The 107799-nt window shown below is 39.0% G+C and overlaps 2 protein-coding genes and 1 long non-coding RNA gene across 19 annotated transcripts; 1 reads left to right on the top strand and 2 right to left on the bottom strand.

Annotated features, from left to right (window-relative positions):
• Positions 1-14006: 14006 nt before the first annotated feature.
• On the bottom strand, positions 14007-18281 carry ABRACL (ABRA C-terminal like). Of its 2 annotated transcripts, none has more exons than XM_065057186.1 (3): positions 18136-18281; positions 15679-15745; positions 14007-14548 (listed from the first exon to the last, which is right to left on the bottom strand). In XM_065057186.1, the coding sequence occupies exons 2-3, from the start codon at positions 15737-15739 to the stop codon at positions 14364-14366; spliced, it is 246 nt and encodes an 81-aa protein (XP_064913258.1). In that variant the 5' UTR covers positions 15740-15745; positions 18136-18281; the 3' UTR covers positions 14007-14363. The 2 variants fall into 2 exon arrangements, with proteins under 2 accessions (XP_064913258.1, XP_064913260.1); XM_065057188.1 differs by lacking the exon at positions 18136-18281 and adding an exon at positions 17865-18102.
• Positions 18282-21060: 2779 nt separating this feature from the next.
• On the bottom strand, positions 21061-37376 carry LOC110363935 (uncharacterized). Of its 3 annotated transcripts, XR_010471398.1 has the most exons (6): positions 36660-37376; positions 35536-35667; positions 33503-33635; positions 23758-23861; positions 22386-22487; positions 21061-21314 (listed from the first exon to the last, which is right to left on the bottom strand). It is a non-coding gene; the product is annotated as an uncharacterized LOC110363935 (long non-coding RNA). The 3 variants fall into 3 exon arrangements; XR_010471399.1 differs by lacking the exon at positions 22386-22487 and having other exon boundaries at positions 36660-37373; XR_002422344.2 differs by lacking the exons at positions 21061-21314; positions 22386-22487; positions 23758-23861 and having other exon boundaries at positions 32347-33635; positions 36660-37369.
• Positions 37377-37546: 170 nt separating this feature from the next.
• Positions 37547-104138, top strand: REPS1 (RALBP1 associated Eps domain containing 1). Of its 14 annotated transcripts, none has more exons than XM_065057174.1 (20): positions 37550-37930; positions 55680-55803; positions 63170-63366; positions 72740-72893; positions 79696-79823; positions 80313-80475; positions 80775-80838; positions 81691-81845; positions 83720-83838; positions 88320-88400; positions 91412-91499; positions 92314-92415; positions 93781-93850; positions 96126-96244; positions 96991-97055; positions 98185-98370; positions 99821-99916; positions 100556-100704; positions 101338-101443; positions 102775-104138. In XM_065057174.1, the coding sequence occupies exons 1-20, from the start codon at positions 37778-37780 to the stop codon at positions 102841-102843; spliced, it is 2388 nt and encodes a 795-aa protein (XP_064913246.1). In that variant the 5' UTR covers positions 37550-37777; the 3' UTR covers positions 102844-104138. The 14 variants fall into 14 exon arrangements, with proteins under 14 accessions (XP_064913255.1, XP_064913246.1, XP_064913245.1 ...); XM_065057173.1 differs by having other exon boundaries at positions 37551-37930; positions 88323-88400; positions 93778-93850; XM_065057180.1 differs by having other exon boundaries at positions 37551-37930; positions 83717-83838; positions 93778-93850; positions 100556-100661.
• Positions 104139-107799: the final 3661 nt, after the last annotated feature.

Raw genomic sequence — 107799 nt, 5'->3', positions numbered from 1 at the left:
TGGCTTGTAGGGTTTTCTCATTAACTGCTGTGCTGATTTATATTGCTGTCATCAGAATCTTTTTGTATTATGTTTCATTATATTCAAAGAACATTGTTACAATTAGATTTAAATTTGTCTTCCTGAGAGGCACTGCCCTCACTGAAGGACAAGCGTGATATGGCTGGGCAATGTGTCATGCCATTTGCCACCTCCAGCTGCCTGCTCATGTCCACTGGATCTTCACTGCCCTGCACAGGGCCAGCCCACAACATGGGGAATGGCTAACAAGGTGATTTCAAAACACCCACATCTTCCACTAAGCCTTCAGATAAAAGGCAAACAACCACCTTTGTGTAGGACTGAGGAAGGGGAAACCCAGGCACATTCCTCGCTGGTTCAGGAAGAGTTGGAAGCAGCTGGTTCTGCCGGGGCTCGTGCTCATGCCACCAAGAGCAGCCCAAAGACAGCCAGCCTGGGGGCATGCGTGCATGCATTGCAACTAATTGCACTCTGTACATCAGACTGCAAAAACAAAGATCGATTAATCACCTTGCACCTTGCCAAGTAAGTAAATACTTGCACCCTCATCTTACACATAGGAAAAATGACTCATCAAGCTGTTGCAGAAAGATCTGGGGCCAGTGCCAGGACCGGGAAACAGGTATCCACACTCTCCGGTGTGCTAGCTGTCGTCCGGCTTCGCTCAGGCAACAAAGTGGATCTCCTGTGGAGTCAGACCTGAGCCAGCTCCTCTGGACAGGGGGAGGCAGCAGCCAGCCTGTCCTGATGTCCCACGGACTGTCTGGGGCAGCCAGACCCTGCTCTTTCCCAGGAGTACATTGTACTTCTTACTTTTGGCTTCTTGTAACTTGTTCTTCGTTGAGAGAAACTCGGTTCTCAAGGACCCCCATGCGGTAGTTCTATAGGCTTCTGGTTGCTTCTATAGTAGCAAAATAACAGGCACAAAAAATAGCTGACAAGCTTTGAAAGCCAGCTAATGTTTCATTTCCATTTAATTTTCAACATTTCATATGTGTGCAAACAAACACAGGTGCAGATTAAAAGCTTCTCATTAAAAAACAAATGCAGAGGCATCATGGTAGATGATGCCCGTAGCTGACCGTCCTTTTCAAAGGCAGACCAATGCAAACTTCTTACTCCTGTTGTTATACCTGTCCTGGTTTTGTTAAAAACAAGTTTCTCTTTCAGTGATTTCTCTTTCAGTGAATTTTGCCTGTCAGCTAAAGCCTTCATATTAACTGCATTTTCCTGGAGAACCAGACACATGTTTTGGTAAACCTAGCAATGGAATGCAAACTTATTGATAAGCACGGATGGACATCTCGCGAGAGGGGCAACGAGAAACCGGTGACCAAGAAACTGACCAACTGTGTATAACATTCCATTCATGTGAATACTTCATATAAAAGTGGGAGATCACGAGGATCTCGGCCCTTTTGTCTTTGCTTTTTCCCTTCTGCTTATGGCCGACATTAGGAGAGGACCTTGCTAGTCGTCCCTGCAAACTGAAGCCTAGTGAGAGACTGAATCCAGCTCCGGTTGGCTGCGGAGTCTAATCCAGGACTTTGGTTGCCGGCTCTGCAGTTGCTGAGACTTCCAAGATTGGTTTTGTATGTTTTGTATTATTTTCTCTATTCTTATTAGTAGCATTAGTAAAACATTGTTAATTTTTCCAACTCTCTTCTCTCTGTCCTTCTTTCCCTCCCGATCACCTGTTCTGAGTGGGAAGGGGGGAGAGGGAGGGGCAAAAAAGGGGGAAGTGGGGGGGGAAGAGGGGGTTAACAATACATCTGCCAGGGTTTTATTGACACCCCGCAATCTTAATCCTCGACATATACCTCAGGTTCTCCTATAGACTCACTGCTTGCAGGCCCATGAGACTGCCTGTCTTGCAATAAGTACATAAGTACTGTTCAGCTTGCAGCCCTTTCCTCTCACAATAGAAGAAAGAAATAAATAAACAATAAATAAATAAATTTTTTTGAAAAAACAACATCAAACTTAGCAGAGAAAACAAGATACTTGGCCAAAACTAATTCTCTGGGGGAGCTGCCAGTTGATTTATCTTACTAACACATCAGTAATTCTCTGTGCTACAGAAGAACTACGTGGTTCATCTTGTTTGCTCTTGGGGTTGGTGCTGAAATCCCCCAGCCATAGATTCAGGAATGGATCTTTTCATCAAAAAAACCTTTGCTCTTTGCACCACAAGTATTGTATACAGCTGATATTGCCCTCCCATTATACCCTTGAGTCAGAGGGACTCTAGTGATGTGGCAGTGATCTGCTGACAGCAAAATTTAGTCCCATTTTGATGGGATAAGGCAAACACACAAGTTTTGGCACTTATATTCCAGAGAGCTCTGTGGCCATTACTAGCTCAGTGGCAAAATTTTGCTGATCCAAATTCAAGAGACTAGTCTCGAGGAGGACACTGAATTTGAATGCTAGGAGAAAAGGAAAGAAGGGTTCAGAGGCTGAAGTCACTGGCCCAGCAGCAGCAATTAGATCTCGCTCTAGTTCTGAGGTTACTTTACAAGCGAGGACTCCAGCTGTATGGGGAAAAGAAAGTGTGGTTGAGCAAAAGAGACAAGGATTTGAACTTGGCTGGAGGAGTCCATCTCCAGACAGACCCAGCATGAATGAATGTAGTGCAAGGTGCACGAGAGTAGAGGGGACAGATTTTGTGCTTGTAGCTGGTTAGGGAAGGCAATAAGCTCTGCCTTTTTCTATCTGGAAAGCAAAAGAACAGCCTGTTCTGCATTAAAAAAAAAAAAAAAAAAATAGAAAACAGGACAAGTTCCACACTGGACTGTTCTTGCTCCAACTGTGCAAATACCTCGTATCCACTGGCAACAAATCTGGAAGGCCCATCTGCTTTCAACCAATCCACCAACACCCACTGACCCAACCTCACCTGCTCTTACTCTCTGTCCCCTCATTTCACCAGATCATAGAAAGGGAGAAGGAGGGAGAAATCCAGTGGTTTTACTCTAATCCCTGAATGCAGCTTTGGATCTTTTGTATGGTCTCAGAGCCACGCCCTTGTCTGTATAAAAAATACCTTCGTGCTGAATAGGTGATTCTGTACAGCCCATGGAGAAGAAAAAGGAGGCAAGAAAGGGTAGTGAGAAATAGAGACAGTGTACAGTTTAGGCAAGCATAATATGATAGTGGCAGAGTTCACATTTTATGCCAAAAAAAATTCCACCCGTTTTCTTGGCTTTTTTACTAGAACTTGATGAAGATAAGAGGCAGAATAATTTTACAGACTCTAATGCATTTGGCCAAATGATAGAGCAAAAAGCTTGAGAAATACCTTTCACATTCAAATGTACAAAATAATACATCTTGTGGTTTGCATCAGCCTGTCTTTCTACATGCCTAGGATTTAAATGTAAGTCTTTGCCAAACAAAAGGAGTTTTTAAGGGTGTTAATCACAAAGCCCTTTTTACAGTGTGCAAAGTGATTTGAAATCATCAGAGAGCATTAATACCTTGCGGGGAGAGTCCCAAATTAGAAGACTGCAGTTTGCAGCACTGTTAAGACACATAAATCACTTCAGCCAAAGTGGAATGTGATGATTTGAAACCATCGGGTTTGGAAATGGAAAAAAGACGTGATCTTGAAACACTCAAATCTCTTTGAATATGCTGAGCCCAGTCCTATAACTCTGATTGAGACATATTCAACAAACATCAAAGTAAAAGCTGCAAGATCAAATACTTTCTGCTGGAAAATTTCCAGTATAACTCACCCTTTCTAGCTCTGGGTATATTTAGAAACACTGGGCCTAATTGTACAGCAGTTTGCACTTGGCATAATCACCTGCTGTTGTGCAAACTGAGCACAAACACCTTTTCTGATTGAGTAATAATTGTGCATCATTTTATTGTCATTGTGAAGTACAAAGCCACAGTGAACAAATGCTTTGTTCTGCAAGGAGAAAGAAGTTGGAGAGACAATTTTCTTGCTTCCATTAGACTGCCAGGCTATGAAGAGCAGAAAAAGATGGAGAGATGAAGGACATCCATAAAATTGTGAAAGTTACATATAATGGAAGTAGAAAAATAATGGAAGTGCAGCAGCTTAATTCCTACAAGCAACATCAGCCAGAGAGCAGGAAAACATCGTAATTTTTACTATCTTGTCCTCTAGTCTTGCTCACAGGCAGTCTTGAGAACTGCAGGGAAAACACAGCTCGCACCCAGTTTACGTATTATTTGTGCTGGACCTGCACTGTCTGAGACCTAATACTGTGCTAATAGGAAATGTTAAGAAAGGAAAGCTCTAAAAAGGATCTAGGAACAAACAGCTGTCAATTGGCAATGCTCAGTAAGATGTAATTAGTGACACTGGATCAGACAGGATGTGTCTAAACATTACACTTGCTTCTGAAAGCCATTATGTATCCACAGAGAAAAGAATAAAACACATTTCTAAGTTTACCCAATTTCTAAATATACCAAAATCATTCTTCTGAAGAGGAAGCTTCCCTTGCCTGTTTCCATGGTTTAGTTCAGCAGTAAAGATGACATGAGAGAGCAAACTGGACTTGTATGCGCAGGTTGTCAGGAGTTACACATTTAGCTTGATTAATATTTGCTATTGCAAAAGATATCTACCTTTTTCGTAGGTGCTCACTTGCTACTTCTGCCTCATAGCAAGCCTTTGCAAGTCTGGAGGGGAGTGGTGACAAGGGCTCTGCCTGCCTTCCATGGAGCTCCATTCAAGCTTGGACAAAAACCAGCATTTTTCAGGTTGCTGCTGTCCTTCTGCCATCTGCATCTGCACCACCAAGATCCCGCCAAAATAACTGAGCATGAGCTCTTCCAAAGGGGAAGGATAGAGTGTGCTACCAGGACAAACTCATTCATGGATTCAGAGTGAGACCCTGCTTATCTGTCTTCCTCACAGAGACCTAATATGTATAAATGCTTATCAATACAGAGATAATGCTTATCAATATGTATCTATGCTTGTACATACAGCACTTACATAATACGCTCTAAACTGAGGTTAAACACTCTAGAATTATAAATAACACCTTCCATGCAGCTTTAATTCAGTTCTTTGTGTATGTGCAATGGGAGATAACCTTTAGTTAAATGTTCTTTTTTTCTTCTTTTTTTTTTTTATTTTTTTCCCACAGGGATCTTGTCATATGGTGAAAACAGCGATAATAAAAAGAAGGAAGATTGGAAAGTAATGAGGCTACTTACTTCATTTGCCCCACTGTGAAAGAAATGAAACTTCTGCAAAGAGCGAAGGCAAGAGACTGCAGGAGAGAGCATCTCTCTTGGAATAAAGCAAGTGAATATTACAAAATAAAACTCAGTCACGTCCCTGCCAGCTGCTACAGACTTGCTCCCTGACTGTAACCACAGCTCCCTCAGTCTGCTTCACGAACAGTGAATCCACAGTTTAGACACGACAGTGTGGAAAAGGAGTGTGCAGATCAGTGTAACATGGGCCAGGATTAAAAGTGTCCGGCAGCTTTGAAAAAACAGAGAAGACCAAATCTTTGTAAGAATAGGAAGGCACAGAAACAGGACACAATACTCAGTAGAGTTAGGTACCTACTAATATCCTAGTTCTATGTGATATGATATAGTCTTTCTGTAATAGAAAATTTGCATTTAGAAAAATTCCCCTTGGGACAATTTTTAAGCTCTAACCCAACATGTGAAACACCCAAGTTTTCAGGAAGATCAGTTACTGTGCTTGAAAACAACAACAGAAAGTACTTCCCCAATTTTCCTTCCTATTACCAATGGCACATTAAATGACTTCATTTCGGAGGACAGCCAAGGAGCAGCTCAGCAGCTTGTTAGATGGAATAAACTGAAGATTCAAAAGCATCTGTGTTGTTATCCTGACCAGGAGACTGCTGTGTATCGAGGAGTTCGTCACCCACACCACAGCAAACTTGAGCAGTCCCAGGCCCATCCTGTGCCACACGTCCAGCGTGGCCTCCAGCCTGCCATGTGCTGCACAGGCCCCTGGGCCACGGGACAAACTCAGCCACCTCCTCGTAACAGAGGAGCCTGCGGGCAGCTCCCGCTTGCTACCAGCAAGTACAGCACCCACCTGCAAACATCCTTTAGGAATAGAGTTGTTACCATGTAAGGAAATTATTGAATAACTTGAAGGACCAAAAAGGAGGAACCTCTTCTTGGAGGGATCAGCCACAGCAAAATCTATGGGGCCTGCCTGGTTCTGCGCAAATGTGAGTTGCCCAGCACCTGAAGGGACATAAGAATATCACACCACCTATGTTTCTCACTTCATTCTATCTTGTTAAATGGCTGTCTTATTAATCTATTTGGTTTTGGGTCTTTCTTACAGGGATCCAGAAAGAGCCTTGCACCATCTCTCTCTCTCCACTTCTCTCATCTGATCACCACCCCTGGTGCAAAACAATGGCTTATATGGATTTTTTTAAAAACTTTTTGCTCTATTTGTGAGAAACAAACTCTGACCAAAAATAAAAAAAAATAAAAAAAAAATTGAAAAGCTACTAAATAAGTTTAGACGATATTATCATTTGTACCATTGCATCAGTAAAGCAGATGTTCCAGTCAGGACCAGGTTAGTGGTACGTAACATGTGTGGACAAATTCAAAGGAACAATACTTACTCTGGAGGCTTTCCACCAAAAAGCTCTGGTGCTATCTTGAAAGCTACAGGGATGGGCTCCATGATCAGCTGCCTTTACAAGAGCTTTTTCTAGGATTTGTGGGCTAAAAGGTCTCAAGAGGTTACCTTGTCTACCCGTTATGCAAAGAGAGAGACATTTTGCAATATAACAGGTAGGCATATGCTGCTTGGGCTTCAGGGGAGGGAGGAGAGCAAGGAGGTATGTAATTCTGTTTAATTTAAATGTTTACCCTAGAGATAAAAACTAAACCAAAAAAACAGACTTGTAAAATGGACTGCTGTTGTTACAGAGACACAAACTCACACTTTACCTTCTCCAGCGAGGGCAGAGATAGTCACCCTTTTGGATAGTCACCCAAAAAGCCACATCTCAGAGCAGTGACAGGTGCAGGAGACCACCGAGCGAGGAGGAGCTGGGTGGGTGTTGCCCAGGTGGGACACTTGCAAAAATAAAGATCCTGTAAAATGCAGAAACATTCTTAGAAACTTGATGCAAAAGATGTATTTCTCTTGTGGCCTCACCTTAATGATAGAATACCCTCAGATTTTAGTTTTAATAAAAACCTTGCCCTTGTACTGTAGACAGTGGCTTGGAAACATGATCCATTCACAGACAGAAGAAAGGGAGAAAAAGCACCTTGAACACTCTTTACTAAAGAACTTTCCAAAACCTCATCTTTACATCAACCTCTTGGTATTTTCACAGCATGACTCATAAAATGTTGAGTGTGTGTGGGAAAGGCAGAGTGGGAGTGAAGGGATGGCACTGCCATTTTAAAAATGATTAAAAATAGATAAAATGCCAACTGTCTGCACCTTACCTTCAAGATATCATTAACTGGCCAACTATAGCTAATAATGCAAAGACGATTAGTTTTGTTTCTTACATTTAAAAGAGAGTGTCATAAGACTTGACAGCAACACCTGCAGCTTGCAAGGTACAGTGACGTTTCTTTTTTTTGTTTAAAATGTAGATTATCAACATTGCAATTTAAAATATGTGCCTGCATGATCACTAGCAGTCTGGATTGAGATAAAACAAAATTTGCAGTATCATGTACTTTGCATTGTTTATACCATTTACTTCCTCTTGCTTCTGCCAAAGCACATTGGTTTTGTTTTCCCTTCTGCAGAAGCCAAGGGCGCGTTTCACCCTGGGGCTGTCACCCACTGCCACATCCTGCCAGCACTGGGGCCGCAGACGGTGGAGGGGAAGGTCTGTCTTGGAGCTTCAAATGCCAAGCCTGCTGTCTTTGGCTGTTTTGAAAATGTAAGGGGAGCGTGTTGGGTACAGGCCTAAACTTTGTGATGACAGTAGGACTGTGGTATTGCCACTTTTTTAACCCTTAGTTTTCTGAGCTGCGTATTATTATACTTTTAAGATGAGATGTGTTCAGTGAAACTAACAAAGCTGTCAGGACCCTTACTAGGGTGCACGGCTATGGATGGGGTCCCAAGCACGATTGGGAACTCCTCACTGTGCAAGGTATTTGAGAGGGAACCAAGCTAATGCGTGCTGCAAACTTATGAGTCCCTTCCAACTTGAGATATTCTATTATTCTATAAACTACCAAGTGTGTTTATAGAGAAGAAAACAATTCTGAGAAGTCCCACTACAGCAGTTCCCCACTATCGGGCCAGCTGGCTGGGCCTGCTCGAGTGTAATACAATACATGTGTAAGCACACGGGGTGTGCATCATTTTCTACAACAGGTTAGGGAATCCCACTCAGGGCTCTGAGCAAAACATCCAACATCAGTGTTGCCAACACAGAAGCATAGACTGACTTCCCAAGGAGCCCAAGGTGCAGTTTTTTACATGGTGATTTCACTTGCTGATGTTTCCCAGCACACCAGGTGCCATGCAGTTGGTCAGCACGCAGGGCCCAGCAGAGCAACCTGCACCCACCTGCTGCAGATGCTTCCGTCCCCTTCCAGACAGAACCATTTGCCAAGATAATGAAAGGTCTCTTAGTGGACTCCTAAGAAGAAAATTCCAGATGTTTCTTTACAGGGCTGAGGACTACTGAGTGTCCGTGCCTCCCAGCACGGATCCTGGGGGAATTCAGGCTTGAGTGTGTGCTGATCTCCTGTGGACATCATTCTGGGACAGGCACCTTGGTGTTCAGCATAGTCAAGGTGGAAGGGCCTCTGGGTATATGGTGGCTCGCATGATTTTATGTCCCCAGCAAACTTTTCCAGTAAAATCTTAGATGCCTGTGGACTTGGAACTACGTGAGTACCTTGCAGATGTTATTAATCACACACTTAAATTTAGGTACTTGAAAGCCACCGAAGGCACCTATAATGCAATTATTTCCATCTTCAGATGTTGACTTCTGTGTCAACTGCTACATAGTGTTAAATTCCTGCTGAATGGTGGTGTTTTCAACTGCTGTTGCCTTTATGTTCTTTTTTTTTTTTTTCCTAAGAAAACTGAAAGCAGATTTCCAAGAAAATCATACTGTGCTCCAAAATACAACTTTATAGAGGAAGCTTTTTAGAACATTAGCTACAGAGACAGACAAAAGCCTCTGGATTAATAAAGAACTGGCAATAAAATGCCTTCTGTCATGAAAGCCTTACAAAAGACCTAATTCTGCAAGATATAAACTCTCAGTTACTCTAATGGGATCTTCTGTGGCATTTAGCAGACTTGGCAAAGACTAGAAAATGCAGCTTACTGTATTCCCATTTAAACATCATTGTCATTTACAGAGTGTATTCCCATTGGGAAAAAATAGTCAGGTTTTGAGTACATGTTGTACAAATAGTTATGCATAATATGCATACACAGGTACATGGTACACACTATTGTCCTCTCTGGAGAACAGCTTTAAGGATGGTGAGGTGGCCGTAGGACACTCAGTATCACTCAGCTTGCTGTGGTTGTGCAGGAATGAGCTCCGAAAAGGAGCAAAGTCATGGACATAATGCTGCTATATTTATGAAAGTGCTGTACTGGAAAACACACAGGTCTGACTCAAAGCATCTCTCTGAAAGGAAGTTTGATCTGGATCTGGTCTGACAGGACTCTGGAGCATGTTTGTAGGTCACACTGCTCCCTCCCCAGGTACCAGCCTGGAATTTAACCTCCTGGACTCGCTCAGGTGCTTTGGCGGAGATAAACATAATTTGCGATGACATCTACGCTACACCACAAGTTAATGCTTCTTCTGGTGCATTATTCAAAATACCTGCCAGGAGACTGGCTTCAGCTGCCTAAATGTGCATCTACAGTGCATTTGTGGCTGAAGCTGTACTCAGAGTAGCAGAACTAAACTGAACTGCCACCCTCAGGAAAACTTTATTAGAACAATTTCACATGAAGCAGCTTATGTAACTAGTTCTTAAACACACTGGCTTCCTAGAAACACTGTCAAGCACTCATCCTCAACTAATTTGTCCAATTTTTTTTTTTTTAAGGAGTACCTGGAAATATTGACCATACAGATTTCTTGAAATCATTGCACTGGAGCAACTCTTCAAACTGCTATCAATTTTCTTTAAGAATGCAATTTCAAATCAAAAATGCTGAAGACGTCTTGCCTTGAAAATCAAATCTATAGGAGATCTAAGTTGGTGTGGGTGCTGGACCTCTGAGCGAAGGCAGACAGTTGTTTTTTAGCATCACCAACAACGTTAACAGTCTTGACTTGGATCCTGTCTGCATGTTTTAGAGAGCACTAAACAGCTCTTTTGTCCTTGCCTTTTTCTCTGTTACAAAATAAATACAGGAAAGGGGACAGTTTGGGTCTCCATCATAAGCTTAATGCATGGTTTACAAAGTAAAAACTGACTGGTATGTAGGGAAGCAGGAAAAAAAAAATCCAGAATATTTGGGCATATATCATATTTTGGGTTGCAAAACAAAGTATGTCATACTGACTTTTGTCCTGACAGGTATTCAGGCTTGAATATGTGACTGGGTCACCAAACTCATATTCTTCAACCCAGCCAGATCACCTCTTCCAAACAGCTGTCAGAACACTGAAACATATTTTTTGGTGTAGGGGTTCATTTTCCTTCAAACTGCTTTGTTCATACCTAGCTCTACCCTTTGTGGCTGACTTTGGAATGAATTGCTTTCTTATATATCAGGAAAAAAATCCATTACAGAGCAAACATCTCATATTTGCTTGAGAAGGACAGAAACAAGAACATGAATTTTGCAAAGTTATTGACATTTCCAGTTTCCAAACAAAATGCATTTTGTTTGTTTGTTTGTGCTGGTTTTTTTTAAGTCCTTGAAACCAGGATCCCCATCATACAATTATCAGACCACAGAATTTCAGGCAATACCAAACATGAATTATGCTGCAGTAGACCAATCCTTTAGGACTGTTCTTTTATACCAGGTGGCGGTGACACAAAGGTGTCATTAATGGTTAGTGGTTTGATATGGAACCATAAAGTCAGTCCTGTGGCATTCACTGGTTCATGCTGTGCCATTTTAGCACAGGCTCTACAACTGTTTCAACACACTTAACAGTCACTTTGTGCTCCTGGAGTAGCAAATCTCAGCCTATTTCACAGTATCACAGTATGTTTGGGATTGGAAGGGACCTCAAAAGATCATCTAGTCCAATCCCCCTGCTGGAGCTGGGGGATTTCTGAAACATGCAACTATTTCTGAATAAAACTGCTAAGTATCAGTGGCAACATAACCAGTTTTCAGCATGTAAGAACTTCATGCTACTTTTATACTTGTTCTTTCACTCAAGTGTTGTGGTTTTTTTGTGACAAACTAAATAAAGATAACCAAATTCACATAGATATGAATGGCAAAAGTGACACTGCTGTCAGTGGGAGAAACCCCTTGAAGTGGAAAGAACACCTCCAGCAAACCTTTGGAGGGGAGATGAGAAACAAGAAGAACACAACATGCGTTTTCAAAATTCATTCCAACATGAGAGGCATGGAAAAGATAATATCATATGCATTTCAACCCTCCTTTTGCTCAAGTTCCCAGCAAAAACCTATGCTCGCAAGGGAAATAGCTGTGAAGTTTAAGATGTTACCGTCACTCACCAGAGGTTACACAAACCTGCACCTCAGCACTTTCACAGCTTAGTCAAAGCCACTTTGAAAAGCACATTTATCTCCAGTCAATGGATTTTGCGTGGAAACAGCTGTGAGGTGAGGTGAGTGCCTACACTGCACTCCATCAGTTTCTCTAAGAGTCCCTGCTGAAAACACACACTGGTAACATCTCACATTGTACCAGGTAGATTTGCCTGGAGCTCATCTAACCTCTCTTCAGGGTTCCACCAAGCTCCCAGATCTCACACAGATGGAGACAGAATTAGCTAAGCTACTCCTTCACTAATTTCCCAGCATAATTATAGGCAGGTAACCACTCTACTGAACAACACTTTTATGCTGTTGTCGAAGATCTCTGTACCTTCCTACTTCCCATTAGACAGGAGAATGTCTTGCTATTTTGGAATCACCAGTGCTCCTGGCTGATCTACAAACTTCCTTCAGACTCATGGCTGGCAAGGTCACAAACCCATCACAGGGGACTTCTGACTGTCCTACTGTTTACAAAAATAGGTAATGCCTTCCCCATAGTTAGCTTTTCTATTATTGTGTCAAGTGCTCCAGGAACTCCATCTCATGTCCAGGTCATTTGCAGTGGTAATTACTTCCTTCACAGAGGCGTGGCTCCACACATGTGAAGCAATGTTCGTGTTTGATTTTCTCTGAAAAAAAAAATATTAGAAACAAAGTAGTCAGTGCTTGTAAATAACCTGAAGAAGCCCACACAATTATGGGACCTGCAGATACACTGAGGTCAAGGCCTTGAACATACAACCTCGTACACATTGTCCCTCTTCCGCTCTCAGCAACAGAGTGAAAACGAATCTCAACTCTCCTGGGCCGTACATGGTCACACTCTCCTCTGGTTGTTACAAATTTGATTCAATGCCAAGTTTCTCTGCGTCTTACCACACGGCATTCACAGAAGCCCCGAATACATTCATTAGCACTGTTAAGAGGATAAATCCCAAACGAGAGAGACATAAAGGTCTCTCCATAGTCCCGTCTCAGCTTCAACTCAGCAACAAGCTTTAAATTTACTGGTAGCTGAATTTTCAAGGTGGAGACCCCTTCAGTGCTTTAAGAGCTGTTGTGAACACAGAGAACTATATCCTGGCTGGGCAGGCTGGTACCCTCCTGTACCAAAAGCAGACAATCACAAAGCGCCCGGTATCTGCCAGCATAGTCAGGCTGTCCTGTGAACCCAGACAATGACTCAGGCTGCCAACAAAACACAGGCGGAGGAAAAAACAACTGTGGCTATGTGGTAACGCAGAGCTGTCTGGTCTCACCCCTAATGCAGAAGGTCTGGGTCTCAGTCCTCCTTCTTTCCACCTCTGGGGCACGGGCTCTTGTCAGGTCTGGTCTGGAAGCAGAAGAGCTGCATTTGAGTGATGGGGCACTGGAGCCAGTAAGCTGTGCTGAGCTCCTGCTCTACTTCTTTAGTCCAGCTGGCTTGGACCCAGACAGCTCAAGTTTCTCTGCTTATCACTTCCCTGCTCTCCAGATCCTGGGCCAGCACAGGCAGAGGCAGCCCAGATCTGTTTGCACACAGGATTTAAGTTGTTTTGCTGTTGCATGAGGCAGAACAAACAAAGATGAAAGGGGCAGCAGCTGGAATTACACAGCTTTGTAGAGATTCCATAACTATGCATGCATTTCCCATGTCTGGAAACAAGGAGACACTTCTCAAGCATTTTGACTTGTAAAAGGCTGCAAAGTAACAGGAAATTCAGCCATCCTGCAACTTTAAGAGCTGCAGCTGCAAAGCGGAAGTACAGAGCACTAAGCAGTTTGCTTACCCACTGCTGCTTTCCTGAAGCCACTCTTTCTCCCTGCTGGAGGGAGCATTTTTACCTGCTAAGAAGAATTATTAGTAAGCTAGAAAACAACCAAGAGGGCTTTTTTTTCCTTCTCTCACACTTTGTGCCTGGAGTGAATTAGAGAAAGTATGAATTCTGTGAGGAAAACAATCACAATGCGAAGCTGCTGTACCATCTTCTGGTTAAGACTGCACGAAAGCATTCAGGAAACTCCTCACCCACTTTCTTCAAAAGTCTAGAGGACAAAAGAATGAAAGCATATTACACTGCCAGAGATGAACGAGGTACATCTATAATTTGTGGCTTTTTATGCACAATCTGGCCACTCCAATGGACAGTCATTCTTCAACTGAATCATGCTGCAAAACTATTTGTATCTCACTGTCATGCTTTCTGTACAGTTACTTAACCACGCTCCTTACAGAAATTCAGTTTGCTTTCATTTCAGATTGCAAATAAAAAGAGAAACAATAAGAATTGCATAAATTTAGTTATGTGTTTTAATTTTGTACTTTCATGGCACATTTTGATTTGTAAACATGAAATTACCAGTCCCCTTCTTCATATGTTGAAAATAACCACCAGACATTTGAGAGCATATACCTGAGATTTAAAAAAAAAAATTTAAAAAAGCACAATCTTGCATCTTTTACCTTACACACAGTACCACTTTAGGAAGAATTACAAAAGGGAATGTTTTCCAAAATACGACAGTTTCCTTTTGAATATAAAGATATAGAAAATACATCAAAACACCGTAGAACAATCAGCCTTATTCAGAGGATGTTGCAAGTCATTGTCTCAATTCTATTAATGCATAGCTGAAACACTACATCAGTCCTGCAGTAGCATGATATCAACATTGTCGTGTACACCTTGTAAAAGTAGCTCCCCTGGGTAAGTGACAATCTTCCGTCGTTTTGCCGCCTTAAGAGTTCCTACAAGGGCTTCAAAGAGGTTGGCACACTTTTCATCAGCGAAGAGCACACCAAATTTCACGCTCACTTGTCCATCAGCATCTAAATCAAAGGTATAACATGAAAACACATGCAGATTTTCTTTCAGTTAGAAGATTACTGGGGAAACAAAGTGACACACAGCCAGAACATTGAAAGTAAACTCCAAGGTGTACCCCCAATTTATTGGGGAACATATTATGAATGCTGATGATAAACAGTAGGCAAAACTCCTGCCTGGTATGACTTTCCCTTTTTTCCAGAGACTCCTATCAAGGACCATCTGCTATGTCTATTTTTACTGATGACTTTCTGAAACCTATGTCCAGAACAGGCTACTGAAACTCTTCAAAGCATAAGGAATTGTTAGAAATTTTTTTACAAATATATTTTTTCACTTACTAATATTTATTCATATTTAAGGTTCACATTGAAAAAGGTGCAATGTGAATTCACTTCTCACACAAAGGAAGAATTTTAAAATATATGTTAAGGTTAGGTAGGCTATTCCTAAAAGGCAGGTGCAGTCACACAAAATGCAAGATGTGTATATCCATTTATACTTTGAAAAACAAATGGAACTGAACAAAATTAATCAGAACTGAAATATATGAGCAGGTAGCACATCCACAAGTTGCATAAATATTTGTAAAGAAAGATGAGTTTTAGCAATGACAAACAACCTTCAGGGAACAGGCTACCTTCTAAGCAAGTTTAAGGAAGGTTTGGATAACACCTATAGCTCCTGGATTAGTTTTAGGCATACAGATCAATTCCCTCCCTGATGAACAGAATTGAAGTGAATAAACTTGGAAGTTCCAAAGTTACCAAGGAAGGAGTGAAAGGAAAAGGCACAACTTTCTTCTTTGGTGGCTGAATTGGGTACCCTAAAGACACGGGTAATTTTGCAGTTAATGTTAGTGGGAGCAGCATTTCAGGCCTACGCCCTCTGTGCTGCAGAGGCTTAAATGTTTAATTCCATAACAGAACCACTTTAAAGGATGGGACACAGGGAGTACCAGACAGTCCAACATTAAGTATATATGCAAGTTTTCAGGTTATCCGAGCCAGCTTAATTAAATTTGCCAAGTTCATAGGTTGATGTAACATGACTGTATGACATGTATGTCATACACATACATGTATATATAACACGACAACATCTGTATGGTCAGAGATATTACAATACTTACTTTTGGTTCCCAACCGCCTAATCTCCTCAACTAAGAGGCTAATTTCATGTTCCACGTTCATTGTGGTCTAAAAAGTAAAATAAATTTTGAAAAAGTTATTAAGAGACCTGTAAATCCTTTGCACCATCCTGTCCTGTTGTCAGTTCATCAGGAATATCACAGCACTTTGTAAATTCCAGTCACCTGGTGACACTTGGCTACAGGATAATCTGAGATTTCAGTCTTGAAAGGACAAAAAGCCTTCACACCTCCACATTTGAGGGGAAGTAAAGAGAAAATACAACCTTGGTACACTCTTAACAAAAATATAGGGAGCTACTCTCAAAATATGAAAAATGTGGGATGGTTGCAGCAGGAGGTGTGTGTTTTGCTTTAAAGAATGTGCTTAGACCTCCATGAATCATGTCAGAGGTCTCCAGGGGTTTTGCATCATTCTCTCAATGCCCTCAATAAAAATTAGAACATCTTCCTTTAAATTCCTCTCTGAGATATGGGATATGTGGTAGATCCGGGTTTTTTAAACCAGACCACAGCTTTCCACTTATCCTGGCAAGACACCGCGGGCATCCAGATGGTTACGGCAGGTCTACGTGCATGGTTGCCTAAAAGGACAGCAGCTATCCCAAGCCGGCTACCGGGAGCAGAACTGAACCAGAGGCAAACTACACAAGCATCCCAAGAACGTCAACATTTATTCCCATCATAGTGATCTCAAAGAAACGCTACACTGGCCAAACATATCCTGCGCTGTGAAACAGCAATTTCCACCAGTGTGCACCAATGCCTTGAAACAGTTTACCCATACGCAGCTTAGTAGATGGCAACGCTACAGTCACACAAAATGCTATTTAGCCACAAAGCATCCATCCATCCATTCATAACTGCAGGCACCTGAAAGGTGTTTTGGGATCTACACTATGCAAAGCATCCAACACAATAAAACCTTTAAATGTGAAACTCCTTAAGCAAAAACTGGCATCAGGGTAAGCATAAGAAACCAGGCCCCACAGACAAAGCAAAGTGCTGAATGCAGCTTCCATGTGCGCCAACAATGCAGCCTGGAACAAAAGCCATCGAGGGAGCTGCTGGAGCTCAGCACTGTCCGAACCAGGCTCAGTGAGCACTGAGACAGTGCCTATTGTTCAAGAAACCAGGGTTTCTGCACAGATCTGGTAAGGTAGCAGAGTTAAAAACTTGACATCTGGATGCGTGACTAACTCTTCCTATGAGGAAAGCTTCCCCTCTTCTCCTTTTTTATTGAGTTATAATAGTAAGAGTGACACAAGTCCACCTCCTGAGCCCTCATGATTTATCCAGGAGGCAAAACCCCCTTTGTAACAGAGTCTGATTTTCAGATCCCAAATTCACTTGCAAAAAATCTGTATTTTTAACATGCAATACTGAGCAGGCATCATATCAGCAGGGGGTTCAGGCAAAGGCCCATCCAAACCCCTGCTGCATTCCTAATGCCGGGAAACAACAAACACTCAGGTGGACGTTAGCAGACTGACCTCTAACATCTCAACAGGATGCAATGCCTTGGTACGACTGCCTTAGAGGAGTTCTACATGCTTTCACCTTTAGTTTAACTGAGCACTAGATATATTGCTACAAGTCAACGAGGAAAATATGACCAGTCTACCAAAAAGCTTACACCATCATTATTAATTTGTCAAACTGCCAATTTTATTATTGATCATTACAATGGGATAATTAGCTTCCCTTAAAAGATGTTCTTTTAACTTTAAAAGTTTTTGTTTGTTTGTTTTTACTTTAACTCTTTAAATGTATGTAAATTTAAAATTCTTTTCCCTCACACACACACTTCCAATTTAAATAGCAACATTTAGAATTTTAAAAATACGTATTCTATATTATTATGCAACACTTTTGAGACCAGAGAACTGTGGCTGTATAAGGAAGAAGGGATTGTAGGCATTTTAAGCACACTTAAATATTTACTTAATATTGTCATATACTCAACGCACCAACTATGAAAAGTGCACGCCAACTATTTAGTATTTCAGATGCGATTACATTGCTGGAAGCCAGCACGATTTTTCAGTACGTACTACGAAAGCTAAACTTCCCTTTATTGGCTGAAAATTCACCTAACAGTTATTTAGCACAAATGCATCTTCCCAACCCACCGCACCGACCGCCCCCGCTGCGGGCACCGCGGATACCTGAGAACATGGCTCCTCGGCGCGGTCCCTCTGCCTTCCAGAGGCACCCCCGGCAGGAGCCCCCGCCTCCCCGGGCTCTGCCCGGCACGGCCAGCCGGGGCTCCCACCGCCGCCTGCGCAGGGCGCACCGGGAAACGCGTGCGAAGAGCCCCGGCAGCCGCCCCCGCCCGCCACTGCCCGGGCCGCACCTCTCTCCCCGGGAGCGGAGGGAAGGGCGCTCCCTCCTCCGCGGCACCACCGGCCCGCTCCCGCTCCCCGCCCCGCCACTCACCCGCTGCTGCCGCCGCTCTCGCCGGGAGGTGCCGCCGGCGGGAGCCGCGTCAAAGAGCTCGGGGGCGGCGGGGCAGGCGGCGGAAGGCGGGGGCAGGGCGAGGGGGCGGGCGGTGGCTAAGCGGCCTCCGCTGGAGCTGGGCCGCCTCCCGGCGCAGGGCTCCCCGCCGCCCCGGTGCGGCGCCCTTGGCCGCGCTGGGTGCTGCTGTCGCTCGCTGCAGCGGGAGGCTCCCTGCTCTGACGGGATCCCTCTCCCCGCGGCGTGCGAGGGCTGCCGGGCGGCAGCGTCCTGCGGCCACCGCGTCCCTGGCGCCAGGCCCGGCTCTCCCTCGGGCCCTGGCAAGGGCCTGGGCCGGCGTTCCCAGTGGAAGCACCGTGTTCTCCCGCTGTGAGGACCTCGCTTTTTTCCATATCAGCGACTCCCAACTTCGTGCTTTTTCACCAGCACACCTCGTTCTTTTTGTGGCAAAGGTTTGTTAGGTGAGGTGCCTTCCAAGGCCAGCTGTTCAGTAACACCTGCTATTCCAGGAGAGTTACTGTAAACACACTCTGCTGCTCCAGTCACTTTGTGATACCATACTTGGCTCATACTCTTTACTGGCTTCCGCAGGTGACACCATGCCACATTCTCATGCCCCACGCATTCCGTAGAATTATTTTGGTTGGAAGAGACCCTTACGATCGTTGAGTCCAACCATAACCCAACTTTAGCACTAAACTATGACCCTAAGAACCTCATCTAAACACCTTTCAAACACCTCCAGGGATGGTGACTGCACCACCTTCCTGGACAGCCTGTTCCAGTGCTTCACAAACCTTTCAGTGAATAATTATTTTCCTAATATCCACTCTAAACCTCCCCTGGTGCAACTTGAGGCCATTTCCTCTTGTCCTATCACTTGCTACTTGGGAGAAGAGACCAACACCCTCCATGCTACAACCTCCTGTCAGGTAGCTGTAGACAGCGATAAGGTCTCCCCTCAGCTTCCTTTTCTCCAGGCTAAACAGCCCCAGTGCCCTCAGCCGCTTCTCATCAGACTTGTGCTCCAGGCCCCTCACCACCCTCCTCTGCACTCTCTCCGGGACCTCAATGTCTTTCTTGTAGTGAGGGGCCCAAAACTGAACACAGTATTCGAGGTGCGTCCTCATCAGTGCAGAGTACAGGGGAATTTGTTCTTACAAAAGAGGTTCTCTTTCCAGAGAGAGAGAATGAGCCAGGTGAGGATCATTTACCTTCAATAAAGTCATGTTGCAATTTATCTAATTTTTCGTTCAGTGCCATGTCTTTGTGCAGAGAACACAATCTCATTTTTTCCATCTTGTATCTTGGTATTTGCTACTGCTCTTGTCTTTCTTGCTTCCTCTTCATCTCAAAAAAGTGTTTACATCTTCTCTCAAGGACGCAGGCATTAAGACTGAGAGCTGCATTAACTCCTACAAAGCAACGAGGCTGCCACCAACCCACTAGTCAGAGGCAAGGCTCACACCAGACGTCTCCAGAAAATTCTCACTCTCACAGCTCAAGGCATTGCCATTCCCAGCTGACTCTCCCACCTCCTTATCAGGCATCACTGCCCGTAGAGCAGAGTTGATATGAGAAGCTATTTCCAGCTCTTGCAATTCACATTTTCATGCATTAGCTTCCTCAGACTGCGAGCTGTGGCAGTTGGCTCTGGTTCCTTACTACTTTCTCTCATCCCCGGTGTAAGGACAAATAAATAGCTCATGGCCCCTTAAAACACTAGAGCAAGCTCTGCTAGGGTTCATTTGGCAGAACCTGCAGCTAGATAATAGATTTGCGCAGTGGAAATGATGCCAAGATCATAACATTTTATCACTCCAGGGATATACAACTGGAGCCCAAACTCTTTGCTTTTCTGAGGGATTTTTTTTTTTAATGTTGGTGTTTTTATTAAAGATTTATTAAAAGATTAATTTTTCCTTAGAATAATCACTATTTATCAGTAACAGAATCTTCAGTTAGTAAAAAAAAAAAATGCCATGCTGCTTTCTGCACAAGGAGCTATATATTCAGCAGATGATAGCACATCAAAGCATTTTCCTGAACAGATTAGCTGTATTTAACATCAGCAAGTGGTGCTCTTTTCAAAAAACAAACTCTGATAGTTAGGAAAACATTCTTAAGTCGATAATGAAATTAATGACACTTAAATCTTCTGAACTGAATCAAAAAACAGTGGAGAACTCTCAGGAAAATGTAATATCTGAAGAGTATTGATGCTCTGTGCATATGATGGCCTGTGTGCTTATATTAAGGCATATTGCTTTTCCTAAGATCTTTGTTTCGTTGGCCAACACAATGCTAAATGCTACAATAAAAAGAATAGACTTTTAAGGAAAATCTGATACAAAACTTTTAAAGGACAATCTATTTAGTATGTTAGCAAATATGGAAAATATTCCAGTTATTTAGCAGTATAGAATAAAAGTGCTTATCTTCTATTTTTGTTGTTAACAACATGCTTTCAGTTGTGTCATGGGCACACTCCAGATTTTGTAATCATCAGAACACCATTATATTTGAATAAATAATGTAGGCCCTTGCTTGGCATAATGTGATTGTTGTAATGGAAGATTTATGTTTGATCAAGTAATAGTTAGGGACTTTTCAGACCAAATTTATTATTACTATCATCATAATTTTCATCATTATATCTATTTTAGAGATTATTTTTCAAGTCTGTTTTGAATCACAGTCCCTAATTTATAAGAAGATCAACTATTTATCTGATAAAGTTGAACAAAACACAGTAATTCTTTATCTGTTTTATTTTAACCTTTTTTTTGGAGAAAGTGCATTTGTGTTTTTTTTTTTTTTTATTCCTGTCTTTCGAAAATAAAGTGTTATGCACACTGTTAAGTATTGGTTCCCAGGAACACACCAGGAGATTATTGAAACACGGTATGCTTTCATTACAATTTATTGAATCATCCTTCCTTGTCATGTAATGTTAAAACAATTCTAGGAAAATAAGTAATCAAAACCATCTGTTACCATGACAATTAACAGAGCAATGATGCTGCCAAAGTATGAAAATGAGCCGGGCAGCGCCAGGAGCAAGTGACTGATGATGTCCTTACAGAGGCAGCGGCAGAGAGCAGGAAATGTGAAAATTAGAGAGATCACGGTTTTCAGTTATTCTGCTTCCACAAATGATACTTGGGGAAAAAAAGAAAAAAAAAAGCTCACATGACAGACATGGAAATATTGCTCCTACCTATTTCATATCACTGGCTGAGGTCGTCACTGGACTCATAATTCATTATGCATTTTAGACACATTTACTAAGAGTGCTCCCCAAAAGTCATAAGAACCTGTTTTAAAACAGATTATTCTAATTTGACCTTCGTTGGCACCTTACTGTACTGTTACTTTCCCCCCAGATACACATTTTAACATGAAGGCAGCCAAACAGGGAAATTATGCAATGCAAGATCGGAAAAAAAAACATAGCTTGAGAACACCTCAGTAAATTTACTGGATTTGATCAAACAGTCAATTTAATCCAACATTTTGCCTTCAGCAGTGACAAAATGCATTCAGAAAACAGTATAATCAACAAAAACTATTGTTTGGTTTCTCTCCTGGCTGCCGACACTTATTGGAGCAAGTAATTATTCCATCTTGTCCCTTCTCCATCACATTCCTGCCTATAGCTTTCCCATCACTCATCCTATTTTCAAGCTGAAGAGCCCTAGTTTTATTTACTCTCATGTAAGATGAATGCCTTTCCATGTTGCTCATCCTCCTTGTTTCTTTATAGTTTTTCAAATAACTCCATGTTCTCTTCTGGGATAGAATGAGTAGAGCTGTCAGCATTATTCAGTATGTGGGTATGGCATGTACAAAGACATAATGATATTTTCTGTTTTGTTCTTCCTCCTAATGATTCCAAGCATTTAACATGTCTTTTTGAAAAGTGCTGAGCACTACCCACAGTGGTTTCAAAATCTATTTCCAAAGTGATAATAATTAATAGTTCTGTTACAGATAATTAAGATTATTTTCATCCAAGTATATTACTTTGCCCTTTTCAGTACCATGGTCTGTTTTATGCTATGATTTCAAATAGGATGACACAAACTTTGTCACCTCTTTACACATGTCATCAACGACAACTTTGAACAATACACGTCCAAGCAGAGATGGCCTAAGAGCACCCTAGTAAACTTTCTCCCGCATGAATGTCAACAATCAGCTCTACTTTTTGTCTCCTCCTGTCTTCTTACCTCATAAGAAATTAGTTTTGAAAAAGAATTTCATGTTTACAGTAAACATGTTGTAAGTGCATCTGTTGTAAGAGGTTTCTCCAAAGACATAACAGGCTAAGCCTGAAAAACATAGCAGAAAGTTACAAGGTCATTTGCTGAGTAATGACCATTTTTTCTGTTTTCCAGCCTATATATTTCTGTTGAGATCCTCCCCAGCTACAAACCATTAGAACTGCCACCAGGATTTGTAGATTTCACTGCTAGACTTCTCACTTAGTCCAGGTCTTTCTTTGTTCTTTCAATGCACTTTTGTTTGACTTGCTGCTTGAGTATAAACATGAGTTCCTGACAACGTGTGCCTGCATCTCATCTCTTTAACACCAGCCACTTAGACCTGTGCAAAGTGCCAGAGATTGTCCTTACTGTATCCAAAGCTGGAACAGAAACTACAATGGTGTGAGTCAATCAGCGGTGTGCGTATGTGTCTTGTCTTAGCCCACTCCCATCACGTATCTGCGCCGTCGACCTGCCGTGAGTCACTTCTCAGCATGGGTGTGGTATATTCTGCAACCCACTGTAGGGTTATGACTCAACATTAAATTGTAAAGCCACTTCAGCCCAGGCCAAAACAGGTCTTTAAAATATGTCTTTACATGATATAAAGATCACAAGTGGTAGAGGATCCACTACATTCCTTATTCCGGTGGACTTGGTAACACCACAGGAAAAGTAAGATATCTTTTCCTAGAACAAGACAGAGTCCTTGGTTGCAATGCAAAATTAAAAACCACAGCAAGTCAATGCTGTTATAGAAATCTGAGAGGAGTAAGCAATATTCAGAGAGTATGGTTTTTAGAGATAGTCAGAAGTACAACTATCTTCTTTGAGACAAGCCAATCAACCAGGAAAACAGCACTCTATCTTCTTATGAACTCCATATCCAAAGCATGTTCATCATTCTTGGACCAATCATTAGTCTTACTTGGCTGCTTTGTCTTAAGTCAGCAGTTGTTTAGAGGGAGAAAATTATTTTATCAAAATAAAAAGCATAGTGATGGTCTGTAAAACTTTCCAAGAATTTTCCTGTAGAGCCGTGTTTTAAAACATTAATTGTATGGGCTTTAAACTTTACTTTTCCTATAATAACCACAAAAGCCCAAAACAAAAAATAATAATGAAAAACCCCACACTCTTTTTCTCTCTTGCAGCAAGTTGAAAAAGTAACCTAACAAAATATACACATTTCTTTAAATGTAAAAGCAAACATGATGGACCAGTCTCAGAACAAGAGAGACTACAAGTACAAGCACAGTGACTAATGACAGTCTTGGCACTTGAATGAACACTTCTGTTGAGGTAAATGGAGTGATTCACTTACACTGTTACTCACCTGTGTCTGTCCAGGAGAGGAAACTCATTTCAGAAATGGCCTCAGGGCATCAGACGCTTCTTGTTATCTACTAGGTGCCTCAAACAATGGAATACTGCTTCTTCCTAAATTAAACATGCAAATCTTTACCACAGTTGAATAGAAAAGAGAAGGGGTACTTAAAATCTCGATGCAGATCACCAAAGTGACTTGCTCTACCCCTAACTCAAGAGTAAACCTCTGTATGTAATGACAGAAAGGTGCTGTATTAGTGCAGGCTAAAAGACTGGGCCCGTAACATTAGTTATACAGCACACATTATAAAAAGAACTACAGGGTGACCCTAATAATGTGCCTGAGAGTAGTTACTTGAAAATGGTAAGACTGAACTCAAAAAAACCTCCCTAAATATGCACAAAGTCAGAATTAGTAGGGGGTGTATTTTGAGCTTGGGTGATGCTTTTCTACACAAGAGGATGTGAAGTAAAGAGGATGTGCAGTAATGTCTTCAGGGAGCAGAGTATCAAAAAGTGTTTGGAGACAGTTTACAAAAATAAGTATATAAATAGCTGATTGTATTTAGTGTGTTATATAGTGCTCTTTGCTGTAACAGCTGAATGTTTGAGAGAGATGAACATGAACACTTATTATTTTCTCAGATTCCCGGTATCAAAAAATCTCTTGTATACTGCAAGGAAACAGCAGTATATCTCCTGATCTCCAGACAACGTGGTAACAACTGAATCATCCAGTCCCTCTGTCCTCTTGTTTGGTATGCATCATGAAAAAAAAAAAATCACCTCCTCTTCTCCCTTTCCCTCTACACATATGCATACTGACATTTTGGGGGCTTTTTTTTGAAAACCAACTGGCTTTGCATAAAGATGTCAAATAATGGTAGCAGAGATGACAGTTACATTAATATAAAATTACTATTCACATCCACATCAAATACAGCTCTAGGTGTAATATCTTTATCTATTAGTTTCATATAAATTTCCTTGCTAAAGCTCAGGCATTTATAATGACTCATAACAGAAGTACATCAAATCTTTTCCTGAAGGAAATGGAACTGAAATGGAACTGTGGACTGACATTTGTCAGAATACATTTACTTAACATATGAAACCTTGTCATGGCAAAAGTCATTACTTTTTTTTTTTTATTTTGTGAAATGTTAAGACCTCCTGCTGGCCATGCAAGCATGGTTCACAGAAGCTTATAGTTGGCTAAAGGCATAAGAAAACTTTATCACTGAGTTCATGACAGTTAATAATAATTTAATATAACAATCCTGTTTATAGCATTTTTAGGGATAAACCTGTAATTTTGTTAGTCTACTTTCCAGGTTGTCAGCTTAAAAACAGTGCTTAAGATGCACATTCTTCTCCCAGGCAGTTAGCAATAGGACAAGGGGGCATGGGCTTAAACTCTACCAGGGGAAATTTAGGCTGGATATTAGAAAGAAATTCTTTACAGAGAGAGTGGTCAGGCATTGGAATGGCCTGCCCAGGGAGGTGGTGGACTCACCGTCCCTGGAGGTTTTTAAACTGAGACTGGACATGGCACTTAGTGCCATGATCTAGTAAACGGACTAGAGTTGGACCAAGGGTTGGACTCGATGATCTCTGAGGTCTTTTCCAACCCAGTCGATTCTGTGATTCTGTGATTCTGTGATTTGAATCTGATAATCTTCACAATTACACCAAATTTATGCTGTATTTTGAAGTCAAGTACAGAAACACTTTATTAGTTCCTGCATATGAGGAAGTGTAGTTTTAGGGACAAGTTTTTATATAAACTACCTTTTAAGAACTCTTTTATGCTTTCAAGATGCAATGCTAGCTCTAAAATCCAAATGAGGTTCAAATTTGTAACTGATAAAATTTTATTAATTTCACTGGCACTGCAGCTACAAGTCTTTTGATCTTAAATCATTTGATTTCATGCTGTTTGAAACTGCAATACAGAACAATGATCAGACTCAATGCAGCTTCCCACAGAGCACTGTTAATGGTCTCACCTAATGACCTAATAGCCTAGAAGGAATTTCTGTCATGATGTAGATGGTCAAACTGTATGCTGATTTCAAACAGTAGAAAAATATCTACCAGGGAGGTACTATGAGAACATCAAATTAATTTGTACTTTCAAACACACCATATGGTTTGGTTACAAATGATGTGCCAGTTTTCTTCTTCATCCAACAGCTAAGTTTTATGAGTCTTCATTAAGTTTTCATCTGCAAAGTTAATTGTAATTGTGAATCCCAAACTTCTGGGATAAGTCTTACCATTTTTTATTTTTCCTCAGGAAAATTTTGTCCAATCATCTCTGATGTGATGGAGAAGCTTAGAAACACAGTTCAGAAAATTAAGTACAACCATCTTCTTGATTGGTTCATTATTATCCTACATAATTGCGTTACATGTATATAAAACTTGCTTCTCAAGGCATTGTGATGTCATATTTTGAAGCAAATATTACTTGTTTTCTGTCACACAAATAGCAGAAATGAATCTCGCTTCGCTTGTGTTTACCAAAGGAAGCACAAAAGCCGTCTTGCAGACAGACAAGTGTTTTCTTTGTGAACTCTTACAGAAACTTCCCAATGCACTTCCCCTGAATCCAAGTCTTCCTTACATAAGTTTAGACCAGCTTCAACTCCTGTCCGCTATTAGGAGCCAGCACATTAATCCATTTTAAAAAGTTCATCTCCATTTTGAATTTAATGGAAACTTATAAAATAATATTAGATGACATGAAAGTGTGCTTCTGAAGGTCTGCAAATTTGGCAGAAACAATAAGGGACGTGGGGCTGATGATTCCAGAATTTATATATGTATTTCTGCTCTAAAAAACATAAATAACTGTAATTACAGTGCCAACAGGAAATGGAAGGGAATGGGAGGGGTAGCTTTATTTTTATTTAGACAATTAGTTGCATCACAGACTAAGAAAAGTAAGTCAGTGTAGGAGAGGAATGTCCCAGCTCCATAAACAAGGTATGCATGTCCATCAGAGGGAAAAGTACATATGGGCACAGGTACACCATTTGAGATAAAGTACAGAGGAAATACTACCCATCTTCCTCAGGAGCACATTCAGGAGAGGTGGGGCCTTAAAATGGAAATAAAAAACAGAACAGGGACTTATTCTCAGTTATTTCACAGAGTCATATAGCTGGAGCTGTAAATAGACAGTTGACAGAAGTCCTCTGGGTGGAGGAAAACTGGAGAAACAGTATCTAAAATGGAGGCAACTGATCATTAGGTAAATCAGTGGGTCGGTTCTGTCTACTACTAGGGAGACATACAAAGCCAAAGACTCCAGCCAGCCAACTTTCCCTCCTTCCTCCTGTTGAATTATTTCACTTGCCAGGGGAAGCAAAGGAGAAAAGAGATCTGACGGGAAAATGTAGTGAGAGCCTTACCTCTTGTTTCTCCCTAAAAGAGTAGGTTGTGACCTTTTATGCTCTAATTCTTCAGAAGACCTCTCTTTACCTCAGCTGACATTTTCTTCTGAAAGGTGCCCTGACTATGATGCACACTGTTTAAAATGACTGGTGTTGCACTAGGATGCACATCAGCCATGGAAAACTGTTTATCTGCAGGTGCTAGCAAAGTAGGACTGTTGTGAACTGTGTAGAGAGCAATTAATAATCTCCCTCAAAAGTCAGTGGGCATTTAAGAAATCATTGGGTAAAGTGTAGTGGCTAAGATTTTGGGTGGGAGCTGAAAGATCCCTAACTTTCAGTCAGGCTTTTAAGTTGTATTACTTGTGAGTAAATCTTACCTTGGTATTCATCTCACCAGATTTTAGCTACCTGAAAGTAAGGTGTCTATTTTAAGTTAGTTACTTGACTAACTCTCTGTATGTATACATAGTTATGTCTTTATAGTAAAGAAGAGCGATAAAGGCCTCACCTTCCATAAAGCACCACTATAGGGGGAGCTTCAATAAGTAGGTCAGAGATGACAACTGACTTTAAGACAGCTAAAGACACACTGAACAAATAATAGTTCTTCAGTCACAGCTGTAGGCTAAGAGACATAGAAACTACAGTACCAAGGCTGTATTGTTGACCCCATTCTACCAATTAACCAAAGGTTCTCTAACCAAACACACAAATTATCCTCAATAGCAAATAGTCATCAATAAAGACTTGGTACATCAGCTAATTGTTTACTACAGATCAGAATGTTTCCATCACAGAGGCAAACAGGCAATGGAAAGACATGTATCTCACACCAGAAGAAACATGGTCATTTTTTCATTCACTTACTTTCTAAGGAATACACATCCTTCATTTTGTTACTGGGAAACAGAGTTCGTATGTGTTCCCAAGCTAAAAACTGACTGCACAGGCTATTTTTCTCATAGGTCAGATGTGAGGAAACAGAGCCATTTCACTTCCTTCAAATTCTCTATATAAAGAGAAAAGGAAAATGGGACCAGACCTATTGTTCTTACAGTTTCCTGCCTCCTTTTTCACTATGCCTCATTTGAAAAAGCAAAGGTCTGCCACTTTGAATGCATCATCTCTATTTAGTGTATTTGTATATCTAATAATACATGAATGGCTCTCGTAGTACACAGAAAATATCAGAAGAGCCTTTATTGATAAAAAGGTTGTACGTCAAAGGTAGCTGCTGCCTCTGCTTTTCTTTCATATAAAATACAGTAGCTCTTCATTCAAAGTGTTGTCTCTCTTCCAAGAGAATAAGATCAAACCATACAAATAAATAACCTGCCCACAAGACCTCAATGAACTATTTTTGGCGTTTATTTTTCTCAGCTATTTTTCCTATGTCTTCAGTCCTTCAAATGGATGGAGTATGATGATCAAACACAAACAAGAGAAAGGTTTGAGTTATGAAGTACATTTGCCCAGTCTTGGCTACCCTAGTCCCAGGCTTTTTGCCAGCATTGAAACAATTCCCATTGGAATGAACTGGGAAGCGGTACAAGAAGTTTCTGCTCTCTTTCAGTGACAAACTGTAAGTGGAGATCTGGGGAGGCAAGCATGAGCCCAGTGTGCACTCCCAGCGGGCCCCGCTTTGCTGTCCAGTGCTATTTCTTCTCTCTGTACAAGATCCTCTGTAAAGGAATTGCAGGGATCATGCCAGAGGCTTGTCCTCTCTCAGCCTCTCAGCCATTTGTAGGACACCTATGAAAAGAAGCACTACCCAGACATCTCCCTAAGCTGGCCAAGAAGAAACCTACTAGTACAACTCTCTGGGTCAGGAGAGGAAGAGGGGGATGAGACAGCCTGTTACTTTCTAGCACCTGCTCGAGCTAGATCTGGGCTGCCACCTTAGCCACGTAACAGCAGCGCTTGGACTCCTGCAAAGAATCAGCATTGCCTTTAATCACGACCGCTGTTTGATCTGTTGGCAACTACAGAAGAGATACCCATTTGGGACCCAGCCTTTCAACCAGAGCGGTGACTATATATTCTAATCCCTTCTCAATGAAATTATTTTCTCTATAAGAGGGCCACACTGCTCTTAGCCTGAAAGAAAAGGCACATGGGAAGAGTAAAGATGCAAAGAGCTGCTTTTCTTCACCTTTTTTTTCACCCTCCAGTAAAAGAGAGATACGCGCATCATGCACTCAGAGTATTCTCTCGCCTCTGTCACAGACACAAAATGGCAAAGGACTTTGACGGGACGCACACACAGGGGCACACACAAGTTAACAGTTATATGACAAAATGTGTGAATAGCAAAAGATGCAATTGCTTCTCTGTGCGCATAAATTCATTCCATCCTGCCAATTTCTGATATGCTTGTTTCATAATTAATTTAAAGAACTGTAAGATCTGAACCTCTTTCTAGAAGGAACAGGGAGAAATAAAGTACTTGGCAAGGATTCCACTGAAAGTCAGAAAGCTGTAGCACTGTGTAGGCTTAGCCCTAATTCTACCTAATATAGTTCCTCTAAAATGACTGGAACAGAACATGATGTTTCAAAAACAAAGAAATGTAATTTCTTTAGAACATTTGACTATGTGTTAATTAAGTATATTTCCATTCTGCTCAAATAATAGGTTTAGTTCAAATAATATTTATTGATTTTACATTACAGGACCGTCATTAGCATTTGCTAACTGAGTCAAGTTTAGCAGGAAGTTACAATGGTAAGAGCTTTGCTTCAGGAATTATTTATATACTAACAGGAAAACTACATCTTTCTTCTCTGACACATTGAGTCTCTTAATGCAAACAGAAGAAGTTTCAGTTCTATGTATGTTGTATATATCTTACTGTTGGACTCAGAAAAATGGGGTTTCTGTGAATGAGAATAGAAATGCCATGAGAATGCTACCATATTTCAAAACCAATTTCTGCTCTCAAGTACACTAATGTAAATGCAAAGTTGTACTCCTCAATGTGATGGAATTATTCTAGCTTTTACAACAACAGATGTAAGCTGGGGACATGGAGGTGAGGTCCATGACTTCAAGGTAAGTGGGGGTTTGGCTGCAGGGTCAGGGCCAGCTGTGAGCTGGCTGCTGGAGGGGCAGGCACAGCCGGGGCCCACCTCACCCCATGGGAGCTGCCTTCAGCTGAAGCTCTGCCGTGGGGACCAGCCAGAGCTGCAGCCCCACTGCACCGCAGCCCTGCCTGCCCCTGGCCATGGGCCACTGGTGCAGACCTGCCAGCCCTACCCTGTGCCCTGGAAGGGGTGATGGGATGGCAGTTTAGTTGGCAAAGTGTCATTATGCTCAGCTCTAGGCTTCCCTTGCTAATCTCTGACAATAAATGTGGATAAAGAGATGTAATTGGAAATAGATCTTAAAAATAAATCAAGATGTTTGGAAGAAAAAAAAAAAGATAAGACACAACAGGAAAAAATAACATAAAAGTGTAAAGAAATGAGAGTCTGTAAAACATAGTAAAGAAAAGCTATACATAGAGAGAGGCCTTTAATTATTAGGCTCCTTACAGCCACCACAGATGGAGCGTACAGTGTTCTTAATATCCCTTCTATGCAGAATCACAGAATGTTAGGGATTAGAAGAGATCTCAAAAGATCACCTAGTCCAATGCCCCTGCCAGAGCAGACACACTTAGATGAGGTTACACAGAAAGGTGTCCAGGCGGGTTTTTAATGTCTCCAGAGAAGGAGACTCCACAACCTCCCTGGGCAGCCTATACCTGACTCAAACATCAGAGAAATGCCATTATAACAGTGTTGTTTTTAACAAAAGCAGCAGATTTGAAAGCATGTTGGGGTGTTTTTGATGTAGAGGACTTCAAGAACAAGAAATAAACTAGATTATTGCTATCTTAAATATAAGACACAGAGGGAGTTTTGCATTTTATTTATCTTCACATATCAGGAGCAACCTACATCACCATGGAGAAAAAGGAAGCAATTAAAATCCCTGGGAAACTGATCTTAATGAAAAACAGCTAAAAGAACAGGCTGAGTCAAATTCTGACCAAGAGGCAGAATTACCCCAGTGAAATAAAGTGGAGAATCCAGAATAGACAAGGTACCAAACCACAAGGAAAAGGTGAGTTGGAGTACAAATTTCAAGACTGTCAATATTCTGGAGGATTGTATTGCTAATGTGAAGAAGAAATATAGAAATAAAGGTTAAAGGATGAAATTAAAATCCTTGAGTAACTGATTATAACTTAAAACTGTTAAGGAAAAAATAGTATGATGGAAAATAAAATCTAAGTTAAATGGAAAAGGAGAGATATATTTATACACACAGATAAAAGCAGAGAATAGGAAAGGGTAGGAAGGGTCAGAATGTGTGTAATATGGGAAACAGAGATGTGAAATCTTGCTTTCAGCACTTCCTCCCACATCGTAACCAATTTCTGACAAATTCAGTAATCTGCCAGAAATTTCCTGAAGTGGCCATTAATGACGCTCCCAGATGGAGATCATTATTCAATGGAGTAATGATCCATGAGGAAGGGATAACATCCTCTTCCACCAGCAAGTTACAGTGCACTTCCACACGCAGGGAGCAAGAGGAAAGAGTAAGAAGCGCAAGAACAATGAGAACTGCTCAAGAATCCAGGGAGACGGAAGCCAACTAAATAAAGGTAGTGAAGGAGGTATAAGACTGTTTTCAGACCAGACGGGTCTTCAGTAATGTAAATTTTAGAGCTTCAAAACAAAGATACATATTGAGTACGGCGATTAGAAATGATGCACACCAGGATGCAGACAGAGATGCACGCATAGGCAGAGATCTTGTTCAGGAAGGAGTGCCAAGCAGAGCAGCGAGCTAAGCTAGGCTGAGCCCTTCTTTATTAGTCAGTGACAATTTATAGGATTTACAGATATGGACCTGCACTAAGATGTTACACAAGATGGTTTGCCAATAATTGTTATTAAAAACACACCACACTGATGTTATCTTTGTTTCAGTTATGTTCCCACTCATTCACAGACCAGGGCCAAGGACATTCACACATCATACATATGGGGGCAGTTTTCTGACTTGAGATATCATTCTCACTGGCCTGGGCTATCACTTCTTACACTCATAAAAACCATACTTCTGTATAATCTGCCCAAGGCCCGTTAGCTGGAACTGCTGTTCCCACAATTGAGTGCCTACAAAGGTAACACAAATAATTAAGAAAAAGTGATTTTAATATAACCTTATCATACTTCAAGGCAGTTATTATCAATACATAAATAACTTTATAAAGAATAATACATATGTTAGTGCCAAAAAGTACCAAGAAAAGTTAAACTATCTTACTCCTCCTCACACTACAAAATTATAGAGAATATATTTATAAAGGAGGATGTAGACACTGTCATAAATAATCTGTAAATAAATACAGCAGCAAGACCAGATGGCTTTATAGTTAAATGTCAAAAAGATCTAAAAGGAGTTTTAATTTCTATAAGAGACTTGATAGTACCATGCAAGCAGGAGGCATCCTCTCCTTTTGGAAGGAACAAGGATAGTTTTAAGATCCAAAGAGAGGTGGGATTTGACCAGCTGCTTGGGCTTTTGAGGTCCTGAGGTAAATATGAGAAGTCACTCTCCCTTCAGTTAATTCTGTAAAGGAATTCCTCCCTGGAACCTACCAAACATATACAGCTGTGCTGGGGTGATGGTAGCTGTACCTCACTTTTTGAGATGCTGAAATGAAATTTCATTTAGCAATCTGCCAAAATCATAAAAGATTAAAGGTTTCTCATTTCCAGTATCTTCTACTTCGATTTTTTTAATCAAAGAAGTTTTCCTTTAGAGGCTTCCATTTTACTGCTTACTCCTTTCAATCAATTGACATATTTTTTAAAATATGTGCAACTTTTACAAGAACCATGATAGATATATACAAATTAAAAGCTTAAAGGAGACAGGGCATAAAACAGAGCAGGCACAATGGTGAACGACATGGGAAAGGTACTATTCATTCTCCGTTGAGGAAATTTGCACAGAGAAATATTATTAAATACTCCACAGGTAGCACATGTCTCCAGCCAGGATCCCACGCATATTTCCCTGGTGACACAACACACCAGGAAGGCTGCTGAGAAAGAAGCTATTATTTCCCCTTACGGGACGTGCCTGCACAGAGGTACAGGAGGGACCAGAATGACCACATTGTGGTGAGTAACAACACTGCTTTAGATCCACCGTTTGCTTGCTGAATGCTCCTTGCTTCTTTTACAGAAGGAGAAAAAACAATACCTCCCTCGTTGTTACTGTCTGCTACGTAGCTCTGTGTGCAAAGGACTTTTTCATCTACCATGGAAAATCTCATAGCCTTACATGTGGGATGCCCTTTTGATGGAGAAACAATCCCAGAGGGACTGGTAGAACAGAGAGTAGGTTCTTTGAAGCACAGATGCCATTTTGTAGAAGGTAAAATCAGCAGCAGGTGAAACCTGATCATATGACGAAACTGCAAGAATATAAACATCAAGGTTGGAAAGAGGTTGTAAACACAGAACATACATGTAAGTGTTAACACCATTCTCAAAATATTCTGCTGTCTGGGAATAAAGTACCTTACCGCCAAAGGTATCTTCTTTTTGGAAAAGATCAAGCAGTAACAATAAACCAGCTCTGAAGTCTGAAACAGTAGGTTTTTTTAAGCACCTCCCATTCATTTCTAGCCTTAATCTACTTGTCTTTCCACTAAAGAATCAGGATAGAACAAGTTCCCATAACTCCTGATGAGCTGCAAGCAAAGGAGTATATTGGCAGGCATTGTAAAACCTGTTCCACAGCACTATGTATGCGGAAGAATTCAGAAAGGCAATGACAAATAACCTCAGGGCCATTTTTCTAAACTTGGGCAAACCAGGTGCAAGACAGAAAGTGGACCCAAACACATACTTTATAAGGCTGAATATTATTTGAAGGTGTTTTAATAAATAAAAATATGATCATATAACTTACTTTAATGCAAATAATGTCGTACATGAGACCCACTAACTGTAATAAGAACTCAAAGATTCAGAGGCCCAGCAAAAGTAGGTAGACCCTAGACATAGCACTCCCACGACACTTGATGAAGACTAGACCCTGCATATGTGTATGAGTTGTATTTATTTTTAGAAAGTAGTCTCAGCATGTGTAACAATTAGTTTGAAGTTGCATGAAGTTGTAAAAGTATTCCTTTTCTTAAAAAAAAAATGTTTTATTGATGGATAATTTGGCTCTAAGAGTTGTTATGGGCAGCAAAATAACCTTGCACTTCCTTCCATCTGGGTCATTAGATTTGGCTTTCCTATGATGGTAATTTTCTCTGACTTTGATCTTTTAAAGGGATGATTGCTTTGGTATCAATATATGTCATCTAATAGCTGCTTCACAGGAAATAAAATACAGTAAAATTAGGTACCACGTGGAGAATGGCTTAACTCTTAGCTGTGAATTCTAAGAAGATACATTAAGGAAAGAGATTAAAAGGTATGATACCTAAAAAGCCAAGAAAAGTTCCTCTTCTTGCTATGTTTAAATCATAATTCAAGGCAGTTAAATCAGGCTTTACATGTACCAAAGGCCAAATCTGCTATATCATAAATGTGTCACTAATGATACATTTTGGTGCGTATTTTGCCATAAACCTTATTCTTTGCATATCTACTGTAAGCTCTGGGAAATGCTGGGATACAGATCTTTCCAAACAAACAAACAAAAACCACCCTAAAAATAGAAATATGGTTTCATTGTTTGGGTCAGTTGCACTTAAAATGCGAATACACAGAAGGCAATATATCTTACAAACATGCAGGAATACTGTTTTTCTCAGTTCACCCTGTAGCAAACAGCATATTCTCCAGCCAAACAAAACAAATCCTCATAAAGAATCCACTGAAAATATTTTTTTTTAGTCTCAGTAGATGCTAGGTGTAGCTTGATGGGAATAGGTAATGTTCTGAGCAGCAGATCCCTCCTTGTCCTGGAGGTTTGCAAGGGGCTGATGGGGAGGAAGGGATACCCCACAGCCAAACACAGACACATTGTACTGGGTCTCTCTGGGGCAAAGATAGTTTCCCCACATGTAAGTCTTGGAATTAGAAATTTATTTGCTACATGTCATGCCATTCTTATTCTTTCTGTTCAGTCTTTTAACTAGCACAAAGCTAGAAGGTAAGTTTATGGTACAAGAGTTGGAAAAGAGACTCAACAACCTGTTTTCCAAAATAGTGACCTGAACAGCTTCAGAGTGGTGCTACACACAGTGAAAAGGCCGGCATATTCCCCCAAATCATTCAACCCTCCAGTAAGCACTGACATGACATTTTCACATTACACATCATGGTTTTAGTGAAATAAACAACTATTAAACTTACTTCAGAATTGTTTGGCATCTAGACATGTGGTAATAGTCCATTCTAGAGAACCTCCTCCCTGTATTATTCTTTCTGTCTTGCACAAACTGTTGCAGCCAAGTGATCCCCATTAATGTCAAAAGAGTGCTCTCACTGCAAAAGTACAAAGAATAAAATAGCAACTAAATTAAAATAATAAGAGGTTCAGATTACTTTCAGACATAAAACTAAATTATCTTGACAATAAAAGTTTTTTGGGATCCTTACACTAAGTTATGAAGAACTTTATAGCTACAGATAGATAAATACATTAATCTTTCAAACTCCAGTGCCCAAACTAGCATACAATCACTGAATGTGTAAGAAGCAAAGGCACTTGACCCCAATCATCTGCTAATAAGTGATTTTAAAACGTCTTCTACAAATAGCTCTGTATAATTAATAGAATTGCAGTATGCAATTTTGCTGTGGAGCGAAGGTTACATTAGTTTCACTTGCAGAGATGCTGACGTGACAATAGCTCCAATTAAGTGACCTATGATGCTAAGTTGGCTTTATCTAAGTCTACAATCATAACTAGATACAATATATATAAAAGTTAATTATTTCTTCAATATAGCCTATTTTGAGGAATTTTAACTAACAGAAATGTGATCAACCTGTGTAATTTCATCATTAATATAATTTTGGGTGCAAAAGCTTGATAATGGTACATTTCTGGGAAGTTCCTTTTGTCTGTTATTTTAACTATAAGCTAACATATTAGTGGTTTTCAGGAACTTTAGTTAGCAGCAAAAGGTTATACCATTTCAAATGGCAAGGAAGACGAATCTCTGCTTTAAGTTCAGAACACAACTATCTTAGAGGCAAAAAGGATGAGGTGCTTAAGGGAAGTTGAGCAGTTGGCAACAGCAATCTGGAAAAACTGGAAGAGTTGTGACGGTGAAGTGGGAAAAGGGAAGAAGGAAAAATTAAAAATGAGAGGATTCCTCTGAGTGTGAAGTACCGGGCTGCCACCTCAGTGGGACTTAAATCAGGTAGTAAAACGGGTCTAGCAGGAGAACATGGCATTCTGTATAGGCCCTTTATTCTGTCAAGGGTGTTAGACTCCCTCCAGAAGCCAAAGAAGCTTGGAGATAACTAACTTTCCTAGTGCACTGCAGCTCGACCATGGACGGGTCCAGGGAAACACACGGAATCCAGGAAAACACATCGAAGAGAGACTTGTGGAGCAAGAGCTCTGGCTGAAGAAATAAGCAAGCTCTTGCCTTTTCTTTCTTGCAAGACTGATGTACGGTGTTACTATTCAGGCCACTTCTGGTTTTGCCTTACGTGTTGTTGCTACATAAGGTATGGACAGCGTGAAGCCCCGGCGTGCTGAGAAGGGCGGCCATCCACAGCAGGGCCCGTCTAGCAGATGCCTGAGCGCCCACGGGCCGGGCCGCGGCGCATCCCCGCGTCACCTAGCGAGGCGCTCCCTGGGGGCCGGTGCAGCGGGGGCTGCGCGCAGCCACGGCCAAGCCAGGCAGCAGGACACCAGCGGCGCTGTCTCGGGGAAAGCGCGGTTCCCCCGCGGGCAGCCCAGCGCAGCAGGCCCGGCACCCCGCGGAGAGCGCAAGGGCTTCCCGAGGGGAGCGCTCAGCGCGGAGCCGCCGCCACCCGGCCCGGCCCGGGCTGTTTCCTCACACCGCCACACCCATAGGGGGCGCTGCCGCCCACGGTCGCACCGCACATCCGGGTTCCAGGAAGAGGGCGGTGCACCCAAGCCGCTATCACAGCCCCTCCCTCGGGGGCGCTGCCGATGGCGTCGGCACCGTGACGCGCGGAGGGGGCGGGCCCGCAGGCGGCGGGGAACGCTGTTGGCCCTTTTCCCCGGTAACCCCGCCCCGCTTAGGCCTGGCGCTTCCGCCGCCGCTCTCGCGGAGGGGGCGGCTCCCCGCGGCGGTGGGCGCTCTCTCCCCCGCCTCCCTCTGCGGGGCGCGCGCTCGCCGCACGGCGGGCGCAGGCGCGGAGGCAGGCGCGCAGGCGCGCCGCCGTGTGGGCGGGAAGGCGGGGCGGGTGGGCGGTTGGTGGGGGAAGGTGTGAGCGGGCGCTCGCGCGCGGCGTCTCCGTCCCGCCGCCACCCCCGGGACGGGCCGGACCGGACCCGGCGGCGCGAGGCAGCCCCGCGCGCTCTCCGCCGCGCCCCCCGCCGGCCCGGCCGCCGCCGTTGGATGCGGGGCGGCGGCAGCAGCAGCAGCGCCGCGCGGAGCCGGGGCGTAAGATGGAGGGCCTGACGCTGAGCGAGGCGGAGCAGCGCTACTACTGCGACCTCTTCTCCTACTGCGACACCGAGAGCACCAAGAAGGTGGCGTCCAACGGGCGGGTCCTGGAGCTCTTCCGCGCCGCGCAGCTGCCCAACGACGTGGTCATGCAGGTAGCTGCTGCGGACCCCCGGGGGGCGGCGGGCCTGGGCACCGCCCCGCCGTTAGTGCCCGCGGGGACACAGCCCCTCCCCTCTGCCGCGCCCGGCTCGGCCCTCGCCCCCTTGCCCGCCCGGCAGCCCCGTGGCGGGGTCGTCCAGCCGGCGGTGGCGGGCCCGGGCGGGGAGGCCGGAGCGGAACCCGCCTGGAGGCTCGGGAGCTATTGTCCGAACCAGAGCCGGCCACCTGAGCCCCGGCGGGAGGGGGAGGCTGAGTCTCTCCGGCGGGGGTGCTGCGCTGAGCGTGTCTGTAAGCAGCCCCCTGCTTATGGACTTGTGGGGCCTCCGACTAGAAGACGAGAAAGGGGCTGTTGATCATGTCTGCTGGCGATGCCCAGCAACTGGTAAGAAAGTGTCTGGTTTGCTTCATGTCGGCAGAGGCCACCCAAAGGATGAGAACCCAGAGCGTTTTGGGGATGTGAGGGAGGTTGGTGATGAAGAGCAACACAGAAGGAGGTCTGGGTTTGTATTGTTGGACGCTACTGATGCTAATCCCGTTCACTGAAGCCATGCAGTCCTTTCTGGACATCAGTTCCTGGCAGGTATTAACTTACCTGTCTGTAGTTGCCAAAACATTCTTAACACTGTATTTTTCATTGTTAGAAATTACAGTGGCCCTTACCTGCAACATGTATGTGCACAGTTTGAGCACATACTTCCTTGTCTAGGTTACTTCTAAAAGGTGTAGTAATATTGCAGAGTTACGTATGTAGAAAAGGGAAAGTCTGCTCTGATTAGTCTTGTGTAATTATTTGTGGAAAGTATTCCCAGTGAACCATTCTTACGAAGAACTATTTGTAATAATTTGCTGCTTCTGCAGTTCCCTCTCTCATTGTTCAGTGCTTTAAAGTTTATGTAGTGTTTTGAGCTGCTCTGGGTAAAACTAAAAAGCCATGCTGCCTTTTATGCAGTTTCATCCTCAGCCCTTTTAGCCAAGCATTGAACTTACTGTAGCTGGAAATACAGTATGTGAATTTCAGCATTCTGCAATTCAGTACCAGATTTCAGGAGAATACTTATGCTTAACTAAGGTTACTGTTGATGTGCTTTGGCTTGTAAGAGCAACCTGGTTAGTTAAAATGAGTTTAAGATGCAAAAGAAGTGGAAGAGAGCTGAATAAGAAATGTTTCTTACTGGTAAAACTAGTAATCTCATATTTGATGACTTGCTAGACTGGAGTTAATGGTAAGAGTTTGCATGCTCAGTAATACGAGCAAGGTTTCTGAAGGGCCACCCACTGCTGTTTTTTGTGTGTGGCCAGCTGATTTCAGAAAAATCATCCCAGGAAGGTCAGTGTTTACATGTGTGTTGCATTTAAAAATTTATTTGCCATAAAATTTGTCTTGATCAAGTAGGCTAGTGCTAGAGATTTTGTTTTATGCAGTGATTTGGTGCAAGAACTTGGAAAGGCATGGAAGTACTTGGAATTTTCAATACAAGTGGCCATAGATTATATCCCTATCTGTTGCAGAGGAGGTCACATATTTTCTTGCAAAGTATATTGTATCTGAAGAAGAGAAGCTGCTCAGGCATCATTCTCTGGGTTCTAAATAAATTGACTCAAGAATCAGACCTGGCTTATCACTGTAGTGATCTCAAGGAAAACCTTGTGCTTAAAACGGCAGACGAGATATTAGATTGCCTGAGGAATGAGACAGTAAATAGTATGAAGAAAGTAAAAATGTCCTTAGCAGTTTGACCCATTACATACCTCGTGCAATCCCTGTCTGTCACGTATGAAGTACCTTGTACTTGTGAAGGAGAGAATCTAGCTGTCTTGTTATTTTATGTTCTTCTTGAAGTATGGCTGTACCTCAGGTTAACACAGGCAGGAATACATTGGATGGAGGTTCTTCCAAGGGAAATTGCATTTAATGCTTCAGAAGCTGTGACTGTAACTAAAATGCCAAGATGATATAGCTTAAGAAATAAGGAAGCCCTGTGAAGGAGAGGGAATTTTCTTTTGACCATGTGGTGCTGTGTTCTTACCTGCTCATTTGAAGGACCTGGTGCTTCTTGGGAAAGGAATTTGATTTAGTTACCCCAGTCTTGTATAATCCTGGAATGCAATTGTAGTGCTAATCACATGAATGCGAAGTACCTTCCTAGGTGTGCAAAACATAGTGCAAAATAACCACTCTTCAAACTCACGCGGCCCAAGTAGTCCTGAGGAACTACCTCAGAGTTTTTCCTCTTTAGTAGTACAGGTCTGTAGACACCTTTGAATAATTTGGAATTGGTTATGTTGGAAATGAAAATGTGCGACAGTCGCATTTTCAGACCCATAGCTTGTTTTACTTGAAAATCTGTTGTTTAAAGGCTGGATATATATGCAACCTTTCTTGCAAAGAGTTAGGTTTATGTGACATACCTGTCTTGCAGCAGGAAGAGTTAATACATGTGGCTAATTGTCCCTAGTAATTGTAATTTCTGCCTCTAAAGGACCCTGTCAGCTGCCTATTAAATGTGAATAAAAAAGCAACAAAGCACTGGAAAAGCTCTATGTCCACTTACTACACATCTACAGAAGGGCAGCCTTATTAGCAGAACAAGAATACCACACCAAAGGTGTTAGAACCCTAACTGCACATATGAGAACACCAGCCTTTATTATCCCATAGTTCTGCCTTTTTGTGCACGTCCTTGAAATTCACGTTAAGGTAGATGATTTGCATAAAACAATGAATAAAAGTGTGTTGGTGTAACAAGTCCAGCTACTTCACGACGGTTACTGGAGTCTTTACGTTTTTCTCAGGGTGTGGTTTCACGTTGCAGCTGAACCAATCTAATGGTGAGTTGTCACTGAAGAAGGTGGTTCAGTCGTCCCCTTTCCCCCAACTATGTGCTCCTGCTGCTGCTTCTCCTTGTAAAGGCACTAATGCCTGCCTGATGCTGTTGTATGCTGACATCAGAGGCTATGCAGACAGAAAAATAATGATGTTGTTGTTGATCTTAACTCTGTATCAGCTAACAGTGGGATTGAATGAATGTCGGTGCTGGCACAAGGGAGGAAGTGGGTAAACCATTTGCCAATGGAGGGGAGGAGAACTTTCCTCTTTCTAGAGCAATTGGGTATTTCAGGTGTGACCTAGTACAGGTTTCATGGTAACTTAAACCACTAGAAGCCGGAACTGCCTTAATGCTGATGCTGACATTCATTTGAACAGACACTGAGCAGGTTCAGGGAGCTTGTTCAGCCAAAAGTTGGGGCTTTTTGTCAAGTTATTTTTCACTTGACTCAGCTGCCTGAGCTCACAGCTTAGTCTTGTGTGCATCGGTGTTTGTATTATCAAGTAGTATGATACGACACAAATGCTGAGGAGCTGCTATCCACCATGTATATGTATTTCAGAAGTTTCATATATTTATTTCAGAACTTTGATCAAGTTCTGGCCTGGTCCTGTAGACCAAATGTTGCCTGGGATTCATTAGGTGCACTCCTAGGGTGTATCTTCAAGGTTAGCTTCACACAAAAGAAATTTAGTTGCCTGTTGTGGAATGGTTGCACAGTATGAACCGGAGCAGTGAGGGTGATCAGGATTTGTCTTCAAAAGCACATTTCACATCTGACCTAAAATGCTAATGGAGGTGTGCTGTTTAAATCAGTTCTTGGTGCTTCTCTACTGGTGGTGAAGTCACTTGCAAAAGCTACAGTCAGCCAAAAAATGTGTTGTGAAGTTCATTACTTGTGCGTGGGATTAATATAATAGCCGTCTCATTTGCTCAATTTGCAGAATTCTTATCTATATTATTTAATCACAGAAAGTTTATGAACTTGCACTTTTTTCTTTGAGTGTGAATCACAGAAACATCACAAGAGAAGAAGCAAAATCGGTTGTGTGTATGATACTCATCTGAAATTAATGAGTCAAGGCATCTTGCTTTAAAGTGCAACATTACTGTAAAACAACAAATATAGGAGTATTTGTATGTACTTTTTCTAAAATGAATAAATTGTCATCTTCAGTGTTGGCGATGTCCAGCAATGTTACATGTCTTCTAATTTAGTGTTAGAAAGTATTTGAAATTATTGATGCAATTATTCCCAGTTTCTTCAATTACAATATGCTAGTATCAGCCCATTAAAAACCCAGTGTAAAGCCTATTTTTGTTATTGTTAGCCAGAGTCTTTACAGACAGGTTAGTTTTTATTGTTCTTGTGTTGCTGATGGAAAAAAATACTGGCTCTGTTGTTTACATGAGCTCTCTGTCAGTTTTTGCCTTTGCATCAAAAGTTGTAAGAAAGTGCAGACCTGTGATGCAGCTGCTTCGTTGTGAAGTCCAGACTCTTATTGTAAAGCCTCATTCATCATCTACAATTTCTGTGGTGTGCAGAAAACAGCAAGGTGCAGGCATGTGCTGTCTTCTCTTGTTCTTGGGGTGATAGCTTTTGGCAGACATAGGGAAAACATAGAATGGTGGTTTCACAGAACCACAGGATGGTTGGGGTTGAAAGGGCTGTCTGGAGGCCATCTAGTCCAACCCACCTGCTAAAGCAGGTTCACCAGAGCAGATCGTGCAGAAATGTGTCCAGGTGGGTTTTGAATGCCTCCAGAGGAGGAGACTCCACAGCCTCTCTGGGCAGCCTGTTCCAGTGCTCTGGCACCCTCAAAGTAAAGAAATTTTTCTTTGTATTCAGATGGAACCTCCTGTGCTTCATTCTGTGCCCATTACCCCTCATCCTGTTGTTGGGCACCACTGAAAGGAGTCTGGTCTCATCCTCTTGACACCCACCCTAGAGATATTTATAAACATTGAGGAGATCCCCTCTCAGCCTTCTCTTCTCCAGGCTGAACAGACCCAGCTCTCTCAGTCTCTCCTCATAAGAAAGGTACTCTAGGCCCTTCATAATCTTTGTGCCCTCTGCTGGACTCCTTCCAGTAATTCCTTGTTCTTCTTAAACTGGGGAGCCCAGAACTGGATGCAGTACTCCAGATGCAGCCTCACCCTCAGATGCCAGATGTGGCATGTGATGCAATTATAATTGGAATTATAAGACATAGGCAGAAAGTGTCAAAACAAAATTGCAGGTTCTTGATTTAAAATATTGGCGTCTTTGTTGGAGAGCAGATACAGAGAGAAAGGGATCTAAGAAGATAAAAATTTATTCATGGTGATTTTATTGTTGCAGTTGGTGTTTTGGTTTCCTTTGCAAAAACTACCTGTTTATCAAATCAGTGAAATTTACTAAATACCAGCTGCAAATGGAAGCTGAGCCAGTGCATGCTTGGGATTATCTGTGTGGTAGAGACATGCAGAAGACTCAACCATGTTCTTCTTAATTTGCTGAATTTATTATTAATATTTTTTTCAGAACTGGTGGAGTAAGAAGTTAGAATTCCTTATGCAGTGCAAATGTTATGCCTTCCTTTCAGTGATTTGGAATAAATTTAAAAATATATAACATCTTCAGATCTTTTTGTGTAAAAAGATTTCTTCTAACACTTACTTTTACCTAATCTACAAACAAGCCCAAATTTTAAAAACAAATCACTTAATTGAATCCAGACCATACATTTTGGGTTTATATTTTTTGTTTTAAAGCTTTCAGCTTTTCTACGTGACATTTTAAAATCTAGTTTTGATGTCTTCTAAGGCAACATTCACAACATGTCCTTATTAAGGCATTCTTTGGGTGTAGAAATGTATAACTATGACATTTTTCTTAGTCATTCTTAATATTTTGTTAGCCTGAGCACCATGAAGTTAATGAGCCTGTAGCCTTTTAGGATTATAATGGTATGTAATTTATGTATAACAATTATACAAAATATTTTTATATTTAAGGGATGTTTGTACATACATTATATATCTTAGTTCTTTTTTAGGAAATAAGACTTGTTAGAAATCTGTTGTAAATACAGACAGCGCCTGGATCCACGGTTAAGAATATCCAATTTGTGAATTACGTATTTTTTTCCCCTCAGTTGTTATTGTAGCAGAGTATTTTTCTTTCCTTTCAGCTGAGCAGTAGTTTAGTTCTGTTTCTCTGTAATGATGAGATATATAAGCAGTCTACTCTGTTAGTGCCAGAAGTGACTCTTAGTCTGCTTTGTATCCTTTGAATTGTGCTTTGAGTTTTCTGCAGTACTCTGGTAAAAATGTTTACTATAATGATGTTACTTTCACAGAGACTACAATGGGCTGCAAATTGTTTTCAATTAATTAGTTTGAGTAGTCTCATGTCTCAGTAGCCTTTAGTCAGAGAATAATCATTGTTTTTGAAACCAAAGGCAGGCAGTTAATGGCAAAACTTCGGGAGTGTAGATTAGGTCTATTAGACTTATATTTGTTTTCCACTGATTTCTCAATGTAATTGACTGACATTCATACTTAAACAGTAAATAATTCCTTCATAATTCTGTATGCCAGCACAGTGCTCAGCTGATTTCAAGTATTACAGCTCAGCTTTGAAAACAGTTTATTTTTTTTCTTTTTAAATGTGCCATCAATTGACAGCAGGGATGGTTAATATCCATTCTGACATGACTGGATGGAATTCCAAAAATCTTCAGAAATATCATGGCCTTTGGCAAATGCAGCTGTCTTAGAATCAAGTCAAGTGTACAAAATTATGTGTTGTAAACTTGATCTTTTTCATGTAAATATGATTCTTTTGTATGAGAAGTTGTGAGCACTTCATCTGATGTCTGTGAAAAATTGCAAACATTGTCCTTATCTTAGTCTCATCTTCAATAAATATTACTGCAGATGCTGTGAAATTATAGGACTTAACTGGTACTCTCTGTGACTTCTCAGTTATATTTGCTAGCTTTCAAAATATTAGTCCTTATGGACAAGTTTCACACCTATTAGGTCACAAGAATTCGCTGTTTAGATGAGTCTCTTTTTTTGTTATAGAATTTGTAGACTTCAAATTGAAGTTCTGCTCTTTGATTAAATGGGTTTGAAGTGAGAAGTGAGTGTGGGAGCAATATGTTGACTATCAGATTTTTTTCACTGGAGTTCCAGTAATGATTAGTGTAAGAATGTCTTTCCTACTTGTATTTTTCCTTTACCATTTCTTTAGACCATAGGGATATTATTAAGTCAGTGTCATTCTTTTGAAACAGAGTTGGCTGATCATGTTTGACTTGATTATTTTTCCAGCTGGGGTTGGTGTCTAAAGAGTTAAATTATCCCCTGCATTTCTTATACAAAAAAGGCATTTATAACTTAGGCATGCCTGTCTGTGTATAGTGATATGTTAAAGGACTTGGAAAAGATGACAGTCTGACCTGAATTTCTGGAATGATTGACTTCTGATGTCTAAAATGCTCCTGAAGTATGGTAACAGACCTAATTAGTAGACTCAGTTCCAAAGCTTTAGTAATCCCAGAATAAGGTGATCAGGACTGAGCTAGAAGTCTGTTCGTACTACAGTTGTGTGTATGACTTATTTTTTTCTGAATTAAAATTTCTTATCTCATTTAAAACCTAGTGTTAGCAGCTCTGTTCCGAGTCTCAAATGTAGCTCCGTAAGCATGCAGGTTTTAGAATTTTAACTGAGGTTTGTTTAAACTTTGATAGACACATTGTTAAGACTTGTAAAGGCCTTATTGAGCAAAGGAGAGCAGTGCGAAGTAACTAATTAACACTGCTCACATTGCTGAGAGGAAAACATTGAGATGGGAAAGCAGTGTCAAGTAACGGGCACAGTGGCTTCAGGTAGACTTGTATAGGAGTGCTCAGAAGTAGCAACACCAGATCTGAGCGGTCTTATTTGGCCAGGCCACAGCATGACCACTAATGCTGGGATCAGAGAATGCCTTAATCTTCATTTTACATTAGAAAAAAGCCAGAAGCTTATCTTTGTTCTTTGAGTCTTTTCTGTCTCACTTTTGTTCTGATATATTGATAAAAGGTGATGTGAAGAGAAAATATTAAAATCAAAAAAGAAAATAATTATTACCAAGGAATATCAATCACTTGAATGCTTCAATTATAAAGGAGGTCTGAAAGGTATCAAAATGTCTATATAAATGCTGCCCTTTTCAGCATTTAGCACTTAAGTAGAAGTTTTGCAGGAAGAACATTCAACTTAATGCTGCATGGTAGAAACATCCACAATTAGAACATCCATGTGACTTCCCTTGCACTATGTATTACTGGAGTAATATTTTGAAATCGTAAATAAATTACTGCAGTAAATATCTCTACCTCCTGAAGCTAGATGCTTTCTTGGTGCTTGTACGGATACTTTGGCTGCTACCGTTTGTTCCAGAACATACAGTTGCTTGAGTGTTATAGAATCATCCTGAAGTCTCAAATTGTCACAGACTGGCACAGGCATTGCACATTCTTGTTTCTTCGTCTCCTGTTGCTTGAACTCTTCACAGCACCACCAAGAGAAAGGAGACACCCTTGTTCTGAGAGCAGTTCTTAGCAGCCCGATACGTGAACATATCTTTCCCTTCTAAGGGGGGTTTCTTTGAGTAAGTCAAAGAAGTTGGAGTTGCAAGTGCTCTTGATGTGACATTCTGTTCAGCTGCATCATTTCAACCTTTTCTGCTCCTCTTAAATGCAAAGCACACTACTTTCTTTAGGCTGCAGCCTTAGGAGAAATTTAGAGTAAAATAAACAAACTATTGCTATCAACCACTTGTTCCTGTGTATATTGTAGCTGCTGAGGTGTTCCTTGGTTGTACAGTAGACAGACTCAGTTTCATGAAAGACCAGATAACTTAACAGAGCAACTTTTTCTGGCTTACTAAGTGGAGTAATTACACTGTGTGATCAGATAGATGAGCAGCAGTTAGTGCTCAGGAATGGGGAACTGTGCAGCTGAGAGCAAAGGAAGGAAGAGCTATTTCGGTTAAGCATTAAGGTAAAGCTGATGGGAAGAGGAGACAGGTATGTGAAATATCTCCTTTTAAAAGAACCTCTCTTTATGCATGAAGAATTAAAAATGGTTCTTGTAGCTCCCCAGGCTGTTTTTTGTTGCTTCAAATTTTTTTAGTTTCAAGTTCTTCTTGCTGCTTTATTACCATTACTGCTCCTAAGATACCTCTGTCATGAGCACCTACTCTTCCAGAAGAGCAGTGGTAGAGAGAATCTTAATGCAAGCAAAGAGCAACTCTGCCTTGAGGTCTTCCAGCTGTGACTTTTTACTTAGGAGGACAGTAGTTGCTTTCTAAGTAAGTGTTCATCTGTCTGTCTGGATTTTCCTTTGTTGGGGCTATTGACCATGTCATAAAGGAATATGGTTATTTATTCTGTCCTCTTTTTGAGGTTATTTGACAATAATTTGTTGATGATTTATAGTCAAGTAGGACAGGCTGTGGCTCTAGGTATTTGGAGAAATGGTCCCTCTAGAATCAGTATCTTGAACATTTTTGTATTAGGTTGTTGCAAAAGTAATTGCAGTTTTGGACTGTAAATTTTAAATCCTGATAACTAGGCTTAAACACATCTTTATTAATCAAAATAGGAACCATGACAATCTGCAAATTTTTGCCAATGAGAGATAAGTTTGTGTATTCCTGTAGTGTAAAAATCCCTGCTTTAGGATTAGCGAACTCTTGGAAAGCATTTTCCACATCCAGCTGGTTGTGGAAGCGTTTTTCCTGCAAAAAGTTGTCAAGATGCTTGAAGAAGTGGCAGTTGGTTGGTGAGAGGTCAGGTCAGCAAAACTTCATAGCCCAGTTGGCTCACTTTTTGAAGCATTGGTTGTGTGATGTGCGGTCAGGCATTGTTGTGGAGAAGACTTGAGCCCTTTCTGTTGATGGACGCTGGCTGCAGGCATTGCAGATTTTGGTGCATCTCATTGATTTGATGAACATACCTCTCAGGTGTCATGATCTCACTGGGATTCAGAAAGCTGTAGTGGATCAGACTGGCAGCAGACCACCCAACAGTGACCATGACCTTTTTTGGTGCAAGTTTGGCTTTGTGAAGTGCTTTGGAGGTTTTTCTGAGTCCGATCACTGAGATGGTCATCGCTGGTTATCATATAAAGTCCATTTTTCATCACAGTTGTTGTGTAGAACAAGCGATGGCAACACATCAAAACAATCATTTTTTTGCGTTTTCGGTCAGCTCATGACACACCGACTTATCGAGCCTTTTCCCCTTTCCAGTTTGCTTCAAATGCTGAATGACCATAGAATGGTCGACGTGGAGTTCTTTGGCAACTTCTCGTGTAGTTTTAAGAGGATCAGCTTTGATGTGAACTTTGGATGGGTGGCCACTACATTTCTCATCTTCAAGGCTCTCATCTCCTTCGCAAAACTTCTGGAACCACCACTGCTCTGTATGTTGATTAGCAGTTCCTGGGCCAAACGCATTGTTGATGTTGCAAGTTGTCTTTCCTACTTTATGAACCATTGTGAATTTGAGTAAGAAAATAATTCAAATTTGGTTTTTGTCTAACGTAATCTCCATAGTCTAAAATGCATATAAAATAAACAGCAAGTAATAATTCAGTAGCAAAAAGACAAAGTGAGAAAAGCACATTAAAACGATGTATAACATAATCACGTTTATTTAAGAATGTGTTCCAATATCAAAGGGCAAATTTCAACAATGCAAAAAACACTATTACTTTTGTACCAACCTAATAGTTGCATATAGGGTGTATCTGCCTCTTCTTTATGGATTGATTGATGGTAGTTACCATGTGCTACCAAATCAAGAAGGAAACCACTGACCTCTAGAGAGCTGTGGAGCTCTGCGGAAGAAGCTCTGCAGGTAAGATTTGTGTGTATGGCTTGTGACAGCTTTTGCAGGAACTACTAGCAAGACCACAAGCTTTGATTGCAAATGGAAAAATCAAAGCTACTGCATTAGGAAGTGTCTTTGGTAAGTAAGACTAATCCATTGTGAGCGTATGTGCTACCAGGAACAGTATGAGATGCTGTAGACCACTTTTGGAGTGGGCTGAAGTTAGGAATCACCTAAAATATAACTGCTTTAACTACAGTAGGTAAAAATTCTGTGGCTTTGTATGTGTGTGGTGTATGACATATTCACTTGTTTAGATACATATTTATTATGTGTATCTGTCATAAATCAGAAATTTAAATTTTTGGTGCGTTTTGTCTCCTGCTTTTCTATTAACAGAGTGAAAGCATGACTTGAAATCTGCCAGTTCTTACTCAGGGAGTGGACATCCTTGTAAAACCAGCCCCAAAGTAGAGGGGCAGAAGCATTCCTCTGAGGCTTAAAATATTGAGTCTTTTTTTAACCAGCTAATTAACTTATTTCTGACATGATTCATTCTGAAATTTCTTATGATTGAAACGTATGTATGTTTGAACATGAAATGACCTGTGGAATGGGAAAGTTTAGAACTAAGTATCTGTAGAGAATTGTCAGAGCTGATGACTATTTTTCCTTCCTGTTGGTGTTTTAGCAGTCAGCTTCCACTGTGGATATGTTCAGTGTGAAAATCAAGGGTGGAGGAGTATAAGAAGAGGCTCAGAGAGCAGGAGACTCTAAATAGTTCATTGCCAGAGAACGTGTGTCACCTTGGAAGTCCTCCAATACTATTGGTTTTGTTTCTAAAAAGGCTTGTGTTCTGAAGCCAGGCTTGTGGCATTGACTGAGATCTACCTTCATAGAACAGTTAGTAAGACTTAAAAGGAAAACCTTACTAATTGTTATGCAACAAAGTACAACAATGTCCCAAGTATACCCTGTGCCTGGGAATTGTTGGTATCAACTAATTAATTATATTTACGACTATGCTTCTTAAGTGCCTAGTAAGGTAGATGTATGAGAGGTAATACTATACTTGCTATTCAGCATGAACATTGCCTGCTTTACACTTAATGAATTAAATATAGCAGTTCTTTATATCCTTCATAAGTACATTTTGCAAATGATCTTCGGATACGTTTGAGACTATTTAAATGTTTATCATATACTGCTAGTAGTGGTGAAACATAGTATTCAGAGCAATACTTGAACTATGTATTTTAGTGGCTTTGGGTTTTGTCCTGTCTCCATTTTTTTTTCTTGTGTGCCACCATGTGCTAAGGTTTGTGGAGAACTAAGTCAGAGACTTGACTTGATTAAAAATAACTCATCAAAATAAGGATATTTGTCAGTTTTCTGTCTTGTTCCTCCTACAAAGTGCTGTCAACAACTGTTGCATCTGAGAGGCTACCTGTCAAGTGGGGTTTTTCTGAAGAAAAGTTGAAAATTCTTGATGAATAACTAGGCAGTATTGCTTAATGATAGGTGAGAGACTGTAGTTAGAAAACTGTGCCAAGCTGTGGTCTGCAGTTAGTGAGACAGGTTGAGATAAAGCAAGTGACAGGAGTTGATGTATTGGACAGTGGTTGCAGTATAACAAGATTAGAAGGTAATGAGTTGTGAGGAAAGGAATGTATTCAGTCTAGAAAAAAAGCACAAAAGAGGTTTTGATAGGTCTTTGGTATGTAGTGATGGTCAGAGTTATTTTTTCTGCTATAATAGCAATGATTAGGAAATATTTTTTCAACTTCCCTTACACATTCCCAGATTACATTATGCTGTAGAGGTATGGTTAGTTTTTGTTGCAGCTGAGGTGAGTGGATTACATTACTTGGGAAGAGCATTTTTGTAAGATGGCATATTCTAGTATCCAATTTGAGCCTGTATTCCAATAAACGTTCTATTTTGTGTAAGTTTGCAAAGAGCTTTAGAATTCTCATCAGTGAATTGTTGCATATGGGATACAGAAATAACATTGTTGACATGATAATGTTTTTTATTTTAAACTGTGAATCAAAGTCAGTCTGTAATCATAGTTGCATTTTTATTAAATAACCAAAAACTCAATGCAATTTGTATCAAATATTGTAAAATTAAGGCGAAAACTTGGTTTTGCACCTCTGGTCATGGTTTATATGATATTGTTTCTGGTGACTGTTTCATTGAAACATTGAACTTTCTTACTGTGAGGATGATAAGACACTGAAAGAGGTTGCTCAGAGAGCTTGTAGAGTCTGCATCCTTGGACGCACTCAAAATCCAACTGGGCACAGTCCTAATAACCTGCTGTAGCTGAGCTTGCTTCAAGCAGAGGGAATAGATCATCTCCAGAGGACCTTTCCAAGCTCAACTATTCTGTGGTTCTACATAGGATTTCTTTGTGTTTAATGTTTTTACAAGTCTTACACCAACAGTATAAACATGAAAATTCCTGCCAAGTCACAGTAGGACTGCTAGAATACCTGAAATTAAGAATGCATTAATAAAATCAGGGCCAAAATGTATATTCTGAATCACAGTTCTTTTTTCTTTGTATCAGTATGGGATTTTTTTTTTTTTTTAAGTGGATAAACTTGTATTAATGTTCTAGTTCAAATGAGGTGATACGAAAGATCCTCTTCTGAATTTTTTCACTCACCCCTGCCTGTCAGCATACCCAGTGTGTGTTATAATTTCAGCCTTCAAAAGCTGCCTTAAAGTCTTGCCTCTTACCACCCTCTGGTATGGAACAGTAGGTACTTTAGTAACTCTCCAAGCAGATTAAATATTTTTATCTTTACTAGGTAGGTGGCATGCATGTTGCTTCATTGACTGTTTTACCATTGAGGTCATCCCTGCTTAAATGCTGTTGTACTTTTGCATTAATAATGTTTAGAGATAATGGGTTTGATTTGCCTTGTAGAAGAACCTGGGTGCAGGGGGACTGGGATATTCCTGAAGACTCTCTCAGAGAGGTTTTCTGAGTTCAGCAACTTGTGTTTCACCTCATTTGACAGAGATATGATTTGTTTCAACTCATCTGGAATTTTTAAAGGTTCTCAAGTCTTAGGGTTTTTTTGTTTGTAAGCCTTTCCAAGTTCAAGGACCTCTTATTTGTAACCTGCAAGAGTTCTAGAAGGTGTTAGAAATGGTGCCCCTTGTCAACATATTGCTTCCCATGTATGTCTCATCTCTGCCAGCTCCTGATATTGTTGATGCTGCTGTTACTTCTTTGCAGTGTAGATGTCTAAGCATGCAATTTCATAATTTACATCTACTGCAATGTTTTGTGGTGCTGTTTTGGTTGGGTGTGGGGGAGAGTTGTGGGTTTTTTTTGTTTGGGTGGTGTTGTTGGGTTTTTTGTTTAGTTTTGGGAGTTATTTTGTATCAACAGTTTCCAGCAATTCTGGAGCTTCACAGAGTTGTTGGCCTTAATCTGATTAATTGCAGTAGTGTGACCTCAGTATCTTCGTATCTAAGGAGATTAAAACAGTCATGGAGCATTTAGTGTTGAAGATGGCTCTGCATTCCTTGACGAATTTAAGGAAATTCCTTGTCCTTTCTCTTCCCAAGAAAATGAAATCTCTAAACATAAATCTCAGAGAACCAATCCCTTGATTATTTTTTTTAATTATTATTCTGCCCCCTTCGTCATTATAGCTTATTACCTGTTGAATGTGTAAATCCTCATTCAAGGAGATTATAGGAAGCTGTTTTGATTATGTTCAAGAGTGCTGCCAGTCAGCAGAGCAGTCTCCACTAAATGCTTGCATTTAATGATTTTACTCAACCTTCAGTCATATTTCTGATTGTGTTATATTCAGTCTTTGAAATAAAGGACTCCTTTAACTATCTGTGGGTGGATTCGACAGCAACTTTTTCACTTTTTCAGCAGCATGAGGGCATTCTGTTTTTTTTTTTTTATCCTTAGCATTTTCCTTTTCTTATATGTCTGGTCTATTTTCTACATTTATATCTATTCACTTTGAATCCATGCTTGTATTTCCTTTCTAATACTTATCTGCTATGGTAGCTTAATTATTAATGCAGTTTTTACCTGAAAATTTTTTCAACCTGGCAGTACCGACTAGCTCCAAACAAGATAATCTCTAGTCCAGGACTGGCTTTGAGATTGCCTGAAGCCATTGCTGCTTAGTGGTTCCATAGGCTCCAAATGTCTGTGTTACTTCTCTAAGAAGCTTTTCCAGAGTCTGCTCAGTTATTCATCTGTCAGTGCTAGGCTACTGGATCCACAAGCTTTTTCTGTGTTAGGTGTAGTCAAGTACATGGATGTTCATCATTATTCCAGAATGCAGTGCTTTAAAAAAAGGAATTACTCTTGCTGTTGCCCTGGTTTGAATTGCTAGCTGTCTCTTGAATCTTCACTGCTTTAGTTCTGCTAGTTATTTAAACGTAGCATAATTATTTTTGGCATTAGCTTGGGTATATGCAATTTGGTTTAGATGTTGATGCCTCAAAGTTTTTCTTGTTTGAATTGTCACCTGTCGATTTAGACTCATTTCTTTCCTTGTAGCACTTTCTGTAGTCCAACCAACTTATTGAAACTAATGTATTGTATTCAACTGTATTGACTTCTTTTATCTTAGTTAATGAACTTTAGAATGTACCCTGACTTCTGTCCAGACATCATGCTGCAGGAATATTATAATTGGAAAATGCAAATAACACAGGTGCTGTAGGACAATGTGGGAAGTGTAAAGCAGACATAGCCAAGTGATTTAATGCAACTAGCTTCTCTCTAGCAGGATTTGAGCTGCATGCACAGCCCTAGACCTGCTGATCCTCTTGGGTCTTCTTTGGGACAAAGTGTTTTTCAGCTTCCCACACCTGCATGTGACAGGTTTTACAACAGCTTATTTTCAGGAGGTCCTAGAATCCTGGTGCAGCTTTTTGATAAGCAATATCTAGCTTAGCTATAGGTAATAAGCCCATCCATTTGCCTGATTGTATGGAGTTACCAAAGGCTGTTTCCTGTTTCAGCAGTGTTGAAGCATACAGACTAATTCCTTGTGGGTCACATGGTTCAGTTGCTGATCTGTGAAAATGTAGTTGACTTTTTCAGTAGGAGCTTGCCTAAAAGTGGGGCTCCTCCGCCTTTCAGAACTGTGATCTCTGAAAGCTGGGAAATCTTTTAGGACAGCTTTCTCTAAGCCCAGTAATGGTCCATCCCACTAGTTAGGAAAATTACCAAATGTGTCAGGAGACCAGATTTGCCAAACAGGGACATTATGGCTGAGCTGTGAGGAGAGAAATTGGCAGCCATGGATGTAGATGAGGCTGAGATTCTCAGTGCCTTCACTGCATTGATCTTCAAAGATAAGGTCTCATGGGCTTTTGTGGATGGACATGGGATTGAAGGAGGAAAGAAACTAGTAGTATCACAAGAAGATTGATGGATCTTTTGAGAAATATCAAGTTCATGGGATTAGATGGGATACTTCTGTGGGTGCTGAGAGAATTAGCTCATATCATTGCAAGCCACCTTTCTCATTGAATAGTTGTGGGGGATCAGGGCTGGGCCTCAGACTAGAGAAAGATGTTGCAGCCATCTTCAGGAAGGGCACGAAGGTTAATTTGAGGAACTGCAGACTGGTCAGCTGCAACTTGGTCTCTGAGAAATTGTGAAGCAAATCTGCTTGGAAGCCATTTCTAGGCATATGAAGGTGAAAATAGTTATTAGAATTAGAAGCATGGAATTACCAAGGGTACTTGTCAACCGGATTGTCTGCTGTGATGTGCAAGCCTAGAACTGTGGTTGAAGAAAGAAAAGTAGTGATGTAATCTACCTTGACTTCAATAAAGCTTTCACCATGGTGTCCAAGAGTATCCTTGTGTCTCATTAGGAACGTTACAGTCTGGATGAGATTGCTAGGTACATGAAAAGACAATCTGAATCATTGAACTTGGAGAGTCTGATTTGTGTTGTGTCGTGCTTAGTATCTTATTAGTGACCTGGCACAAGCAGGAACGCACCCTCAGCAAGGTTGCAGGCTTTCAATGTGGAGGAGTGTACAGTCAGTATGTTTGAATACTGCTGTCTGGAGGGGCCAGAATTTTTCAAAATTCATAACAAAGAGCAAAAGCACCTTTCCGTTTTATAGAACACCAGGGGAAGAAAGGGAATAAGATAACATGACTTCTTTGTTGTACTTCTTAAACTAAATAGCATCTGTGGTGGTGTTTGGAGAACCTGAAGTTCTGTACTCTTCAATGCTGAAATCCATGCTTGTGTGGATACTTCTTTGTGTTCTGAATGAGTGCTTTATACGATTGTTTCATAAGCTAAATTTTGAGCTATAGCAAGCCTATATCAGAAAAGGCTGGAAGGTATAATTTGCAGTTGTCTAGCTTTTTCACTTTTTATAAATTCTAATCTCTCATTGAAACTCTTCAGGGAGATATTTGGGAGCAGACCATTTAACTAACTTGATTGGTAACACACTGTTCAATTTTGTCTGAGAATTATTTGGAAGTCTTAATTTTGTGTTTCCGGGTTACATTTGACAATACAATGTTAAAAATGTTGAATGCTATTCCTTCTCTGTTGCAGTTGCTGCAGACAGACAATATAGCTGCTAATGGAACAGTTGATCATGACATAGGATGTTTATTATGTGCTTTCTTGGTGTTTTTTGGGGGATGTTTGGGTTTTTTTTGTTGTTGTTTTGTTTTCTCAAAAGAACGTGATCCCATTTATTCTCTTACTGTGTCTCATATCAATTCTATAGAAGCATAGGTGAAAGACAAGGTGGGTAATTGGGAAAAAATTCAAGTTTTAGACTTGGTGCTTTGTGCTTGGTGACTTGGTAGACTGTGAGGAATCACATACTCTGACTCATTTCACGTAACATTTAAAGACTGCATGTGAAGTTGTTACTGAAATATTGTATAGAGGAAGATGTGAGCATTTAGTGCAAGGCATGCTGCTCTTGAATGTATAAAATCACCTTGGTAGATCTGCTCATGTTTTAAGTTTCTTTGTGTAAGTAGCTCTGTTCTGTTTCAGATTATGGAGCTCTGTGGTGCAACAAGACTTGGCTATTTTGGAAGAAGTCAGTTTTACATTGCTTTGAAACTCGTCGCTGTGGCCCAATCTGGTCTCCCTCTAAGAGTGGAAAGCTTAAATACAGGTAAATCACAGGATCGGGGCGGGGGTGGGAGTTGCAATTCAGTTGCTAAGCAGAATTATTTTATTTGGCTCACAGATTCTTGTAGAGTAACCTTGTAAATTAGTGTGGTATGTCTTTTTATACATGGTGCTTACTTAAAAAAAACTGTGGAGAGACTATGAAGGAAGATATTGCTACTATGTAATAAATACAAGGTGAAACACCTTACCAATACCTGTTGAATAAGTGTTGTGTTCATCATGGGGTAAATGAACAACTACTACTGACTGTTGTGTAGGTACAAGTTCATTCTATAGATTACTGACGTGAGAACTTGTGTGCCATATCCTCTGAATAAAGTACTAATAGGACTAATGTGAATTGGAAGGAAAAGAAGAATGCAATGTTTGCAGGCTTTTGTAGTTGCTGAGTTTGGGAAGCCTTGATTGCAACAAGTGAAAGGTCATATTTTCTAAAGTCAAATTCCTTCACACTTGGCTTGATAATTTTCTCCCTTCTTAGTGCAGATGTGAGGATTAGTGGTTTAAGATTTTTCTAGTGAAAAACTTGACCTGTAAAAGATCTTTGAAGTCTTATCAGCCAAAACACCTGTTATCCTACTTTCAAAGGTCAGCTGTGGTGTGGGCAGTGAAAGAGGAAAAAAGCTTACTCTGGGAAGACGATTCAGAACAGCGGGAAGAGTTTTGATATGAGGCTCTACTGTAGCTTTTTGAGTGATGTGAGTGGCTCCATGTCAGTGTTGCTTTGTAAGATGAAAATAGACTTGGGAAGGTGAAGTACTGAGTTTTTAGCCACTGCAGCCTTTTGCAGTATAGTACACAACTCACAATTAAAAAATATCTTTGGAGCACAGTTTTGCATTAAGGTGACTTCCCTAGTAGATTTTATGTCAATAGAATACATGTTATGATATAACTTATATATTCTAGTAATTAAAAGAAAGCTTAGGAGTTTTTTGTGTCTAAAGGATATAGATTAAACAGAATAATTAAGGAAACTATGTTAAAAACAACCTGGTATGACTGAAGTATTTGTGAAAGCTATCCAAAAGTAAAGGAATCATTGTGTATGCTTTTACAGTTATGTTTATTGTAGGCTCATACAGACTGTGTATACTGCTTTCGTGGGGTTTTTTGTAGCTTTCTGGAAAAGTGCAGTGTTTCAGTCAACATTTTGCTAGCATTCAAGTTCCTTTCTGCTCACAAGCCACTCTGTTTACAAACAGTTTATCTAGCTTTCCTGATGAGTTTTCAGAATGCTACAGAATAGGAAAGTTGGAAAAGGAACTTTCAACTCTTAACATCAGATAGAAACTGGGACTTGATATATTGTGGGATTTCTCATCAAATGCCTGTTTAAGAAGGCAAAGGTTAAAATCAGTGTATGTAGCTTTTTCCAGCGTTTTGTATGCTTGGTTTTATTTTAATGAAAAATACCTTGACTGGAAGGAACTTTTCTATTAAAACAAAGGGGGAGGAGGGGGGAAATTTGAAGGAAGGAGTGAAAATGAAGATACAGAATTAATTCCAAAATATAGAATATGTTGCTGTAAAAATAGCAACTATTGGATCTTTTATAGTGGAATACATTTCCTTGATGCATGACAGTACTAGAAATACTTGTGATGGTTTCTGGACTTCGAGGAATAATTTTCTGTAACTGGTTCCAAACCTACTAAATACAACAAGTACAATTGACAGAACATTTATTTTTACCCTAACTATTTTTAGCTTTAGTTGTCTGTTGCCTTGGTTGCAGTGGTTCCAGTTCTGTCTATGAAGTCTGTGCTCCTAGGATGTTTACAGAATCACAGAATCAACTGGGTTGGAAAAGACCTCAGAGATCATTGAGTCCAACCCTTGGTCCAACTCTAGTCCGTTTACTAGATCATGGCACTAAGTGCCATGTCCAGTCTCAGTTTAAAAACCTCCAGGGACGGTGAGTCCACTACCTCCCTGGGCAGGCCATTCCAATGCCTGGCCACTCTCTCTGTAAAGAATTTCTTTCTAATATCCAGCCTAAATTTCCCCTGGCAGAGTTTAAGCCCATGCCCCCTTGTCCTATTGCTAACTGCCTGGGAGAAGAGACCAATCCCCACCTGGCTATAACTTCCCTTCAGGTAGTTATAGAGAGTGATGAGGTCACCTCTAAGCCTCCTCTTCTCTACACTAAACAACCCCAGCTCCCTCAGCCTCTCCCCATAGGTCTTATGTTCAAGTCCCTTCACCAGTCGTGTTGCTCTTCTCTGGACCCGCTCCAGCACTTCAGTGTCTTTCCTGAACAGAGTGGCCCAGAACTGAACACAATACTCCAGGTGTGGCCTCACCAATGCAGAGTACAGGGGAAGGATCACTTCCCTTGTCCTGCTGACCACGCTGTTTTTGATACAGGACAGGATACCGTTGGCCTTTTTGGCCACCTGGGCACACTGTTGGCTCATGTTGAGCTTCCTGTCAATTAGCACCCCCAGGTCCCTTTCTGTCTGACTGCTCTCCAGCCACTCTGCGCCCAGCCTGTAGCGCTGCAGGGGGTTGTTGTGACCAAAGTGCAGCACCCGGCATTTGGCCTTATTGAACTTCATCCCATTGGAATCAGCCCATTTTTCCAGTCTATCCAGATCCCTCTGCAGAGCCCTCCTGCCTTCCAGCAGGTCGACACTCCCTCCCAGCTTGGTGTCATCAGCAAATTTGCTGATGATGGTCTCAATCCCCTCATCTAAATCATCAATAAAGATGTTAAACAGGACTGGACCCAACACTGACCCCTGGGGAACACCACTAGTGACTGGCCGCCAGCTGGATGCAGCCCCATTCACCAGCACTCTCTGGGCCCGGCCCTCCAGCCAGTTCTTAACCCAGCGTAGAGTACACTTGTCCAAGCCATGGGCTACCAGCTTTTGCAAGAGTATATTATGGGAGACAGTGTCAAAGGCCTTGCTGAAGTCCAGATAGACCACATCCACGGCTTTCCCCTCATCCACCAGGTGAGTCACCTGATCATAAAAGGAGATCAGGTTGGTCAGACAGGTCCTGCCCCTCCTAAACCCATGCTGGCTGGGTCTGATCGCTTGTCCATCCTGAAGGTGCTGTGTGATTCCATTCAGGATGATCTGCTCCATAACCCTGCCAGGCACCGAGGTCAGGCTGACAGGCCTGTAGTTGCCAGGGTCAGCTTTGCAGCCCTTTTTGTGGACTGGGGTAACATTGGCCAATTTCCAGTCATATGGGACCTCCCCAGTGAGCCAGGACTGTTGGAAGATGATGGAGATTCAAGTGTTGTAGCAGCTACTAAGCAGCTAAAATATAGCAGGCTTGAATACTCAATGATTTTGAGCTTGGTTACCCTCCTTGGAAAACTGGGGTTCAGCAACCTGACCTGCTGGGTTCTGCCCACAGTCCATCTCCAAGAGGTCTTCTAGAGGAACTGTTAGAACCATCCCAAACTAGTCCGTTTACTCTTTTGCTCTTCAAAGTAGAACACTGAAAATCAGTTAACGCTTATTTTTTAGGACATCTGCTTTTCAGCTCTGCATTCTCTGTGTGTTTTATTCAATGATTGTCATAATGTTTTTCATTCTTTTATCTTGGTGTTTTCTCTCCACTGCTGTTCTTGTTTCTTTTGCTCTTTGGTTCATTGTGTGTCTTCAGTAGATAGGAAACTTTCTTTACGCGAAATTCCAAGTTGAGATTACAATCAAATTTTGAGTACTGAGTCCATCCAGCACAAGTGTCATCCGGTTGATTCGTAGTTAACTAAGTGCTTTTGTGATTACTGAGATTTGCAGTGTAGTGAAAATACTGGCTTTAGTTATTATGCTACAAGCTTCTAAATCTGTTGTCCTTTTGCTGTCCCAGAAAATTTTCCTTCCAGGAAGGTAAATTAGTCATAGAATATCCTGACTTGGAAGGGACATTTAAAGATCATCAAGTCCAACTACTGTCCCTGCATATGACAACCCCACAGTTCACACCGTGTGTCTGAAAGGTCTTGCCCAGTCTCTCCTTGAACAGTGGTCAGTCTTGGGGGCCGTGACACCTCCCTGGGGAGCCTGTTCCAGTGCTCCACCACCATCTGGATGAAGAACCTTTTCCTAATGTCCAGTCTGAACCTCCCCTGGCACATATTCCTGCCATTCACTCGGGTTCTGTCATTGGTCACTAAAGAGCAGAGTTTGGCACCTGCCCTTCCTCCTCCCCTGGTGAGGAAGCTGTAGACAGTGATGAGGTCTCCCCTTAGTCTCCTCTTCTCCTGGCTTCTCATACAGCTTCCCCTCCAAACCCTTCACCAACTTCGTAACCCTCTTCTGGACACTCTCCAGTAGCTTAATATCTTTTTTTATCCTGGGGCGCACAGAACTGCACACAGTGCTCCAGGTGCAGAGCAGAGCGGGACAATCACCCCTTACCCAGCTGGCCATGCTGTGCTTGATGCACCCCAGGACACAGGTGGCCCTCTTGGCTGCCAGGGCACACTGTTGGCTCATGATCAACTTGCTGTTGACCAGAACCCCCAGAATATTGAGAAATCAATGAGCAATGTCTATTTCAAAGTAATGTTTGTTTTCTAAACATGGAATATGGCTTTTGTTGAAGGTAAGTGTTAACAAGGATGCAAACATACAGGTACGGAGAAGTTTCAGATTTATTCAATATCAAGATTAAATTCCATTCATAACAGCTATTGTATTTATAACTGAGGGATTTCTGAATAGTGAAAAATGTTGTAGTGTTAGAATTACTATTTTCTGCTGTTATGGAGAAAAGACGGAGGAGAGAGGTAAACATGGCTGATTTCACTTGGCTGTGTAGAAACAGTACACTGAAACAAACCTACATTTATCTAGTCTTGTTTTTAAAGAAGACTATAATAGAGTTTTTTTGTCTTATTTTAGAGCTTTCTATACTATTTTGTTAAATAGTGCTAGACATCTCATGGCAAAGCCTCATGTTGAAACAACTGATTGCCCTGTGTCAGCTGGATGTTCTAGTATCTGTATTATCATGTTTTGGAGGGATGCAAGTTCTCACTTTTATGTAATGACTTTTTCACTTTTTGACTCATTGTAGTTCACTGTTTAGCTATGCAAATAATGTTCCTAGTGCAATATGGGGTACAAAGCTAATGTGAAAATGGGTGTCTGGGAATGAGGAAAGCATCAGGATTTGCTTTAACAGCATTTCCACATGATGGATAACTATAACTTTTGCAAAGGGGTTGTATTGCATGCTCCTTACCTGTGGTGAAAGCTGTTTGGCGCTTTGAATTGTGCTTAGTGACAGAGGCTTAAGTAAAGAATTTATGTTCTTAGTGGAGTGATGTTCTTTAATACTGGATACATAAAGATGTCTATGGATACATAAAGGTGTCTATAGTTGGATACTATGGATCCAAATGACACTCTTCTAATACAAATCAGTTTATTCTTTAGTTTTTATACAGTAAACTGTGTGCAATTTCATCTCATATTTTAATACAGTTGGTAGTACTACTGACTCATTTTCAGTATCAAAAGTAATCAATGTAAGCTATCAACAAGAGAAGCTAAATTTGAGCCATGCTTCGGAATTTGCTTTGTGCTGGAAATACAATTTCCAAGCAGGCTGTACAGCAAATTTGCAATTTATTTGTATTCACAGTGGACCAATAAAAAAGTTGTGGCTGGATTCAGAAAAATGATAGAAATCTTTCAGTGAAAAATTGAAGGCTTATGCAGTCTCATTTTTCTATCAGACTATTCTGAACCATGGTATATATAGCTGAGGACCTCTTAGCATTTTCTAGAAATTTTACTTTAAAAGTGTTTGTAACGAAGTGAAGAGATATTGGAATGCTCCTCATTGTATCCCAGTGAAACAGCTAATTTAGCTTCTATTGTAGAAACGTGTGCACAGATGTGTTAAAGGAATAGTTGCAGTTTTTGCAGTAAGACTAGATTATATTATTTCTTGTAAATATAAGCATGCAATCAGCTCACTAAAAGATGATGTTGAATGTACTGCAATATTTTAGCGTCTTTGCTCATGAACTATTCTGTATGAAGACACTCTAATTCTATATATGTTCTAGAAATGGTAGATAAATTTTGAAAATCACATTTTAATAATTAAGTGTTGGCAAAACTAAGAAAAAGTGAGCTAAATCCAGGTTATCTGGTTGCTGCTGCATTTAGTGCAGAGTTGTAGTGTAAAACTTATGGAGCTGTGTGAAGTCCTCTTTGTATACCAAAACTACAAGTTCGGTAGCAGATTCATGAAGTATAATTCAGAAAGGGCATTTGCTCTTTTCTAACTGGCAAGTTCTGTTTGATCTCTTTATCAATGATCTGGATGAGGGGATTGAGTGCACCCTTAGTAAATTTGCAGATTACGTCAATTTGTTGGGAGCGTTGATCTGCTGAGGGATAGGAAGGCCATACAGAGGGATCTGGACCACCTGGATCATTGGGCTGAGGCCAGTTGTATGAGGTTTAACACGACCAAGTGCCAGGTCCTGCACTTGGGTCACAAGAACCCCAGGCAGTGCTACAGGCTCAGAGAAAAGTGGCTGGAAAGCTGCCTGGCAGAGAGGAATCTGGGGGTGTTGATTGACAGCTGGCTGAATATGAGCCAGCAGTGTGCCCAGGTGGCCAAAAAGGCCAACAGCATCCTGACTTGTATCAGGAACAGCGTGACCAGCAGGACTAGAGAAGTGATTGTGCTACTGTACCCAACACTAGTGAGGCCCCACCTTGAATACTGTGTTCAGTTTTGGGCCCCTCATCATAAGAAAGACATTGAGGTGCTGGAGAGAGTGCAGAGAAGGCGATGAAGCTGGTGAGGGGCCTGGAACACAAGTCCCATGAGGAGCGGCTGAGGGAACTGGGGCTGTTTAGCCTGGAGAAAAGGAGGCTGAGGGGAGACCTTACCACTGTCTACGGCTGCCTGAAAGGAGGTTGTAGTATGAAGGATGTTGGTGTCTTCTCCCAAGTAGCAAGTGATAGGATAAGAGGAAATGGCCTCAAGTTGCGCAAGGGGAGGTTTAGATTGGATATTAGGAAATAATTCTTCACAGAAAGGGTTGTCAGGCATTGGAACAGGCTGCCCAGGGAAGTGGTGGACTCACCATCCCTGGAAATGTTTAAAAGACGTTTAGATGTGGTTCTTAGAGACATGGTTTAGTGCTAGAGTTTGGTTAGGTTATGGTTGGACTCGATCCTGAGGGTCTCTTCCAACTGAAACAATTCTATGACTATAGCAGCAGTCTGTGTTTAAGTAATTAAGGCAAGGGTGTAATTTTAACTGCAAAATAGAACTGCGTTTTTATTTTTAAGCATCATACTTCTGTGTAGTAAATGACTTGCTCTATCTTTTTTTTTTTTTTTAAACAGTAAAGGACCTTCCTCTTCCCAGATTTGTTATGTCAAAGAATGAACAAGAATCAAGACACACAGCCTTGTATTCTTCAGATGCTGATAACCCAGCTTCATATTCAGGTGTGATTCCTCCACCACCTGGCAGGATACAAGTCAAAAAAGGCTCTGTGAGCCATGATGCAGTTCAGCAACGTACATCAGCTGATCAACAGGTAAATTAACTTAGAAAGTTAAATCAAGCTGTTAACCACTGCCTTGCTGCATAGGTGTCAATTTGATAGGGCCTCTAAGCTTTGTTCTTTTCAATATAATTTCTTTAAAAAAATAATCATACTAGTCTATATTATACATGAAGACCACTTATTCTTCTGAAATACTTGCATGTAGGAGACATTTTTTTATGATGTCTTGTAGTCTTGTGTTTAAAATATCAGTGGTAAGAGGCAAAGAATTGACAAAAGAAAATCAGCGTGTAAGGTATGATAGAAAATATCAAGTTGAATTCGTTATGATGTTAATACCTCACTTATTAGGTAGTTCACATTGGGTTCCTGGTCATTGGAACAGTGATAGTGAATGCTATGGAAGACTGGGTTTCTAGTCCTTCAGCATACTCCAATACCTTTAAATCTGAAATACTTTATTTAGAATTTGTTTTAAAATCTTGGTTATTTTCTCTGCCTTACATTTTTATTGTTCAACTGTGTAATTGTTAAGTAGAGACAATAAGAACCAGAAATAATAGACAGTAGTTTTCACGTAGTTTTTTATTGTGCTGTAATAATGAGGAAATGAATTTTCTTTTACTTGCTGGTCCTTTCATCTTCAGCTACATAATATCTGAATAAACAAAAAATGTAAAGGCCTACAACTCTGTGCCTCCTCATAGTTCCTTGGGTTTTGTAGTCCTTGCACTCTCTTTCTGTGGGGAAATATTTTCTGATTGTCTTTTCTACAAGCAAAAACATTGAGTGCAAATATTACATTTTGCTGTGTGAATGTATGTCTGTGCATAACTGTTGAATGACCCATTTTCTTCTCCATAGTATACTGTTCTCTGGGCTTGTTTTGTAAAGAATTGAGGAACTTGCAGATGTCCCTTAATCTTTCTGGGAATCAGGGAGTCACTAGTAAACATTTATTCATCTTTCTGGGAATAGTCCAGGCTAATCCAATATAAAGAAAAAGCAAATTAGCAGAGGCCATCCAAAATCAGTGTTTGGCTGCCGCTTCCGGTCTCCCAAGCTGGGGATGGTGACTGTAATGAAAGGAGGGCTGGCACCACATCTGAAGATAGCTTGTTGTTGTCTCGTTTTTGAGATAGCTCTCAAGCGCTTCATGAAGAAATCACCAATTGCAGATCTTGATCTGGTGATGGGGTTTTAGTTTGGTTGAATAGTGTTTTGTGTGCTTCCAATGTGGTGTTAAACGTATTTAGTGAACAGCTTTATTTTGATGTAGCAATCTGTACTGGTCTAACTTGAAAATGACAAAAAAAAAATCTGTTATTTGAGATCTTCAAGTTCTGGATAAAGAAGCCATATGTTTACAAAGGTGTATAGGCATCCAAATTTCATTTCTTCATTGTGGCTGATAGAAGCAACTTGGTATCTCTCACACAAGTCTGTATGGAATCATGAGAATAAAGGAACTGTGTGTAAGTCCTTTGAGAGATCTGGCCCAGAAAACAGATTGGAGCAAATGTAACAGACAGCAAATGTAAAATCATTGAGTCCAGAAGTTTTAAGCTGCATTCTTGGTCTAAAACATCAGGGAAGCACTGTCTGATTTTTTTGCACCCTGTTGTAAAACTAGTTTTCTGCGGCTGGCTCTACATGTACATTGAATCCATTTAAGCAGCCTTCTTGTCCCAGTCTAATATTTATTGATTCAGATACTGTGTTAAAAAAGCTGAGAATTTAAGTCTCCTTAGGCTGAGAACAGGCCCTGAGCCCAGGTTTCTCACTTAACCATATAAATATTCTAATTGAGTTATTTCCCAAAAGATAGATGCAACTTTTAGCTATGTTCATGTAGAAATTGCCGATCCAGTTGTCTTTACCTAGAGATACAGCTCACATTTATAAAATCGAGAGAGAGGTTCAGACTGTGAATCCTCATTATATGCTACCTCTTTCAGTGATGAGAAGAGCTGATGTCTGAGAAGTAGATGGCAGCATGTCATTTTCCTAGGGATCACTGTTCTTTCTGGAGGAATTTGAGTGTCAAAGTCAAGCTTGGATATGTCACTCTTAGATCTTGTCATATAGCTGTTACATACTCCATTAGTGAGTTTGGGGTTTTAATATTTTTTTCCTTAAACTGTTTACTGGCTTTGATAATATGTCTGGCACTTCAAAATACATTAAATTTATTTCATTAAATGCTCTGGCTGAGATCTTATATTTATATGAAATCACAAGATATATTAATCCTCCTCTTTAAAACCTTGGTTCATTCATGCGCAGCTTTCCATATTGGTGAGATTTGTCATGCGTAGATTAACATCTTGTAATTACAATTAATTTCTGTAAAAGAATTTACATTAGAGTGTTTTCTACTGAAATGTCCTAGCTAAAACTATTTATCAATGCGTTATTTTGGCAGTTCCCCTCAATGAGTTTTACTTGGATGCAGGTTGTCAGGAAATGGCAATCACGTTGTGTTTCCAAAGAGCAACTATAAATGAGGTAATCTTTTAAAGTAAGCACGAGCTAAGTTCAGTAATGTCCTTTTTCTATCTCCAACCATTTCTGTGGTGGCACTTTCAGTTTATAATGGCTAAGTATTATATAAATATAGCACTGGCCAGAAGTTTATATATTTTTACTATTGTTAGTGTTACTAGAGGATGACTGAAGTCACAGCCAGCTTTCATGGAAGCTGCAGAACTGATTCTAGGAGCCACGCCAAATAATGAGAGGTGCCTTTACTCACTAGATGGCATGTTGACTGCACGTGCTGGTGGAGATAAAACATTGGGGGAAAATATTTTTTTCTGCTCATCTTCCTAGAAAATAGAGGCTAAGTAGGTTTGAAAACTTCTGTTGACAGTGCACCATCTGTATGAGCACTTGTGTTGACATAATGTGTGTTAACCACAGCATGTATACATATCTCTGTGCCTTAGTAGCAGCAGATACACTATTGAAAATACCAATTTCGGCTAATCTTGAGAAGCAGATTCTCTTGAGTTCTTGTGCTTTTTAAAAATAAATCTTCCTAGAAGAATTATGATCTGTCATTGCAGATGGAAGCTTTTTATTTCATAAAGGAATTGAATTAAGACAAAGGTACTAAAAGCAGTTTCTTAGAAGAAGCAACGATGTTGAGATTATGAGATATTTTCTGTCTTCTGAAGGTAGTTTTCAAGAGACTATGTGTTCTCAGTATCAGTCTGTTAGATGCTACCTTTGAATGTTTTGTGTTTTGTTGTTAAAGCTAAAAAGCAAATACTTTTTCCAGTGTCTTTAAATGTGATCCAGATGTTGATCTGGTACTGCTCTACTGATTTACCCCCTTTTCTGTGAAAGGGGAGTAGCTTGTTTCAATAGCTGTTCAGGCTCTAACAGTTGAAAAACGTGTTTGTTGCAAATGCTTATAGGCTGAACCTTGTTATATCCAAGTGAATATAAAGTATTAATCTACTTCAGTTATGCTTCAAGCATAATACTGGCACTCTAGATTATATTGATTAATTGCCGTATCAGTGCAGCTTCAGGAGGGAAAACTCAAATTTGGTGCTTGTAGCAGTCAATCTGATAATTTCATCTTTTAACGATACGAGAATTTGTGACTTTCTTTTAAGGTTTTGCCAGTAGTCCATTTCTGTTCACTTCTGTTTTGCAGATTGAAGAGGTAATTCCAAGTAAAATACATAGGGTATTAAATAAATTGTTTAGGAGTGCAGAGCTGGAAAAGACCTCATGTCATTCAGTCTAACTCTCTATTATCTTGATAAATTGTATTAGCTAATGAGTTATTAAAAAAAAAAAATGAAGTTTCTCTCTTGAACTTGCAACCTTTTGTCCATAATGGCCACATTGGGGAAAACTGTTGTAGGGCCTTTGTAGTAATATAGTGAGATACTTTTGGGAATATGGTGGGAATTTCCACTTCCCTTAGATCAGGCAATACCCGTTCTTTTAACAACTTTGTTCTTAGTATTTGCTGCAGAACACCACCAGTATTTACTAGAAAACCATTGTGTTCCCCCTTACCTTCTTTTGTTTGACAAAAGAATCCATAGTCTCAGTTTTGTCTCAAAGTAGTTACCAGTAATCCTCACAATCCTTCTCTGCCTTTGATTCAATTTGAAGTTGTTCTTATTGAAAACATACAGTAGATCTGTATTCCTGTTTCCAAATGAAATCTCATCAGGATTGATACTATTTTGTAGGGTACTTCCCTGCTTCTGCTTGATATATTGCTTGATATCATAATGGTCTGATAGTTGACCTGTGCATCCAGTCTTCCATTTTCAGCTCATTGATTCTCATTATACACTTTAGTATTAATTTCCATTATGCAAGAATCTGTATTTTATATTTTAAAACTTCGTTGTTTACTGTTACCTACGTCCTGAAAGGAATACACCCTGTCTGGTGCCTCCTTACATTTGTTACCAGAATTCATCAGCATGCTATTTAGTGTGCATGAACAGTAACCTGAAGTATCAAATTAGGTAATTCCCCAAATCAGTCCTTCAGGAGCATTATTAGAAACTTCCTTTCAACTCCATAGTTCCCATTCTAATACGATCCACCTTTGCTCCTTTGGTGGCCAGTTCTTTTGCACCTATGATTCTTGTATTGGTCTCCACACTGAAGTTATCTTGTGTGGTACCTCACTCAAGTATGCTGAGATTCAGGTTAAATGTAGCACAGTTCTTTTGTCTAGAAAAATCACAAAAGTAATATCAGCCAACTTAAGTAAAATTTCCCATGCTGTGATTGATCCCTTTTCCATTTGTGTCTATGTTTTTAATTTTATTTTTTTTTCACAGCCTAGTCTAAAACTTTTCAAACTGTTGAGGTCAGACTAACAAGTTTGTAATTGGGGGACCTACCCCTTCACCGCCATCCTCTAATTATGTATAGTGCTGCATGTGGAGAAGTTCACATAGAACCTTGGACTGTTTTGTTCTTCAGTATGAATGCTATTTGATTACAAAAACATGGGTTCTGCGATGCAATTACCATCTCTAGCATAATCTTTCTTCATGATGGATCTGTTCCCTGACTCTTATGCAGGCTGTGTGATATCAGGACCTGGATCACAACACCCTTAGAGCTACCCTCTGGATATCATGTCTAGCTTCATTGTCTCTGGAATTCTCCTTAGGAGGCTTTCTTCTGGCCTGAAGTGTGAGATCCAGGAAAAGGTTTATCATCTCATTTGACTCATGTATGCTTGCAACGCTCTTTTGAGGTTGAGCTCCCTCCAGAGTTGCTTTAGCACAGTATTGTGTTGCCGTATTCCAGTTTGTTTGACTTATCTTCACTAAGATTCTTCTTTAAGAGCCATAGATTGTATCACCTTTTTAATTAACATGCCATTTCTACTAGGTATTTGTCAGTCCAAAAAAGTCCAAGTTCTGAGTCCTTTGTAGCATCTTGGTTTTGTAATTCCAGTTTGACAAAAGTCATTCTTTTTAACAACTTTTTTAATGTGTGGGTTTGTTAGTTTTGTTTTGTTGTTTTTTTTTTTTTCAAATTAAGATGGGTTACTTAATTTTTGCCTTTTAGATATAACAGTAATTAGTGATTGAGAAGAATGTTCTCAGCAGTTAGATCTAATATGAAAGTGCTAAACAATTATTAACTATTTATGTCAGCATGCTTTTATTTAAATAACTTTTCTGGAATAATGTAAAGAGGAAGAACAGATGTCTTCAGAAAGTGAAAACCAGAACATCATAGTTGTTGTGATTTTTATTGAGTTTTGTTTGGAGATAAATTAAAAGGTAGTGTTTTAAATGTTTGAATATAATTGCATTGGAAGTGCTAGAAAAGTTTATCAAGATAGTATTTTAATGGTAGCTGATCTCATAAGTGATGCATCAACTACAGTATGCAGATGGTGAGTAAAATTGTTGAAGTTCCTGAAGAGATTAGGTGGGCAACTTCTGTTAAAATTGGTGAAACTCAAAATATCTGAGTTATGGGTAACCCAAATTAGGCAAATTCTTGTAGTCGTTCCATGCTAGAATTTTGAAGAGCAATTAAGTTAGGTTCTTTACCCTGATACTCTCATAAAAATCTGATCCTGGATATTTCAGGCTTTCAAAATGAGTTTATTTTATTAATAGATAGAACAGATGAACAGCCCTGCTTCCTCAGCTGCGACATACACTCAGACTCTTAAAACACACTCAGTTTATGAGAGTGCATGTTGCAGTTGAGGAACAGATGTGGTCATAATGGATATACAGCCTCTGTTTACTAGAACGTGAAGCTCAATGCAAAATTGAAGTGGAAACTTTGTACAACAAACCATGTTTTCTAGGCATGAGTATATGAAAATGACAATTTCTTACTCACTGTAATGGCAGATTACATAGTTGATATTAACCTGTGTACAAGGGATGAATGAACTTGCATGTAATTACAGTTTCAATAAATTCCTGCTCATTGTGTTTTCCTATGAATGCTTTTGAATCTGAGTGAATGTTTCTACAGTTCTGCCTCCTCCCCAATCTTTTCTGGCTTGCATCTTTCTTCTTTACACTTGCGTTGAGCCATCAGTATTTTGGCTAAGCCATTTTATATATATATATATATATATATATATATATATATATTTTTACATACACATAGACACACATATATTTGTGTGTGTGTATATAAAAAATATATGTACATATACATATTTTTTTTTAAATAATTGAGTTTAGCTCTCCCAAGCTTCTAGTAAGTTAGATCAGTGGATGCCATCAGTCACACATGAGAGTTACTGGGTTTGTACAGGGGATAGTGCCACAGTAATGCCATCTCAGTTTGGTTTAGACTGTTCTGGGAACAGTTTACTGTATGTAATGTGTATACTGTAATGACAGTAAAGCTGAAGATGTGGCTTGTCACTCTTCCAGAAGCTTTTTGACTTCAGAGTTAATGACACACTTTTGCTGTTTAACAGCACACTTTTGCTGTAAACTGAAGCTTCAAATCAACTGTGGGAAATCTGTAAGTGTTCAGAATTCTGATATAATGTTGATTGGAACATTGAGAACCAAATTAATTATTTATTATGCTTGTACTTCTGATTATCTGATTACCATTATTACATGCTTGACAGAATCACATGAACTTCATCTAAAGTAAATATTTAGAAGAATTGAAGTTAAGGATCAAATTTACACTTTGTTCCTATGTCTTTAGTATAAGGCCAGATGTTGGATGGAGGCTCACAGAATAGTGACAGTTGTCTGCTTTGGTAGGGCCAGGCTGCTTCTTGAGGACTATGTATCAAGAGTTTTAATGTTCAGATGCAGCTACTAGAAGTAGTGAGTGGTTTCCTGTAGGTAGATGATCATATGTTTGTCTGTCTCAGGTTTTCTTCTGTATCTTTCTGGACCATCTGACTTGTCAAGAGTAGGAGTACTGGAGTAAATTAATACTGTCTGTGACCAAGCATGGCTTTCCCTACATCTACACATGGTATTTTGTCTAAAAATTCACACATCTTGCAAATCTTGTTTGGTAAAAGATGGCTTGTTTGAAAGGCAGCGTAAGAGGAAGGTTTTCAATTGATTTCCGTGATAGGTCATCGTGGTTCTCCTAGCACCTGTTGCACTACATATGCTAAGTGGGCACTAACCATTCAACCTCAGTTCTAGATTCCAGCCTGCAAGTGGCACTCTGGATACCCTTGCTCCTTCCCCTCTTGCCCCCATGTGCCTGTAAGGGTAAGAATGTACTGTCATCTAAAATAAGTTTCTGGTCAAGTAAGATGCTAAGAGGAGGAATCTTCAGGCAAATTTCAAAAAAGCGTGTAACTGCCACAAAAAAATCTTGAGCTGGTGGGTGGTGCTGTGGATAAACAGTGACTTTAACTGTGCAATCAGCTGGTCCTGGAATTAAAAGTTGAAGTGAATTAATACTACTCCCAGCCATTTTGTAATACTTTTTGCCAACACCTGTGGGCATCAGTTAAATGCTTTGAATGGAAAGTTCAGAATATCGTGGCCTAGGAAATTAAATCTGACTCAATAGTCAGAACTTTCAGAAAATACTTCAGTTTCAGAATCAACGAGGCTGGCCCTATACCCTACCAAATATGAAAATCAGGCCGGGGAAGGGGGTGGTGGGGCGGGAAGTGGAAGTTTACATCAATGCATTAGAAAGTAACCAGTCATCATGGCCCTGAAACTATTGTTAGGATGCATATAGTTTTAGTATGTACCTTGCTTGGAGAAAAGCCTGTTTATGGCCCTTTCTCATTGACTTTTAGACTTTTGCAGATGTAATATTGATTAAAAGGCAAAATGACATTTGAATATTTGGCAAAGTAAACCAGTTCACTTTTGAGAATTGTGGAAGCCTAAAGTCAGTCTGGCTGTTGGTACTTGATACTATGTTAACAGTTGTTAGCATTCAGTACCAAACTTTTTTTTTTTTATTGTACTGCTGAAAGAGATTTTGAGCCTTTTAGCTTTGTTTTTACTTTTCAGGAAACTCGGAGTTCAAGCTTTGCTTTCTTGTTTTACTTGTTTTCAGTACTACAGTTTGGTTTGAATTGGGAGATCAGGCAATCAGCAATGTCAAAAGATGTAGGTAGAGGAAGGAAGTTATTTTCTACTGTATAAATACTTCACTTTGTACAATGTAAATTATTTTTCCTTTGTATTTTTTATTTTGAAGTGGAATAATCTGGTAATCTGAATGTCTCATGAGACAGGTAGAAATTGCACATGTGATGGCCTGTTTTCCTACCTGTTCAGGGAGGATAATATTTTACATCGTAGAATTGAAGGGAAGCTTGAGCCTTAAAATCAGGGAAAAACTACTCTATAATTTGTACAGCAGGAAAGTATATCTTAGGTGGCATCATTTTTTGAAAAAATTACATCTGTGTTTTTGCATTAAAAAAAAATGTGGCCTGTCTAGTGATTTCCCCCCCCCCCCCCCCCCCCCCCCCCCCCCAATGTTTAATTCTGGTTTGTTTTTTAAATGAAAGTAACTGATTGTGAGTCACTTGATGAAAATTAGGTATAATAATAAGTTACATAGTAAGTAATCTTTCATTTTGAGACCTGGGTTCAAATGTAATTTCTATCACAAGTGAAAGTGAGTCTTATAATCTAATTTCTTTTGAAGCCAAGTCATTTAACTTGGCATTGCTGCTGTCTTAAGAATGCAAAGTTAAAAAATATTAGATGACATTGTTTGAAGTGAATGTGTCTAGTGCCAGTTGTAACATACCTGGCTTTTCCTGTTCAGTCAATTTAATTTTACTAAAATTTTCAATCTCTAAAATGAGACTTTACCTGCAGTGATGGTTGTTCCTAGAAATAATGGTTTTAGATAGGCTTTTGTGCATTTAGTTATTTAGCAAAAAACTTAAAAGGTTCCTTTGTTTTATTAGGAGTCCACATCTCCAGTTGTTTCACCACAGCAATCCCCACCAACCTCTCCACATACATGGAGGAAGCACAACCGCCATCCCAGCGGAGGGAATAATGAACGACCTCTTGCTGGACCTGGGCCTTTTTGGGCTCCATTTAGTGAAGCACAACCAGGTATAAATGTCTTCTGTTATGCTTCAGCTGTAACCCAAAGTTGTGGAATTCTTAAATATATTGAGTTAGTTTAGGGCAGTTTATCTTTGTATTTTCCAATCCTGGGAACTTTCTCGCAGATTCAAATGTTTGTGTTGATGGCAACACTGTGGAATCTGTGATCTCGCACATGGCAGATCCATTTCTTACTGTGGTATGGGAAATGCTTAAAGTTTGGAGGGAGGGAGAGTTTGAAAGTTTCACAGCGGAAAATTTTCTAATACAAAACTGTCATCCTATTGAAATTGTGCAGGAACTGTCAGTATACCCAAAGACGTGGGAAGCTCAAGGGAAAGCAGCGGATAATGCATTGTTTGTTTGAATTATGTTTCTGGTAGATTAGATGAATTGTGAGAACAACTAATTCTCTTAACATTTTTTGTTTTCTTTAAAGTTTATGTAAACATAACTGAAGCTACTGTATCTCCAATCTGTCAAGGTAGAGCCACTTGTTTCAGTACAGCTTTTCATTCTTTATTGTTCTTCATTTAACATGAAGACCCTCCCTGTTGTTGAATCATTGTGTTCAGATTTAAGCAGCTTTCCACCTTAATATGTCATATTTCATAGAGTACTATTTTCTTTTCTGATATTCGATAGGCTTAATAAATTTGGGAACAGTGGAACAATTCTAATTCAGGTTCTGTTTTTCATGCTAAATAACATGTTGCATTTTGCAAGCTGTAGTTTGATTGAACTGCGGTTAATTGCTTTATTTCAGTTGTGATGTTCCAAAAGTGATCTGTTGCCTTTCAGTCTGTCATCATTCTGAGGACCAGGGATTCTGTTGTTAGAATTGGTTGAATAAGGAAACAAAACGTATTTTAGAAGTTAAATTAATTTTATGCAGATGTTTATGCAAGTGTCCTGAATATTGTTTGCTAGTAAGTGCCAGTCGAGTTAGAATAAAAAAATAAATACTATTAGTCTGGTCATTACATGTATAATAATTTCTATGGGTTTCGTCAGGGACAGTGTTTTTTCAGCAGTTTCTTGACTGTTTTCTTGTGTAGTACAGCTGATTGGCTTTTCTTGCAAACTGAAATACAAGTTTGTCTGGTAGCTGATTTCTAACTTGTGAAGTTTTTCTGACTTACAAAGTCAAGGACTCCAGGAAAGTGTGTAAACTATTCCTACTGTTGAAGAGTTCAATTTTGTCCTCTTAAAAATAAAGTTATAATCCCATGTTAATATTTCAGTTTGGCAGTGCTTACCCTGTGATGGCTAATGGATAAATTTTTCCGTAGCTGTCTGAAAACATTTCTGAACTAGCTCAATCTTCCATACTGAAACATGTTCTTAGTGTGTTTAAAGTAATTTGGAGATACTGTTACAGAGGGATTGTCTGTTCTGCCAATGCTAAAGATAGAGTGGATTTTCATATATTAATTTAACAAAAAATTGTTATCCTTATTCACTATGGGTGATTATTTTGCACTGCAGATGATTAATTATTCTTCTGAATTTCAGCTGTTGTAGACATTAGTAATTCTTTTTCCCCTTTCTTGAGCCTACTTTTTAAGTACAGTGTTTTGTATAACAGAAAAATGATGTTCTGCTGACATCTAGGTAAAACCAGATTGATTTTAAGAAAAGTAAACAACAGTCTATGTTGCAAGCTCATCTTGATACCAATACAAGATGTTCTTGAAAAATTGGGTAATTTGCAAGTACATCATATTTTTTTAGTAGGACTTATAGCAGGACTATGCCATTTCACTTGTGATCCAAGAAAAATAAGAACCCAGGTCTCTGCTTGTATTTCACATTATGTGAAACATTGACTGAGGGTAATGGGGTTGTCAAGTGGAAGCATGGAACCTCAACTGTGAAAATGTTTCTGATGGATCTAATAATAAATAGCATGTTGTCTTAAACCACAGGGACAAAAATCAAAACTTTTTGTTGTTGTTTGGAGAAAGATGTGTGTAAACAGGTTCTGAGTTATGCATAGTAAAGACACTCCATTGCATCATCATATTTCCACCGTGAACAAACTAAATAGTGCTTTCTGTATCAGATTCAGCCGTATAATAATTATTAGCTAATGACTCAAGTTTTTTTTTTAAATCTTGCGCCTTGTCTTGCATCAGAAGGTTTAAGCATAACTTGTAGCTGTAGTTTTTAATTTCTTGAGGAAGTAAATCTGTTCTCATCTCAATGGAGCAAAATAATTGGGATTTTACAGATTTTTTTTGCCACTGTATTGTCCAGTAATTCAGTTAGGATAGTGTTAGTGATGCTTATATGTAGTTGGACTCTGAGGCACTGTCATGATTAAGTCAGTGTGCTTATACATATGAAATCAGAAGCCAAGGCTTGTTACCATCTTTCTTTCAGCCTTTTTGTAAAGAGAGCCCTAAAGGGTACATGTATTTTACTTTAATATCAGGAATTAAAAGTTCAGTGACAGATGTTGATCACCAGTGTAGAATGAAGTTTATAGTCAGTTCAGGTGTCATCTTTAAATGTCAGAGTCAGTTCTGTTCAAACCTGAGTCTCTCAAGTCGTCTAGATGCCTTTGATTTAACAGTTTAAAATGAAACTGTTCAAAAATAATGTTGTTGCATCTCAGTTCTGGATTGCATCTCTGATCTGGATCAGTTCCTATAGTTACAAGAGAAAAAACTACTTCATACTCCTACCTTTACCTTTTCCACTCATCTTGTGCTACAGCTTCAGTTGCAAGAAGGATGCTGACTGTGACAAGCTTGGTAGAAAAACCCCTTCCCCACTTCAAATGGTGGTTGAGTGGCATGTCAGCATACAGGCTAGAAATTTTTATTTTATTACCTTGTAGTCTGTTTGGACTGGAAGCAAAGCACAGCATTTATGTTGGTAGTATCCAAATAGTGATTTCAAACTGGTAAAAAAAATCTGAAGTCTCCTGTTCAGTCATAGGATACCTGTTAGCTTTTTTTGGCATTGCATTGAAGTTCTGTTTTGATGTCTGCATATACATGAGAACTTGCAGCCCTAAGCCACAATTCTTTCTTTACCTCATGAGGAGAGATTTTGCTGCAGTTCATGAAATGAAGAACCCACAACTTCATGGACAGAAGTGGAATGTATTTACTGTACTAACAGTTCACTTGTGTCTTTAGAGTCCTGAGATATTTACTGTGCTTGTAAAGTACTGAATAGTCCTTTGTCATCAAGTTAATGCTGCAGTAGCTCTTGATAATTTGCCTTGTTACAAGTTAATGATTATTCTTATCTGGACATGATTATTAAGGAAGTGAAGAACTTAGAGCATTTTATCTTATTGTCAAAATTGTACTCACCTTCTGGTTTTACTTCATCACAAATAGGTGATAAGGTGAGCTCTTGCTAGTTTACAAAGTTAGTTGAAAATTTAGTTCTCTGTAAGTAAACCCACATTTGTGTAGTTAATAAGTAGTATGAGCTACTCAGATGTTATCTAGATAGATGATTTCTTACATTTTTAGCTTAAAGTGAGGGGTTAACTTTTTTCCCCAGGAAATGCAACCATTTTCCACAACTTATCAATCTGTTGGTAAGAGATTCAAGCTAGAGTAGAAGGATATAGAGCAGCCGCAGGAATTCAAGTTAAGTCTGCATACTAAATGTAGCACATTAGACTTTACCAGCAAGTTCAAGTATGATAACTGGTCTTGGGCTTACTCTTCATTCGAAGTCCTGTTAATGGTGGTCTCATTCATGAAAATGCAGAAACCGTTGGAGGTTGTTTCTTCTTTGGGTTACATATTGTAAGATTAAAAATACACTGACTATCTGAGTCTTCTGTGTAACCCAGTTTTCTTCCACCTTCCCTTCTACTTCAGTGTTCAGTCTGGTTTTGTACTTAGAGAAGAAGGTGAGAGGTAACTGTCCCTAATTCAAATGTCAGATGTAGTTTTAATGATTGAGAATTGAGTTAGTGGCTGGTGCCAGTTGATTTATATGTGTGTAGATCCATGTGTCCACAGTTACTATGAAAGTAATCTTTCTCCAGTGTTCTCCAACGTTCCCATCCTGTTTCCTAAAACGTTACGTTGCAGAGTGAATAACAGGAACAGAAAGGCAAGACTATTCCTGTTGAGATTATTTGAACAAGGGAGAAAGAAAATGGTTCTTATAATACTTGTAAAGTACTGGGAAGGTATGACAATTTGCGACAACTGTCATCTCCATCACTGTCAAAGCACTGCTTTGGAACAGATGCTGTGCTAAGTAGGGGTGGATACAAGTTGAACTGTAGTAAGACAAATTTTTGGGAGGAGTAAAGGCAGAGTAATCGTTTGTAAGGTTAGTGGTAAAAATGTCAGCGTCTGAGGGGCAGAAGGGAGAGAACCGTTGTGTCAAAAGTAAAATTAGAATGTAACATATCCGCAGGAGAGCTGGGAAGGACTTGTCTGAACCTTACAGTCTGATAGCTCTGTGCTGAGAGAGACCAAGTGGAGAAAGACTGAGCTTTTCTACACATTTCTTTTGAGTGTTTTAGAGTTAGGCCAGCTATTGAAGAATAACCCCAAGGCAAAAAGCATCGTCAAACTCATTGCTGTTATTCTCAGCAATTTTGGATAAATTTGCTAGAAACTCCAAGCCGCATCAGGAGCTTCTAGGAGTGGAGAACAAATTTGGGAACAAAAGGAGTAGTTACTAGTGGGTTTTTATACTAGTAAAACAAACTTTAAAAAAAAGTAACTTTTCAATTTTGTATATTTGACTTATTTCCTCTTTCAAAAGATCTTTCTCCTCATAGAAATCTCCATTTTTATTTTATGTAGTACAAGATTAAATGTGTTGTTCACAATTATGGCTATTGTATGTAGGAGAAGAGCAATGATAAAGCAGTTCTAAGCATTTCTCTCATTACTTTCTCCTAGGAAAAAGTAATTTATGGAATGAAAGAGTAATTGCGTACTGGCAGATATCAAATAGCGATTTTGTATACTAACAATGTTTCTGTCACTTTGTGTTAGTCTCAGTGTGCCTCACTGATGCTCAGATTTCCTTCACTCTGTTTACTGCAGATTGTGTACTAGTAGTGTCATCAGCCTCCAAGAACCTGAAACTGTTGATATTTTTCAGCTTCATAAATAGATTACTCATATAGAAATGGACTTCTCATAGCAATATTTTTAGTCAGCATCTAGACAGTAAATTCTTGGGTTTTATTGCTTCAGTTTAGTGGCAGGGTTAAAATGATGACATTAGTGTCTTATTTCTTGTTTGTGGGTTGTGTGAAGGGCTTACAGAAACTCACAAGAAGTTGACCTGCCTTTTAAGAGGAAATGTAGTTCTATATATGAGACAGAAATTCCTATCTAAGTATGATTTTAATTAACATATATCAAGAGAAAAGCATTTAGTTGTGCAGGAAGAGTAGATTGAAGCAATCAGTTTCACAAATGTTGTTTGGATTTAAGGAGTTCCACAGTTCTTCTAGGAGTCAAGGAGTAGAATGGAATCCTGGGATTCTTCTAGACTTGCTCTAGGTGGCTTGTTTTCCCTCTGATTTGAGTTCCTTAAATTTTTTATTTGCAATTACAATTTAAGATAATTTTGAAGGTTTTGCACACACAGCAGTGGGTGACCAAATCTTCTTATAGTTGTTTCATTGTTATTTTAATATTAAGACATTGAACATCGACAGTACTTCAGAAGTAGATTATAATGAGGCACTGGGTGAATTGCAATTAGTGTGTTCCAGATAGTTGATACATAGCAGATGTCAGTGGTCTGTATGGATGCCTTTTATTATTCTTGGTCTGGTTTTAAGCAACTGAGTTAGTCTAGAAATAATTTAGAAAAAAAAATTATCTGTGTCAAAAAGCCTGATTCTTAAGAGGAATTTTCAAGGCTTTGTTCTTTGAATGCAAACTAAAACCTAAAAAAGAAAAACATTTAACAATAATGATAAAGTTGCACCTGTTGGGGCGAGTCCAGAGGAGGACCATGAAGATGATCAGAGCACCTCTCCTATGAGAACAGGCTGAGAGAGATGGACTTGTTCAACCTGGAGAAGAGAGGGCTCCAGAGAGACCTTATTGCAGCCTTCCAGTACCTAAAAGGTGACCTACTAGAAAGCTCAAGAGGCACTTCTTTGCAGAGCGTGTTGCAATAGCACAAGGGGTAATGGCTTTAAACTGAGAGTAGATTTACATTAGATATAAGGAAGAAATTCTTCACCATGATGGTGGTGAGGCACCAGAACAATCTGCCCAGAGAAGCTGTGGATGCCCCATCCCTGGGAGTGTTCAAGGCCAGGTTGGATGGGGCTTTGAGCAACCTGCTCTAGTGGAAGGTGTCCCTGCTCATGGCAGGGGGTGGAACTAGATGATCTCTGAGGTCCCTTCCAACCCAAACTATTCTGTGATTCTGTGCTCATACCATATGCCACTTTTAAATACCTTTTAGCCCAAACAAGTGTTTCTCATTTCAATTAACTTGAAATGTGGAATATTAACTCATTCAAGACTTATTAAATGCATAAAACCCAATTCAAATTTTACACATGTTGCAATAAGCGTGTTCCTCAACTCTGTTTCCTTAGTACAGATCTAAACTGACCTAATGTAAAAATCTACAAGAATGAGTTGTCAGATGGTAAACTGTTACCTTGGTACAATTTGGCATTTTCTTTACCATTCTACAGCTGTATCTCTCTGCTAGGAGCGTGTGTTTCAGGAGTTTGTGGGTTGTGGTTTGTTTTTTTTTTTACTGCTTTCCATATCCATAGTTCTTACTCAGTTTTCAAGGTTGTCTTTTAAAAAGGAAATGTTTCTTCTACTTTCAGGCTCATCTGCTTCTAGTGATCCCATATGGTCTGGCCATTCACCACCACCCCATCAAGAAAATTGGGTCAGTTTTGCAGATACTCCACCAACCAGTGCTCTTTTAGCCATGCATCCTGCTTCTGTCCAGGTGTGACACTTTATTGGTATTTGATTTGCTTCATTCAAATTGATGTTGCAGTCCTTTTTTTCTTTTTTTTTTTTTTTTTTTTAGAATTTTCATTACAGATGTTTACTGTCTTATCTGTCCTGTAGTCTGTTCAGTGCTATTTGCCCAACCGATACTTGTTTTATTGAGTTTACTTCATTTGGAATGACTAATTGAAAGCTACTAATTTAAAAAATGTCAGCAATTATGACTTTAAAACATTTGTGTTTAGCTTTTTTGCATATGTGCCATACTTTTTTTTTCTGCTTACATACCTGCAGTCATTCCTGTCCATATGTATCTGTGCCAAAACACCCTGTCATTATCCTGTTGATGCAATCTACTGATAGTTTCCTGCAGATTTTAAACTACTGCATGATTTAACTATGCTTTATTTTTTGAAGGCAAGAAGTTGAGAATTCCTAGAAGCATTTTAGGTAGATAATACTGAGGAAAAATATTTCATTTCAGGACCAGACAACAGTACGAACTGTAGCATCAGCTGCAACAACAAATGAAATTCGTAGGCAATCAAGTAGTTATGATGACCCCTGGAAAATAACTGATGAACAAAGGCAATATTATGTTAATCAGTTTAAAACCATTCAACCTGATCTAAATGGATTTATACCAGGTAAGTTACCCTTTAAAAATAGAACTGTGGGCACAGCAGTTCTGTTACAAAGGCTTTGTTATGTGCTTAGGTTTGCATACCATTTGGAAGAAAGTTCTGCATTTTACTCATAATGTTCTGGTAAATGCTAATGTAATTCAAGAAAGAGCTTGAAACCAATTTGCTTTCTTCCTTTATTTAACCCTAATAATTGGTACCATTTTTCCCAAAACTTTGATAAGTAGCTTTTCTCCTTTACCATAAGTCTAAGCCTTCTAATGATTTAACTTGTATTAAAAATTGTTGTTGTAATTTTTCAGGATCTGCAGCTAAAGAGTTTTTCACTAAGTCAAAACTCCCTATTCTTGAGCTTTCTCATATTTGGTAAGTGTTTTGGGATAACTATTTAGAAAGATGACAGCTATCTGGCAGTGATAATCTACTGACTAGAATGTATTACAAAGTAAAATTTCAGTAGTACTCTACTGTGTTCAGCTCTATTCACATTTATGCCAATTTTACTTTAGTGGGCTTTAATGGATTTAGGCTGGCACTACTTACAAGGCATTTTGAGCTTTTGAAGTAATGCCAAACACTTCAGAATAAGTAGTAATTTATTTGAGGTTTTTATTGTTAAAGATGCATTTCTATTAAATAAGTATAGGTAAGTAATGAATTAAAGTCTAAGTAAGTTTAAATGAAATGTATAGATGCAAGTGCTTTTAAATACACTTACTGGGACTTGATGACAAATATAGCTTTGACTTGGTGCAAAGCTTGTATTTCACTGTGTTCTAGAATTTGTACTGCATTCTTGCATGCTGTCATTAAATGGCTTACCTTGGCATATTTGATCTTTCAGTGTCATGATTTCTAATTCAGGTATTTTCCCACTTAAAATAAATCACCGTGTCTCAGCACTATTGTTATTTTGGTATACTTTGCCAAAACTCTGAGACCAATAATATTGCGTAGTACTGTATTAAATGAGTTAAATACCAGGTGAGATAAAAGTAGGTGTAAGTGATCGTTAAGTTCTAAGAAGTGTTATTAATGAAGGCTCATCTTGTTTGAAGGATAAACACGTAATGCTAGTCATATTAAGTATTTAGTAGGGTAAAATGAACTATAAACTGAGTTTTCATCTTTTAAGTAGCACAACAGAAGGATTTTAGAACTCTTTTAGAAGTAAAATAACCTTCAGAAATTCTATTTATACTAAGTTTTCCTTTTTAGGGAACTGTCAGATTTTGATAAAGATGGTGCACTGACGTTGGACGAGTTCTGCGCTGCGTTTCATCTGGTGGTTGCTAGGAAGAATGGGTATGATTTGCCAGAAAAGTTACCTGAAAGTTTAATGCCCAAACTGATTGATTTGGAAGACTCGACGGGTAAGACATGCTTCAACAGAGACTTCACAATTTTAGAATTATGATATAGTTGTTACACTATATCAGCAGATATTTATAGGTTTCTATGGGCATAGCCCATTAGTAGGAAGTAAAGCGATGTGCAGTTTTAGAAATTTTTTTTTATCAGTGTTCAGAGCTAATCTGAGCGCACATGAATTTCTGTACCAGGGAGAAGTTATTTAGAAACAGTAGACATATTGACTATTACATTTGGAAATAATACATGTGTGCTTTAAACGTTAAGGAAAACAAAATTGTTACAGTATGAATTTTATAAATGATCAGCTATTGCATTCCATATTTCCAATTCAGCTATACTTCAGACTTGATTTCAAATGAGTATGCTTTCTGTTCACCCTCATTTCTGAAAATACAGCTTGGGTTTCTACGTTTTGAAGGTATTCAGAAAATACTCCCGCATTCAGTGCTATGAGTAGGACTGTGCAGTTTAAAAGTACAAGATCGGCAGCACAGATGGTTTTTTCTTAATTATACTCCTGACTTGACATCAGGGTTTATCATCTATCACTTTGTCACCTTGTCTTTCTGTGCATAGTCCTTTACTTTGGGTGCTCCCAGATAAACCATTGAATGTATGAGTTCTGCTTGTTAATATGTGCCAAAAACCCAGTCCCATAACCGAAAAGCAAACTAGTGTAAAAGTGATGTTTAAAAACAGGATGTTTGCAACCATCTTCTATTTTTATTTTAAAACAGATAAAGGAAACTGAATATTTTAAAACTGCTTTAGATTACATTTTAACAAGTGGTCTTTGCTTGGAAAGTCAGGTTATACTGTTGGTGCACACCTAACTATGATTTCCTAGAGTTTTATTTCTTTTACTACTTAAATTTCTTTTTACTTTTGTCTACAATTATTGACGAGTTCTTAAACTAAATACTGTGTCTCTTACTACCTCTGCTTTAACAATTAAACCATTTTTGTGGGAGTAGCTTTGCTCCTCAGAGAAGCTTTCCAACAGCAATCAGCTGCAACTGAAGGGTTTTCAGGATGAGTAAGCATTTTGCTGTGACAAAGACATTCATAAGAAATATCTACAATCAATTAGGTAAATACCTAGCAAGTGTCTAAAACTGACTCATTCTGTCTGTGTTAAAGTAATGGCCAAGCAAAAATCTTGATAGGAAATGGAGAAACATTTATTTGTATAAACCATTTTTATTTAAGACAAACACCAACAACTATATCTGCACCTGATCTTCTAATGCCTTTATTGGTAGTAGATTTCAAGGTTTTATCACTTAACTGAAGCTGTCTGGAAACTTTATATATTGGACATGAAACCAAAAAGTATTATGTGTATGTTTATTTTTCTTATTTTACAGGCAACTTTGTTTGGGGAATAATCGAAGGGAATTTTTTCTCATCTCTCTTTTCGTTTATTTTTGTTTGTATTTGCTCTGATATACTGGGTTTGCTTTAACCTTTCATATAAGGAAGTGTTTTATTCTGCAAGATAAGCTTCTCAGTGCTGTATTTGATGTTATATACATTAGTGTGAATTTATTTTCTCATAAGAGAGAATATTTGTCTGCATGTAATCAAAATCTAAAAATGCCATTTAAAAGCCAGCGAATGGGTAGATAGTGTGGTACAGAGTAATTAATCTTTAAAGTCCAGTTTTCAGAAAGATCCTCAAAATAATGGTAGAACCTGATAAATATTATATTTTACTTGAATAAATGCTTTTTGTCTGCCGCTAAGTATTTCCTTGGAAAATATGAAAACAAAGGGTACTCTGCGCTTTCCATGAGATGTTAACAGTTCTTCTGAGAATAAATTGAATGCCATTCATGATTTTAGTTTATAGTGATTCCTGTCATTTCAGAAGTTGGGGAACAGACTGGTGAGGTAGGTTACTCCAGCTCTCCAGCAGAAGCACCTCCAAGCAAGTCTCCATCAATGCCATCCCTAAACCAGACCTGGCCAGAATTGAATCAGAGCAGTGAGGTTAGCACTTTTATTTAAGAGCTGTTTCATTGCCAGTTGATAACTAAGTTGTGTATGCATCCATAATTCATCATAAGTGGATTGTTGACCACAAATTATGAAAAAGTTAGCAGGACAATAGACACAGGAAGGTTCTACATGTGAAATTGTAAAAAAAGGTAATGGCTTCCTTCTGATCTTTCTGTCTCATTGTAAGATGAGCTAATATTTAAAATATCATTAATGGTTCTTAATTTTGTGATAAAAATCACGCTTATCTCATGACATTTATTGAAAAAGTTGAATTCATTCCTGATTTTTGTTTTTTCACTTAGTGTGGGTTTTTGATTGGGGCTTTTTGTTACCTCTGAAGGACTAGTAGAGGCATTATTTTTGCAAAACTTTGAAATAAATTTTTGATGGATCTGGACATGGAGACTCTTTTCTGGAGGTGATGAAATATAAAATATCTCACCAGTAATGTAGAGAAGTCATAGCTCTGGCCTTGTTTCAGAAGCAAAGAGTTAAAGTTGAATCTGAAGTCAAGCATGAGCTAAATGTATTTAAGTTTTAAATTTTTGCTGTTATGTACTGCTGTGATACCATCCTTTACCATGCATATTTGCTATATAAGGAGTCTTACATAGTAAAGGTGTATTTTGTCAGAGTTTTAAACTGAAGTTACCAAACAAGTTTTGGTTTGGTGTTTTTTCCTTACAAATGTCCATTGTTTAAAAAGCCTGTAAGGGATTGATTCCTAGAGTTTTTCTTATTGCTCTGTTTTAACATTTTTTACTGAAAATAAACCAGTGTTTTATTATAATGGCTACTTCAGAGACTCAAATGAGTTCCTGTCTGCAACCATGATACAAAGATAATATAGGCTTATTTTTCATTATAAGGGGAAAAAAGGGAAACATGTTGAAATTATTTTGGAAAAGTCTTTTCATTTAATAATCTGAGATTCTCAAGAAGAATCTAAAACTTGGTTTGAATATCTAAGATAGTTCTGTCACTAGCTGAGTATTGTATTACCTGTTCTTATTGAAAGAGCTTTTTGTGGCTTTCTTCTTTCTTTGTTAGACTTCAAGTGAATAAGAAGATTGGTAGTAAAATATTTAGACAAGGCAAAGGAGAGTTATTATGAAACAGAAAATAAGCAAGATTTTAAGATTAAAGCTAGGAGCAGAGGAAACTCCCTCACTCTATTGGAAGGACTTAATAAAGTCTGCTGATCCTCTTAAGTGACAGTGATGTCCTTACCAAATAAAAACGTAGGGAATGATTTAATGATTATTAGTTGTCCTGTCTGATGGAGTGGCTCTTAGACTGCTGGTGGGAAGCTAGGAGGGAGGTGAGCAGATGTTCAGTTATTGTTAAAAAGCTGTAAATGTTTGCAACTGCATTAAAAATTACATTCATACATTCTCTTATAAATTTGCAATAAAGATTTAATTAAGCTAATAATTTGGTAAGCTGCGTTGTAGCTGAACAGATTACTTCATTGTCCAGTGCAACTCAAACCCATTTGTCAGGGTAGTTACGCTAATGGAACAAAGTTAATGACAATTCTCTCTTAGCCAAAAATCTTGTCTTACAAAATTGACTTTGTCCATTCAGATAGATAATGTGTGGGGTTTTTTTCTGAAAATCTGCTAAAACTTTAAGTGGTTTGGAAAAGTTCTCACACTAAATATACTACCAGTTACTAACTACACTAAAATAAGAGTTGAACATTTATTAAATGTTAAGAATTTTTTATTCTAACACAAAGGGGTTTCTGATTTTTTTTCAGCTATTGCTGTGCATGCTTCTTGCTCCTGAGCATTTTCTTTTCAGCATGAGTCAAGTCAAAGTCCTCAAAGTTTTAATGCCATGAAAAAATTTCTGGTATTACTGCAGGCACCAGTCAAATTGTTTCCTCTTTGAACCTCTTATAACTGTCATCATCAAATGAATTGCTTGAAAAATCTGTGCATCTTTGGATCATCTGCCTTTCCAGGCAGTTTCATCCCCTTTAGTATAAAAACTGTTGGTTACTCTGTTCTTTCTAGCTCATAGTTGACTTTTAGACTCCAGTTGCCGGGCTCAGGCACAAATGTGGGCCAAGGCATCAATCTCAAACTTCAGAATAAAGAGCACGATGACAATCCACCTAGCTCTGGATATTACATACTTGACATTCTCATCACTTGTCCCTTCTTTCTCACTTCAGACGTCTTTTCCATACAGTCTCAAGGCTGAACACCAAGTTCTGAGAAATTAAAAAAATGGAAAAGCTTACTAAATTTTTATTGAAAACAGTCTAGTGTCATGGTCCTATTAGCTTTGACACAGGTAACAGGGATTTGCTTTTGAGGTCACAACTGTTACACCTTGTGTGCTCTTGGTGCTCTTTTAGTAATGGCTGATGTGAGTTTTAGTTTTTAGTCGTTAACCTTTTGAAAGTGTTTTTGAAACATTTTTGCAGTCTAGAGCATTTTAGTTTCAGCTAATAGGAGTTTTATCCTAGCTAATCCGTTGTTTTGTCCGTGCTCTTAAAACTTGCGCATATTTTGAAAAGCCATCCATTAGAGCCTTATATATATATATATTAGCTTTCTTTTAACCAGGGAATTAGCAATATCTGTTTTCAGGTAGTAGGTCAGGATGCAGCACAAACAGCGTATTCCCCAGAGTAGTCAGAAGGTGTTGGTGCTCATTTGACTGCCCAGCCAGGAAGCTTGAGGACAAGTAATAAATGTTCTGTAGTTTGGCTTCAGAGGAGCAGAATATGAGGTAAATTCAACATCCGTCTCTAAAATAATATTTTAGCATTGATCTTAACTATAACATCAGTGTTGTATGCCTTTCTGGAAGTTTTGAAAAATTAAAAACCAGTATTTCTGTAATCAAATTTGCCAGTTTCAGTGGTAACTTTGAAGCTACTGGTCAAATCAAGTTTAAAACAGTAGTGGTAGTCCTAAAACAAATATTAATGCACCTTTCATGAAAATGAGCAGCTCTGTAAATGCAAGAGGCCAAATTAGGGGAAAGGCTGGCAGAACTTGGCCATTAAGTTTCTGACTTACTAAAAAGTGGCTCACTCAACAGGTTCATATAGCTCCAAAGTGCTCACAATGCTGCCGTTTCGTGAAAGGCTGGAGTGACACGCAGATGAACTGTTTAATACGGGGAGTGGGGCAGAGCAGTTAGGAAGGGAAACCTCACATCCTTACTACAAAGGGTTCATTAGGTTCTGTCCGTCAAGGGGGTAGTTTTGTGTATTTAAAACAAACAAAACAAAACACCACCACCAAACCAACACAAACTGTCACACCCATTCCCCCCTGTGCTGCCCCCCCACCCCACCCACCCCCCCAAAAAAAAAGAAAAAAAACAACTTTGCCTTAATTTGAAGTTTGAAATGAGGAGAGATTTCTGAAATAACTGGCTTAGACTAGGTTAACATACAGGCCATTCACTAGGCATAGCTCAGTGTAGAGGAGCACGTGAGTTTAAGTTGACTAACACCATATAACTTGTCCTGTATCCTCTGGAATAATTTACATTTATTTGCCTGTGGATATGGAACAAGAATATTGATTTGTTTTCACAACTATACTAACATCATTTTTGTCAAATTTTCTGAGCACTAAAAACTTTGTATTTGTAATTTTTGTTGTAGTGTTTGAAACATGGTTAGTATTTGTGTTATTTTACCAAAATATAACAAGTTTAGCATTCCTGTTATAATTTCTAGTCTGGTTTCTGAAACACAGACTAATTTTATGTACTTTGGTACTTTATTGTTCCAGTTGTGGCTGTAGTTTGACTTACTAAACATGAGGACTCTTGACAAACATCTATTGATACAGCATGCCTATATCTTGTAAAATTGTTTAGAGATTGACTTATTTGCTTTTAGCAATCAACAGTATGTTTGAATTTAATTCTTTGCCTTGTCAGTGATTTAGACTTGTAAAAATCCTCTTTTACAGCATAGAATCACTTCTCAGGGGTTGCACTGCAAGCCAAACTGCTGTAGTTGGACTACTCAGTGTTCATTTGTCTGGGATTCTGTAAGAAAATCAGCAATTCTGAAATATGTTTGAAACTCGGCAGCTACAAAGCCGAGGAACCTTTCTGTGGATTTGATAATTACAAATGCACACAGCATGTGGCACTGATTTTTATCTTTATCTAACCATTTTTTTTACTCGTGATTTTAATTGGCAAACATGAATTCTGAAGGTACTTCTGTGTTGACTGTGCACCTGTATCTTCATTATGAAATGTGTATTTAAAGATTGATATCGAGGGATAACAAACTTGGTTGCACAACAATCTCAGACTGAAATAGAAATACTTAATGTGTACCAGTGTGCTTCCCAAGTCAAGTACTGTCCAGTGCAAACATAGTACTTTCCAGTGCAACCTCTGAACTACTGTGCTAAATCTCCTCAGTGATCTTTTACTCTCATCTTTCTCATCGTGCTGACTTCTCTCCTCTGTCTGTTCAGCAGTGGGAGACATTTAGCGAACGCTCCTCAAGCTCACAAACTCTGACCCAATTTGATTCTAACATTGCACCAGCTGATCCTGTAAGTCAATCACTTAGCTTGCTTGTTTGAAATTAATTTTATTAACACTGAATTTCCATTCATTGTGTTTAGCTGTTATGCATGATTCCATGGACTGCTTTTTGGGGAATGGTGGCAGGCTTCTTAATTTTTTTCCTTATTTTCAGAATATAAATTTTCTAGTATGGCTCATATTTAATATCTGAATGCAAACAATGCTTTTTTTTCCCTTGATTTTGATGTAATACAGGACTGCTCTCAAAACCTGTATTACACAAAGTATCAAAATTTGTGGGTTTTTTTTTAATATAACTCAACACGAGGGCTACTCTGACTGATGAACCAGTTCCATTTTAGATTTTGTCTTCAGCGTTATTTTATTTTTTTCAAGTTGCGGAGCTGGATTTGCACAAACTCTTAGGAGCTGACAAGGCCAACTTCACTAAAGAAAAACTACTGGGCCTTAGTGGGTGTGGTATTTCATACTCCTAATGTTTTCATCAAGTTATTTGATTAATAAGGCTTTTAGTATTTCTTCAGCTAAACCTGTGCTGTTCTAATGCTTTAGTCAGTGAGGAGTGCTCTGAAGATTTACGTAATCAAATATTTTGCCAAGTTTGGGAGCCAGAATTTCACTACAGGGTTTCCAGTTCTGCGGGTTTTAAACTTCACAGCATGTGACATTGAAGCAGTCCTGAAATGCATTAAAATTGATTCAGTATTTAGCTGCTGCTTTCATCCTGCTTTTCTTAGATATTTAATTACCACTGTCAGTGTCCATTTTAATTCAATTAATTACAGTGTTGGTGTCCATTTGATTACATAACAAAATGTATTAGGTGTACATAATTCACATTTACCTGCTTTTTCAGATCACTTCTGAAAAAATATAATACGTAAATACACATGTATTTTAAATACATCGGTGGTCCACTCTCAGAGTTAACACTGCTGTTTCTGTAGAAATAGCATTTCAAGGTGCTGGAAGCTAGAACTCAAACTGCACTGTTCCCTGTACTCAGAATTGCCCTTAGTAAAAATTCAAACCAAATGAAAATGTCACATGTCAAGTGAAAACTAGCCCTTTTTCATTTGAGAGAGACTTTTTTGGTTTAAATGAACCATATTGTTATATTTTAATGAAGTAAACGTGATGAAAATCAGTTTTAGAGTTGTTTCTTACTGTGTATCATTGCTTGACAGTAAAGAGCTATCATTGTCTTCTTTCTACAATAAGATATTAATTCATTTTTGCACATAATTAGTAAATGACAGAAATCTAGTTTTAATTTTTTTCCCATGTATTAAGCTAAATAGTAGGACAGTGATGATATATGGAAAACTGCTATATAGCCATATATATGTTTGTGTGTGCATGTGTGTATAGGCATGTATGTATAAACAGAAACTCAGTAGAAATACAAAACTGTACTGAGATCACATTCTTGAGTCATTTTCTTAGTCTTAATTTTCATAGAAAATAAAAACAAATTACAGCAATTTTGTTAGTAGCAGTGTGCAGACTTCTTATTTTAGCACCAACAGTGATGCATAGGACTGAGATGCTGAACAACTCCTGCTTTCCCAAAGGACAGAATCAGCTTTCTCAAGCCGTTGCTAATAACTAACTATAGACTAAACTCATAGACCAATTCTTTGTCTTTTTGTTGGAAAAGCAGCTGGTTTTGGGGTAGAAGATAAGTGGAAAGAATAACAGTGTATTCCTCCCCGGGTATGGGAACAATATTTGCCTGTTTTAAGTGAAAGTTGGTAACATGTTGTTTTGTGTAAAATTAGATTCATGGTCTGAATTAATATGTTATATAAAAGTCAATTAAACAATTTGGGATAGGTTTGTTGTAGTAGCTGCACATTAGATTACAGCAGAGGGCTGAAGTAGCTACAGCAAGACTGACCTTTGCATGATGATCCCTTTATGGGATAGAAGCAGGGGGGGCAATGTATTTTGAAGTTATAAGTATTCTTAAAATTCCAGTACAACAAGTGCGTTTGGCCTGTGCCTAGGAAGTGGTTTTAAAAGTTTATATTTGCAACAAGAGTAGTACAAGTCAGCTTAAACAGTTTTAGAAAATATTAATGAAAATCTACTGTGCTTAGTGAAACTGATCTACTTGAGTGGTCAGAACAGGTTAAATTTCTGATACAAGGGTAGTTTTGAAACCTCTTGTTATTTCTAGGGACACAATATAATCTGGAAATTTTTTTGTGCTGTCATTGTCCCACCAATTCATAAATTCTGAGTATAGTAAAAAAAAAATCAGACAGCTGTGTCCATATTTTTAGGTTACTCGTGAACAAAGTTTTGAGATTTTTTTTTAAGCTGTCTACACAAAGCCTCCAAAACAGGTGGAAAGGGCTGTCTATAAAGTACAGTAAAATGGTGTCTCTTGTCTGAACTACAAGGAAAATGCTTGTGTAAGTTCAACGCCTGTCTAGAGATATATTCCACAGGGCTTGTTATCCTAAAGTTTAGAAGATGTTACTGGTTTAAAGACTCCTGAAACTATTTGTCTTAAACTACTACAGAGTACTTATTTTATACAGAATTATTCATACTATTTAAAGAGGCCATAACTTTCTGAGGCATTGTAAGTAAAGTCAGTGAGTGGGGTTTTGAAACTGTAGCTCTTTGGTTTGGGGGTTTATTTTGTTTGTATGGGTTTATTTGGGGTTGGTTTGTTTGTTTGTAAGATGTACTCCAAGTAACAGATATCTAGTAGGCCCAAAATGGTGGAAAACTGGTAAAATTCAGGTCCTTTTTACAATGCAGTTATCTATAGAAACATTTCTAGTGCCCTTTTTAAAGTAGTATGCTAGATTATACCTTATGAACTGTAAAGAAACTTCATCTTTGGGTTTGTGGGTTTATTCAGTTCCCTGGAACTGTCTAAAAAATAAATTAATGAAATTATGCTTAGAAATTACAATTTGCATGGTGTCAGAGACTCTTAATAGAACAAATTAAAACCAGATTAACATCACTTACTACTTAACTCTGATCTTCTTCTCAGGACACTGCGATTGTGCACCCGGTTCCCATAAGAATGACTCCAAGCAAAATCCACATGCAGGAGATGGAGCTTAAAAGAACTGGAAGTGGTAGGATATTTTCACTTGCTAAGGAGGAGAGTTTTATACAGTTATAGCTGCCTTTGCTTCCTTTAACATGCTGATTTTTTTTTTTCTTCTACTTAAATTAATGTATCTGGAGTTAAAAAATAGACTATTGTTCAGATAGCTGGGGAGTTTGAATTGACCATTTGCTACAGTGAGCATCTGTAGAACATCATTAGGTGGAGTAGTTCAGGAACATCATGATATAGATTTGATTTGGGCCTCCAGGAGAATGTCCAGATTTCCTTATTAAATACAGAGAGAGACTGTGAAGATGGAGAATATAGCCTGCATTGATAAAGCTGTTCTGCTGTGATCAGAAATACTGAGTTTATTATTTGGAAATGTGACAGCATTTGGGAGTATTGACAGGCCTTTTTTTTTTTCTAATACTCTGGTCAATAATAAGCAAGGTGGTTTGATAATTTTTCTTGAGGAACAGTGGAGTCTCAATTCATAGATGTGTCCCCATATACTAGTATTTCCTGAAATCATGTAACTCATGTACAGTCTTCAGTATATGAGAATAGGCAAATTATCCACAACACATTTCTTTTTAAAGTTTCCTTAGCTTTGTAAATAGGTAGAGATTCCCAGCTTGTAATACTGAGAAACAGAAATAACACTATTACAATGTAAACCTTTGAAGTTAAAACAATTCATACACCACAAGAGTTAAAATACAACAATTTTAGTCAAGTGCAGCATTTCAGATAAGGGCAGAAAAGTAATGTAAAGCTTTGGCATCAGAAGTAAAGGCTAGTTTGAATACCTTTATTTACACTTGTTTTCCATCTAGATCATGCTAACCCTACTAGCCCACTACTTGTGAAACCACCTGATCTCCCAGAAGAAAACAAAATGAGTTCATCTGTAAAATTTACATCTGGAAATACAGTTAGTAAGTATCAAAGTACTTTCTGATCTCATTCTTTACATTACACAAAATGTAGATCTGATACATTCTTTAGTGAATGAAAACTTGCTAGATATGATATGTTTAACTCAGAGTTTCTGCTAAGAATAGAGGTATTTCTGATATTTATCTCTTAGAAGTAGTAGTTAGGAAAGTTCTGATGCCCCTGGAGATGCTTTCATGCCATATGTTCAAAAAAGTTCATTTTTCTCAGCTTGTTTCCATCTTCTGTTTTCTCTTTTAATCTTAGGATGAGAAATCAAAATATCTGGGAAGTGGAATTGACTAAGTAGTATTTGATTCTGTTTCTCAGAACTGTGTAACAAAATGTTTTCTGAAGTAATAGGCAAGGGCATTCCTTGCTGAACAGGAAAATCGTTACTGCCAGATTCTCATCTCTGGGTCCCAGTTGATATGTCTTAACACTTTAGGAAACTTTAGTGTCCTAGGAGGTTAAGGTAGTCCTTTGAGAGTCCTTTCAGAAAAATTTTCATGTTCTTGAGTAGACTTTTCCTCTTTACTGATAAGCAGTCAGGTGAGTCTCATTGCTCCAGTGACTTTCCACCTTGAATTGTGCTTTAGCAAGTGCTCTGGAATCATCTCTTGTGATAAATTATTCTGAACGCCATATTTCTGTCTGCTTTCATTCCAGACAAATCTTGTGATTTTGGTGAGATGGGTAAGGGTGTCCTTAAGCAAACTATATGTGATGCTGTTATAGCGTATTTCATTTTTATAGGTTGCCTTAACCAAAAGCTGAAAGCTTTTAAAAAGATTTGGCCCAAAACAGAGCTGACTGCCAGCCTTGAAGGTACACAAGATACAGTAGTAGAAAAGCTGCTGGGTTCATCTGTGTACTGTACATGTCTTTCCCTTTTTCTAACTTCTAAGGCTGGTGACAATCCTTCAACACTTCCAATATCAAGAATGTCCTACTCCTTGCCTTTTTTTTTTCTTTTTAGATGTCCCTTACTCTTGTTGGCTGGATTGAAGTGATAGAATGTCAAGTGTTTAAAAATTATTGCTTATGAAAAATTCTGTAGCTTAAATGCAACATTATTGTCATTGTTTATTCTTCAGTACATCCCAGTATTAACAACAACTTGCAGTATTGAGTGAGGGGAGTTGGTTTGTATTGGATCCTTCAGTTATTCAAACTCGAGGATTTTGATGCCTGCCCACATCATGCCGTACAAGGAAGCAATAGAAGGACATAAGCCTTTTAAAAATAAAAATTTTATCTTTGACATTATGTATTATCTATATCTATTAGGGTATGTAATGATGGCAGTGATGAAAAAAATATGAAAAGTTTCAAATATGAAACGTTGTACTTTCTTTTACCAGCAGATGGTTACAGCAGTTCGGACTCCTATGCTTCAGATCCAGAGCAAATTGGAAGCACAGTAACACGGCAACGGTCAGTAGAGCAGCAACTGAAACAAACAAACAAACAAATGTTTAAAGAAGCCTGTTCTAAGCTTCTGTTTTTTTGACAACTGGCTTGTAAATGATGCCTAAATAGATTTTTAACTTTAACACTCAGGAATCTGGAGGCAGCCTGTTTTCTAATGCATTAACAATGTATGCTGTTCCTGTTAATGTGTGAAGTGAAAATTAAAAAAATAATGTGGTCTAAATTTAGGATTTGGCCAATCAAATTAAGCTCCATAATGTCAAATCTTGATAAAGACTTTCTCCTTAAACACAAGGGAATGTAAGCACAAGAGATCATGATGTTACTTGAAACCAATTTTCTGTATTTTTTAAAATATCCATTAGGCATTAATGAAGAAGGACCTTGTGACTTTGTAGCATAAAAGAAAAATAAAATATAAATTAGAAATATCACAGCAATTATACAATCTCATTTAATAATGGGCTTTCATAAAATTAAGGGCAATCATCTCCCCAACATAAATTTAGGGATTGGAGGAAGCTATGCAAGCACATAACCAACAACTGAATCGTTTGACATAAGAGAATGTGCTGTACTAGCTGGTGCTAATTGTTCCCATTAAATCTGCCTGAATAGGATTAAAAACCAGCTACGCCATTAACCATCTTACAATCACTTTCAGAGGTAAGTTTCAAAACAAAAATAATTAGGATGATTACACTAGCAAAGAAAGATTTGCAATTCCCTCTCAGTACAGCAGCTTGAAAACTTCTTTCTTCCATTGTAACTTAATGGCAAATTTAATTCTGTCCTGCTTCTATGTATGTTTTTGCGCTATCAGCATGGTGGTTTCAACTTGTTCTTTTCACGTCTGATTTTGGGTTGGATTCTCTTGCTGAAATTGTGTAGACAAGTGAAGCTTTCTGATGAGTTGCTGCTTTATGGCACAGGCAGGGCAGCTTCTGTTCAGATGTGGCAGTTCTGGCAGTGCCCACCCAGGAGTTTTTTCTGCCACTTACTCTTTTACTTCTTTCCACTGGTATCCTGTAATATCAATTGCAACTTTATCTGTAGAGATGATGTTATCCTTAGCCCTACCATTAGTCCAGAGTACGTTTTGTATTTTTAGAAAGCAAAAGCTGACAAGGCTACATCAAATAATGATGCTGTAAGAGTGTCCTTAAACCACTTTCTCCCCTTTTTAATCCTGCTTGTGCCTTTTATACTGGATTAACTAGAGGGATGGCCGTAGGACTCAGTGTAATTAAATTTGTATTATGTCAGCTAGAGGGTTATGTAGTGTTACAGAAGTGTTCTCCTGGAGAGTATATTAAGAAAGCAAATACTTCCATTGCAATAACTTAATTTGCTGTCTGGACTTACGCATTTAGGAATTCCAGGTGTTGTCTGAAACTTAGAAAGCTAGGAAAGGTAAAATATACTTATCTTATGATGTAGAAGAATGTTACAGCAGTCAGTCATAGAAAATATTTTGTCGCATTTGAGTCGAATGAAAGAGTAGCTGTATTCATGTCAGTGATTCAGTATATCTCTCTTGCTCAAATTGGACTAGTTAGGAAGCTGTTTTTAAATGGAAGCTGTACAAAATTTCTCTATACAGTAAATCCCACTTAAATGGCACTTAGTGCAGTACTTTGTCCTTCTATCCTTTCGGAATGTCTGCTTGATGAACCTACAAGAGGTATCCACTAGATGGTGATCCTACCTAAGAATGAGTTAAAATTTCTGAAGATGCCACCAAGTACATAGATTTGGAAAATTTCAGGCAGAGAATTAAATAGCTGTCTTGTACACTGGGATACTCCTTAATCTCAGTTTATATGGGAGGCAGGTCCAACAGAAACTTCTTCAGTGACATTGAACTTAGCCTGTTTAAAGCCTAATCAGGATGTTGACTACATCTTACATAGTTTGCAAATTGTAATGACTGCCATCTGGATGGAATTACCATGTTTAGGATTCTCTGTTCCTGAACTATCATTAATGAGTTTGGGATGCGTGTCAAACTATTGGTTTCTCAAAGATAAATTACTTGTGGTAATGTAAGAATAATTTGGATAATGGAGATTTAAGTAAATAGAAATATAAAAACAATTGTGAAATCAAAGAATACCAGAAGTCTAAGACTGATTTTGCAATCTTCAAAATCAATGGCAATCAGGCTCTTTTCCATCTGTCAAACTTTATTTTTTGATTGCATACTTTTGAAGAACTTTTGAGGTTTATTTCTGTTGTAGCTGCCTAAAATCACTACAGAAGCTTGTATGTTTTGCAGATCACATTCAGGAACATCTCCAGATAACACTGCGCCGCCACCACCCCCTCCAAGGCCTCATCCTTCTCATTCTCGATCATCATCTTTAGATATGAACAGATCCTTTTCTGTTACCCCAGGTAGATATACTGTGTTCCTAGTGGCTGTTATTTTTCAGCACTTATATTCCTGAAGCAGACTTCTTTTTTTGCCTCTGAAGAAAGATTTAGTGTGTCTTTAAAATATTTTTTCTGAATGAAGAAGCTGAAGATTTTCTAACTCTTCCTGTTTGTATTAAAATTTGTACTCTGCTTTGCTTAAACAGATAATTTCAAAATAAACTCTGAATGCTGGCATTGTAGTCCTCAGGGGAAGCAAAGTCGGGAAATAACCTTTTGGTAGTGCACCCACATGCAATGAATTGCACCTGCCAGTAAATTTTCAAGCGCAGTTCTTTTGGTATCACATGTATTAGAGATGGGTGTTAAGTGTTTTGCTTCAGAGGAAACAATTAAAGGTGACTTCTGATGCTATGTGTAAGGGTTTTCATTGTACTTCTTACTTTTCAGTACTTTTCAATTCAGGATCACGAAGTACGGAAAATATTAAGAGTGTATAATCAGAGTCAAAGGAAAAAAGCGCTAAGATAGAAAAGTATGACCGTGTCTGTACTTTGAGATGGAAAAATGTACAAGATCCATGTTCTCCTTCCTTGTTTTGTCTGTTTGCGAATTTGAAAGGAGATGACATTGGTTATGGTCCTCAATATGACAGGTTAATATGTAGGCAAAGTGCAAGATTTCTTCATATTGAGAAGTCAGAAGATGAGACAGCACTGTAATGTAAAGAGTAACAGTCTTGGCCAAACACAATGCCTCTTTTACAGGACAGCAACAGGCTGGAGTTGTTGCCTATCCCCCTGCAGTGCCTCCAAGACCACAGCCTTCACAGGTGATGTTGTCACTTTTGAAAAATCATACGCTTAACTTGGTGCATCATTTTAATCTAACTCTGAATTTAACTCATCTCTAAGATGAGTAGTATTGCTTGGTAGTTTTTGAAACTGCCAGGATGTTAATGATGGCAAAACCTAGACTATAGCCAAATGTTAGCTTTTCCTGAATAAAGAATTGCTGCTGGTGGAACCCTGGGAAGGGATTGAAGTAGAGATTGAGGGGGAATGAGAGGCTCTGAAGCTCTGAGTTGTAAGAAGGAGAGGAAAGTTACACTTGCATGTTTCTTTACCTGTCCCTGTATAGCTAATAGGCCATAACACAAACTGAGAGCAATCTTTTGAAGTTTCGCAAAATAAGTGTTTGTCTTTCATTTGTGTCTAGCACAGGGTATATTTTTACATAACATGCCTGCTCCCAAAAGGAGTCATCCCATTTCTTCCTTTGACATAGACCTGGTGATCTTTGCAATCCTGATCTGAGTCAGTTCAATCAGCTGATTTGGTACAAAACAGGTCCTGCAAATGTTTTTCTTTGTCTCAACCAGCTGAATCCTCCAACTGCTGTGCAGATCTGACATGGGGCAGATAAAGCTGCTTTTCAGTTGTTTTTCAGCAGCGGCTACTTGTTAGAATCTGAGTTACCAGCAACTGAAGTCAGTCAGTGGATCCAGAAATAGTCTACAGGGAAAGAGGGTACAAAGGCAGATGTGTTCCATGCAGTGTGGTCACGTAAGCATGTTTCTCTATGAAACTAGACTAAAAATCTGTATTGAGCATGACAGAGCCAAGCTGCACTGTATTGCAGCAGAAACAACTTCTGTTCAATGAGTCTTGATAGTCCTGTGATGCATACGTCTTTGACCTCATTCTCTGGATAATAGCACATCTGACTGAACTTTATGTTCTCTTAAATATTTCTCTGTTTTTATAAATAGGGTGAGGGGTCTGTCTGTGTCTTGGATGAGATGCACTTTGTCCTACTGACAGAACATAAATAGTTGTCCACTAAAAATGCTGATAATCTTTAACCTTCTGTCACAAACTGTTGTTTGGCAAGATTCTTTGCATCAGATTACCATGTTAAGAACAATGTCACTAAGTGTTGGTTTTTTTCTTTTATTGCAGGGTGCAGGTCCTCATGTGCATCGCCCAGTAGATGCAGAAGGCCTAATAGCTCATACCAGTACCTCACCTCAACAAATACCAGAACAGCCAAATTTTGCAGACTTTAGCCAGTTTGAGGCATTTGCTGTTTCAGGTGTAAACAAAGAGGAAGAAGATGAAATTGAAACACACTCAGAAGTCTTGCAGGTGAGTAGAAGTGAAGATCTTGTCAATTGCTTAATAATACCAACAATTATGAGGCTGTTAAAGCCTATTTCTGCTGTTTGAATTCAGTGGTGTGTTTTTATGGTGTCCCAGCCCATTGCTAGAAAGCAATTACAATATACACTGCTATGCTTGCTTAATAGCTGCCAGACACCTAGGAAGAAGAAATTCTTTTATTCCCTGTTCTTGACTGTAATTCAGGAGATTTCATCTTTATTAGTGTATGTGTGCATATACATAATTGTGTTTGTGCGTTTAGGACTTGGCACAGGCAAAACTTTCCTTCTGCTCACTCTTGCTAGCCTTCCAAATGACTTACTGGTAAGTTTTAAAGTAGTCTGTCTTAGTAAATGAAATGACTGTCAAGTATTGTAAACATCTGCTAAAACTCCCTTAGTTTGGTTTTGTTCAAAGCCATCGAACAAACAGCTGGAGTAAATAGAGCTCTGACATCCTTCTGTAATAGATCATTAGTTGTTTATGAAACCTTGTTTCCTACTACAGACACAGAACTGGAAGTTTGGAAGCCTTAGGGTTTATTCCTATTAATGTCATAACACCTTACTGCTATTACATGAATTATTTCATGTTTTCCTTTCCTAATTTGTAGACTTCATCCAGATTGTAAGTTCTCTGGAGCACTTCTGAATCCTCAGTTGCAAAAGTACCTGTGGTGCTTTAAAGTTCTCCCCACTATCAGCAACATGGTCTTGCTTCCCTTAATCAGGAAGGTCAATGCTGTAGAACCATCTGAGCACTCTCTGTACCTCATTACAAAAACAGCTGTGTTAGCTTAAGCTGCTGCTGAAAACTGCTTAAGTTAAGCTTGCTGATTGTTGTGCACTGAGGTGGATGGGGAACAGTCGCATTGTGTTCCATTGAAGAGATTAACCTTTGGCAGTAACAAATAGAAAGTGGTGGTAATGTAACAGCAGAAACAGTTGTAGCAGTTTTATCATCAGGCCGCAGTCTTTTTAGTACTATACCGTGCCTCATAACATTGGGGATTTGGCTTATTCAGAGGTCTTCCAACATCCAGAGTACAATGCTTGAGAGCAGAGGACTTTCAAGTAACTATTTCATCTTCTTTTCCTACTGATTTTAGATGCTGTATTGAGTCTTCATTTCTGTATGAAAAGACAGGTCTGACTATCGATTCTGGAAGCACAGTTTTTTTACTTATGTGCCTTTTCTGTGAGCTGTTCCCAGGCCAAAACGGTGTTAGTGACCAAGATAATTCTAGATGGTTTCGCCCCCAAGGCAGGTTTTGTTGTTGTATACCTGCTTATGCTTCTGAAGACGACTTGAACTGGAATTTTAGGTGTTAACTGCATTCATGTATCAGGAACACAGCATACTTGTGTTTATTCCAGATGTTGCCAAATGAAATATTTAAGAAGTAGTTTTCTAAATATAGTTTATATCCCTGTAGGTTGAAAAGCCCTCTGATTCTGCAAGTTCTCTTAGAGTTGCCAAAGCAGATGGAAGAGTTGAAGACAAAGCACCTGCTAATGTCCCCACTAGTGCGGTATGCAAAGTAGACTTGGAGAGCACAGTTGTCTTGACGTATATGAAATTATGTCTGATTTGCAACAGCAACTTTATACGCTTCCACTTGAACCCAGTTTTCTTAAGTCCAGTATGTGTTTGAAATAGGTGCATGTATGGTGAATTCTTGCATCAGAAGATGTTCATGATTAGCTTTATTCCCAAGATAGCAGAAAATTAAGAGACTTGTAAGTGTTCAAATTTTTGAAACAGAGCAAAACTTTTAGTGCAGAACTGGATTAACTGTAGCTTTTTTTTTGTTACACATCATTCCTGGGGGGGGGGAAGTGTGCTCTGAGATGTTGCACATTTGCTATTGTTAGTTGTACCATGATGATTCTGCTTGCACAGTTCTTTGTCAGTGTGTAGCGATTTACTGCCCTTTCACCGGGGGTAGGATTTAGTACTTAAAGGTTTTTTTCCCAGATTATATGAGAATGTATATTTTCCCAGATTATATGAGAATGTAGCTAGATGCCCATCAAAAAATATTTGATGGGTTGTAAATTCAGTTAGCTCATAACTGATTTTAAGAATATGTAACACAAACAAGTTACCAGGTTATAATCCAAGTAAAATGTAGTTTGTGAGAATTAATAGGTTCTGTTTTCCTCTTCAGGGTAAAGGCACTACCCCACTCGCTCCGCCACCAAAGCCTATTCGCAGAAGATTAAAATCAGAAGATGAGCTAAGACCTGAAGCTGAGGAACATACACAGAAAACAGGTGTCATAGCTGCTGTTCTTGCTTCACAGCCATCTATTCCTAGGTAACCCAAGAAGTGTATAAATACATCTGTTACTGGAAAGTTTACATTTAAACAGCATACACGCTTTCTGTTCCAGGAGTTGCAAACAATTTCAGTATGTTTGAATTAGATTTATTTAACAGTTTAAATACTTTTGTTTTGTAAACAAGATCATCCTGAAGCCTCTACTTTTGGGAGGCTTTTTAGAGATCTTGAATTTGTAGTGTGAACTCTTGAACTTCTGCAAGTATGTGGGAAATAAGTGGTGGAAGTATTAACAAGTAGTGTTTAGATTTAAATAATGGTTGCTGTGAACAGTCCAAAATGTGCAGTTTTTCCTAGCCTGGCAGTAGACTATTACATTAGTCACTTTGGGGTAAATGAATGTGGTACAGTGTGTTGGGACTTCAGAAAATTGATTATGACAAGTTTTCAAAATTCGCTGCTTGCTGTTTCATTAAAAACAAGTATGTGCAGCTTCCATGCAAACAAGGTTCATCAAGCCGGGCAGAAGAGGGAAAATTAACAGTGTAACAAGTAAAAAAAAAACCTGAAGATAGGTTGCTACTAATTTAAAAAAGAGGGACTATAAATGAGATACCTAAGCTACTAAATTACTTATTACTTATTGCAATGCTTCTAATATATTCTCAGATCAGTGGGGAAAGACAAGAAGGCAATTCAGGCATCAATCAGACGTAACAAGGAAACCAATACTGTTTTGGCCAGATTGAATAGTGAACTACAGCAGCAACTAAAGGTAATTCCATAATCCCTGTTTGTTTGAGAGAAGTGCTTGATGACAAAACAACTACGCTCCAACAGTCACTACTAGAACCTGAGAAGCCCTTTAGCTCTTGGGCCTGGTTGTTCAGTTCCGCTACCAAAACTTTCCCACATAAACCGAGTACACACAATTAACTCCATCTGAATCACTCTCTCTTAGTCCTTCATCCACCATGTGTGCCCAGAGAATTTCATCTCTCAGATGGTCTTAAGTTATTGCTTACTCATTTCCCATGAGAGAGATAACGTTAACAAAGAGGGCAAGATGTTAGTGATGCACTGTAACAGCCATCTCTGCAAATCAAAGACATACATATTAGAGGATATTGATAGGAAATATTTTGGTTTTGTAGATCATACAATATACCTAATTGTGACAAACCTTGTGAAATTATAAAGGACACTTTCACTACTACAAAATGCATTTTTAAATGTATTGATTTGTTTCCAGCTATGCTAAAAATAAAAACCAGAAATCTTAACTTCATATTAATAATTTGAGGTAGCTGTTGTGGTCATCAGGTGCTTCAAAAGCAGTATTGAGAACAGCAGCTGAAGTGGCTTGCTTTCTTCTGAAGGAAAAAGCAAACCTTAAAGTCATAATAAAATTATAAATATTTTTAAACAAATATAATCTGGAATACAAAACTTGCAGCTGAATGAGAACAACAGTAGTCCTCTGTTTATTTAGGTCAACTATTATTGTTTTGGATTTATCTGTAGGCGCCACTTTAACATCTTTCTCTTGCCATCTTTCTTACCTTAAGGTGTCTAATTTTAATTATCAAGTTAATGAAAAAAAAATCTTGAACGTAAACATTAATGTGATAGTGTCTACACCGGAAGATAGGTCATTTTTAAAACTATCAAGCCTGTATTTCACTTGTTACTGTGTATGGGAGTCAAGGTGCATAAAATTCACGTAAGAGGGAAAACTGAGGGGAAAAAAAAGTGAGGTTCCAATCCTTTAACTGAGATGAGTGCTCACCTCCTTACCATTGTATACTTCAATTGGAAAAATATTATAGTTGGGTTTGCAGCTGGTTACAACTTTGTGGGTTTGGGTGATTTGAGAGAAATGATGAAATATTAAATGGGTTTGCCTTTGAGCAAAGTATTGCTTTTCATTCATGAGTGATTACTAGTTAGCCAATCTTGTATTCAGATTATGGGAAGAGTTCTCCAGATTTTAGAAAAGAATGTTAGTTCGCAAAGCTGAAGCTGACATTACCGGTTTTGATTGCATGAGTGAATTTTTAATATTCATTCTCTGTGGACATTCAATAGAAAATCTCTCTCTTGTAGGATGTTCTTGAAGAGAGAATCTCCCTGGAAGTCCAACTGGAACAACTTCGACCCTTCTCTCACCTCTAAGCCTACTGCCGTTAACTGTGAATTTACTAATTTTGAAAGGGGTGTTGGTTTCAAAGCCTATTTAAAGATCCATGCATCTAGCTCAGTGCACTCTATTCTACATTAAATGTTGTGGTTCTATTTTGTCAGTTTGTCCACTTTTGTATTTAAGTATTTTAATTTCAGTACAGAGGAAAAAAAAACCCACAACTTTTCCTTAAAATGTGACACTGCCTCTCACATCATTTTCTGTGGGCATCCGTGATCTTTGTTGGACTTGAGTTTGCAGAGTTTGTCGCCAAAATTTCCAACTGGAATTTTTTTGTGGTTTCTTTTTTTCCCATTGAAACATCTTTGCAGAAGAGTATTGCTAATCAGTTGACTTCAAACTTTAAACACGTGAACTCTTCTTTAACTATGGCATTTATTTTATTGTGACAGAAAAGAGAAAAACTAGTAATCTGTCATCAGCCACTGTTACTTCCCAAGCTGCCTTTCACAATTGGAGAGTTGTTCACAATTCTAGAAGTCTGCCTCTTTGCAATAAATCAACTTTTTTGGGTTGACAGAGTTCTTGCAGACTGTTTGCCATATCAACTGCATCTGATTTTTTGTTGCATACATTATAGAGTATGTAACCACAGATTGCCAGGTGTTCACGTTTTATCCATTCATTATCCTGATTCAGCCACATGCATATAAAGATTTATGGTACAACTGGTAGTCTGTCAAACAGACCTCTTTCTCTTTCAGTCCTCCCTTTTGTGAAGTGTTGGGTGTAAATCCCCAACGTATTAATTACACGTTACCTAAGCGCCACCTGTAATTGCATGTTTCACACATTACCTTTTAATAACAGATCACTTCCACCAGTCTTCACTATAACAAACTGTATTGTCAAGTAATGTGTCAGTATCTCTATGAACTTCTAATTCCCAACGAAAAAAAAAAGGAATAAAATAAAGTCAAAAAATGAACAGTTTGCTTCTTAGGATTTTTGGGGTACCTTCTGTCATCTTGTTTCCAGGCCTTATTTCTCTGGCATATAGACAGGCTTCACTATTAACAGAGTTCCCTGAGTGTATCCTGCTATTCAGGTTGATGTACTGTATTAGGATTTGTTGTATATTGTATGATACACACCTTTTGATCTCATATGTAAATTTGCATTAATTGCTGACTAACAGCAGATATTCTATTTAATGGCTTCTTCTGGCTGTGGGATCATAGATGTTTAACTGCATGGATGTATCTCTGCAGAATCAGAACTAGCAGTTGTGTGATTTTTACACCAATAAAACAGCACAATATTTTAATTTTGTTGATTCATCTTTACCTGGGAATTGAAACTAATTTAAAGAAGGGGAGGGTTTTATTACAGGTCTGCAGGGAATTTTTTGGGATTTTATGGCAAGTACAAGAAACAGTTGATCATAATTCCTTGACCATCTTTTGTTCCTCTCATTTTTTAGCTGTTTGTCAGAAGTGATCAAATTCTCTTGGTAATCTGTGGCTATACTCGTTTTGTATCCTCCTGTAGGCAAATCTAATATACTTGTAACTTCTAAAAGTAAATGCTAGTACTGACTTGGTTCAAAGTAATGTGTAGTTCTTCAGTCTTCATTTCTGGTTTGATTTTCTTGAGAGTACCTTTCCAAATTAAAACTAAATGGATTGCCTGTTAGCAGTCCTTATCCTCTCGCAGTCTCACTTAAATGAAACTCTCTTAACATCTACTTCCCTTATGAAATGGTAGCTCACGTCAGATTTTTCCGCTGAATATGTTGTTTGTTACAGTGAGAGAGACGTATTTATCTTTTTGGTTAATATATACAGACTGGATAATCATGGTTGATTCTTACTACTGTAACTACTCCAACATTTTTTTCACATGTCATGGAAGTGTTGCACATAGTTTATATATATAATCTAAAGCAAGATTCACTGGTATGAAAGACATGAATGTCGTCATTGCATGAAAGATGGTACTTTCTATTTGCATGTAAAGGGATTGAGACATGATAGCTAAATGGGCACAAAGGTTACATATATATTATATTTCAACTATGTCTTGCCAATTAGTAGATAAAGTGCAAGATTGTTACTTCAAAAAAAAAGATACAGCTAGAGAAATGCAAAAAAAAAAAGGCAAAGCAAAATGAAAATGGAAAAAAACCAACTTTAAAGTTGATGGACTAATCACTTCAATTCTAACTGCCAAGTAGCAAGAACAGTGTTTAAAAAACTGGGAAAAGTGGGTCACTTGCTGTAGTCAAAGATTGTTGATTTTGAACCAACTGTATCTTGTCCATAGTTTATTTTAAAGTTAAAAATGCATTTTTAAAATAGAACTATTTTCATATTAATATTTAAGTATTAAGCTTATGTTTATAGCAGCAAGATTCTTAAATCTGAATTTAACATTTTAAGCTTAAATGTAAAAAGCCTTTTACATTCAAATGTGACATGTACATATGAATTTCTGTAACATCCATATCTTTCTAGTAGAATGAGAAGTTAGTGTCTCAAGTGAAGAACTTGGGCAATGTAAACATTTTTGTGTCTTGCCAACAAGTCTATTTCTAAGAATTTTTGTGGATTACTTTTAATGCATCATTCAGTACATTTAAACCGGTTTTTCATGGTCAGAAGATCTTCTAACTGAAAAATCAGTTGTCTTAAGAACATCATAGCCAGTGATGTTCAGAAGTTACCTCACTTAACGTAACCCAACTTTAATCCCTTATAAAGTTATTTCCTGGTCTTCTCCATTTGTTTGATCTTGGTCCAACTACTGGCATTCTTTTTTTATGAACTCAGATTGTGAGCTCTTTGGGCAAGGGATTATGTACTGTACATGAGTTGTGCTCCCTATATTGCAAGTATAAATGTAGACTACTAAATAGTGTGCAATGTGATTCCTGTACCCAGCTGGGATGGATGGACAACAGCAGGCGTTTCTGAAACACCTGCCAAATGTGTTTCTTTGGACTTTGTGACTGGAGAACTGTCTCTTATCTCATTTGATTTGCCTTTCCATTGTTTCTTGTACTAATGTCCCTCTCTCTTCATTCCACCTGCTTTGGAGTTGCTTTTTTTCTCCATTGCCTGTCTTTGGACTGCAGAGATGATTTTCAAAATGCAAAGGTAAAAAGCTGGAAATCCACTTTTTTTTGAGCAGTATTTTGAGTCTACCAAATGTAAGCTAGTATTTTCAATTGATTTTGTATTTCACATGCCCCTCATTTTACTTGCAATTGTATGGTACATGAACTAGAGGATCTCTTATTACTGAAAATGTCTTATGTGGGATAAACAAAGTTGAGGTTATGAAAACTTAAGAAAATAAATTTGCAGCATTCTTTCTTGTGTGAGATGTCTCTGTCCCTTATGGATGGGCTGTGCCGCTCTACAGGTAGGGCAAAGATGAGTTACTCTCCTGGCTTCAGCTATGCATGGAGTTTGTCTCTAAATACAACTTTATGGATGACCTAGTCTGAATCACTTTTTCCTAAAAGAAAAAAACCAACTGTTTCTTGACTCATTCTAGTCTTAGTTTCTAGTAGAATGTAGTTTCATGAAAGGGCAATATGTTACAAAAGGGAGTCGTAACAATGCAATTCTTACTTTGTGTGGAAGATGAAAAACTTGTGTGTTTTAAACATATTTGCATGCTTAAGTTGCTTAAATGTTTTACAAAGGAATCAATGTGCAGTTGAGCATTCAGCTGTACTCCCCAAAGTTCTGGGTTTTGAGTCATACACCATCATTTCATAAGCAGAGTTCTGGTATGTTTTGACATACAGTGATGTACTAATAATTTATAATACAACTCTCTAGAAGAAAACACGTGAAAACCAAGGACTTTATTCTCTAATTAGCAAAGTTATGTTCTCCTAATAGTCTTTGAAAACAACAAATGGGTGGTTGTGTAGGAACAATGTTAAAAATGTCTATATGCTAATAACCAAATGAGACTATACAGTGTTGTCCTGACAACTAGTACCCAAGCAAAATACAGGCTGCTTTTTTGAATTAATTGCTTTTCAAAATCCAGTTACGTGTCTGGGGGGGAGGGTTTAATACTGCGTCATTTCCTTTCAGTAATATTTCTTTAAATTGGCAAAATGGGTTTTAAATGTACAACTCCTGCTTTAAAGCTGGATTGTACACTAATTGTACCTAAACTCTACACTGCTGCTTGTACGCTAGTTGTACCTGGTTGTGTGCTGGTGGTGGACTTCAAAGTGATTTTACAGTTCTTTCTTTTTTTCAGCTTAATGATACATAGGTATTCAGTGTCTTGCATTTGCATTATTGTTGGAAATAGCCCTTGTTTCATTATAATACTCACAAATTCAGAATTGTAACTCTATGAAATACTAAGTTTGTGATCTTACAGGTTATATACAGAATTTTAAGATGACTATTACTACTATTTATCACACTTGTGACAGCATGCTGTAGCACAAAAAGCTACGTGAATTCTCTTCCATCTCTGGTAGAATATGTTCTTGACACCTCATTCTTAAGGTATTAAGAATGCATCCAGTCTGGAAGCCATTGAACTTACTGTCTTTTTGACTGGTCTTGATTGTGAGTGACCTGGGAAATGAACAAAACATCATAAACAGTGAAAGCAATTTAAACTGACATTCAGTAGTATATTGATGAAAAAATAAGTTCTAGCAGTACTGCTCTTGAACCCTACATGATGGAAGTACTTGTCTCCCAGTTCACCAAGGAGCTCACAGAGATGGAGATAACTATCCTACTCTACAACCTGTGTAAACTCTGATATATCCCCTATAGCAGCAATGGTGGCCTTTGCACTCTGTCATCTAACTGCAGAGCTCTAACTACTTCTCTCTCTGGCTCAAAGAAGACTGCAGTTAAACTGACAGAAGAGGGCATGGTCCATGGGCTGGACCAAGTTAAATGTAAGAAACAGCACTTTGAATCAAGAATGTCTTCCAC

This window comes from Columba livia, chromosome 3, assembly GCF_036013475.1.
Source record: "Columba livia isolate bColLiv1 breed racing homer chromosome 3, bColLiv1.pat.W.v2, whole genome shotgun sequence".
Lineage (NCBI taxonomy): Eukaryota > Metazoa > Chordata > Aves > Columbiformes > Columbidae > Columba > Columba livia.
Note: the sequence above shows the minus strand (reverse complement) of the source record. Positions and strands in the feature narration are given on the sequence as shown.

Coding starts and splice junctions, on each gene's coding strand:
- REPS1 (XM_065057184.1), top strand. CDS start 37,778: ATGGAGGGCCTGACGCTGAGCGAGGCGGAGCAGCGCTACTACTGCGAC. Junction 79,824..80,312: donor TGCATCCTGCTTCTGTCCAG/GTGTGACACTTT, acceptor ATTTCATTTCAG/GACCAGACAACAGTACGAAC. Junction 98,371..99,820: donor CACACTCAGAAGTCTTGCAG/GTGAGTAGAAGT, acceptor ATATCCCTGTAG/GTTGAAAAGCCCTCTGATTC.
- ABRACL (XM_065057186.1), bottom strand. CDS start 15,739: ATGAACGTGGAACATGAAATTAGCCTCTTAGTTGAGGAGATTAGGCGG. Junction 14,549..15,678: donor TAGGCGGTTGGGAACCAAAA/GTAAGTATTGTA, acceptor CCTTTGATTTAG/ATGCTGATGGACAAGTGAGC.